Source organism: Bos mutus, chromosome 12 (assembly GCF_027580195.1).
Source record: "Bos mutus isolate GX-2022 chromosome 12, NWIPB_WYAK_1.1, whole genome shotgun sequence".
Lineage (NCBI taxonomy): Eukaryota > Metazoa > Chordata > Mammalia > Artiodactyla > Bovidae > Bos > Bos mutus.
Window position 1 is genome coordinate 32934190 of NC_091628.1, and position 136096 is coordinate 33070285.

General features: G+C 41.6%; 2 protein-coding genes across 6 annotated transcripts; one reads left to right on the top strand and one right to left on the bottom strand.

The window, feature by feature from the left end:
- Positions 1-5484: 5484 nt before the first annotated feature.
- Positions 5485-78640, bottom strand: CDK8 (cyclin dependent kinase 8). Of its 5 annotated transcripts, none has more exons than XM_005902190.3 (13): positions 77854-78633; positions 53998-54073; positions 44835-44945; positions 41026-41166; positions 25476-25533; positions 23077-23208; positions 16073-16216; positions 13518-13587; positions 12641-12713; positions 9977-10074; positions 9231-9309; positions 8955-9110; positions 5485-6761 (listed from the first exon to the last, which is right to left on the bottom strand). In XM_005902190.3, exons 1-13 carry the CDS (start codon positions 77979-77981, stop codon positions 6636-6638), a joined length of 1392 nt encoding a protein of 463 aa, XP_005902252.1. In that variant the 5' UTR covers positions 77982-78633; the 3' UTR covers positions 5485-6635. The 5 variants fall into 5 exon arrangements, with proteins under 5 accessions (XP_005902252.1, XP_005902251.1, XP_070236599.1 ...); XM_005902189.3 differs by having other exon boundaries at positions 8955-9113; positions 77854-78631; XM_070380498.1 differs by lacking the exon at positions 8955-9110 and having other exon boundaries at positions 77854-78640.
- Positions 78641-93980: 15340 nt separating this feature from the next.
- On the top strand, positions 93981-103395 carry RNF6 (ring finger protein 6). The gene is given in 6 exon segments (XM_070380501.1): positions 93981-94121; positions 94456-94541; positions 96569-96779; positions 97867-97962; positions 100599-101868; positions 101870-103395. Coding segments are annotated over 4 exon segments (2001 nt in total). The 5' UTR covers positions 93981-94121; positions 94456-94541; positions 96569-96586; the 3' UTR covers positions 102312-103395.
- Positions 103396-136096: the final 32701 nt, after the last annotated feature.

Here is a 136096-nt window from a genome sequence, read left to right on the forward strand (position 1 = left end):
GCCAAGACCTAGGTCTTCTGACCCCAAGCCCTGTGTTCTGCTGCTTCACACCAATCCTTGCCCCCCAGGAGACCCCTCCCACATGCTGCTTCCTCTCCTTCAGTCAGTTCAGTCGCCCAGTCTTGTACCACTCTTTGCGACCCCATGAATCGCAGCACGCCAGGCCTCCCTGTCTATCACCAACTCCCGGAGTTCACTCAGACTCACATCCATCGAGTCAGTGATGCCATCCAGCCACCTCATCCTCTGGCGTCCCCTTCTCCTCTTGCCCCCAATCCCTCCCAGCATCAGAGTCTTTTCCAATGAGTCAACTCTTCACATGAGGTGGCCAAAGTACTGGAGTTTCAGCTTTAGCATCATTCCTTCCAAAGAAATCCCAGGGCTGATCTCCTTCAGAATGGACTGGTTGGATCTCCTTGCAGTCCAAGGGACTCTCAAGAGTCTTCTCCAACACCGCATTTTGAAAGCATCAATCCTTCGGCGCTCAGCCTTCTTCACAGTCCAACTCTCACATCCATACATGACCACTGGAAAAACCATAGCCTTGACTAGACAGACCTTTGTTGGCAAAGTAATGTCTCTGCTTTTCAATATGCTATCTAGGTTGGTCATAACTTTTCTTCCAAGGAGTATCTTTTAATTTCATGGCTGCAGTCACCATCTGCAGTGATTTTGGAGCCCAGAAAAATAAAGTCTGACACTATTTCCACTGTTTCCCCATCTATTTCCCATGAAGTGATGGGACCAGATGCCATGATCTTCGTTTTCTGAATGTTGAGTTTTAAGCCAACTTTTTCACTCTCCTCTTTCACCTTCATCAAGAGGCTTTTTAGTTCCTTTTCACTTTCTGCCATGAGGGTGGTGTCATCTGCATATCTGAGGTTATTGATATTTCTCCCAGCAATCTTGATTCCAGCTTGTGCTTCTTCTAGCCCAGCATTTCTCACGATGTACTCTGCATATAAGTTAAATAAGCAGGGTGACAATATACAGCCTTGACGTACTCCTTTTCCTATTTGGAACCAGTCTGTTGTTCCATGTCCAGTTCTAACTGTTGCTTCCTGACCTGCATATAGGTTTCTGGAAGAGGTCAGTTTTCATTCCAATCCCAAAGAAAGGCAATGCCAAAGAATGCTCAAACTACCACACAACTGCACTCATCTCACACGCTAGTAAAGTAATGCTCAAAATTCTCCAAGCCAGGCTTCAGTAATATGTGAACCATGAACTTCCAGTTGTTCAAGCTGGTTTTAGAAAAGGCAGAGGAACCAGAGACCAAATTGCCAACATCCGCTGGATCATCAAAAAAGCAAGAGTTCCCCTCCTTAGGAGAGGACAGTTCCAGTTCTCGACCCTCCATGCAGCCACTAATGGCTCCCACTGCTGTGTATTCTGACTCCTCGACTAAGGTAAGTTCCCTGAGGATTTGATGACGTCAACTATGGCCTGTTTCAGTTGTTTGGCTCCAAGTGCTCCCAGGCTACCGAATGTTCAATAAATGTCTCATGAGTTCCATACTTCTGACCCCTCAAAGAACATCTGGGTTATGAGAAAGCACACAGCTGTCTCCACACGAGAGGGAGACTATTAACTGTTCAGTGACATTTTGTAGCATTTTGGCCGCGCTGTGCGGCATGTGGGATCTTAGTTCCCTGACCAGGGATGGAACCTGTGCCCCTGCACTGCAAGTGTAGAGTCTTAACCACTGGACCACCAAGGAAGTCCTATTCAGTAATATTTCAAAAAAGTTGGAGCCCTAGCCTTTGCAGACTTAAAAAAGAAAACTTAAAGAAAATTGAATTCAGGGGGATCTTTATATAATTTTGGCCTTGGGATCGTTGACGCACTAACTCCACATCTGCTCATTTAAACACTCTACTCTGATTCATGAGAGGTGAGGAAATGATTGGTCATGAAAGGACTTCAAATTTAACTTACCTGTGAGAACTAGGTCATATTATAAGTCTTAAGAAAAAAATCGTATTTCCATATGGAGAGGACACTAATAACAATTAACATTTAACGTATGCTTATAAATTTGGTATGTGTTAAAAGGCTTACAAATACTGGGTTTTAAGTCAAGTTTAAGGTGCAATTGATATACAAATCACCAATTTAAACTGTATTTTGATGCGTTTTGAAAAATGTATAATGTGTACACAGAATCACCATACAATCAAGATTCTACTAAATGCTCACTTTTATTGCTGAATATTTTATTTCACTGAATTTATCTTATTGTTGTTGGTCAGTTGCTAAGTCGTGCCCGACTCTTTGCCACCTCATGGACTGCAGCGCACAGGTTTCCCTATCCTTCACTATCTCCTGGAGTTTACTCAAATTCATGTCTATTGAGTTGGTGTTGTTACCTAACCATTTTATCCTCTGCCAACTCGTTCTCCGCCTGCCCTCAATCTTTCCCAGCATCAGGGTCTTTTCCAATGAGTTGGTTCTTTGCATGAGGTGGCCAAAGTATTAGAGCTTCAGCATCAGTCCTTCCAATGAATATTCAGGATTGATTTCCTTTAGGATTGGCTGGGTTTTTTCTCCTTGGTGTCCAAGGGACTCTCAAGAGTCTTCTCCAGCACTATAATTCAAAAGCATCAATTCTTCTGTACTCAGCCTTCTTTATGGTCCAACTCTCAGATCTGGACACAACTATTGGCAAAACCACAGCTTTCACTATGTGGACCTTTGCAGGCAAAGTGATGTCTCTGCTTTTGAATACACTGTCTAGGTCAGTCATAGTTTTCCTTCCAAGGAGCAAGTGTCTTTTAATTTCATGGCTGTAGTCACTGTCTGCAGTGGTTTTGGAGGCCAAGAAAATAAAATCTGTCACTGTTTACACTTTCCCCCCATTTATTTATCTATTCCTCTATAAACAGACATCCATTTGTGGGCTATAATATAAAGGTGTTTTGAGCATGTATCTACAGGCTGCTGTGTGGATATGCTTTGGTTTCTGTTGGTTATATAACTAAAGTGCAACTCCAAGTTCATATGGTAAGTATAGGTTTAACTTTATAAGGAACCATTGTTTTCCAAAGTGACTGTTCTAGTTTATATTCCCACCAGTAATGTATGAGAATTCCAGTTGTTTCTTATCCTTGCCAACACTAGATTTGTTGGTCTTTTTTTCCCCCTTCTATTTATTTTTTTATTAAGGAAAAATTTAGAACCACTAAGATGCACCTGCTGAGTTCTGCAGGTTTTCACATTCACTTGTGCTGCAGAAATCAGGACACAGAACAGTTTTATCACCCAAAGAAACCCCCCAATGTCCTTTTGTGGTCAACCCCAATCTTGCCTGGTGGTCCAGTGGTTAAGACTCGCACTTCCAAAGCAGGGATTGTGGGTTCAATCCCTGGTTGGGGAACTGAGATGCCACATGTGGCAGCCGAAAGTTAAAAGGAAAAAGCCCCCCAAACAACTCCGTCCCTCACTCTTGTCCCTGGCGACCAGCTTTGTTTCCTGCCCTTGTGCCTCTGCGTCTTCCATTACACCATATAGGCGGGCTCATGGGCATCCAATCAAAAGACTGTACACTTCAACTTTACGGTGTGTGTGTTGATTATACTTCTATTGAAAGAAAAAAAAGCTGTCTTTGTAGAGTTTATCTTCAAGGAGTAGAAAAAGCATGACACAAGTGTTGGTGACAGGAAGTGCTACGCAGGAAAACAAAGCCACGCCAAGGGGTTGGGATGCTAGCTGGTGGGGAAGGCAGGGACAGGCTGAGTTTTATACGGAGAGCAAGTGGGGGGGTGTTGGGGGTGGGAGAGAGGGGAGCCTCTGATAAGTTACAATTCGAGCTAACTTCAGAGAGGTGAGGGAGAAAGCAAAGAAGCTGGGGAAAGACAGGTGCAGTGGAACAGCAAGTGTCAGTCTCGAGACAACACCCGTGAGGGAGGCTCCAGGGACAGCCAGGACTGCACTGGAGCTGGAGGAGCCAGGTGACGGGGCAGGGGACACGCGGGAGGACGTGCGGGGCCTGGTGGGGACAGTTAGGGGTCTGGCTGTCTGGAGGAGGTGAGCAGAGAAGACTGGGGGTGCAGGGAAGAGGAGGAGGTGTCGGCTAGGAGTCCCTTCAGGAAAAGTCGCACAAGCGGACATGTGTGTGTGTGAAGATGCGCCAAGGCTGCCGTGTGGCCCGGCCAACTGGGAGGGAGGATCTGTCACGGAGGTGCAGGCGGGACAGTGGAGTCAGGAGTCTGCACTTGGATGTGCTCAGTCCAGAGAGAACCTAGTAACAGCTCAGATGTGCTGGTGAGGTCTAGGGTGGAAATCTGGCCATCGCGGCCAGGGAGCAAGTGTGAAGAGGGGAGGCTTGGGATGGAGGGGAAAGGGACCGAAAACAGCTATGTGTCAAGAGGTGGTATACAGAGACACGGGGCCAGGGGGCCAGCCAGAGAACCACGGCGGGCGTGTGTGTGTCATCTGTCACAGACGCAACACAGTACAGGAATCTGCAGCTTGGGGAGGACACTGGCAAGCCTGGGCAGCACCACCCAGAAAACCGAGGTTGATAAAGGAGTAACAGCATCTGAGAACCGTGTCCATAGAGTTTCCAGCACCCAGAGAGGAACCTGTTGTAGTGGGTTTGGCTTTTTGAAGTTCACGCAGAAGGAAAAGACAGTGGAGCAGCCTTCTCTCTGAGTCACTTAGCCGCTACATTTGCTCAGGCTTTAGAGCAGTCTGGGGGCATTCTTCTTCCTGTGCAACCCTCAACAAGGGCATCAGAGCCAACTGGGGTCCTGGTTAAAATCGAAGACTCCATGTTCCACCCAAGCCTACCAAATCAACCTCGGGTACCAGCCCTGAGAAGACAGAAAGCTCTCGATGATTCTCATGTGCATGAGTTTCAAAAGCACGGCACTGAGGGCAGGGAGAGAACAACAGAAGACAATCAGAGTGGAAGGGAAATTCAGGTAAAAGGGCTATGGAAGTGACAGAGGTGGGGCCCTGCTCTCAGATCTGTGCCTTGTGTGAGTGAAGAACTAACACGGAAACACAAACTTAGCTTCCAAAAATTATCCGTCCCGTGAGGGTCGGGCCACTCAGTTTTAGGATCCCTCAGTTCTTAAAATGTTCTAGAATGTTTTTATTTCAATGCATTGAGTTTTAAAGAAAAGAATATGTTAGTGTTTTTAATCTTCTGTATTTTGTGAAGGAGGGACTCCCTCTCAAATAATTATCTGGGATAAAACAAAATGGGCTCAGCATAACACAGATTCTGGCATTATTCTAGAAAGGGAAGGCTCATTATAATGTCTTTCAGTTAGAAAAGTGTCTATTTCTCATCTTAAATTATTGCACTAAGTGTACAGAGAAACGAATTTATATCTAAACCTTAGGCCACCACTTCATTGTGGAGGCAAAAGATACTATCAATGAAAACACCTGAAAAGGTTTCCTCAGAGGCCACTTGTTAGGGCACATTTTAAAATAAAACACCTGTGTGTACATAAAAATACAGTTGACTCCATATTTTGATTTATGAAAAATAAATTTATTACATAACACCTTGTTTTTAACAATGTTCAATTTTTTTTAAATTCAGAATACTTGTGTCATTCATGTAAAATAGTTTGATACAGTACATTGTATGTTATAGGTTTTCTTTTTTCCTCAAAAAGTCTAAGGCTCTCCTACTCCTTCTTCTTTGCTGAAGTAAGGGCACCCTAAACAACGTGCGAACAAGTTTTAAAAAAAGAAAATGAACTGAACGAAATTTTAGTAGCACTACACCAACCAGCTTTAAAATCAGGACAAAATATCTGAATCGGATGCCGCACCTTTTTAAGGAAGTTATCACTCATGCTTTTTTCATCTTAAAGCATGCTCACAAATCAGCAACACCAACAGGAAAAATAAAACACTGTCTATGACAATCATTTTAGTTTGTTTGCTGAACCAAACAGGTTTATATCAATGACAACATATTTAATTACTATCAATAGCAGCTTTAATACCAGTCAAGTCATAGATTGAAAATAAAAACAAACTCAGAAGTTGGAAATTAATCTTTGGGAGTTTTGAAACCTTCCTGGAAAAACTATGTGGCTTCTTGTACTTTCCAAAACAATCCAAGCAATATTCTTGGTCAAAGAACACTGATTAATGTAGAAAATGAATCAACCCACTGATAAGACACTGAAATGAAAGGTGTACCGAAATAATCTCATGTTGAGTCTTGGTTGCTTCGTTAATGTATACTGCGTGTTTCAAGTACCAGTTAAACCTCTGCGTGTGTGTACTATTGGTCAGATAATGTTGTTACACTGGAAGAATTCACCACATACGACGACAAATGCTTGCCCCTAGCACGTTTCACAGCTTCAACTGCTACAGACTGTCACTGAAAAAAATGCATTGGTCAGTCTGAACCATGTCAAGTAAACTATGGAAGTAGCAAACCCACAACACAAACTGTGCTAGCACTTAATTCTCAAGCCTAACTCCAGACAGCGACAACGTGGAAGCCACTACCCCAATCTGTGAAAAGCGGTGGAACTTGGCTACCGGACATCTGACTGCGTGGCTGCACAGTACATTCTCATGGCCCATCCCAGGCTCCCGCCAAAAGCTGCAGGCGGCCTGCGGCACCGCGACAGTGCATGGACGGTGTCCGACGCAGCTCAGTACCGATGTGTCTGGTGGGAGTACTGTGGAGGCTGCTGGGAGGTAGTTGAGTACCCCATGCTGCTCTGCGGCTGCGATGTGCTTGGTCCGGGGTTGGGATAGGCAGCATGCGGATTGGAACGCTGGAAAAGCAGAGGAAGAGGAGACGTGACTCGGAGTTGCTGTGGGCTGGCTGCACCCCAGGCCAGCAAGGCTTCTGTGTGTTCGAGATGTCACTTATTTTACAGCAGTAAGAACTTTAAAGGTCCTGTGCTAGGTACTGGCTTTAGAATTAAAATGACAAAACCCTTAAAATCTTTTAGTGTCAGCCTTTCTTTATGAAGGTCAGAAGTACTGCTGATAAAATAACACCAAAGTGAGTCTTACTCCTGTGCTGCGTGGTTCATTCTATTAACATGCTACTTTCATGCTACTCATACCTACCTCATAAATAATTTGTCTGGGACACTTACTCTTGAACTCAATGATGTATACATAGAAGAAATTCAAAGCTAATCTACATACTTGTTTTTTCAATAGAAAACTCCCAACACCCATGCATGACTGAAGAATAAGAAATGAATACAAGAAAGGAAATTACAGAATTATTTCTTCAGCATTAGATATTTTTATGCTCTATAAATTAATGAACCTTGTTTTTCAGCTACAAGCAATATACAAAGGTAAAGCTACAGCTATTGAAATGTAGGAAGAGTGGTATTCTCAATTCTAGAAGCAGCACAAGAGGTAGAGTCAAACACCTCTAGTTTCAACCGGTTATATTCTTATTCAAAGCCCTGCACGTTTCTCTCATGCTATTAGCTCCCCAAAACAAACACTATGGAAGATTAACTACAATTTAATACTTTCCTCTTTCAAAGATATCTAATAAATCATATAACTCGAAATTCCGCCAACCCTAGCAAAAACAACATTTTAAAGAGAGTGGACATGTAAAACTAGTCAGAAATACTATTTTTGAAATCACTCATAAAAACCACCACAATAACGTCAACACACACACACACAGCAGCATTTCCTTGGTTTCAGTGGCAAAGGTTAGAGTCCCCCTACCCCCCCTACCCCTGCTCAGGACGCACATCTTGTGTGCAAACACACTCGTGTGCCGGAGATGTGCTCGTCTCCCAGGTGGGGAGAGGAGCAGCAACCATGAGCTCGCAAGACGCCTGCCTTGGAGCCCCTGCTCGCTGAGCTCACCGCAGGACAGCCACCACTCAGCAGACAGTGATCCCCAGGGCTTCCTAGGCTGCACCCCCCATGAACCATGCGAAGAGTTCAGATCTAATTCCTGACGTGTAGTCGCAGGCTCTGGGAGCCTTATCCATTTATTACAATCTCTTTCAGTAGGTAAATAATTCTCATGGGTCAAGTTTTCAGTACACTTCCACAGTGAATTCAGACCAGATGGGAATAGGATCAGAACAAGGTATACAGTTTTCAGAACGGGTCTGTCTGTGAAGGAACTGCTGTTGTCACTGGAGAGAATGCACAGGGAGCCGCCTAGCAGGTCTGAGTCTGTGTCCTGAGTCCACCCTGGCTTGACGGGTGAACGAGGGAAGGGGCTCAACCTCCATGAGCCCCAATTTCCTGCCAATAGAGCTTACCTCACAGCTATCATACTGCCTGGAGGAAGGAAGGTCTGTCCCACACTGACAGAAGAGCTGGCACAGGTAAGTCTTGACAAGCTCTTCCTATGATCATGACACCCCCAGCACCACCACTGACACTCAGCAAGTACTCACTGCGTACTGTGAACGCTACTAAGAGTTTTAAGGAAGATAATAATAATGAACACAGTGACTGGTGTCATCTATCAAACGACTGTCGGTCCGGCTGGCCACTGCCATTAGCTCACACAGTCTCATTTCATCCTGACTACAGCCTCACACTGGCCATCACCCACATCCGACAAATGAAGACACTGAGAAGATCTGAACCACCCCCTTGAGGCTGGATGGGGCTGCAGAAGTGAGACTCACCACTTCCTGAACACCGCTGTGAGCCAGATGCTGAGGGTCACCACAGCTGCCCCACGGCAGCGGCAGGGTAGGTGAGCCCGCTCATGATACAGATGAGAAACTAGAGCCGTGTCCAGGGTCACAGAGCCAATCAACGGCACAATTTAGGTCCAATCACCCGAAGTCTGGCTAAGCCCCCTCTACTGTACCACCGGGCACCTTCCACGCCCATAGCTCTTCCCATCAGTGTGTTGGCATACACAGGCAGGTCTTTTCTTTAGCTACGTCGCATTTCCCAGTGCTCACAAGCCCACAGGCAGTACTGACACGCAGGTCACTGAGAGACAGCCTGAGTACCTGATAGTCTGAGGTCATGATCAGTCCACCTGAGGTAGTGGTAGGAGGGACGACTCTCACTTTCTTCAACGGGGGTCCCTGGGTGTGACTGCTGTCTTGGTTCCCTGGGTGGCCGGTCCCATTCGTGTGGTTATTGCCCGGCTGCTGCTGCTGGTTCTTCTCAATTGGTTAAACAGAGAGACACAGCTCAACTCAGAGGGAGAACCAAAGATGTCCATGCCAGAAGTCATGGGGGCACCGAACAAAGCCAGATGCCAACTGTACTTTAATACTTACTTTGTCTCCTTTGTCATCAGGTTCTTCTTCTGTTAAAAATTCTCGTTTGGGGTAAGGGATCTGACAACCGGCAAAAACACTGATCATAAGAAAAAAGAAAAAGAAAAACGATTTCTGGTATACTAACCAGTATTTCAAATGCTGTATGTAAGTGTTTCTTGCTTTCATCTTTTAGTCTGGACTCAAACCCCCTATCTGTGATGTAATAAGCATCTTTCGTGCAACTGTGACACAGCAAGTCCCTTCTTCTAACCACTGCCGTGACAGCAGGCCATGGGAGGGCGGCTCACTGTATGAATAATCAACAATACTCCGAGAGGACTCTGATTTCTTCTTTGATCTCAGTGGTCCTTTTTTATCATCACAAACAAGAGACAGATTCTGGCAGGAATGTGATTAGTCAAACAAACATTTCTCTTTTACTCTCCCTGCTACATTTAAAAGGAAAGAAAGAATGGAAACACAAATGTACTTGGGGTGGAGTTTGCAACCATAACTGCAAGCGGTGAGGCAGACAGTGTGTGGAACCAACCTGTCACTAACCAAATGACAGAGGCAAATGATGCCAGCACCATGCCAGCTGTAAAACCCGAGGACACTTCAGTCATCAGGGCTCACTTTCTGCCTCTCAAAAGGATTCCCCTGGGTCCCCATAAAGAGCGATGGTGACTTGGAGCTGACAACTAGAGGAAAGCAGGCACCAAAAACGTCTATGGAGCTGGTGAGTGAACAAACTGATCACTTACTCTGATGTAGGAAGCGGGTCTTCTAGGAAATAGGGATCCTGCATAGCCTGCTCTGAGGTAATTCGCTTTATTGGGTCCATGGTAAGCAACTTCTGAAGCTGAAACCATAAGTCATAAACACATCACTGTTTTACTTCTCATAGTCACACCTGTGGCACATTGTGGGATGCATTTTTTTTTAATTAATAATACCTCAAAATAGGGAGGCATTTATTGCCCCAAATTAACTCCCCTCTCCAAGTTCCCCAATTATTCCACATAATGTAGTAATTCACATTTTAGTCACTCTAATATTCATTATCTCAGTTGGTTCTCCTGTAAGAACTAACTAAACTCATGTCTTCTTACTCTAAACCAACAATCTTTTCCCTACGTTATCTAAATTGCTATACCCAATTTAGAACAGGACTAAAATTCTTCGAGTTATTATTTTTCTATTACAGGGAAAACTTGTAATATAAATACACTAGCCACATGTGGCTATTGATGTAAATCCACATGAATCAAAACTAAACTAAATTTTAAAAGTTAGCTTCTCAGTCATACCAGGTCCATTTCTAGAGCTCGGCAGCCGCGCATGGCTCAGGACTGCCCTACTGGACAGCACAGATGGTCGGACAGTGCTCTCCTGACAGTGCGCACCAGGTCTACAAACAGATGCGGGGACTGGCACAGAACCACAGAGAACAGGGGCGTGCTTACGAGTGGAGATTCTAAGGAGACTGCTTGGCTTCAAATCCTGACCTTACACTTATTAGCTGAGTGACTCTGAAACAAGTTACTTAACCACTTTGTAACCCCGTTTGTCAAAGACGGGTTAAAAACAGTTTATTTTCAGAATTAAATGAGTTAATATGTAGAAAGCAATTATAATGGTGCTGGGCACAAAGAAAGCACTACATAAGTCTTAGCCATTACTATCATCATCATCATAACTAATATTACTTACAGAAATGTCACACTAATGTGAAAATTCAGTATCTTCTGGTTGAAATATAATTTACTATAGGCTCTATGAAGTAGAACATTTGATGTAACATGTTATTTAAGATAGTATCTAAATGGTGGTCTCTTGGCTTATAATCTCTGACCTCACACCATGATTTCCAGGCTTCAGAGCACTCCAGAACAGCCCAGGAGCACTTCCTAACAGCCCCAGATGACTGTGCTGCTGGACTAGGACACACTCTGAAAACCATGGAACATGTGGAGATGGTGGGAGATGAGACAATCAAGAACAAAAGGACAGGAGATATGTTTAAATGCAGATGAAATGTTGAGATGGTGACAGTTTAATTTCAATGAGCTGATATTTCAGTAGAAGCATAATTTTATTTTGAGACTGAAAGGAAAAGCATGGATTTGCTACTTAAAACACTCCACAGGTTTAATGAAATTACATTAGAGCTTTCAGATGGGACTATGCAAGACAGTTACCCTAGCAAAAACAAGCAGGTGAGTGGAAAAGAAAGTTGGTCTCTGGAGTGTCAGCGGTGGGGGTGGTGAGAGGCCTTAGACTAGAATGAGCAGCAGCAAGCGGGGTGGATGGTGAGGCAATCCCCCTAAAGCGGGACTTCTGCTCTACCACTGTCACCAGTATTTTGTTAGAATAAATAAGGCCGTAATTTTGAAGGATCTAACTTACCTTCCAATTTGGGTACTATCTTAAGTATATTATAGGAAGCCATGATTTGGATAATAATACACTGTGTAGTAATATGGTCAGTTGAGCACTGTCTTTTAAGTTGCTGATTAGATATGAAATGTATGATACAGGACATGATAAAACATAACTGCAGAAGTAGAAGAGTAGAAGGAGAAGAAAAAGCAGAAATGGAAGAAATATTTGCCAAGTGGCCTGGTACTAAAGGAAATTTTAATCCTTTCAAAGTAGAGAAATTCCTGTTTAATGAACTCACTTAAAAATACTGGGAAAAAAGGACTAAAAGAATTTTAAGCCAAGCAAAATACAACTTGCTTCCCTCAATCCTCCTTTATATTACTTTCTTTGAAAAACATAAACCTGAAAAACATTTTTAATTGCTTTAATGTAAAAATGGAAATTTCACTGTAAACAAATTTGACAACGGTTGACTATAATGTCACAGGTCACCTTGATAGTGCACAGTTCGATCCTAGCTCAAATCAGTTTCCTACTATGCACTATCTACACACCGCATCTCTCATACTCTCCCAGAAAAAGCACACAACGCACAGCGGCCCTGAAGGCCCTGTAACAGCTACGTTTATAAGTGGCACCTTGGGAGTTAAAATTCTGTAAACAACCTTTCAAAGGACTGAAATAAAAAATAATCTCTAAACCTTATTTCAGAACAGTAAGACTGTTTTCATTTTGATTCTTTGAAATTTTAAAATAACTGATGAAAACCAATAAACAGAATTTTAAAAAAGTGACAGACTTGGTTCAATGACTGTCTTTAGAAAATTAAATGTAACCAAACATTAAGGCTGTCAAACCTGGGTTTGGAAAAACCTGGGTTTGGATATCATTACTAGTACACACCAACAAGAACTCTCTATTAGTATTACTATTAAAGAACTCTAAGAATACTAAGTAACCACAGAAATTGAGTCAAAAAAAGTCAGGTTGGGTTAAACAGGTGGGAAAAATATAGTTCATTAGTACTGTTCTCTAAAACTTACCAAGTGGAATGCTTTACTATCTGGTTTAACTTTATGTTTTTCCATATACTTGATAAGGCTGCAGTTGGTATACCTGAAAGAGAAACACTATGAAATATCTACATTAGATTTGAGATTAATTTTACATTGGGTAAAATTCTCTGAACAGAATTATTTTAATCATAACCAACACAGAACATACACTGAAAATGGTATTAAATCAATTTTACACTTCATTCAGGACTCCCACAATCACTTTTAAGTGGACACCACTGATTAAATGCCAAGATAATTTCATGAATAACATACAGACTGCTTAGCTTTTGTTCACATGAATGCTATCGCAACAATGATCTTAAATAACGTATGGGTCAAGAGTTGAACTCAGCCTTACTAGTAAGCTTAAAATAAATACAAATTTTAAAAACACTGTCATATAGGTCTGTAAACTGCATGTCCCAATCCCCTGATCCTGCTGTGAAAATAGATGAACCATTTCTTCTTCTCTATTAAAAAACCTGCTTAAATTTACAACCCAACCCAGGAGGAGACAGGTGGCTACCAGCAAAGGTTGGTTTGTTTCAGTCTCTTACTGCTTCAGTTGTGATACCTTTCACAGACAAAGAGCTTCCAGAAAGTAACAAATATGGAAAGAAATGAACTGACTTTTCCCCTCATATCCAAATCAGCTGCTGCTATTAGACATTCACCTTCTTGTATCACCAAACATCTTAAGAAATGAAGACTACCACAATGCAAAAACATTTATTATAGTAAATAAGTAAAATTATTTAACAGACTAGTCTTCTGTCAAGTATTCTATCATGCTGAGTATTCAATCTGATCCTGAGTATTCTAGAAAAGCAAAAATCAACAGTCTATTTTCTTGCCAACTTACGTATTTCTTCTGAAATCTTTCATTAATGTTGAATGTTCAGGCATCTTTTTTATATCTTCCCAATCTTTATCTGTGAAACACATTGATACAATTTTATATTGTCTAGGTTCCTATTGTCAAGAACTTTAATAAAGGTGACTTCACTTCTCATTACATGTCCTACATTTTAACCTCCCTGAAAGTACAGACTTTGAATAAATGGTGAGCTGCAGTAAACATCTTTAACTGTACATGCATTCTCCATACGTTGTGTTCTCTCTTGTTTTTTTTTAAACTTTTTAAATGTCTATTTTCTCTATGTTTTACTATAAGTCATCTCAGTTTCTATATTAAGACACCAACAAATTATAAACAAATATTTCCATTATTAAATTGTTCTATTCTTATCTGTAAAATTTTTGTCCCGTCATGTCTTGGTTAATCCAGCAACCGATCTTTTCAACAATAAATACAGTATCTTCCCCCTCAGCAGCTGTAAGCTGTCCTTTTTATACGGCCCTCCTTACGCTCCCCTTATTAAATACACTGCTTTCCGTGGCAATCAAGGTAAGCAGTTACAGCTGTCTGAAACAGAGAGTAGGATATACGAGCATATGAACAAGTCAGCTAGAACCTGGGCTAGTTTCAATAACAACAACAAAAGCAACCCCAGCTACCGGACCCATCAGGTGGAAAAGTCTTGGTCAGGTGTGCTGGCATTAGTTACTCAAACACCACATGCGGTTTGAGAAACCTGCTGTCCCCATCAAGAGGCGTTACTGAGAGGCCACAAGTGCCCACATTCTACCAGGTAGCTTCACGGCACCTCAGCTTTTAAGTGACCTCCAGAGGTTAGCTTCTCTCTCAACTGGCTTATAAAAATATCTGCTATCTAGCCTCCAGATACCACATATTGTAAACTAAATACATACTTTAAACTCCTAAATGGAATTTTTTCCTTGACTACTTCCTTGTTCCAATTTCTTTATTTCTGTCAATTTCTCAAATAGAAATCCTGAGATAATCTTTTATTTTTTTCTTCCAATTACAGGCTTACTCTAAAAAATTATACCATCCTTTCTTCTCCATCCAAATCACTTTACATGTGGAGTACTGCTGCAGGTCAGAGCTGGTTTCCTGACTTCAGTTACCCCTCTTAAATTTTTGCATACCCCTGCCATAAAAACCTTTCTAAAGTAGAACACAAATCACAGCACTAGTTCTCAAGAACTTATCATAGATTCTTCTTCTTTAGCGCATCAAATCTAAATTCTATTGCCTGGTTTTCAGATTCCCTATAAGCGGATCCCAACTGTGGAACCACACCCTAACAACCATTTCAGAACCATCTCCTGTGGAGGCTGCCCCTCCTCCAAGGCCCTGTAAGTCAGGCTCCTTCCTCGGGGGACCCCTGAAATGATGAGTGCATTCAGAAGTGGGAAGAAAAGGCCATTCTTCTCCACCTACTCAAACTACTCTTATTCTTTCAACATTCTACTTAAAGCGGCTCAATGTCAACTCCAAGAGGGCAAGAATCACATTTATTATATCAACAATATTTTACACTTAACTCAGTGCCTGAAACATGGCAGGTGCTCAATAAATATTTAGTGAACAAATGAAACTCCCATCTCAACAAAGCAATCTTTGTAGAAATGTTGATCAGTTCTGGACAAAGGTAGCTATTTTGCACTTACTGATAATTAAAGGGAATGTGGAATTATAACTCCCAGATATTTCTTTATTAGTTTTGAGCCACCGACCTGAGAAAAATTCCTAATAAGAAACAATATATTGTTTCTTATTATTATTTCAATAATAAGTTATTGATATTTTAAGTTATTAATATATATTTATTAATAATAAACTTGTTTATTATTTCAATAAGTACTTGACTAGCCAAAACTATGCAGGCGTTTCAAATGGAGAGTAATGGACTCCTGTTCCGTCGCACAAGGACTGGGCTGGGGCTGGAGCTCTAAAGCCCATGACGAGATGCCCCAACACCCCTCCCGGCGGCAGTCAGAGCAGGCCCGCTCGCTGTGCAGGGCTGGGCCTTCACTCACATCCTACCTGTTTTAACTGGAAAGAATGTTCTTACTGACAAGGGTTATAGAGCAAAAAATGCTATGATTCAATACAATATGTTTCAAGTAGAAAGAGTCTTCAAAATCTGTATTCAAACACCAAACAATGACATTATTATTAAGTGCTGTCAGACAAAAAGACATGCTCCTGAATTCTATTCAGTTGCCAATGGTGAGAACTAAAGGCACTTTTTAAACGCAGATATTTCAAATATTTTATCATTTTAAATATTAAACAAAACAAAACCAAAAACCGAAATGAAACAAAAATACACTCCTCAAATTCAAGAAACCCATAAATATTTTTATGCTAATATGTGAACTCTACAAATCTTGCTATTTCTCTGGGTCTTTGATTAATGCAAGTCATAAATATAAAGAATTGAGTAAGAGTAGCTTTCATCAGCTAAAAATACACATCCTTTCAATGAAGACATCTAAGTTCAAACAACAGTGATTTAAAAACAAAAACAAAAATATAATGTGTACCTGCAGGAAATCCCATTACATTGAATATTCTGTCCAGCTGGTCATGGTGATAAGGATTACTAGTTTTGATGTCCTCTTGTCGACAGTGAAATATTGGTTCTGACGTTAGTAGTTCTGCAAATATACACCCTATAGCCCAAATATCTTCAAAACAAAAAACAAACAAAAAAAAAAACAAAAAAAAAGAAAAGAAAAGAAAAAATAAAGAAAGGAAAAAAGAAAAAGAAAGGAGGAAAATAAAGTGGTTCTTTCCAAAAGAAAATGCATCTTTATCTTGGCAGGGAGTGTTTTTTCATTCTTTTTCTCCCCTAATAAGTCATATTAAATCCTAAGCAATTATAAATATAAAAAATATTGTTTGTAAATATATATTCCCACCCCATCCACCCGTATTTCATTCTTTGTTATACCTCCATCCCACCCAGTGGTTTCATTCCAAGTTCAATCAAACTTATTATCTAAAATTTTTGGTGAGTTTAAGTGCTTCACACATTACCTTATCTGTGAAATACATACAAAGCTGCACACAGAGCATAGGAACCATAAATAAATAAAACTAAACAAACAAACAAAAAAACAAACAGAAAACCCAAACAGCCTTGGAAATTGGGCATACTTGCTGAAATCAATCAGCACCATTTTTTGAGGTAAAACACATTTTTAATTTTTTATCTAGTTTATGGACTTATTAGCTTGTAAAGTTTAATAATTATCCTCCTGTGTTAGCACTAGTTAGCAAGGTGCTGTTCCAACAGGAAAAAGACAAGGCCTGACCTTAAATATTCTAACAAAATAGCATTTCTGCTGGAAGGACTTTCTGTTCAAAGGGTTTCTTCATGCTATAGCAGTGTCAGACTTTGCAAGTTTAAGTGTTTAAAAGACAAGAAAACAAGGGGCAGAATACTACCTTTCAATAGGCACAGAGGCTATAACTTCATAAGAATTACTTAAAAGCCAGGCAAATGGATTCCTCTGTATACAACCAATTTCCTTCACTTACTTTAAGATACAGGCTAACTTTCATTCATATTAAATTCCTACTAATAGAACTATTAGAAAGATAAATATGCCAATTTATAATCTGAAGCTGCAGATACTCCATTTCTACCCTTAACAAATCCCTAAACCAGCAATGGCAACTTCCCTACACTCAGGACAGTGCTGTGCACACAGCAGACTATAGTAAACGGTATCTCACTGATGTAACCAATACCTGTGGCAAACATAAAAACTATGTGAAGTGAAAGTCGCTCAGCCGTGTCCAACTCTGTGATTCCATGGGCTTTACAGTTCATGGAATTCTCTAGGCTAGAATCCTGGAGTGGATAGCCTTTCCCTTCTCCAAGGGATGTTCCCAACCCAGGGATTGAATCCAGGTCTCCCACATTGCAGGCAGATTCTTTACCAGCTGAACCACAAGGGAAGCCCTAAATAACTATAGGAGGACAGTTAAAACCACTATTAAAGCTGATTATTCAGACCTGTTAATAATGGTCACTTAAATAGAAAGTGAGGGGAAAAATGTTAATTAATAAATAACTGGAAATTCCTAAAATCTAAAACTGGAATATACATATTTCATCTAAAATTACCACACTTATATTTCAAAGTAATTAGTTAAACCTCTATTTACTTTAAGATTACAAGCAAGACTATAAGCAAGTGATTTCAAAAATGACGCTGTCTGGTCATCAGTTTTCTCCCCTATCAGAGAACCAAATCAGGCCAACATCACCTTATGAAAAAGTCTCCTCAAGAAATATAAGCCAGGAAGTAAACGGGAAAGTTCATTATTTTGTGATTATGCTTTTTATGTGGAAACCCCACAGAAAGGTGACCTTTGATCGTCTCAATCCAAAGGAAGAAGGTAGGCAAGCTAAGTGGGGTCACCGAGAGGGCCTGTGGGTCAGTGTGCATCTTTAAAACCCTACTCATGGCACCTAAGAAACACTCTGTCAACTCAGCCTGGTAATGAAAAACCCCAACAAAGAAAATAAAACATGTAAAGGAAGGTGAACAGTAAGTAAGTAGTTTAGCTACCCTCAGTAGACACTGCTTTAAAAGAAAAGTCAAGAAAGTAGGAAAAATACTGAAACTTGTTTAACTTTACCCTATATAACTTCTCTCTTCATGTCGTTTCTATTATTTTTCACCTGTTATCAATTTCACCATCCTTCCCTCCTTCAAATACTGACCCAGACAATAATCATGAATTTGAGTTCGCTGATCAGGCTGTTACTTCAGATAAATTTCTGAATCTTTGTCAACAAGTTTCTTCTACCTTGCCTACTTTTTCAGATTGTGCTGAATTCATAAGAAAAGTCCTTTCTTGCTCACCTGTCAAATTTCTTCTAGAAAAACTTTTCAAATTAAAAACACACAAACCCCATATACTTCTCAAATTCTGTAATGCTCATGTGTAGCTACAGAGCTAACCAGGCAAAGTAGACACCAACTGGCAGGCTACGCAGACCCAAATCGGGGGAAGGAGAGATATATATTAAATTTGTTTTAATCAGTAATTATAAGCCTCTACCTTAATGTAGGGAGAAGGCAATGGCACCCCACTCCAATACTCTTGCCTGGAAAATCCCATGGACGGAGGAGCCTGGTAGCAAGAGTAAATTCTCATTCTCCCCGTCTTACCGAAGTTTTTACTTTAGAAAAACTTTTAAGACTGCCCTGCTGCTGCTAAGTCGTTTTAGTCGTGTCCGACTCTGTGTGACCCCACCGTCCCTGTGATTCTCCAGGCAAGAATACTGGAGTGAGTTGCCATTTAGTGACAACTGAAGAGTTGATTCCCCTCTTTCACCCTTCTCCACAAAGTCAATCACATAAAACCGTCAACACTCAAAACTGAATTAAACTTTGTCCCCATGTGTAACGAGCCTATCTCCGTTGACTAATCTATCATTTTCTCTCGGGTTTAATGACTCGGCTCAGAGTCTCCTATAAGGGAGTGAATGACCATGGCACCTAGACTTATTTGCAGAAAGGCTGGGAACAGGCGGGCTCATGTGCTAAGATTTCCCCCACACTCTCCTGCTGCCTGTTAGTACCTTAGTATTAACATGACCCACCTAACTCCACTGGCAGGTTTAAGCCTTCTCAGTGATGTCACTAAAATGAACATATTCAGCTAATAATATGTAAGTTCAACCACAAAGGTTCCTCTATCTGCTTCAGGAAATCCAAGTGCTAGGAAAGTGCACTGACAGTGGTTTGGAGGCCCTGCTGAGAACCTCACCGCACCCCTAGGCTACCCACGTGGGGAGTAGGAGGAACGTAATGGTGCAGGAGAGACTGGAAGCAAGGTAGAAGTTTCATTTTTCACTTGTGGATTCTAGTCTTTATTCTTAAAAATGTATATAAAAGTGATTTATGTATGATTTCTGTCTCTCAAATAAAAAAGCAATCTGTAAGATCTTACATCATTACTTTTTTGGTGCAATTTTTTTAATGCAGTTGTTATCACTTTAGTTTTTTATATTATTACTAACATTTATTTTTTTATTAAAGGATAATTGCTTTACAGAATTTTGTTGTTTTCTGTCAAACCTCATTAGAGGAAAGCATCCTCCAGGGCTGCTCTGGGCCCGGCCAGGTGCTCGTGGGGGCTGGCACGGACCTTGGTCTCAATTCCTGCCCCACATTAGTCCCCGGTGCTCTTCCTGCCCCAGAAGGCAGTGGAGTCTATCCAAGGGCACAGAACGCTTACAGTTAAAGGGAATTGAGAGATGATGTAGGCTAAATCCTTGTCTTCAGAAAACGAGGCTGTGAAGGACACATTGTCCTCTGACCCCTAGAGTGGCAGAGCTAAAGCAACAAGTCAGAGGGCTAGGCTTCTGCTATTCAAAGATGGCAACATATTTTCCACACATATTCATTCTGTTTCTCAAATGGATGGAGATCCCTTAAGAGTAAATGACATAATTTTCATAATTTCCATTCCAAGTTTAAAAAGCCTAATAGTTATCCAATAACTTTTGATGTTAATGAGGAGGAAGGCCTCTTACGACCCAAAATAGGCACCCATTTGAACAAAGCAATCTATCTAATAGCTGGTGAGTCCAGCTCTGTGACGAACAGCCCTGACCTAGAACTGGTAAACTGCTCTGGAGGGTAACAGCTTGTTCAGATCTCAATGCTCACAATGAAAAATGGGTTTCTTAAGAAAAAAGAAAAAGATAAATGATGAGCCAGAGTCACAAACCTATGTGATAGTTTATTTTCTCTTCAATTTATATCAGTTCAGTCTCAAGTTTTCCATTAATAGCAGCTACAAGTTGGTAATTACTTTCTTATTTGTATAGTCTTTAAATATGTCTTACCAAAAGTAGCACTGCTTTTAAATATTCATTTTCTAGGTGGAAAAAAAAGCTATGTATGATATTAGTTTACATGCTTAAGCATTTAGAATACACTTGTAAAAAAAATAATCAAATGTATGTTTAGGTAGTAATATACACTGAAAAACAGGACTAGCTTCAGTAATCTTTACTTTTCCTCCTTAGCTGACTTTTTATAAAATATTTTATTTTGGAATAATTTTAGATTTGTAGAAAGGTTGCAACAATAGCACAAAGTCCCATATCTAATAATCTGCCTTTATTTTTCTATACAGTAAAATGTGATCTCAAAGCAGATATAAAGATTAGTGAACATAAAAGGTTTTATGAAAAAAGACACATTGATTTCAAGATTGCTATGAGGGAAAGAGTACAACCATCGCTCCTTCCCCCTCTGAATACATACTGAAGTGACAGCAAAGCCCCAGTAACACAGAGCACGGAAAGAGACCATCAGGGATTCCCTTGGCAAGGAACCACTTCTCACCCGGGGCCATGTAGGCAATGACCTCCAGCGGTGACACCTGGGCATGGCCCACCCAGTTAGGGGATTTCAGACACTGCATATAGCTACTACCAGGACGGGGAAGGTGGATGGTGTGACCAACGACGTTCTCCCTGAAGAAGGAGAACTGTGACTAAGACCTGGATGAAGACATGTGTGCAGACCTGACTGAGCAGAGATACAGATAAAAATGTTTCTGGAAACAGTTCAGAGAAGGCCCCAGTCCACAGTATTATTGTTGGATGGGAAGCAGATGTGTCCTGCACAACTCAGGGAAGAAATGTCAAATACAAAGACTATATTTTGAACTGTGGACCACCCACCTCCCCCGCTTCCCAAATTCCCTGAGAGGTATACAAAAGTTGGGCTGAAGGTTGGAGGATTTTTCCCTAAAGAATCTGAAAGTCCTCAGGGCAAAGACTCGCACATGCTGGCATTTAGGGTTCTCCATTAATGGCTGCTCTTGGCTGGATCACTCTAAAGTAAAGCCTGCCAGCCTCAGAGCTCTCCGATCCATGCACACTAAGTTCCCAAGCAGTGTTCTGTAACTTGAGTCTTGAATGCAAAGAGACATCAAGGGTCAACAAACAGTTGAAGAATACTAACCACATGAAAGGGAGACTAAGACAAATCAATGAAGAGTGACTACAAAGAAAACACAGAGAACAAGAGAACAAGAAAGGGTTCTTAGAAATTAAAAAGACAAAGGTAAAAAAACATGAGCAGAAAAGTGGTACAAAGGGTACCAGTCCAAGAAATCCGACATCTGCCTACATTCAGCTTTGGAAAGAGAGAAGTAAAACACAGAGGAGGAAATCAAGTCTACTTCAAAGAGAATTTTCCACAGACAGGGGATATAAACTTCGAACTGAATGGGCCTGTAGGTAGCCAGCAAATCAGTGTGAAACACAAGGATGAGAAATCCTCTGTTTTCAGGAAACACAAAACCCCACAGAATCCACCACCACCTGAGACCTTCCATTACCAACACTGACGCCAGAGCACAGTTGAGGAGCCTCACCAAACTCTGAGGGAAAATCACTCTGTACCTGTAACTTTAGTCCCTGCCAAACTGTAAAGTATGACAAACTCATTTTTCTTTTCAGAAACAGAGAACTAGAAAATTTACCTCTAAGACAGGTTACTTGAGAATATTCCACAGCAAAGTAAGGGATGAAATACTGAAATCCAGAATGAAACAGATCCAACCCAGATGAACAAAAAAGGAAAAAGCAAGATGAAAATCAATCCAGAGTAGAGCAAAGTATAAGAGTTGGGGATGGAGTTATCCAATAAAATAAAAATGGGTTTAATATCATTCTGGAGAACGTAGAACAAGTAAGCAATAAAGACATACAAAAACAGAGGCGTGAAAAAAGGAAAGACAAAATACATAAGAAAAAACTACTTGATGAAATTCCACCAAATAAAATGAAGCAGAATAAAGATGTCATAAAAGGACTGTGATATAGCTATGATAAAAGGTGGTAGCTGAATATCAAGTCCACTACAATATGTAGTTAAGTATAATCAACAGTGGGCATTATGGTTTGCAAACAGAAAACATCAACAAAGTGGTAACAATGATGATGATAATGACCGATATTATTAAGAGAGCTTATACATTGAGAGGCTGGTGGGGGAACAAGTAGAAGAGCACTCATTTCCTAATTCTTCATACAGGGAGATAATACTAATAAAAACTGAAAAGTGAATGACCATGTTCTCAGCTCCTACTTATTTTCATAATCTTCTTTTACTTAATTTTAAGGGAAATCTTTTAGAAGCTAGTATTTCTTTTGGCAAAAGAAGTATTTGTCTGAAGTTCAATGATTCAGAAATTTTATTGTGTTTATTTCTCTTTTCCACCTAAAATTAAACTTAAAATAGTTTTTACTTAGAATTCAGTATGGGCCCATTTATTTAAAAACCTTTTTAGCATCTGTTTATTTATCAGAAATAGATGTCTGGAATGTATACCCCTAATGCCAATGATGGTATTTCTAGACAGTAGAATTTTATGTTAGTTTTTGCTTTTACTTTTATAATTTTCTGTATCACTTGACCTAAAAAATATACAGACATATGTATATTTCACAACAACAAGGCCACTTTAAAAATGTTATGGAACTTCAATCAGTTCTACTCACCAATAGCTTTGGTATAATGTCTTGCTCCAAGAAGTAATTCTGGGGCTCGGTACCAGAATGTAACTACTACTGGATCCAAATCTGCTAAAGGCTTCAAAGGTGAATTAAATAATCGGGCAAAGCCCATATCAGCTGTAAAAAATAATAATAATAACAACAGTGATAAGTAAATAGATTTTTACAAATGTAATTGATGACTCTAATTTTACTATTATTATTTAGTAAGATACGAAAAACGTGAATTCTGCGGGGAGAAAAACCAACAAAACATCTCACCCCTTTCAGAAGTCTAAATATAAGCCAAGGTTGAGATCTTCATTCATTGCAAACTACTGCCACTGGGTTACAAACTCACTCTGCTGCCTGAGGTCCAGGGTGACCCTACTCCGGGCAGATTTCTTTCCATCTGTCTTACCACCAGGGGGACAGGGCTGTGCAGCCAGCCACATGTTCATTCTTTTTACTGGTCACAAGTACCAGGGAACTAGATCAGTTAGGGTGAGGCCTCCCGTTATCTGCATCAGTAAGCATGCTCACTAGTATAAGCTGATGTACAGTATGACAATACCACTATTTCCCCCCATTTATTTGGGTTGAGTTTTTTCTTTAGTTTTAAAGAATTGTGTTTGTTTTAAGCCGGAAAAGACTTTAAAGATCATATAATTCAATCACCTCCTTTTTCAAATGAGGAAACTGAGGGCAGAAGAAACTGATTTGACAAATGTCAACAACTCGTATCTCAGAGCTGGAGCTGTGCTGAGATACAGTTCACAGCATTTCGCACAGTTTACTATGTAGTGCAGTTATTCAGGCACAGCTGTTTGTCCTAACGAACCATGATCTTACAGATAAAAACATTTTTGTCTCGCTATCCCTTGGAACATCAAGTACAGTGTCATTACACAGAGCTGCCAAATACACATTGAATGAACAATCACTAGTCATACCACCTATTCAAAAATTTCAAGATTCATCCACCATTTGTTGGATTTTGCTCTCCTAATACACATTTTTAATGAAGCAGGCCTTAATCGATCTACTTATAGAGGTTAAAAAAACCAACACAGAAATGTGGCAAAGAACTAAAACCATGAGTCGGATTACTAAATACTGATTTACAGAAGAATGTATCTTAAGTGTGACTACTTTAAGCTATTGATATCCCCCAAGCCTGTCAACATCATACATGTGACACAGAAATAATTCCAAATGAGATTATTTTTAATATATAAATTTTCCCCGAGTCTTACAGTAGCAAACACATCTGTAAATACTGTCTGGCTGGGTCTTTTAGACTGTGCATGCTTTGAACTTACATTTGAATTTGATGCCACCACGCTGGTTGGATGAAATCTGCTAAATGCACACCTAAGGACCTAACAGGCATTTGACGCTACGTAAGGACCGACAGGGCCTGATTCTTAAAGCAAGCCAATTGACTAGGAGCATTCTGAGATGCATCAAATGTTTGTCAAGAATTTTGCAGTTTATATCAAGGGTATTTTCCGAGTCTAATTAGAAGGAGAAAATGGGATTGGAGGATTTAAAGGGGAGGGTGGAAAGAAGGGTTGGGAACACCTGGGTTTTTCTTTGCTGGTGAAGTGGTACAAATCAGCTAATAATCCCAATTTATACTAAATTTGGCAATCAGAAATTCCTATTTATTTTGTTATATACTCCCATAATCCTGCTGCTTTAAAATTAAGATAATTTGGTTACTACATTTCTTCTATCCACACACAAACTAAATAAATGTCACAAACACAACTTGGAAATGACAATGAAAAAATAGGATAAATAAATCTAGCTCTATCTTTATAAGTTATCAGACCAGAAATGGGTAAAATTTTGCACTGATACATAAGAAAACAGAGCTATTAGAAAACATGCAGAGGCACAGAAAGCTCGTTAATTCTTTTCCCTTCAGGCAAAGGCTCGTTAGAACCTACCCAGCCTCAGTGGTATTCTTAGCTTGTAATCCCTGACCTAGATGAGGCTAACAGAAGGATATGTTCGGATCGACCTGGCTCAGGGAAACAGAACGGATGGTATGATTAGTAGTTTGCTGTACGCCCTTAGGACTAAAGGTGAGGTTGGCTTCTAACAGGGATAGAAGCCACTCACCTCTACAGGCTATTTTTAATGAAGGCAAAAAGTTTCTAAGAAACTCACATGGCTTATTTTATAATTAGAACACTTCAGTCTCTAAAGATTGTCTGACACCTTTTGAGAGTGTGAAACATTTTTCACTTTTAATGTATACTCTTTAGAAATGGCTTCGATCACATGGAACTATATGAATAAACGCATATTATTACAGCAAAAATTAGAAGTGATAAAGCTGCCTGCAAAAGTTTTAAAAGAGTGCTACGCTGTGACTTATCAAAGATATAACATACCAATTTTTACTCTTCCTCGCTCAGGACCTTCACCCATAACTAAAATATTAGCAGGTTTCTGTGGAAACAAAATAGTGTTTTTTTTCAGTAGACAGTAGTGGTTTCTTTTAAATAGACAATACGCCAATATAACATAAATCCACCTTTAAAAAAACCACATTTACTCAAAAATTAAAATCAAACACAGGAAGTCACCAAAGAAGCTTTGTGTGTGTGTGTGTGTGTGTGTGTGTGTATGCCAAGTAATATGCAACTTCATGAAGGCCAAATATGGTAGTGCTTTCTCCAGGCAGAGCGAGGGCTTTTCTTGGCGCTGTTATCAGTCTGCTTTCACTACTGTGGAACATCTGGCAGAAAGTTACAATGCTCTGCTTCCTTGGAACTCTTTCAATTATATAAAACGCCCTGCAACTTTAAGGGGAAATGTATCTTCATATATAATATAATACTGTATTATTAAAATAGCAAGTTAATTACAAAGAAGGGGCCACCTGATAGCTTTTTTTTTTTTTTGGGAAACCACATAGTATATATCTATGTTTCAAACAAATTACAGAGAAATCAATGTAAGAGTCTTTTCTAAATGAGTTAGCAGAGTAGTAGAAATTTTCCATGACCTGAACAGTTCTCATTTTTAAATAAAAAAGGAAACTAACATATTAAAATGAGATTTTACAAAAGTAATACTTCAAACAGTTTTTAAATGTCTAAAAACATCAAGATTAACTGTCATCTAAAACCCGTTATGGTGGTGTATCTACCACACTAACATGCAATGTAAGGGCTGCCCTTCTTTAGGAAAAAGGGAGAAGGGAAGAAGGCAGAGGAGGAGGGAAGGTGGAGGCCACAATCTCTCTCAGGCCGCCAGCCTGCTGTCCGCCTGACCTGACTGCAGTTCTATCAGTCTACCAAATAAGAGCGAAACCTGAGCTCAGTCCCTTTCAAACACGGATCAAAGCAATCTTGAAGATCAAATTAAAGATCTTAATGAAGGCTGTGTACAGTGGGAACCAGGTCACAGGCTCCCCTGACCATATTTAACAACAGCCTCTATGCTATTACTGACAAAATGTGACTTCCAGGACATTACTCTACCAACTACCAAAGATCAAAATTATTTCTTTATCCTCAGCGAAAAGACACTTCTGAAAAGGCAGTGCACACATTTCAAAGGTTGAAAATTCTGCAGCTTTTCAGATGAGGAAACGCAGCACCAGAGAGTGACTGGCCTGCTCTGAGTGCGAGGGATGAGCTGGGGCGGCAGCAAGGATCCAGCCTGTCCCTGAGCAGAGCCACCCCCTTCCCAACATGCCCTGCTGAGAGTGATTTATACAGCCAGCTTTAAACGGATGTGTATCACCATAGTCATGATCATTATGTTCTGCTCAAGAAAACGTTTCCAGAACCTCTCTCATCACACCCGCTCCTGCCCCAAGACAGCAGGGCAAGCACAAGGAAGTGCAGGGCTGATAACACTCCCCATGAGCCACGTGGAGCTGCCAACCACGAACAGCACTGCCCATCGCTGACACCAGATGAGGCTCTGCTCCAGAGCAAACCAGGGCTCAGGGAGGCTTGTGGAATGTGACGGCAGGGGTGGGCCCTCCCAGAGGCACAGGCAGCCTTTCCACCTGACTGGGGGTGGGGCTCAGGAGGGGACCTGACATCTGGGCTAGAACTCTCTCCTCATGGGCCATCAGGGCAGGAGCCCCGAGACATCTCTTGAACCCCATTTTGATTCTCCTCCCATCAACTCTGGCTTCTCTAGCATCGCCAGGGCTCACTTCCAAAGAGACAAAGCTGATCATGTCACCCCCTTGCTTAAAATCTTCCACAGTGACAGGGGAAAATAATCAGGAAAACAGTGGAACAGAAAATGATAGACACACTGTGAATACAACTGGGTTAAAAATGTGCCACGAATAAGGACTAGAAGAACAAAAAAGGTTAGTGACAGGTAGGGATGAACTCTTTCACAAGTTTCTTTGAGCCCTTTCCTTGTGCTTTATTACTTAAAGGCTTCACCTTTCACGGCCCCTCCCCACCTGTGCTGTGAATGGGTAGAAGTCTTCATGGTGGGACGCCAGGCACCTGCAAGCTCGGCTCCAAGATGACTCCCTACCCCAGGGCACGGCCCTGCCACAAGTGTGCTGCCTGACTGTCCTGTTCTGTGACTAGTCAGACCTTTTTCACAACCACGTCAGTACTGGCCCTGTATTTCTGCCACAACAACTTTCCTTTCCTCTGTGTTACTTGGCAACGTCTGGTTCTCCACTCGCCTTTTAAAGATATAATACGCGAATACACTCTGACTATAAACAGGCCACATACAGTTAAAAGATTCTAAAGAGTCAGAGACTCTTCTACCACCCATCACTCCTCCACCGCATCCCGAACACCACGCTCTCCTCCAGAGTAACCAGCTGATTATCCGGCTTGCTGTGATGGATTCTGCTAGCACTCAAGTGCTCCTAAAAGATTACTTCCGTTTCTGGCAAAAGCACAAGCACAAAGGGGCATCTCTTTCTTCCTTCTATTCTAGATAGAGTGGAAAAACTCCCTCTTTTGATTTCTTACTCATTCAGCAGCTGGGTTCAGATCTGAGAAGCCCTGGGGTGAATGGTACTGGTTAGCCTGCTACTAGGCAAAGGGAGAAAAAAAAAACCCTCTTGGTCTTCATTTTATTATACACTCAATGGACTGGCCATGTCCCAAGCAGCTTGGTTCTGAGCCTTGGTTTGGAACAGTTTCTCTGTCAAAGTCTTGCCTGGTATTAGGGTTTGGGGCCAAAACTTCAGGCAATAATTAGAACTTTTTCTATTAGACAACTTACTGCCTACTGCACGATCTGAAGTAGAACTCAGGGCTGAGGCACTAAGCAGACTTAAATTAGTGGTTTTAAGTTCAGCTTTGGCATGCTATATAGTCAGAAACAAAAGAGAACGGTGTTCAGTGCTGTTTTACTAACACTATTTATAAGCAGTGAGTTGCTCCCCATGGGATATCCCATGGTACCATTCCACAGGCCCTAGACAGTGACAGTTGGATTTAGGAGACAAATTCCACACTACATTTCTTTTGAGAATGTAACCTAATGGAAAGTTCAAGAGAAAATGGCAGAAAAACCACAGAGATCATGAATACTCTTTTGTTTAATCAGTATTAAGGAAGACTTCAAAAGACTTGATTTTTGTTTTAGTACTTAATGCCACACCGAGACAATACTATATCCTCCAAAAGGCTAATTCCTTTCATCTTTGTCTATCAGTGGAGAATCTGATAGCCCTAGAGCCAAACCATCCATGTCACTGATGATAAAACAGAGCAACAATCATGACTTTAGTAAACTGCAATCAAACGTAATCATCTTAAAGGAACATACAGAACTCTGCTGGTGACATTTTGATGAGGCACATCCCCCCATGAAACTATCTGCTGCTACATACAGCAAAGGTCCAATGTGACTTAAAAGTATTATAGCATCATGACAACATCTACAAGAATAGTTATCTTACTCACAGAAGTGACTACAGGACACCTTTATTGCCTGCTGAACAATGAAACAGAAAAGTCTACTTCTTTGATTATTTGAAACTATGACTTGAAACAAGCCTTTCTCTTGTTTTCTTTCTCCCAGAAAAAAAACTAATTTTGTATTAGTTTGCTATGGAAAAACTTAAGACGAACTTTTCGGCCAACCGGAAATTAAAGTGTGCCCCTGTTTTACAGTCTCATGGCTTGTCCTGTTTTATGTTGTGCTCCAAAAAACTCTCCACTGCCATTTCCTAGATGTCTATGTTACAGAGATAACCATTCCTGGTGAGACTTTCTGCTCTCCAGACTCTGTCACACTGGGAAACATCACACTGACGACTCTGGCAAACAGCAGAGGCGGTAAACTGGTTTCATTTAAGGGCCCAACTGGGGAAGAAAACTAAGGGCTGCCGGGAACTGCATCTTGAGAAAGACAGGACCTGGGCTAGTCAGGAAACTGCCATTATCAGTTAGAGGTATTTCATACAGGTACAGAACTGCACAACGCTGGCATCTCTGTCAAGCTAACTACAAAAACTTTTTATTCTAGGGATGAAGCCAGGGTCTTCATGTGTTCACTGACTTTATCAAGGCAAAATGGAGACTCTGAGTCAGTAAGAAAAGCTGATTTTTAATGGATCTATGAACAGAAGACAGCGATACACAAGTAACCACTGTCAAGTGCTGCTCTCCAAGACCTGTTTGGAACTAAACTTACACACTGTAACCAACTCAGCCTGGTGGCACACTTTCTGGACACTTGATAACTCTCAGTTTGGTTGTTAATCATTGTGTGCCATAATACACACCGATCTGTATTTCAAATTACACTTTTCAATTGATGATGTCTAATTGTTAAGAAAATATTTCTGCTTTTACTTCTAGTTTTGTGTTCTGAGAGATTAATGCAGAATCTGTACCTTTATGAATACTTATGTATATCTTTATCTTATACTACACACTGAATTTTTCTAGACATACATTTTTATTGAATGTTTATTTATATATATTTTTTATTTCTAGGGTGTGCTGTGCACATTGCGGGATCTTAGTTCCCCAACCAGACGTTGAATCTGGGCCCTAGACAGTGGAATTGCAGAGTTCTAAGAACTGGACCACCAGGGATTCCTAGGTAATGCATATTTTAAAATACATTCTTTTATATGTCCCTAAATGCTAAGCAATTCAACTGTATCACACTGCTTCATTCTATAGTTTTTGCTTATTCTTTATTTAAACAAATTTGTCACAATCTGATTTAAAGTATATCAAGGTACATAATTATATATTTCTAATTCCTTCTATACAACTGCCAAATTGAACAAACCATAAGCTTTTTGGTGTATATTCATTATTTCAGTCATCCTGCTGTTATAAAATGTGTTTAAATACTTGGAAATAAAACATACTTTTTTTGGCTACACCCCGTGGCATGTGGGAATCTTAATTCCCTGATCAGGGATCAAACCTGCATCCCCTGTGCTGGAAGGCAGGGTCTTAATCTCTGGACCACCAGCGAAGTCCCTTGAAATAAAATATATTTTATGTGACACTCTAATTTTTTCTATATTTGAACAGACACAGACTCTAGACCCAGAGTTCTCAACTTTTTTTCTTCCCCTAAATATTTGAGGAATATAACAGACTTCTGAAGATGAGGAAGTATGATTAAATGCTTAATAGGCTTAAAAAAAAAAAAAAAAAAAAACCAAGGATCCCATCAACTATTAGTTCCGTGATCTTCACCTCCATTTTCTCATTTATAAAATATGGATAAAAATAATGACAAGTTAGTGTTGCAAAGATAAATTTTGCTAATGTACATAATACAATATAATGCTTGATATATTAAAAGTCCAAAATATAATGATAGCTAACACTATAATCTGTTAACAGTGACTCATAACTGAAATGATTTAAGTAGAAACTCCTGGGGGCAGGGTACCCATGTATAATTGGATAATACCGCCAAGATGATTTTTCTATATCACCCTAGGAGATGCCCCTAATTTGTTTTTATCTAGATGTCAATCACTTATGCCTTTTACAGATCAAAAAAACTGTTTATTATTAGTAATAGCCTCTTAAGAATTAAAGCAATAAAAATATAGACTCCTGCAGGAGATTAAAATATAGAAAAGTACAATGAAAGTAAAATTTACCTGAAACTTCACCTCACAGAGTTAGGTTATTACAAACATTTTGGTGGACATAATTCCAGATTTCTCTAAATCTACATTATTACATGTATATAAATATCTTAGAAAAGCCCTTTTGATTTCTGTATTCACTTAACAGTGAACAAATAAATAAATGCATAGCACTACTGTATTGATCCTACTTTATTCAGCCTCCCCTACCATAGCTCCTTAGGTTATTTTTAGACCAGAAGAGCTCTAGGACATTGTCAGGTAACAGTGGTAACAAAGAAGTCAGAAGGATAACAGCTGCTGACTTGCTTACACACTTAGAGGTTTCCTTCCTTCCTTATTTTTATAAAGAACTTCAATCAGAAATGAATATTAAATTTTGTCAAACATTGAATTTTGCAAAAGTTTTACATTTACAACTACTGAGATAACCACAGCGTTATTCTCCTAGCATTATTAATATGAATTATGTCAACAGGCTTCCAAATACTGAATCATCTTCACATTCTGGAAATAAACTTCATTTACTTGGAGTATAGTAATCTTTTAATGTTCCTCTGGATCCTATTCGCTAATATTTTATCTAAGATATAAGCAAAAATGTTTATACGTGACACTGACCGACTGTATTTATTAGGTTTGTGTTTAGGATAGATTCTGAGTTACCTGTCTCACAGGTTAGAAGGCTGTTGAGGAACTGCAGGAAGGGGAATGACATGGTGTGCTTTGCTTTCTAGAGGTCATTCTGATTGCTACGTAGATACTGGACCACAGAAACGTAAGACTGCAAGGAGGGACGATCACGTGCTTGTTTTTTCAGTAATCCAAGTACCCTGGATTAGAATAGCAGCGATAGAAACGATAAGAAGCAAAGTCAAGAGGCAGGAAATGGACTGCAAAAAACTCAACTGTGTGCACTGGGAGGTCAGGCTACTGTAGAATCAATGAAGAGGAATGAGTGAAATGAATGAGCAGACCTGGAAGTTCACTTGGGAAGTGCAAACCCACATCCTGAAAGCAAGGGGGTCTGAACTATTCCTGTTGGTTTGCACCTGTCCACTGGGCAGACGCTGGGAGACTGAGCTAGGGGGACTTCATCATCCCTGCTCATCTGCCCTTTCCTCCCTGGCTAACTCTTCCCACAGCATCTTCTCCCTGAAAACAAGCACTACAGTTGACTATTCTTTGAGAAAAGATGCTGGTCAGATGACTGGGACCAATGGCCAGTTGTGCTACTTCAAATCAATGTCACAGGAGAGTCTTAACTGTACTTCAATCTGAAATGTGTTTTGAAGGTAGCACTGATAAGAATCCAGTTATTCAATCAATAAATATTTATCATGCAGCTAATATGTGCTATCCTGGGTACTAAAGATATACCAGTAAGTGAAATGGATAAAGTTCGCACACCTAAGGTACTTATTCACAGTCCTAGGGCAACCTAATGATGGACTGGAACTAAAATGCACTGACTGAACATTTATTATGAGCCAGACAACCTAATATTTCACTCTCTATCAAAGAGACAAAAATATGGGTCTGGATCCATTTTATGTTAAAAAAAAAAAAGAGAAAAGATATATGTGACTTAAAACTCAGATAATCTTCTATTTCTAGCCAATTTTCAGGATTACTCAAAAATATCATCTTCACTCTATTTTTTTAAAAAGCTCAATTAAATTATTTAGAATATCTGTCTTGTCTGGTGAGAAATGGGACTTAAAAAAGATTCTAGTGTCTTGCTGATCAAGGGTCTGAAAAGATTCATCGAGAATCTGAAAGTAGATGAGAAGCCACATGCAAACTAAGTAACATAGTGTTTCTATAATCAACTTCTAATCTGCCCACATAAGCAGGTACAATGTCTGGAGCTGCACTATTTAGTAAAACAAAGTGGGCCACTTTTTCATCATTTACAAACAATAGAACACGCTTCATTGCACGTGCTCAATATCTAAATTACACAAATGTGGCATATATTAAGAAACTAAAGGGACTGTTTACAATCAAATACTTCCAAGAAAGAAAACTGTCCAATTGTCATTTAAGTCAACATACTACAGAATAAACACAATATTCGTTATGTTAACCAAAAGTAATGCAAACTTCATTTTAGTTTGCCTTAACTCATTCTTATCAATAAAACCTATGTTTCATCTTCAAGCCTAAATTTTATGGATACAATTTTGTATGTTTTCCTAGTTATACAATTAGACAAATAAAATTGGAGGAAATCCTTGGAGATTTCATTTATTCCCAGTAAATGAAGCAAATCTCAAGTAATAAGCAATGATTGATCCTGACAATCACAAAGCATTTTTCTTCTAAAAAGCTCTGTTTTAAAGAAACATGCTTAATATATTCCCAATACTCATTTCTAGGAAGCTAAGCACAGAGAAGGAGCAGCAACAGCAGTCAGAACAGAGGCCTTGAACACAGTCTCCTTTCTTCCCAGCTGGCCAATCAATTTGTTTCTTTGCTTCTTTCAGCATTTGGACAGTGTCAAGGTCCTTTCTGCTTCCCCCATCCCCTAAAGAATGTACTGCCCTCTCCTTTTAGGCAAACAAAAAAGTGTATGCATGGCTTTTTTTCCCTTAATAGCAACCATCCCCTACTGACATAAAACAAATACACTAAACAACACTGAATATTATGGGTGAACTTTAATAAAAGACTAAATAGGTATTTTCTTCTGTTTCCTTCTGTATGATTATAACATGTTAACTGCAACCTATTAGAAAATTCAGGAAGGTATTAAAGGAGGAAAGTGAAACTTGCCTGAAGTTCTCCCACCTATAAATAAACCCTAGTTAGAAAAACATTCCCTACAGGGCTACTGCTATTCAACATGATTTTATTATCAATGTCAATACATTTGCATAAAATATTGAAGTATTTATAATTAGAACAAAGTATTTTCTACAGACTTGATCTTCTCTTTTCCTAAACACATCAAGTACCTTTTGGGCAACAGTCTAAGACCAGCGGCTTTCAAACCTTCTTGAACACAACCCACAGGAAGAAAATCACTCATGGCCATAGTTACACACACACACACACACACACACAGAAGTGAAACAAAAGTTTCATGAAGCAACAACCTCCCTCAAGACATATGATGTACTCTGATATTTGCTCTGTTCTACTCTATTCCATTTAAAATTTTAAAAAGGCTGGTTGTGTTGTGTGATCTCCCAACTCACAGCTTATAACCTGCAATTTAAAAATCACTGACCTAGAGGGGAAAATCCCTAAATTCAGTGATCCAGCTTTGAAAATAATTAGCTAAGTAACCAGAATCAGGTAATTTAATCTCTTTTCTTCTGAGTTTTCCACTTCCTTGTACAGAGCTTAGCAGTCAATGAGAAAATTAATCTAAAAATCCCAAGCAAACCAACTAATTATATTACTGTTTACAAACTTTAGTATTAGTAAGCAAATCTAATAAACCAGGCGATCTTTTACTCAAATAAGAAGAATCAGATCAAAAACACCCCAATAATTCATCATGTTATAATCAATAATTAGGTGCCTTCATAAAGTAGGCCCTATGATACTGAATCTGAGTCAATGGCTCACTCCGAGATTTTGATCGTACTGCACAGTTGCTAGGAAACCAACTCATCCTTCACCAAGCACAGTTAAACTCCCCCCACCACCAAGTGATTCCATGTTATCCAATATAATCAAAATAAACTTCAAGGCAGCAGCACTATCAGATATTTTTTTTAATAAGCCAGATTAAAGCTCTGAAATAGCTCGAGCATTTTATAAACATGTTCATGCAATGGCCCACTGGGCTATTTCACCTCACATACTTACACATGACAAGACATACCCCTGGGATACTTCCAAAGGAAATCTCTGCAGACATTTATTTTCTAGGAAATTTTACTATGGCAAAAAACTGTGCAAAAAACAAAGAACCTATTTTGCAGTGAATGCTCTGTCATTGAGCTATACCCACCCCCCTCCCTGCCAAAAGAAAATATTCTGAATTGTTTTAGGGCAGGAGTGACCAACTTCAGATAGCTGTAATACTCCAAAACACTCCAAATTTCATATACAGCCTTGTAATTCAGCTTAAAGGAAAAAAGGAAAAAAATTACAGAAGTTATAGTATATATTACATTATCCATTTGGTGCAAGAGGATGAAAATACAGCCTATGTGCCTGGGAGCTCCAAGTTAATTACCACTATGATAAAATCATTAAAGTGGTAATTAAAATGAAATTTGGGGGGGATACTAGATTTTTTAAAAAATGGAACACATTAATGACCATATGATAACTGATATACACTTAATGAAAGTTAATGGCAAGCAGGTAAGTCATAATAACTACTTCTCTACTCTCTATTAAATTCCTTAGGAAACAAGTCAAAAGCACAAGTCTTTAATATTTACTTAAATACAAGTAAATCATTTGATTAGACTATAAATCATTTCTATGTTAAGTCTGATATAGCTGAATGAATATTTTCAACAAAAAGCACAAAATTCAGCCAACAATACATTCACTAGAAAATTTTAAAAGAACAACTATCAGCTAGAAATTAAAACACTGACATGGTGATTAGAAATGACCTGGTCTGCTAAATGTAGGATTAAAGTGAAACATTGGCGATGCAAGTTCAGAACAGTTGGAATGTACAGAAGAGAGGCATGCCCACCCCCACCCCATTAACGATTAAAAGAATAATTCACACAGAAGGGACTTCCAGATGTTGTGGAAAGAAAAAAGTGAGGGATGTAAATCAACAATGATGAAAACGTTCCACCCTTAAGATTAAAGGAGAAAAATTGGAAAAAATAAATGACATAAAGTGAACATCAGGACAGACAAAGGGCCAAGAAATAGGTCTCCCCGGGCGGAACAAAAATCTGGGGGAGAGGAAGGGCGCGATGGATGAGATCGACAGATCACTGTCATTAGCTGAATGGTCTCTGAACTAACTGATAAGAGCTGAGTTCTTTTCAGTGGAAAGAAGGCTGCTGAAAGGACTTAAAATGTGGTATGAATAGAAAAGAATTTTTTCTGCACTGTTTCACTGCACTAAATCATAGCAGAGATAAGAGGGAGTGAAGGGAAGAAATGCAGCAGAGTCTGTGTGCGTCCCTAGAAACGGAGAAGTGTCAGGTAACACTGGAGATAAGCTATGGGGAATAACCTTGGAGACCACTTTGCTTCTGTTACAGACGGGCTAGTTCGTTCATTCACCCCGTGTAAGCAATACTGTATATATTACTGTGTATTCCACAGGCACTGGGAAGTCTACAAAGATACAAGAAGTCCCAGTCTTTGCCCTCAGGAACTTACCATCAGATAGAGGAGTACAATTACCCAACTAGTAAGCACCCCAGGGGCACTTCAAAATAATGCTACAGGGTTTAGAAGTAAACATTCTCAGTCTCAGCTAGTGTGACTGGCGTGGTGGGTGCTAGGGGCTTTTCTGATGAGGTAGCAGGAGCAGAGCTTTAAAGGATGAATAGAATTTCAAATGCTGGAGATGAAGGGAGGAAGGCATTTAGACAGGCAGGACAACCTCTGGATTGACTGGAAAATAAATATAAAGAATGAGATAAAAGAAAAACAGGAGACTGGAGCCAGACCATAGTGGTATTTTTAATCTTCAATTTGGCAGCATGCATACTGGTGAGAAGTGTTTTTCAAATTCTTAATCTATCACAGAATTTTCCCTAGGAAAAGAAAAATTACTGAGTTTGAAATTTCACAATTGCACAAGAAAACAATGACAAAATTTAGAAAGTTTTATTAAAAAAATAATCATTTCCACTGATAGAGCCTAGACAGTGAACTGGCTGGACATCCTCAAATAGGTCACAGTGGAGTCACTGGTGGTCACACCCTTGCCCATGTGCTCTAACTCAATCCCAGAGGACTGCATCTCAAAGGGGAATTCAGTCACCACTGCTGGATCAAGCCTGGCTTCTACACAAAAAGGATCGAATATGACTTTGGTGCTTCAAGCTTTTTACTAGACTGGGCTCAGGAAAAAACCACCAATCAATTAGGCTAATGGACTTCAAACTTATTCTTATTTTGAGTCATTAAAACATATCTTTACTTGAAGCTTTCCTAATATTTCACACTTAGTTTCTCTTTATGATACATACGGCAAAAAAAAAAAAAAAACCAAAAAACTTAATATTCCTTAACTCAACAAAACACTCCTATTTTATGTAAGCAGATAACTGGGGGGCTGAGGCGGGGGAGAATATGGACAACACAACCCTGAAATACCTCTTCCCACGTTGCACGTGTCTCAGTTGACCCGTTTAAATAGGATGGCTATTTTGGGTGTCACCTTGGCTGGACCATAGTGCCTGTACATCTGGTCAAAGAGTATTCTGGATGTTTTCTATCAAGGTGTTTTTAGATGAGATTAACATTTAAATTTGTGGACTCTGAGTTAAGTGGGATCACCCTCCATAGTGTGGGTGGGCCTCACCCCAAAACAAAAAGGAGTTCTGCCAGTGGCCTGACTCTGGACTCAAGTGCACCTCTTGCCTTGGGTTTGCCAAACCTGCCAGCCTGACCTGGAGCTTCTGGACTGACCCTGCCTCCACAACTGCCTGACGGAAGTGCTTAGGAGAAACCTTACTCTCTCCACACAGACCCAGTTCTCTCTACACAGACCCGAGAACAATGATTAATACAGGTGGTAATGCCAGAACCAGGACTACAGACTGCTAGTCAAACAACTTTCATTTCCAAGGAGAGGAGGATATGAGAAGAGAGGGGAAGGACGCAGTCCCAAAGAAAGAGTAAAGTTACCTTACACACACTACTGTTTTTATTTCTCTCTCCAGTTTACTTTAAATTCATAAATTATCTCACAAATACTGCATAGTTTTCCTTTCCAGCCCATTTCTTAGAACATCTGCACAGGTGTACTTATTACTACATTCAGCCTAACAAGAGTTCCAGAATTATCAAGTATATTTCCTGTGGAGGATGACAGACCTCAGTTACTGATTTGCTACTACATAATGATCAGTAGTGACAAAATTAACTTTTATTTATTAAATGGTAAAGTTAACTATACATATCAACCAAAGAACTCCATAACTCTATCAACTCAAATTAGTGTTTCTATTAACAATAAAGCCAATTTTATTAAGCAAAAGCTTCAGTAACACTCTGGACTATTTTCAAATGGTGTTTTTAGGGGGTCTATGTTAATTTTCTACCTTGATATGAAGCTTCATGTGGCAAGTCAGCACCTTAACCAACTTGTCCAATTCTTAACATTAGAAATCTACGTAGATCTGCTAAGGTTGGTATCACCTCATTTCATCTAAACCTGACTGAAGAGGAGCAAATAACATAATTAACTAGTAATTATACTGCAAATAATAACTGCTTGAGGAAAGATTTTTTAAAAAATGTCATGTCATACAGCTTCTAAAGAATATTCTTCAGAGTAAATACTTTTAATACTACATATATGAATATCTTATGTAGCTGTAGTTGAAAAATTATACACTATCAAACTCCAAAATTTGATTTTCAGTTGGCAGGAAGGTAGGCACAATTTTAATAAAAACTATGATTATGAATCTTTCCTTCAAGAACTGAAGAATAATTCAAGAGGCAGGGACCTGAACCAGTAAGATCCAGCCTAGGGGAGGAGGTTATCACTTCACTGAGAGAATGGTCAGTGGGCCTGTGATGCACAGAAGGGTCAGGCGTTTGGAAAGAGCACTAAGAAGCCAAGCATAGACATTACAGGAAACCATGCTTCAGACGGAAAGTCAAAGGAGGCAGCAGCAGACAAATAATTGATTACAGTTTAGAAAAGATTGTGGATGAACACACTTCTAAACAGATGGCAGTGGCCTAGCAAGAGGGGGTACAGCACCAGGAGGGATCTGCTTCAGTGAACAGGAATATTTTACCCCTGATACTGTTCAGAATTGCGAGTATCTGGTAATAATGAAGTGTGGCTACTTTTAGTTTGTTTCATTATTACTTTTAAATCAGCTGCACACAGCGTGTTCCTTTGTCACCTGCACCTGGGCACACTGCTCCACGCCCTGTCTCCGGGGGCACCACAAACACACACTTCTGAAATGACCTGCTTGGCACTGTCTCTATGCCAAAGACAACTGTTCAGGCTGTGTCAATAGAAAGAACTCTCCCAAAAGAAATCAGACTTCAAAACTATTTTCATTACTTTCATTATTTCATAGTGTAGTTAACACTAATGTAAGCAGTTCAGGTATATTATGGGGCTTCCCTGGTGGCTCAGATGGTAAAGAATCCACCTGCCAATGCAGGAGACCCAGGTTTGATCGCTGGATTGCAAAGATACCCTGGAGAAGGGAATGGCAACCCACTCCTCCAGTGTTCTTGCCTGGAGAATCCCATGAACAGAGAAGGTACATTATACATTAGATTCTTGCATGGAGAATTCCATGAACAGAGGAGGTATATTACATATTAATATAAAAATTAAATACTGGTTTAAAATCAGTTTGTGTTCATCTAATGAACATACATATTTTAGTGATGAGAAATATTTAAATTAAAAAATCAACATTATCTTAGCATAATTAACTCTAAGGGAGAAAAATGCCCTTTAACCAGATTCTATTCTTTTAAAATCATGAAAAATGTCAGGAGCTCAAAAGTAGTAACAGTTTTCCCCTAAGCTGACTCTTCTAAAAGTTGAAATTTATTTTCATTTTCATAAAGAGACAAAGGATTTTTCATATTTATGTTCTGTAAATTCACTGCTTATAAATATCCTACTTCTATTAAAAATAAAGTTTGCATAAGATAAAAAGTTATTTCAACCAAACTTCTGATGTGTTACTGGTCCTACTGTAAATGCTTTTTCTAGGCTTGAGAACTGGAGATAAAATAACTGCCACTAAATGTATTTCAAGGAGATTTACTGAAGACAGATGAAAGAACCAGAAACTACAACACCTGACTGAAGGCAGAGACGAATGTATTAAACACAGAGCACCCGGCAAAGAGCACACATGTGAGGGCAGAGTGGCTCCACCTTATCCGGATGGAGACTTCTCCTAAGTACACATGTGATCAGAGACCACGCCACAGCTTCCAGCACTGTGTCTATAACTGCTTGAAATGAAGGCATTGCTACAAACCTCACTAGAGTCACTACATTTACAAAGAAAAGAACAAAAACACAATGTAATTATGCAATATCAAAGGGGTAAACAGGAATCTGAAATTTAAATGATTTAAATATATAAAGCTTTCATGAACAAGCACAATTTAATCAACAATTTAATGCTATACTTTTTTTTTAAGGGAATACACTATTCTGCGATGTAAAATAAAAATAAAGTCAATTTCTGAAGTTTCTGAATTCTTAAGAATTTAGTGTACCTTAACATGGCAAGGCTTCTTAATAATGTATCCAATCATGATTAATAAAGGCTATTGGCTGAGAGACTGCTACTAATATAGTGGGGTTCAAAAAACAAGCACTTGAACACTTCTCTTCTAATATTCAACTTCATATGCAGTAGGCTCCAAAGGTTGTATTTTCAAGGTATTCATAAATACACCAACTTCCAGAGTTTGTCTGGCATCTAATAATCAATGTAAAGCAAGCCAATGCTTTATTTACAGACTTAAAAGCTTACCAAAACCAGTGTGGCCTCTTTCACCTCTTAAGCACCAGCTCATGTATGTCCCGAAGCAGGGGACATCACACAGAAGCACAAGGCTGGGCTAGTTTTGAGACCGTAGCATTCCTGCTTCCCCTGTAAGGTCTACAGGCCTGTACAGCACTAACATCTAGATATATCACCCAACTCACAAGTGCATCTTTCTAGCTTACACCTAACTACGTTTCAACTTACCAAATCCCTGTGCAACACCCAGTTAGCATGCAGGTAGTGGATCCCATCCAGAATCTGATACAATAGTGACTTCACCATCCCCCGAGGTAACTGAACTGGCTTCTTGTTTGCTTTAGAAGCTCTGTGAAACTTGATTATATGCTGAAAGAAAGAAAAATATCACCAGAAGCTTAAAAAAGAAAAGAAGGAAAGATAGTTTGATAAATAATATTTTCCTAACTGAAAAAGAAATACTCAGGGATTTCCAAAGATACTGAAAATATCATTTCACATTCTGCTGGATAGCATAAATAACCTTAAATAACTACAGCTAAAAAGTCATTTCCTGAGCATGGGATAGGGCCTCAGAAAATAAATTACAACAAAGAAGTAGAAAGTAATGTGATTTTATTTTTAAAGTATAATTAAAAATTACTTTCAGAGTTACTTGACCTGTTTAGTGAAAATTTTCAAGAAACAAATATCTGTTATTCGGCAGTGAATAAAATGTGTATTAAATGAAAGAAAGAAAAAAAGAGAGTTTTGGCTGGTTGACATAGCATAGGTGTGCTAACTATTTACCACAACTGGGTTATAAAGAAAGCAAATGGAAAAATATTTCAATTAAGTACACAGAAGCACAAAGGAATAATATGTAAATGACCAGTACATATCTCTGGTCATATATAATATTTAGAAATATGAATGCTTCAGACGAGGGGAGAAAAAATGGCCTTGAAACATCTAGCAAAGCTTTCTAGGTATAATGTTAGTGGACATCCAGTAAACATAATGCCACTTTATAAACAGAAAAATCATTTTACAAATAAATGTACCTCAACAGAAACAAGATCCAATGTTTCAAACTCTCGACAGATGTCTTCATTGTAATGAAAGCACTCAAACTGCAAGAAAATCTAGAAATCAGCTGCAGCCAACTCTGCTGTGCATACCACTGGACATAGGCCCGAATCTAACAGACACTAGAGCAGACTCCTGGCCAGTATCTGACTGCATATTAGGTGTATTCTTGAACTTAGTAAAAATAATTAAAACAGGAGTGATTATTTTAATAGTATAACTATTATTTAATAGTATAACTTAACCTTTTCATTTCCCTTTTCTTAAGATACAGAAGTAGAAAATGGGTAAGAAATAACAAATGACTAATGAGTGAAGGAGTTTTATTTTCCAAAGAAAAAATACAGAGCAAAGGCCTATATTTGGGAAGGTAAAGAGTATCAGTTAGTGCCTTTAGTAGTATGTAGTATGATTAATCAATTTAGTATGATTAATCTATCCTTTAGTAGAAGCATGATATTATTTTAATTTTCTTCTCAGTCATTTTTTTGAAGTACTTAAGAACAGGCAAACAAAACAGAGCTATAGTAAGTCCTAATAATCTAGACTGTTTTGTCACCTATTCAAAGAACTATCCAAGTCACATCACCTTAAGAAGAACCAGCAGCTCTCAGAGCTTAAAAAAAAAAATTAAGATACATTAAAAAAAGAACATTAAAACCTGCCAGAGTAAGAATGAAAGGAACAAACATGCAGGGGAGGTAAGATAATAAGTTGATGCCATATACATTTCTTTAGGCAGTATTTTCATTAAGGTATTACAAATTACTTCTTTACCAATATTTTATAGCTACAAAAACTACAGTGGAGAAATTCTTACCTTCACTTTTATTCCTGGGTTATATAACAAATATGCAATATGCATACCATAAGATTTCACCAACACCTAAGTAATTTTTTAAAATGACTTTTTATTCTTTTTGCCTTTGCTGCCTTACCCCAGCTAATTCAATATTCCAATTAAAATAAGAAAATAAAATGGATAAAAAGTAGTTTTAGTAAACTGAATCATCATTTGGTTTTTATTAAAATGAGCACTAGAAATGCTTATTTGGCTTACATGAGTTGATAAAGCCAGTAGTGACTCTATACACACATTCTGCTGTGCTGCTAAGTCGCTTCATTCGTGTCCAACTCTGTGCGACCCCATAGATGGCAGCCCACCAGGCTCCTCTGACCCTGGCATTCCCTAGGCAACAATACTGGAGTGGGTTGCCATTTCCTTCTCCATATACACACATTACATGCAGCTTAATTTATTAAAGTATAATTATTATACCTACACATAAAATTAAATATTACATTCCAGTTTTGCTAGAAAACATGTTGAATACAATACTATCTCCTATGCTCAAGTATGTCTTATTACATACCATGCTTATCAACTAGCCTAGAAATTTTCTCATAAATTTGGATTATATAATTTGATTTTATATTACACTTAAATATGATAAGTGTTCAATACTGGCCACTCCAATTTAATGAACTTTTATTAACAGAATCCGAATTTGATTTGATTAGATTTCTTTTACAATAATAGAAGCCAACAAAAACTATCACGAACCTTGGGCAATAGTCTCATAAAAGAGGGAAAATTTCATCTGTCTATTTTGTTTGAAAATAGTTCTTTCCAGGTAACTTATATAAAAATAAATTGAATCAAATCACATTTAGTCATGTAAAATAGCAATCTACAAACAATACGAAAAAACTTTTTTTAAAAAATAAATCTGAAAGCATATGAAACCAAAATAAGTTTCAATTTCTGGAGTCTGTTAAAGTTAAAATGACGGAAATGAGGATTCATCTGGAAATTAGCAGAAGAGTTTGAAACTTTCATTATTTTCAGAAGGTAAATTTCCTTTTACACAGTTTTACTGAGATTTGTGCTAGCTTTATTTCAAAATTTTGTACTTCCATTTATGAACTACAGCTGAATGAAAAGATATATTTTGAAGATTCTGAAATTGAGCCAGGATACAGTAATCCCTTGCATATGTTTTCTCTTTTTATTTAGCTCAATAAATGCACAGCCATGCTAATTCAGTAAGTATAGACAGGATGCAAAACATAGCAAAATATTTAAAGAACTTATTATGTATTAAATAGCATAAAAATATATTTCACAATAGTGAAGTAGTTGTTAATTAATTAACGACACAATACTGGACATTATTTACTTGTAAAAAAAAAAAGCAGTAAAAGTATTATATTTTACAGATGGGGAAGCTACCCCTTCAGAATCATTAAGAGATTTGCCCTCTGTCATTTGACAAATAGGCCCACTAAATCTCAATCCAAGTGAGTGAATCTAAGTTGCTCAATTGTGTGCGACTCTTTGAGACCACAAGGACTATATCTATCTATCTATCTATCTATCTATCTATCTATCTAGTCCGTCCATGAAATTTTCCAGGCCAGAATACTGGAGTGGGTAGCCTTCCCCTTCTCCAGGGGATCTTCCCAATCCAGGGATCAAACCCACATCTCCTGCATTGCAGGCAGATTCTTTACCAGCTGAACCACCAGGGAAGCCCAAACCTCAATCTAGTTCTCCCAGTAAACACAACATACTCAGGTCCCTACACAAGGTATTATCACCTTCTCATCTTAGATTCCCTTCACTACAGAATAAAAGGAAATACGCCGCTTTTAAACTTTACAACAAAACAGTTATTACTGTTACTTTTTTTTATGTTGTCAAAATCCACAGCTAGGAAAACAATATTAAAGAGCTGTTTATACTCTTCAGATTCTTTTGTTCTCTGCAGCATGTCAAACTGATAAGAACAAAAGTAAAAATACAAAGCAATACTCTAGCCTTCATACTTTCTCAAAAACATTCTGAGATCCCTTTTATCTTAAAATAATAACTCTATTACTACGATGAGCTCCCCAAATTGTCTCCAGTTAGTCCTGTTGATCCCCGACTGAAACCACTGCCCCACATCCACCACGGTGCACCTTACCCAGAGGTCATGTTCAGCATAGTCAAACAGAAGCCACACTTTCCTGTCTGCGTGAGACAGAAACACCTTTTGAAGAGAGATGACATTTGGGTGCTTAAGTTCTCGAAGTAGCTGCAAAACAAAGGGGAGTCATTAAAAATCTTTGTCATAAAAGTAACATGAAAAACCCCACACTGTTTGTAACTCAAAGGCAATACAAACCTAATGGTACTCAATCCTAAAAATCTAATAAATACCCATACAATTTTGAGATGCCCATACAAATGAATACAAATCTGTGGGCAAAAGATACCGAAAAGATATAATTGTGTAAATCTGTCAGTTTTGTTATTGTTCAGTCGGCTTCCTTCTTTAATGTTTTTATTATGGTAAAATATATACAATGTAAAAATTACCATTTTATGCTACTGATGAACCTATCTGCAGGGCATGAATAGAGACTCAGACATAGAGAACAGATTTATAGACACACTGGGGGCAGGAGAGGGTAGGAGAATTGAAACAGCAGGACTGAAATATATACGTTACCATATGTAAAATAGATAGCTAATGAGAAGCTGCTATATAACACAGGGAATTCAACCTGGTGCTCCCTGATAACCTAGCGGGGTGGGATGGGGTAGGAGTTGGGTTCAAGAGGGAGGGAACATATGGATACCTATGGTTGATTCATGTTGATGTATGGCAGAAACCAACGTAATAGTGTAAAGCAATTATCCTTCAATTAAAAATAAATATAATGTTAAAATATTATGTTGTAAACATTTTTTAATAAGTAAATTTTTAAGAAATTACCATTTTAACCATTTTTAAGGGTTCAATTCAGTAGCATAAGCACACTCACAATGCTATGCAGCCATCCCGAAACATCCATTTTAGAACCATTTTATCATCCTAAACAGAAATTCTGTACCTGTTAAGCGATAACTCCCCCCTTTTCTCTCCCTGTGAGCCCCTGGTAACCTTTATTCTACTTTCTGTCTCTATGAATTTGCCTATTCTAGGTGCCTCACATAAGTAGAATCATTATTTGTCCTTTTGTGTCTGGCTTATTTCACTAAGCATAACTTAGTCTTTAAGGTTTATCCACGGTGTAACATATATCAAAATTTCACTGCTTTTTATGGCTGGGTACGTTCCATTCCATATATACACATTTTGCTTATTCATTCATCAGCTAACAGTCACTGGTTATTTCCACATTTTGGCTACTGTGAATAATGCTGCTATGAACGCTGGTGTATGAGTACTCAAATTCCTCCTTTCAGTTCTTTGAGTAAATACCTAGGAGGGGAACGGCGAGATCATATGATGACTCTATGTTTAACTTTTCCAGGAACCACCAAACTGGTTTTCACAGTAGTTTCACCGTTTACATTCCCATCAGCAATGTGTTGAGAGTTCCAATTTCTCCACACCCTCATCAACGTTTATTTACCTTCTACAATTTTTTTTATAATAGCCACGTCCTAATAGGTATGATGTGGTATCTGCTGTGGCTTTGATTTGCACTCCCGAATGACTCATGGTGTTAAGTATCTTTTCATGTGCTTATTGGTATATCTTCCTTGGAGAAATGTCTATTCAAGTCTTTATCGTAATGTCTATTCAAGTCCACTGCCTATTTTTGAACTGGGTTTTTTGATGTTGTTATTGAGTTGTATTTCCTTATATAGTGTAGACATTAATCCTTTAGCAGTATATGATTTACAAATATTTTCTTCCATTCCACTAGTTGTCTATGTTTTGACATCACACAACAATACACTTAAATCTGTAGTTTGTAATTCTTTGAAAAACTACCTATAGTTGTCCCTCAATATCAGAGGGGGTCTGATTCCAGGACTCCCCAATATCCCACCCCACGTGGGTACCCAAATCCCCCAGTGCTCAAGTTCCTTATGTAGAATGGTACAATATCTGCATATAACCTATGCACATCCTCCCACATACTTAAAATCATCTTTAGATTACTTAAAATATCTAATACAATGTAAATACTACACAAATAGTTGCTGGAGCATGGTAGATTCAAATTTTGCTTTTTGGAACTTTCTGGAAATTTCTTCCCCCAAATATTTCCTACTTGCAGTTGGTTGAATCCATGGATACAAAGGGACAACTGTAACAGCAACATAAGAAAACACAACAAAACAACATTCATCACCACTGAATACCAGATGAGAATTAAGATCTGTAATTCTGTGAGATACAGTACCTATTTTCCTAGGTATTTACATTACAAAGTAAAGTTGATTAAAATTTTATAAATGTTTCATAAAATAATAAAGAGCTTGTACAAACAGAAACAACCAAGTAGAACACACTTTCAAGGGCTTATTAACCCTTGTCATCTCCTAGAAGGACATTCTTCTATTTAAAACCTTGTATCTCCTTATTTTATCTCCGTTTAGCAACCCAAGTGGCCCTAATAATCCATCAGCATTCCCCCTCCACCAAGCAAAAACAAATAAAACAGCAACAATAAGAAAAAACTTCTCATGAAGCCTGATATTCTGTCTTTATCAGTTAGAAATGATTTACACCGTGCCCTGCAAATGTGTTCCAAAGACATGACAGATCTGTGAGAAAGTCAAGGTCTTAGAACTTAGGACTTCAATATCTTTTATAAGAATACTGTCACCAAAACAGGTGTCAAGTAAATGTAATGTTAATAATGTATTAGGGGCTCTGAAATGAATTCACAAAACAAAGACTACGAATGGACTATATATGAAGTCATTTATATGAACAATTATTCTTTGGAAAATGATTATTCTATTTAGGAACAAGATTAAATTCAAGTTATATATTTCTACTTTTAGAACAAAACTTCAAACTTACGAAACTCTAGAGATTAAATACAAATTCTCTGAAACTTAAGCCCAATATCTAGAACTATTTGCTAATTAACAAACAAGGCCAAGAATCTGATGCAGGAAAGCCGGGACTCTGGGGTCACTAGGGACCAGTCGGCTGACTGGAGGAGGGGACCTAGCGCTAAGTTCATCTCAGTTCTGGGTCAGTGTTTTCTCCATTACCTCACAACTGGAACACACTTCTCAGCTGGGCAGCGATTTCAAATCCTCTCTGGAAACCATCAGGGTGGAAATTATAACAAACAAACTCCAAAGCTTTGGCAAAAGCTCTCTCAAATTATTAGAAACCTACATATAAGTAGGTTATTCTCAGGTGTCGCCTGAATCTCACCTTTTTAGTTACTGTACTAAAAAGAAAACAGCAGCAACCATTTTACTGAGCTCTTCCCAGGTGCCAAGAATGGGACCAAGTATGTGACATGCACTATCTCACTCCATCATGAATTACCCTATGAAATATTTATACTGCTTCTGTTTTACAAAGAGGAAATGGTGGTGTAAGGAGATTAAATAATTTGCTCAAGGTCACATTCATAAGTAGTGGTTAGAATCAGGATTTAAATGCTTTCAAAGTTAATTAATTTCTAAAATACAAATCCAACACTCTGTGGTCTAATACCAACACCTCCTAAGACCAAGCCCCCAGAGGCAGTAATTCTTCATCCAGAGACACAGATATTTTAAATATATACTAGGCTGTGAACTGGACAGTGGCAGGTACTGTGTTTTGATTATCACGGAACTGCTAGTTTCAAGCACACTGCCTGGTACTTGAAAGGTATTCATTAAACACCTGGTGAATATATGAATAACTGAATTCATGAATAAACAAAATGTATCAGCTAAAGGCATCGTCAACACACCCTCTGGCTTCTGAACTGTGGACTAACATCAATGCTTTCATCAAAAAAATCAATTCACTTCTATTTTTAAGAAAATCCATCTAATTGGTCAAATATTAAGTCTTTGAGGGCAATGATTTTACTAGTGAGTAAGTATGATTATTATAGTAGTAATAAAAGTGTTACGGACTTAACTGAGTTTGTGTTTGCAAATTCTTGTGTTGAAACCCTAATCCCGGGGCCCTCAGAATGATTCTATTTGGAGATAAGACCCTGAAAGAGGCAATAAAAGTAAAATGAGGTCAGTAGGATGGGCCCTAATCGAATCAGAATGATGACCTTATAAGAAAAGGAGATTAGAACGCAGAGAAAGATGACTTCATGAAGAGGCCACAAGAGGGTGGCCGTTTGCAAACCAAGGAGAGGTCTCACAGGAAACCAACTGTGCAGGCACCCTCCACCACTAAGAAAACAAGGTTCTGGGTTGTTGAAGTCCCCCAGTCTGTAGCATTCTGTTGTGGCAGCCTGGGCAAACTAGTACAGTAAATAGCTATCACTACTGAGTACGTACAACACGCTCTGCTGGGAGCTGGGTCACTGAGGGATTGGAGCTGGCTGGAGCTCAGTCTCTGTGAGGAGCTGCCTCTAAGTAAATATTTACACTCACGCACTTCCAGGGAGCTGCACTACATTTAGCAGGGCTCATTTACCCAACACCTGCCACACACCAGGCCCTGTGGTAGGTGCTACACAAGGTTCTGGGATATAAAATGTGCTGAGACCTTCCACAGAAGTCCTCTGGCAGCAGATAAATTCAAGTGGGCAGGCCATCTGCACACTGTGGCTGCCACAGTGATGACTGGCATCTACTGAGGAGCCAACAGGTACCCAGAGCTCACCGTGCCCTAAGAAGTGACCAACGCTCCTCATGCACAGAAACCCTATGAGACACCACTGCTCTCATTTTACAAAGAGGAAACTAAAACAGGGAAATCAGGTAACCTGAACCTGCTTTGGGTCCTACAAGCCAGGTAAGTGGTAAAGCCAGGGTAACAAGTGAAGTGAAAGTCTCTCAGTCATGTCCGACTCTGCAACCCCGTGGACTATACAGTCCATGGAATTCTCCAGGCCAGAATACTGGAGTGGGTAGCCATTCCCTTCTTCAGGGGATCTTCCCAACCCAGGGATCGAACCCAGGTCTCCTGCACTGCAGGCGGATTCTTTACCAACTGAGCTATGAGGGAAGTCCAAAGCCAAGATAAGAGCCTGGGTAATCTGGGTAGGGTCTTAACCACTCTCTGCAACCCTGTGAGGCAGTGAGCTATGAGAGGAACAAGGAGACCAGTTGTGGGGGAAAAAACTAGTAATCAACAATAAACTATCTGGAAAGCCTCACATATTTAAAAATTAAACCATATATTTCTAAATAACCCATGAATAAAAGAAAAAACTCACAAAGAAAATGGAAATTGTACTATGTGATGATAATAATACAATGTGACAAAATTTCTCAAGAAAAAAATGAAGAAAAACATAGCTTAGGGGCAAACTTATAGTCTTCATTGCCTTATTAGAAAACAATAGTTTTTTAAAATATCAATGACCTAATGGTCCACCTTAAGAAGATAAGAAAAGCAGGCCAAAAATAAGTAGAAGAGATAATAAAGTTTAAGAGCAAAAATCAATGACACAGAGAACACAAATTACCAAGTCCACAATGAAACAGGGACACCACTATAGAAGCTACATTTATGAAAGACAGTAAGACAATATTCTTAACCTTGTGCCAGTAAATTCAATAACTTAAACAAAATGAAAAATTACATAAAAAATACAACTTAAACACAAAATGCTAAATGTGAAAATATATGGTTTGTGAATTCTGTCAAGCATCTGAGGAAAAATAACTGCCAACTGCACGGAAACTATCAGAATACAGAGGATGAAGAAAGGCTGCCTGACTTGCTCTGTGAGGACAGCACAACTTCAATACTGAAGACAAAGGCAGTACAAGAATGATAATCATAGACTAACATTCTTCAGAAGACCTAACACTCCTTAACAGCACACTGGTAAATCAAATCAAGTGATATATATAATCAAGCAGGGATTATTTCAAAACTGTAAAATTGGATAAATATTAGGAAAGTAATCAATGCAGTCAGCCAATATAACAGTAAGAGGAAAAACTATACAATCATTCTGTATACAGAACTATACAGAAGAACTATACAGTCATTTCAGGACATGTGAAAAAAGCATTTGACAAAATTCATTACCATTTACAAAAAAAAAAAGGGAACTTCCTAAAGCTTGGCTGATGGTATCTGTAAAAAGCCTATAGCTAGCATTTAACTTGATGGTGAAACACTGAAAACACTTTCCCCCAAGACTGGGAACAAGCAGTAAGATGCTGGCTCTTACCACCATCCAACATCTTCTGAGAGGTTCTAGCCAATGCAATAGGAAAGGAGAAAAATAAAAGCATACAGACAGAAAGAAGTAAAACTATTCCCATTTACAGATGACATAATTATTTATGTAGGAAATTCCAAGATATCACCAAACCTACCAGTGAATTTAGAAATATAATTTATATAATATATAGCATTTTAGGGCTTTCATTGTGATTCAGTGGTAAAGAACCCGCCTGCCAATGCAGGAGGTATGGGTTTGATCCCTGGCCTGATTCAGTGGTAAAGAACCCGCCTGCCAATGCAGGAGGTATGGGTTTGATCCCTGGCCTGGGAAGATCCCACATGCCGCAGAGCAATTAAACTCGTGCACCACAACTACAGAGCCTGTGCTCTAGAACCCGAGAGACACAACTCCTGAGCCCATGTGATGCAACTGCTGAAGCCTGTGTGCCCTAGAGCCCGTGCTCCGCAACAACGGAAGCCACCGAGTAAGAAGCCCATACACCGCAACTAGAGAAAAGTCCACGCAGCGACGAAGACCCAGCACAACCGAAAAGAAAAAAAATTAGGACGAAGGAAATACTCAGAAAAGATATACATAAGTAAGTGGGTAAATCAGGTAAATCTAAATAAATTTGATTTAAAAAAACTTATAACATTAAAAAAATCAATCCTAAGTACAGAAGCAAAGAAGTAGAAAATATTTTAAAATAATACATACATAGTACAGAAAACATAAAATCCTTAGGAATGAATTTAACAACTATGTAAAGCCTCCACACTAAAAAACTATAAAACGTTGTTGACAGAAATTTTTTAAAAACCTTAAAAATGGAAAATATACCTTCTTAAGATTCATGGCTTGGAAGTTTAAGTATTATTAAGATATCAGTTCTCCCTGAACTGATGTAAATCATAATCTCAGCAGGCATTTTTTAGAAATAAAAATGACTAACCAGTTCAACAATGTACATGCTAATTCAGAGAACCTAAAATAGCCCAAACAATCCTGAATCAAAAGAATAAAGCTGGTGGCATTATACCACCTCACTTCAAGTCTTGATGTGTGTGATGCAGAGTGATCTGGAATCAGCCATGGAGAGACAAAGAGATCAATGGAACAGAATAGAGCCCAGAAATAGTCCAACACTTACAGTCATTTCATTTTTTACAAATATGTCAAAGGAATTCAATGGGAAAGAGTCTTTTCCAAAAATGATGCTACAATTGTACATTCGCATGGAGAGAGGGGAGGAGACATTCAAGCATTACATCAGACTACAAATAGAAATGAAGCGAACAGATCACAGACTTACAATAAAAGCTAAAACTGCAAGGCTTTAGAAGAAAACAAAGGGAAATATCTTCACAATCAGCAAACAGACGAAGATGTCTTCAGCCAGACACAGAAAACAAGTCATAAAAGGAAAAAACTAGCAAATAAGACATTATCAAAATTAAAAATTTCTGCTCACCTTAGGTAGAAGAACCACTATCAAGTACAATAAAAATAAGGAGTATTCCTTACTGTGCTTAACTGCATTTACAATTATCAACACAGATAAAAAGCTAAGAATGTTTCTGAAATGAATGGAGTGTTGATTTAAAAACTTTTTGTTGATGAATAATAAAGACAGAGGAAAGCACATGAATGGTAAGTGCACAGCTCAGTGAGTTTTCACACGTGAAACCCACATGACCAGACCCAGGGCAAAACCAAGAAACAGAACATCACTAGATCCTGAAAGCTCCCTTGTCTGTCCTTCTGCTCCCTCTCTGCCCCTCCGAAGGTCATCACTATCCTGATGTCCAGCATCACTCACCATATTGCAATGGATTTTAATTCTTTACAACTGACTGGAACACAGAGAATAGTAGAAGTTGCAGAACTGACAGTTAATGAACAGATATCTTACCTCAAGATTCAAGAGTATGAGAATTTTATCAATGAAATGAAATACAGTTTTCATTACAGCATACCTTTGGTTAAGAACGCCCTCCATCTCACTCCTATTCTTCCCTTGTGGGGATAATACTTACATGGCCTCCAAAATCTGAAACCCTCCTCGATTCTCTAGTTATGTATATATACCCTTTTCCCAGTCACTTCTATCACAGTGCCTGTTACATTGTTCCTGTAAGAGTTATGAGTCTCCTTTCTCATCAGTGTGTAAACACTTAAGGCCAGGGTTCTTGACTTTTCTAAGTTTCTATACTTTAACTTGGTCTAGTTGCTGTCAACATGATACAAAATAATTGACTATTAGTTGAAAACCCAATGGTATGGAAGCTGTTAAATGAGTAAAATTATTTAAATTAATACCTCCAGGCCATAACAGCCTATATCTGTAGAAAGAGGGCTGAAAGCAATACAAGTGAAGACTATTATAATACATATTTTAGAATACTCTGACTAGAGACTGAAAAGATAAGTCTGGACCCATAGTTTCCCAATGGTAAAAACTGAAGTAAAAGCTCACTTTAAATGTATGAATAATTATTTGGTAATGCATTAACATGAATATTTTCCTTTGGAATCAAAATGAGATTTTAATTACCATGTGGCAATGATATACTTCCAAAAAAGGGGGTACATAATTTTACATATGCAAAAGAATAGACAGAAACAATGAAAATCAAATAATCTCATTTTAAGTTCATAAGTAATGGCAATAATTTCATCTTATTAAAATAGAAACATGAATTTTATATGAATTAACTTATAATAAATACTTTTATTACACACAATGAAATAAGAATAACTGGATCCTTATCTATTTAGTGACTTTTTTTGGAAAATATATCTATTTATATAAACAACTGAGACTTAATCCCAAATCAATTAATTTATATAGCAATTTTTGCTAGAACTACATACCATCTTTACACTTTTCTATAAATAGTTGATATGAAAAATACTTCTCAACTTTCAATTAATGTGTTTATGACAAATACAATTCATAGACTTATATAATTGATACGCATAAGTCAGTTGATAATGATGATAAAAAAGAGCTTCACTTACTGCTATTTCTCTACATGCCGACATAGAGATCCCGGTTCCTTCTATTTGTTTTAAAGCATAGTCTTTATCATCTTTCCTGTGAAAACAAAGTGATTTTAATATATAAATAAATCTAAATGTACATTCATTTTAATATATATAAAGAAATAGGAATCACATACACTTTGACACCCTTCATATATAATCACATAATTTCACATAGGAAAAACTTTTTAGATAATCCAGCACAATCACATTATTTGATGAGGGAAGTTATAGTCAAAGGAATAAAAAGACCTGTTCAAGGCTCTATGCTTATTTGCACAGGAGAAAGATTCCAAAATGAAGCTCCTGACTTCCACCAAGTAAGGTTCTTTCTGCTTTAATATGTGTACGCTTCCCTATGTGTGTGTACATGTGTGTACATGTACACAATGCATATAAAGTAAAACTTGCTTTCTTAAAACCCACTCAGATATTAAGGGGTCAAAAAAGTTAAGAAATGAATGCATCTCTCATGAAGTACAAAATGGTTATGATTTAAAACATGTTGTAGTTCATATCCCCAGATACCTTCAAAGAGATTCACTCAGTTTGTGTTTGCTGAGCAGTCACTGTCTCCAGAACTGGGGATTGACTGGGGTTCCCACCTCTGTGGTGGAGCTTTCCGTGTGTACCGGCAGTGAGAGGTAACTAACCGACCCACCACAGGATATGTGCTAAGGCGCAACCCGCAGAGGTGACCCAAAAGTCACGCTGTGGAGACCCAAGCCAAGTCTCCTCAGCGGAAATCCCAACTAACCAAGGCCTGAAAGACAGTCCTCAGACCTTCTGGACTCAGGACCGTTTTTCTCTCTTGGGTGTCAATGAAGACCCTGAAGAGGTTCTATCAATATTAACCCTCTTAGCATTTAAAAATGGGAACTGTTAAAAACACAGCCCACAAAAGCACATACCCACTAGCCATCAGAGCAACGGCATCATCACCTGCCTTGTCACCTTTGAGAAAAACCCACTGTACACTCATGAGAATCAGAGTGAGGAAAAGCAAAGAATACAGCACTATTGTGAAAATAGTGTTGACCCTGCAGATCCTCTGAAAGGATTTTGGGACACCTAGGGCTTCCCAGATCACACTCTGAGAACTGTGCTGTGTTAAAAGGGAAACAGTGTGCCTTATCACCTGAAGGGAGGGAAAAGCATTTGAAAAACAGTCACATTAAATAACTGGAGATGAAGCTGGCGATATAATTAGGAACCAGATCATACAAGTCTTTTTACTCCAAGAACAAGAGGAGGTGCTCCATTCAAGATTTTTAAACAGGAGAATAGCAATCCTCCTTTGGGGAAAACATCTTTGCCTACCCTTTTTGAATGCTAGGGAGGTGTGTGTTGGGGGTGGGGGTGGGGGGGAGAAGGACAGGAGGCTGAGAGATCAGTTAAGTCAACAGTGTCAGAATGACTCAGGTGAGAGGTGATGCTGGCTGCTGCAGAGGAGATGGCTGGAGCCACGTGAGGCAGCACTGCAGCCCACAGCATAGAATCCTGGGGGTGAGAAAGGAGGAGTCGTCATCTGCCTCAGGGAACAAGCTAACAGCATCATTCACAGGAGGTCAGAGGGAACAGGAAGATGAGCGCTCCGCCGTGTGCAGGCTGAGTCTGATACTTGTGAGACACCTACGTGGGAGTGCCAAGCTGAAGAGACCCGTCCAAAGAGAAAGCTGAAGATATTAGAGTATACATACCATCATCCAAGTCAGGAGAGTACATGAGGGGAGATCAGAGACTAGGAATAGCAAGAAAAAGAATTTCAGAAATGGGCAGAATAGTAAACAGTATCCAAAGCTGCAGAGAAGCCTAGTAAGGTGAGGACTGAGCAGCGTCCACTGAATTTAGCAATGATGAAGTCACCGAGGGATGCTGGACTAGGCAAAAATAGCTGCGGTGACGCAGCAGCAGAGTCTACACTGCAGAAGGCTGAGCAATGACTTGGGCATTAAGTCAACTGAGACGTAGGTGATTCTTTGAAGGTGATAAAATAAGGCAGCAGCTGGAGTAGTACACAGATTAAACATTTCTTAAGATGTAACAGACTCGAGTATGTTAAGAACTGAGAGGAAGAGCCCAGAGAAAAGGAAATGAGAGGGGAAAAGGAGAAAAGCAGACTGAAATGGGGGGGGGGGGACGACTAGATTGCAAGCGAGGTCAAATGCTTCTCCATCATATCACTAACAGGAAGACCAAGGAGGATACAGGTGCAGAGGGGTGGGTTCAGAGGCAAAAGCCAGGGAGTTCTCATTCTGATGGCTTTCATATTTTTCCGATGTTGGAAATGAGATCAAATACTAACAGAAAGGGCAGGGTGATAGAGCTGGGGTTCTGAAAAGACCGAAGGTTTGACTGAACAAAGGGGTAACTCCTTAGAAAATCAATTAATTTTATTTAACACTTTATTATTTTAAATTATTAAGTCTGCTTGGCTTTATCTTTGCTTACATATTTACACCTTATCTTTAGTTGCAAAAACAAATCCCAATGACATTATCTTTCTGAAAAGAGATTTGTTTTATGACAATCAGATCTACAAGTACTTTCTAGCAAAGCACACAAATGGGCACACATTATATTAAAAATACATTAAGAATATCTATACTTAACGTTCACCAAGTTGGAATGATGTCTGAAAACTTAAAGGGGGCATTAAAGAGAGTGACACAAAAACAAAATGAAATTGGGATCAGAATAAATCCACCAGGGATTAGACAGTTCATGTGCAAGCTACTAATTTAAACAGATGGTCAACCCAGGAGTGTGACAGGTTGTTATATCTACTGCTGAGGATGACTTCCTAAACTAGAGCCCTCTGTGGAGAGAATGAGCAGTGGGGAAAGAAAAAAACCAAAGACTAACTCATTCACCCCCCTTAACAATCACCTCTGGACTTTCTCTTCTTTAAAAACCGCCTTGTGAAAATTTCTTCAAAATGAACTAAAAATTTTGAATCTGCAATCATTTCTCTCCCTCACCCCAAGTAGTTACATGTTTTATCTTTTTAAAAAGTTATAAGAAAGAAAGGTAAATGGGAGAATACTTTAAAAAAAAAAAAAAAACACCTTAAAAGATGTGTGATTATCAAAAAGGCAACAACCTCTTAAAACTCACCTAATTACCATCATAATATAACAGTACTTGGTGATGTGTGGAGCACACTTCTTTAACCACAAAGGCAGAGTAGAGAGGAAAAGGAGTCCCAATCTAGTCGTAGTAGTCAGACTATCAATAATAACTGCAGTATAGGGTTCTATATAAAGTACTATAAACACAGGGGATGTTCAGCTATACCTTGAAGGGTTGAAGGAAAGCTTCTACAAGAGTATACTTAAGCAGAATGTCTTAAGACTAAAGAAGCTTGTCAGGAAAGGAAAGAGGGGCTGGGGAAAGAAATGAGTAGTTACATGAGACATCCTAGGAAGACGGAACAGCATGAACAAAAATACGGAGGCACAGGCAGGGTCTGGCTGCTTGGAGAAGAGCAAAATGAGCAGCAGCTGCGTAAAATCATGGAACCACGCGGACAGCCCCGAGGTCTGCCTGCTTTCAGAGGCGGGGTGGGAGCAGAACTTTCACGTCAGCTGTCTCCAAAGGGTGCAGAGTATGTGTGCCTCACCTCAGGGAGTGTACAAAACAAATGAGGACGACAAGAGAAAATTATTACATTTAAAGATAAGCAAACAAAGCTAGAGAAAGTGTGTCATGTGACATGAACAAAAAGAGGAGGGTACAGCCACGATGAACACTCGCCTTTAACAGATGAGGGGGGCGGGTAAGTTAATGGCTGCAAAGGAGTGCTTACAAAAATGAGCAGTGTTCTGGTAAAACAGAGTACTGAACACACATATCTAACTTGACTCCCCTCCTACACCCTACTAAAACTATGGAAAAGGCACAAACTTATAAGAAGATGGCATATAAATTTGGCAACTAGAACAAAAGTGGACAAACAGTAACGGATGACAAGATCAAAAAAAACCAAAGAAGCTGATAGAAAGCTGAGCACCACCTGGATTTTCAGAGTCAAATCCTCAAAGCTGAGACCTGAGAAGACAATAGCCCTCTGGAAGCAGAGCTGGCTAGGCAGAAGATAAACTGAGGACAGAGCCTAAGAAACAGCAGTAAAACACAGAGAAATGCGAAAGAAAAACAGAGAATATCAGAGAACCAGTCCAGGGAATCCAAATAATTAGGAGTTTCAAAAAAAAAAGAACAGAAAAGAGAGGCAGAAAACTTACAAAGTAATTCAAGAAAACTCTAGCAACTGAAGGACAGGATTTGTAACACTGCAAGGGTTCAATGAGTTCCCATCACAAATGAAAGCCCACCCACATCAAGACACAATATTTAGGTATTTCAGAAAAGTGGAGACAAGCGGCAGATTTTACAAGCGTCCAGTGAAGATGGGTAATGGGCCACCTAAAAAGGATCAATGTTATTCAGCCACGAGAAAGAAGGAAATCCTGCCACTTGTGATGACTTGGATTACGTGTGGATCTTGAAGACACTATGCTGCTGCTGCTGCTGCTAAGTCGCTTCAGTCGTGTCCAACTCTGTGCGACCCCAGAGATGGCAGCCCACCAGGCTCCCCCATCCCTGGGATTCTCCAGGGAAGAACACTGGAGTGGGTTGCCACTGCCTTCTCCAATGCATGAAATTGAAAAGTGCAAGTGAAGTCGCTCAGTCGTGTCCAACTCCTAGCGACCCCATGGACTGCAGCCTACCACGCTCCTCCACCCATGGGATTTGCCAGACAAGAGTACTGGAGTGGGTTGCCATTGCCTTCTCCAGACACTATGCTAGGTGAGATAAATCAGACAGAGAATATCATTTACATGTGCAGTCTCCTGTAAATAGAGAAAGCAGAAGAGCAGTTACCAGGGGTTCAGGGACTGGGGAGGTATTGTTTAAGGGTAAAACTTGCAACCAGCAGATAAAAAAAATCCTGGAGATCTATGCACAGCACAGTGTACTATAAACTTCAAAGTTGCTAAGAGACTATATCTTAATTATTTCCATCACAAAAAAAGAAATTATGTGATGTAATAATTCTGGTTAACACAATAATTTTCCAGAGCTGTTCAACCTTATCACTGATGTAAACAACTATCTTCCCTTGCCAGATACTTAACCAGCTCTACATGCTCTCAGATTAGGTGTTTGGCTATTTCTGAAGCAACATTAGGGAAAGACTGCACTTGAGCTCCCATGGAAATGGCCTTGCCATGTTCTGCAGTAAAACTCTTTGGATCCACAGCTCTCAGTAACAATGACAGACCACTTCCTCAAATTACTGGAAGACTGTCCAGCTAGAGACCCCAAATTGAGGATTCCTAAGAATCATCCAGAAGACAATCTCAGAATAAGAAAATTATTCTGAGATTAATTTTCTACCCGAGACCTTTAGATCAAGTGGCCTGAGAGAGACAGCTTCCACCCTCAGCAATTACAGAACAAAATCTAAATAGTTAGAACCAAAGATTGTCAGGCTTTAATCTTCATGTTCTCTTTTTTAGTTCTTTCCCTTCCTCTCTGCTGCTTTAAACTTCTGAATTGTTAACAGACACTTCTTGTTTCTAACAATGATACCCATAATGTTGCTCTTTGCACCCCGAGTCACTCCTTGCATGAGTCTTATTCCCGGTTACAATTTGCTCAGAAGTTCACTAAAATTTGCAAATAGGCCAACTGTTGAAATTGGTAGCCATTCTTTTGGGTGCAACTCAGCTCATCCTAGTTCTTGGGTACTGAAGTACTAAGCAATTCTTTCAAATAGCCAACTAACAGTAAACAAGACAAACAGCCCCTATGATGTTAAACCTAGGATGGTTTGTCTATGCCCAAACCACACTTGGGACCTTGGTGCTTGGATTACAAACGGTTAACAATCGCTCAGCATTTGCAGTGCGCGAGAGCTCGGGTGCCATCTCCAGAGTCTTCCAGTGTACAGCCACTTTAGGTTCAGAGGGCTCAATAACTAACCTTACAACAGAAAGTATTCATAAAATACTGACTTCAGTTAACAGTAGCTGAGGCTTTCCGAACAGTCTCCTGGTCAGCAGAATCCCAGCACAGAGGAGAGCTGGATTTCACAGAACAATGTCCCACAGGGCTGAATCTGGCCAAAAAGAAGGCCTGAGAAAGTGAAAATAAACCCCACTGATAATCAATCTCTGATATCTCTCAGAAATTAGTGGCAAGGCCAGTAGAAAAGGCAAGCAGGAAATGGAGTTTTGCCCAAGGCTACAGCAGAATGGCAAAAGAACTAGAACGGCCCTTTTCTGAGCGATGACTGCTCTGACTGATGATGCCCAGCTCTGCTTCGCTCCTCCTGCCTTGAGCAGAATACTGAGGCACCCAATTACCAAACGACCGCTCCCCGCCCCCCATGCCAGGATCCAGCCCACAGCTGGTCTCCTCCTCAGTTCTTCCTTAGAATCATTCCACCCACACTCACCTAGAAGACCCCCCTGCTCTGGGAGCCAGGTGTGCGCCCACCCTTGCTGCAGCAGACCAATAAGCTCTAGTACTGGCGCATTCCTGGGGCCTGTATCATACAGGATGCCCAATTATCTCACACGGAGTTACAATGCATTAAAGCAAACTGAACAACAGTCCCTTTCATTTAAATCGGGTCAGCTCTCAGAGAACACATTCTAGCTAGCCATGCTAAGTTTTGCTTAAAATTCCTTTTCAGGTTAACTTGTTAGCTCTTTCAATCATTCTGACAAATGGAATCTGCAACTTTTTGGTTAATTACATTAGTTTATTTAGAAGATTATTAGAACTACTAACTCTTGATTTGGGGGGCGTTCCTGTGCTTGGCACTGTTATAGTTCCTAAGATATACCAATGAACAAGACAGACCCAACAGGAGTTACTTCCACGTTTCTCAGGAGCTCCAGATGCCAAGCTCCAGGAAGTTACAAAGCTTCTTGTAAACTTAGCTATGAATCTCTCTCCTCTGCATTATCGTGAGGGATTCAAGCTCAGTTTGTTAGCTCTCATACTTCAAATGCATCTTTATCTTGTTTGGAAAAAAGCTACATAAAATTTAAAAAGTATTTCTAAGCTTGGAGACTAGAAAGAAACTCCTGGTCCTTTCTGTTATGAGATTACAGTAAAAGGATCAGATACCACTAAATGTATACCTGGAGTACAACAGGTGAATATTTTTTAAACGTTCAGGTGTATTCACATGCCTGATGTGATGCTCCTTTTAAGAAGAAAATCTTTGGGGCCAAGCAGAAATAAATTGGGCAGATATGCAAAATAGCAGGAAAGACGAGTCATTAGGGAGTTAAGGATTACACATTAATTTCTCTTTTCAGTGTTGCTCATTTCTTCTAGCATGAATATTAAGGAGAAAAAGAATGATTATAAATTACCAGTGCCAAAATACAGTTCTTGAAGTCAAGATGCCATGATTATAACTTTATTCTTCACAGAGCTGTGTTCAAAAAAAATGACACTGGGAAGACGACTTAAGAAACATGGGTTGGTTGTTTACTTTGATGGAAACCCCCACATTTAATGATATCTGATCACATTACTGTTGATATATTTAAAACGCGTATGTAAATACATGCACATATATATATGTACACGTACGTAGATAAAAACTTTCACATACTTGAGACAGACAGACATATATACACCCCAAAATACATGTGTCTATGTACATGCAGAGGAAGAGGAAGAAGAAAATAATTTTTTATGTAGTTAAGTTACTGACTGGCCATAGTACTGTTTTAATTTAAACAGCTATGAGAACAATTATACAGGTGCTTCATGAAGAAAAAAGCATTGCGGTTATTATATAGTTTACATAGCTATGACAGATTATCCTTTATACGGCAAGTGTTGTTTAATAATGACTCAAGCTGTTGTTACATATTCTATGAACAACCAAGAAAAGAGGTGATACCTTAAAACAAAAGATTACTTGAACTTTCAAGCTTTATTTGTAGCATTCACAGATCTACAACCTTTTAATTACGCAAAACTGAAATACAGTGAAGAGGTCAAAAAATTTAACTGTGTGTAAAAACTATGATTTAACAAATTAACATTCTGAGTGGTTGGAAATCAAGAGAAAAGGCACAATCAACTTCAGGAAAGGAGGAGGGCTATCATCAAAAAATCCACAAACAAAAAATGCTGGAGAGGGTGTGGAGAAAAGGGAGCCCTCTGCACTGTTGGTGGGAATTTAAGTTGGTACAGCCACCATGGAGAACAGTAAGGAAGTTCCCCCAAAATTAAAAATAGAGCTACCATATGACCTAGCAATCCCACTCCTGGCCATATATCTGGAGAAAAGAATAATTCAAAAAGATACACGTACCCCAATGTTCACTGTTTAGCCAGGACACAGAAGCAACCTAAATGCTCATCAACAGATGAATGGATAAAGAAGATACGGTACATATATACAATGGAATATTACTCAGCAATGAGAAGGAACAAACTTGGGTCATTTATAGTGATGTGGATGAACCTATATTCTGTCACACAGAGTGAAGTAAGTCAAAAGAGAAAAACAAATATTGTACATTAATGCATATATATGGAATCTAGAAAAACAGTTCTGATAAACCTACAGGGCAGGAATAGAGGTGCAGACGTAGAGAACAGGCTTGTGGACACAGGGCGGAGAGGAGGGGGTGGGACGGACTGAAAGTAGCATTAATATATATACTATAATGTGTAATAGAGGTAGGGGGAAGCAGCTTTATACCACAGAGAGCTTGGCTCAATGCTCTGTGATGACCTAGAGGGTGGGAAAGGGGGAAGGGAGGGGGGCGCGAGAGGGAGGGGATATGTGTATACACAGCTGACTCACCCTGTTGTACAGTAAAAACTAATACAACATTGTAAAGCAATTATATCCCAATTAAAAAATAAAGTATATGGGACGATATGCATAGTTCATGTATGTGTGCATACTACATCATTCTATTTATTTAAAATTTTCATCACACCAAGTGGCATGTGATTGATCTCAGTTTCCCAACCAGAGATTAAACCCTCACCCTCCGCAACAGACGCATGGAGTTTTAACCACGTCCCATCATGGAAGTCCCAAAAAGGAAACGAGTGTCCTCGATTTTTACATCCAAAGGGTCCTAGAAACAATGCCCCTGACCTTCCACTCTGTGCCCGGGGCTGACTATACTTCAAACCTATCCCTTCACTTTCCAAGTTGAAAGACCCAAATCCTTTCAGTTTACATACTACGGTACTCTTCTCCCAATCATTTTATCGTATTTCCCTTTCTCCAGAGCTATTCTAGTTCTTGTCTTCCTACAACATGACGATGCTTGTCAAAAGCAAAAAGGTCTCATGATTTTGTACAATGGTAGGATTACATTTTCCACTTTGTTTTCAACACATGGTCTAATCATACAGTGAACACAGTAGTCCCCCCTCTTACCAGCGTTTTCAGTTACTCGTGGTCAACCACAGTCTGAAAATATTAAACGGAAAATAAACAATTAGTAAGTTTTAAACTGCATGCCGTCCTGAGCAGCATGATGAAATCTTGCGTCTCGCCAAGGGTGAGGATCACTTCTCTGTCAAGTGTACCATGCTGTCAGTACATGGGAGAACACAGGAAATACACTACTATCCAAGGTTTCGGGCATCTTCCAGGAAGCCTGGAGTGTATCCCGTCTGGATAAGGACGGGATAAGGATATTTCATCTGCTCAACTCCCTGACACGTGTTTTTCTAGAGATAACTTCCCTTGCAATTCTTTGGAACCCACTCAAACACTTTCAACAAGAACAAATGTATTGGTACAACCAGATCCTATCAATAAGCACTGTTTACTAAGCTGAGCATCAACACTGCATTGACTTAGAGCAATGACAAATGTCTCAATCTATAGAATGGGTCCTCTGGTCACCTGAAATCAACAAATATTTACAGTACTTACTATCTACCCTGTACTGGCAAATACAGGCAAGTCTCTTATGGCATGAGTTTTTACAACACAATATGGTTATAACATCACCAATTAATTAGGGGGGGGGGAGTCTCCACACAAAGGCATTATTATGATGCAAACTGGAATCAGCACAGAGTAAACAGGAAAAATAATAGTTGCATGCAAAGAACAGGCACACACAGATGCACTGTTTGACTGTCTGGGTGTTCTTCTGGAATGGAATTGTTTTGTTTACCCAAGCATTCTTTTATTCTTTTACCACTGGCAATGGTAGCAGTATTACCAGCAAGACTGCTCAATCAGGGACAAAGGTTGGGGAACCTCAACCTTCTGAGTAGACTAAATGGTAAAGAAGCAAAGTTTATTTCTGTCCTGTTTAGTCAACAGATGTATTCCTCTTAGAATACAACTATAAAAATACTTATATCACAGCCAAGTCCAACAAAAGCCCTCTAGCACCCATACCCCAGTGAAAGAGCTTGTTTTTATAAGAGATTTTTTGTAAGAGATTTCTCAGAAACACAATCATGACATCGTAGGCAGAAGCATTTTAAGTTACTATCTGCAAAAAGACATATTTAGGAAAACTGCCTACTAATAAACATCACAAATTCTTCCTGAAAAATACAAATTAGCATAATTGGGCACTGGAGAAATAGTGGAACCACAAACAATAGAACCAGTGAGATTAATTTAATAAATATGTTAAAATATGTATAATTTACATGGCCCTATGAGAGCCTGAAAACTTTCTTTACATGCTTTATCATATACTATACAAAGGATCTGTGTGGGATGAATCTATTTTTATAGACAAGAAATCCACAGTGCTCAGAAAGATGAAATGAATTGATCCAGCTGGTATACTGCATGTCAATCTCATATCTAATACTGCTATGAGAATAAAAATTAGTTAAGTGTTCTCACCCATAAGGATAGCTATATTAAAAAAAAAAAAAAGGTTGGGTGGGAAGAAAGTGTTAACAAAGATGTGGAGAAACCGGAACTCTTGCGGGTTGCTAGTGGGAGTGTAAAATGGTGTGGCCGCTGAGGACAGTCTGGCGGTTACGCACAAGGCCAGCGCTCAGGCACCATGAGATCCAGAAACTCCACTCCTAAGTGTATATTCAAATCCCACATTTGTATGTATATCCTAGGCGCATGTATATCCAAGGAACTGAAAGAAGGGACTCAGATGCACACCAATGTTCACAGCTGCCTTACTCATAATAACCAAAAAGTGGAAACGACCCAACTATCCAACAACTGATGAGTGACAAACAAAATGCGATACACGCGAAACCATGGATGGGCCTGAGAAACATTACAGTAAGTCAAAGAAGCCGGTCACAAGAAACCACATATTGTATGATTTCATTCCAATGACATGTCCAGAACAGGCAAATCCAGACAGAAAGCAGATTAGCGGTCGCCTAAGGCTGGAGGGTTGGAGGGTAAGTGGAACAACTGCTAATGGGTGCAGGGTTTCTTTTGGGGGGATGAAAATATTCTAAATTAGATTGTGGTGACAACCACACAACTCTGTGAATATACTATAAACAGTGAACTGTACACTTAAAACAGGCGAGCTGTATGGTATGTGAATCATACCTCACTAAAGCTATTAGAAAGCTTTATGAACTAAAAATGTATAACTTCTTGACAGATTTCACTAATATTTTCTGCATGAAGACAACTAGTATTGAATTTCTCTACTTAATACATTACAACTAAATCAAAAGTACTTTTTAAACACTTAAAAATGAGTCACTATTTTAACAAATGTTATCTTACATTCCAAAACATTTCAGGGATAATCATAGTACAGAATTTCACCAAGGAAAAATGTAATTGTGCTGCATTCTGATTTGAAAATCACCAAGGATACTTAAATTCGGTGAGCTCAGCTTTACAAAGTGCAACGGAAATAGAGCAAATGCTACATTATCCAAATCAAATAAAGGTTAAAAAGTGGTAAGGTTGGTTAGTATTTCTGGCTTGCATTGAAAACTTCAAGCATTTAAAGTTAACATAAGGTTGAATCACCTTTCAGAACTGAATGGGCCCACCCCCTCAAAAAAAAAAAGTGCAAAAGAGCAACAGGTGAAGTAGGAGATGTGTGTGCTACTCTGACAGGCTTCTTTATGTTTTTCATGTATGCACGTCCAACCACACGTCAAGGCTCTGCAGAGGTTAGCTAGTCTTGGCTAAAAACAGGACAATAGTAACTTTCGGTTCCAGGGTATCTGGTTTAAACTCTCAAGAAGTGCTGGACGCATCTGTTCTAAAATAGGTTTTCAGATAAAAAGATGAAATGTTTGCATACTTTTTCAGCTTCTTATCTGTCTATAAGAAGTACTTTCCAACTTCTGTTGAGCAGATATTATGTACGTGAAGAAAATGTTTAGCTGAACTTAAGACTTAAAAAAAAAACTCTTCCAAATTCATAAAACACATCAGAACTGTCTTATAGATAATCAGCTGCCTGCCTACTGACATAAACAATTACCACTGCTGAATACACAAAGTTAAGCAATTCCACTGGCAACAGAAGAGGTTCCAGTTTTCCGTCTACAGAGGCAAGCCCAGAGGGGAATACGACTGAGACAGGAGACAAGGAACAAGGAACAAGGTCAAAGTCAAAATCAGAACAAAACAGAAAAAAAGCAAGCCAAAAAGGGGTGAAAAGGAAAAGACTGGGTCGATGCTGGTCAGGGAATGAAAAGATGACCAAAGTCAAGCAACAGGAAACACAAAGCTCATTTGAGCAACAGAGGAGTACACGCAGTCAGGCTGAACAGGTGGCTGGAGGGAGACGCTCCATCAAGAGCTCCAGTCACATGTGACAGAACAGAGCTCAGCAGCAGTGTTCAGCTGGAACAGAGAAATCTCATGAATGTGAACACAAAATAACACGTGAACTTCATAATGACTGCAATTTTAAATGTCCACAAGTCAATTTCTTTATGCCAACCAGCAATCTAAAATACCTCAGACTATGCAGGGAAAGAAAATGTACAACAAAGTTTCCAAAAGAACAATCGAAACAATTCTGACTCTACAATGCATTAACCCCATGATTCAAGCATGTTATTATCATTATTTATTCCCATTTCTTCCTTCCACATTAAGTTTTGTTTTGGGAGTTTGGATGAGAGTGTAATTGGTGCAAACTTTCTTGAGGACATAAGACTGGATCTCAGAAGAGCCTGAAGCCCAGGCCTGTTAAAGAGATACTCCTGGGAAACTGACCTACACTGCAGCAGTCTAACAGTGACGTGCCCGGGTCATGTATCACTTGTGCTTGGCACGCTGATCAGTCTCTAAAACAATTGACAGAAGCCAGGAAGGAGCTTCCCTTGCTTCATGCACACTTTGCTCCTTGCCAGTGGTATCCTCCACAGCAAACCTCCCTATGGGGAAGGCTCTGGGGACCTGGGCAATTGTATCTCTACCTGAGAGAATGCTGTATGCAAAGACTGATATAAAGGACATTTACTGCAGTACTGTTTAAGAGCATTAAAAAAAGAAAAGAAAAGAAAACAATCTAAACATCCTCAGTTGGATCTGTGTATCACTAATACAGCATGTTCATAAAACAGAATGACAAGCTGCTGAAGTGAACTGCGTGATCATGGCTGTTGTGTGCAAGCTCCACTGCTCAATCATGACCAACTCTATCTGACCCCATGGACTACAGCCATCTTCAAAACATAAAAACTGAGAAAAGTAAGGACAAAACATACGTATATGCCATCAAACAATTTGTGTTTAAAGATGATGACATACAGACCTTTCTAATTCCTACATATAACCCAGCAGCCACTGATAAACGTGACTTCATAAAAATAAGAGTGACGCATAAAAAATAATATCATAAACTAAGTCCAAAGATGTTTGTGTCCACAAGCTGGACAGCATACACAAGAAACACATCTAAGTGGACAGCTCTGAAAGAAGAAATGGGTGACTGGAGGAGAAAGAGCTGAGAGGACTTAAGTTTTCACTTCCTCAGTATACTTACGTCTTGTACCTATGCATGTGTTATCTGCTCAAATGAATGAAGTATTAAATTTTAAAGTCAACCCAGGCATACACCTGCTTCCACCTGCACACACAGGAGGCTGACAACGACTGTCCCTAAAGAGGGGGACTGCTGTCTTCCCGCATAGCCTTACATTCTGCTTGATTATTTATCCTGAGAGCTTATTAATTTTATAATCTAATCTTATAACAGAAATATAGCTGTGGAAAGAATACAATCTTTGACCCTAAAATTCCACTGCAAGAACTTGATACCACATTGAAGAACTGTAGTACTATTTTCTAGGAGCTTCTTTGCTCACCGCAATGGCCAAAATTTAGAGACTACTTAAATTTCATCTATCACTAGAGAACTGGTTAACTGGATACATATTTACATATAAATCTGTGTGTATATCAAAATAATGTGATGCCCGCAATAATTAAAACTAAGGATTTAGAGCTACACTCAGACATGGAAAGATGCATAATATTCTTGAGTGAAAACATGTAAAGTCATAGTAGATGTCATTCATTGTTTTCTCCACCACAGCCCTATCCCACTTACTACGAGTAACTATTTACTTGCTTGTGCCCCTCAAAGTCTTTAAGTTCCCTAAGGACTTACAACTGTGGCCTGTCCACTGCTGAATCACCTATACCTGGCACAGGACCTGGAACCTGGCATATTACAGACATTCAGTGAACACCTACCAAATAAACTATAAAGTACTCTTGCCTGGAAAATCCCATGGACGGAGGAGCCTGGTAGGCTGCAGTCCATGGGGTCGCTAAGAGTAGGATTCAACTGAGCGACTTCACTTTCACTTTTCACTTTGATGCATTGGAGAAGGAAATGGCAACCCACTCCAGTATTCTTGCCTGGAGAATCCCAGGGACTGGGGGAGCCTGGTGGGGTGCCATCTATGGGGTCGCACAGAGTCGGACACAACTGAAGCGACTTAGCAAAAAAAAAAACTATAAATACACAAATTTGCCTCCCCCTCATTACAGCTAAAGAGAAACTAAAATGGAATGTTAAATATTTAAATGATTTAATTTTACATTTAAAAGAACCTTCCATGTTAAGTCAGCAGTAGAAAACAAATATAAGTACTCCTTACTGTGTGCTTAACACTTTCTTGGGAACTGTGTATAAATTGAATTTTTTTTTGCAAACTGAGTCCCAAGTATGTTAGGATAGATCCCTTACTTAAAGGGCTTCTTTCATTAAGTGAAAAAACTCCAAACAAATGTATTTATCCTATATGAGCTTAAAATTTTCATGAGATTTATTGGCTTCCCTTAAAACAAGCCACATAAAAATAATTTTTCAATACCTACTCTTTTCCCCAAAATAATGACTTGGATAAACTATGATACAGCTGTTTGACAAGTCTGGGTTATTTTTTTTTAGTCCCTTAGTTCTCTGCTGCTGCTGCTAAGTTGCTTCAGTCATGTCCGACTCTGCTCGACCCCATGGACTGCAGCCCACCAGGCTTCTCCGTCCATGGGATTCTCCAGGCAAGAACACTGGAGTGGGTTGCCATTTTCCTTTCCAATGGATGAAAGTGAAAAGTGAAAGTGAAGCCGCTCAGCCGTGTCCAACTTTCAGGGACCCCATGGACTGCAGCCCACCAGGCCCCTCCATCCATGGGATTTTCCAGGCAAGAGCACTGGAGTGGGGTGCCATTGCCTTCTCCTTAGTTCTCTAGACAACCTATAAAATTCAGGTGTATCGAAACACTCACAGCAGGGATCCTGATGTGAGGAATTCCTCTCCTTAGGATGACTGCTTATTAGAACTCATGGGTTATAATAAAGTTAATAGATTTTAAAGAGCTTGTCTAGAAAGATGAGTAACTTGAGTTACCTTGAGTAGTTGTTAAACTACATAATTTTTTATTCACATAACAAAAGAAAATTTCAAATATGAAACAATCACAGAGCTTAAATAAAATTAAATGCCAACTTTGGTTAAGAGACTAATTATATTTTTCTTAAGTTTAGAAATAAAGGTTTGATCCCCATTTAAACTGATGCACTGGCAAGGTATACTTTAGAAAATACTTTATTCTTTTAAGTGGCTCAATTTTTCAAATACCTTTTTTCAATTAACAAAGCATGCATCTGGCTTTTGGTTTTGTTCAAGTCTGTTCCTGGTATCAATTTAGCCAGCCCATCAAACTTAGTTTCTATGGGTATTTTCACAAAGACTTTTTTATTTCAAAATATGCTCAAGTTTTTAAGTTTAGCAACTTTAAAAGGAAAATTTTCAGTTATCAATTTTAGGTACACCAAATAAAAAAGTATTAAAATACCTGTCAACATTTGGCAATATGCCAGGAAGTAAGGGGAACACAATTACTGCCCTAGAGGAAATCTATAATATCTAACCCATGAATATTCACCAGAAAGACCCCAAGGATATATAAACAGTAATCACATATACACTGAAGTAGTTACAGAATATATCTATGAAAAGCTAACTATGCATTGTGGGGTGATGAGTGAAGAGAGGATTATTGGAGTTGTACTTTAAGAAAAAGCAGTTAGGATTTCTGAAGCAATATGTCAGAACCGATTTCAGCTGAGGGAAAAAATTGCCCAGCAACAGGTGCTGCCTGAGAGTAAGTTCAGAAGGGCAGTCTGATTTAATGGAGGAGGAGCAGTTGCATTAATCTGAATTTCAGAATCTCCATGATATAGACTAGTGTGTCAACAATGTCCTGGGAATAAGGTGTCATGGAAATTAAGGTGTCCAGGTCTTGCGGACAAAGGACAAATCCTGGTCCTAAACCAAAGTCAAGGTAGAGTCACTCAAAGTGGTTCTCAGCTGCTTTCCAACATTTGGCAGTTTCTCAAAAAGCTAAACAGTTACCATATGACTCTGAGTATATGTCTAAGAAAACCCAAAACATGTATCTACACAATAATTCGCACATTAAGTTTCACAGCAGCATTATTCATAACAGCCAAGAAGTAGAAACAATCCAGATGTCCACCAAGTAATAAACGGATATACAAAACGTGGACTATCCATACAAGGCAATAGTTTTCCACCATAAAAAGGAATGAAATACTGATACGTGCACAGCACAGATGAATACTGAAAACACTACGCTAAGTAAAGACACAAACGGCCACATACCGTGTGCTTTCATTTACATGGAATGTTCCAAATAGGCAAACCCAGGGAGAAAGGAAGTAGATGGGTGGTTGCCAGGGCCTGGGCAGAAGGGGAGCTGTGGAGCGACCACTAACCGACGTGGAGTTCCTTCTGACAGGAGAGAAAGGTCCTGGCACAGACAGCAGTGATGATGGCACAGCTCTGTGGACAGACTAACAGCCAGTGGGCTGCACACTTTGAGAGGGTGAATTTTATGCAATGTGATATATCTCAGTTTTAAAAAGGGGATTCTCAGCATTTTTTCTGTGATGACACACCTGAACGACATAACTCTATCAGTAAAAGCAGCTTACAACAGCAGGGGCTGGATTTGTGACTTTGACAATCACTAAAGAATCTTGAGAAAATTATACTAAAGGGTCTTTAAGTATTAAGATCAAAATAACGAGTGAAAGTCACTTTTCGGTGACAACTTCAAGAACTGCCTTGGGGTGACAGGAGATACTTAAAGACAAAAAGTATCACAGTAGTTTCAAAGAGATGGCCGAGGCCTACTTAAACTGCTGTGAAGGAAAGGATATACAAATTGTTCTGAAGGAGCTAAGGACAGTAGGATTTCCATTCTCTAGCAGCAGAGACGGACACGACTGAAGCGACTTAGCAGCAGCAGCTAAGAACAGAAAAAGCATGAAAAAAAAAACCCAGACAACGAGGATTCATTCAACAATGCAAGACATAACAAGAAAGATGACACAGCCAGAGGGAAATATATATATATTTATCAACACTCATTTGGCATATACAGTTCCCTTACATATGTATATTTCAAGTGTTTGTAAATCATAGTTCTGGACACAGTTGCCAAGAGAACAAATTTTTGAAAAAGCAGGTAAGTTTGCAAATGACCAACAATAACTTATAATAATATATCATTATTTCTGTTTTCCTGGCTGATATTCAGTATGCCGGAAGAAGCCCCCTCCCTACCACCTCTTCACACCACCGAGAGTCCCAATTAGAGGAATTTCCCCTCCGATCTACTGCCACCACCATCTCAGCAGCTAGAAAATTCTGGTTCCCTACTCCTAACAGAGGTGAGGCCAAAGGAAGATCATCTGCTCTTGGGAGCTGTAAGCCAAAGGCTGTCCTGCCGTGGCAGTTCACACGTGAGAGCTACTCCTAAACCAGAAACTTGGACTTCAGAGGCTGCTTGTGCTCGGATGCACCAATGTTCTTGTGGTGGCAAACTGCCTCAGAGACAATTAAAGTGCTCAGTCGTGTCTGACTCTTTGCAACCCCATGGACTGTAGCCTGCCAGGCCCCTCTGTCTGTGGCATTTTTTTCATGCATGAATACTGGAGTGGGTGGCCATTTCCTGCTCCAGGGGATCTTTCCGAGCCAGGCGGGGTTATTTACCGAGCCAGGGGGTGTTATTTACCACTGCGCCACCTACATGCTGACAAAGTTATCCCTGTGCTGAACCGGGGCCTCATCAGGTTCAATGCGGACAAGGGAACCTTTGCAGAGCATGTGTGGAGCACTACGCATACAGCAGGAGCTTCAAGACGCTGGCAACAGACAGATATGAGGAGGAAAGGCATGGGAAGAAAGAATCCACACCCACAACCTGTGCTGGGGTCTGTAAGAGCACAACAAAAAGCACTCTTGCTGTCCTCTCGAGGAGACCTTCCCTGTCCTTTCACAGTCAACAGAGTGCTGCCCTCTGTGAGGGGCTTCCCTGAAAGCAGAGAAGGTGGGAGCTCCATGTCTGTGTCCCAAGAGCACCTGGTATTGATTATCATAGTGCTTATTAAACGGCTACAGCTTATTTACATGTTTGTTTCCTCAGCAGGTATCTTCTCAAATAATGGAGTGTTTTACTCATCTTTGCACTGTCAATACCTTGGACAGTGCTTGGCAGACAGAAGCATCCAGTAAATATTTGCTGAAAGAATGAGGGGATGGATTTCTTCCAATGTTAGAAGAAACTGTAAAACAATCAAACAAATCCCAAATGAATTTGCCAGTCTTGCTATTAAGAAAATGGGATCTAAGAATGACACCTCAGAGTGGCCTAACCTGTGGATATAAATTCACCGAGTATGTAAGGCAGGTGAGTTCAACGGCCAGCAGGTAAGAAACGCACAATGTTCCGCCTATCCCTTTCCATCACAGGTTTGAAATGTTACAAGGAATAGTCCTTATTGGACATGCAAAATCCCCAGTGACAAGGATTACATGCTGGATTTGCCACGTCTGACATCTAAAGAAATACTTAAATCAAATTCAAGCTAGATATTGGGTTCGGCGATATTAAGAAGAAAACTAGAAGAATCCTTCAGGGGAAGATAGGGTTCCAACCAAGTTCTGATCACAGTTAAGGAATTAAAGCCGACTCACAGGGTCAGTGCAGATCAGATGAGTCTCTCATGCTAGTCACCAAACAAGTGGTGCACAAGAGTGGGAGAGCTACACGAACCCGGCATCTTCACAGGTAAACGGAGGGGATGCTACGGTGGGATAAAAGACATGTTAGGTGTGGGAGCTGACAAGTCTTTGGAAGTTACCTGTCTTCTCATTGGCGGTTGATGAGAATCCACATTAAAGCATGAGACTAAGAAATGGAAGTATATTACTGCCTAAAGTAAAAGTTTTGTCTTAGTAGTTGTTTACCTGATCTTGCGAAAGTATTTTATAGTCATGATTTTTACTTCTTCAAATTACAGTCCCAAAAAATTATCAACTGAAACCCTGTAATCTTCTAACAAGGAAACAAAGGTCTACGAGGACAAATGACTTGCCCAGGGTCACACTGGTGATCAGAGGCAGAGTCTGAACTCACACTCAATTCTCCAGTCTCCCCAGCTTAACAGTTCATCCTAACACACACACACACAGTAAATAGAAACACCCACATTGTATATACTTACTTTTGCAGCACTAGAAAAAACTAAGATTGTTCAGAAACATACTAAGAAAGTATAAGTTAACCGAAAAGACTAGCCCAGGGATAAGGCACTCATGCTTTCTGAAATGACTCCCTAAAACACCAAATCCCCATGACTATGCTTATATTTATCTTAATACAAAGCATGATGGTTAAGCGCATGGTTCTGGAGTAAGAGACTTGCTTGTAACCCCACAATTCCAGCTCTGACATTTAATTAGTCATGTAATCATGGACAAATTTGCTTCAACTTTAAACCTGTTTCCTCAACTGTAAATCTGAAAAAACACAACTGACTGGTGTGGTACCTGTGAGGATTCTACAGATGATGGCTGTCAAGGCTTTGCCCACATCCTAAGATTCACTCAGTAATTTAGCTACTACTGTTACTATTTCTGTCTACTAACCTCTGTGCTGTCTACAAAAGTCCCCCAACAAATGTATTCTGTGTATTTCCCTCCTCCCTTCTACCTTTCTCTCTCTCTCTCTCTCTCTCACACACACACACACACAAAATCCCAATTATCCAACCCCCAAATCCCAAGCCCAGTTTTTGTTCTTTTGAACATAAAGTACAGAAGACTAGGAACCCTACTCAAGAAACTCTTTTTGCTTTTCTTTTTTGGAGATCAAACTCTTACCCCAAATCAATTTTTAAATTCTACAATGCCCAGTGCCAATAATGACAGCTTAGAATTTAAACACACAAATTGTTTTCTGGTTCTCACACTTTTCTATTCCTTTGAACAAGACAGGTTTGGTTGCCTAAATTCTGCAAAGAGGAAAAGCAATTGACTCAGAAAGAAAACGAATCACCCTGCTTGCCACTGACTACCCTTTTGGTGTTAAGGCACAAAGGACATGCTCAATCTTATTTATGGTGACAGTGAGAGCAAATTATTCCCAAGATTTATTGTACATTTATGTTTTAACTCTACTAGAACCTGAAATTAACAGAATTATAAAAGATCCCTTTTCCCTGTATGTAATTAGGCTTCAAAGGACTCCCCCTTCCCCACATTCCTTAAAATGCCTTGGTATACTTAGTATACTGGCAGGAGAGTGTTACTACTACTTAATATCAAAGAACTGACCACGTTGTTTATTTCCTAAAACAATAATTTAAGAAGCTAACTCCTCTGGTATAAATTCCTTTACTAATTAATCATGTCTAGGATGTCCACGATGCTCGCTGGACAACATCAAAGATACATTTACATACGTTCATTTTAATAGCCAAATGACAAAGAGGACACAAGAGATGAAATGGTTGGATGGCATCAACGACTCGATGGACATGAGTTTGAGCAAACTCTGGGAGACAGTGAAGGACAGGAAAGCCTGGCATGCTGCAGTCCTTGGCGTCTAAAAGTCGGACATAACTGAGTGACTGAGTAACTGAAATGAACTGACATCAAAACAAAATTTGTTTCATTTCATTTAAATCTGAGTACTCTCTTTGAAGATGTTACTGTCTGGGATCCTAGAGTTCTCTGAAATTTCAGCTGCAGAATATATAATCTCATTTGAAAATAAATCAATACTAGAACCAAATTATCTGATCATCTTTTTATAAAAGATTAAATAGCCACAAATTTTATTTTACCTGAACTTAAATGCATTAAATTACATTTCATTGACATAAGATCAAACAAGCTTCATAAATATAATACTGTATTTTACCAGAGTGAGGTTATAAGAAGCCAAACCGAAAAATATTCCCTCTGGAACACAGAAACTGTTGAAAGTAAGTTTAAAACTCTCTTGACATTTGATCCATTTTTTAAAAAATAGTTCTTCCTATGAACAAAATCATTAATGGCTACTGAAAAACAAGCCCAAAGAATTATAAACAAAAAGTTAATGTTTCCAAAAGCAAGGCTACCTGGCTAGCATGAATGACAAAGATATGTTCATATACCATGCATCCATCCATTTTTAAATTGTACAGATTAAATTTAAATCTCCTAAAATTATTCTTAGCCTAAGTGAAAACTTGACCACGAGATATAAAATGTGATCAAAAGTACCTCCTGCCAGTAAACAATATTACAGTTTTTAATAAAATGTTAAATCAAAGTTAATAAAATTTAGATGTTTTATTAAAATAGTAATTTATGAAAATAGAACTGGTTTTTTCAGAGAGATCAAAGAGAATTTAAGGTCACCAGAATTTTGTAGAACAGATGACAGACTGGTCAAACGTCCTACAATGTCTAACCTCATGGGATCGGGGATTTTATGAACATGCTCCAAATTACATAATACTGGGGGACAGGGAGAGGGCATAAGGCTCTTAAAAACATTGTATAGGAAGTTAACAAGGATAATTTTTAAAATATGTACTTTATTACAGAGTAATACTTCAATGAGAAACATAATTAAGCAAGAGTCAGCAGTATCTCCAGACACTGATTTCTCAAATGTCACCCAACTATCCATTCCACTTAAAAGTACTTGTGAATACATGCAGCACCTACAGGATCAAGTGCTCAACTCCCTATCTTTGCAGATACCAGTACTGCTTTACTGCTGCATACAAGCACTGAAACTTATATTCCAAATTAATTAGAATTACTATCTTCTTCCTTAGAGTCCATTTTAAGTTATTTCAGAAAGATACCTCAGCAAATCTAAGAAAAATATTGAATACATAGCTCCTTCCTTTTCCAATATTGAGGATACTTAAGTATTTATAAATATGGCTTCCCCCCAACCCAGGTAACTTCAGCTTTGTGAATGAATGGTTTCATTTTTTTAAGCACTAATACCGTTGTGAACATATTCTCCCATCTAATTGGCTGAAAAAAGCAATTATTTTAAACGTTAAACAGCAGCTTAACCAAACTAAGAGTGATGTTTAAGTAAACCCACTTTGTTTATAATAAAATCTAAAGATTATATAAGCTTTGACGTCCTTTCCAGCTTTTTCCTATAGTGTCAAAGGTGAGAAAGACAACATCCGTTTTTACAAGAGGAAAACTAGGAGTTAATAGATTATATTTCTCATCTAAGAAATGTCTTCTCTTTTGTCAACATTACAAGACATTCATCTACTGACAAAGGAAAAATGAACAGTTCACTTGCCGGTTTAGGAAACTAAATTGGGAGCATTACCAGTCACAGACTTAATTAAGTTATTTCTAGGTAAGAACATTTAAAGCAAAGAGACTATTTAAAGTTCCTTGCCAACTGCTAAACTGGGGGGGGGGGTCTGAATAAGACACCCCTATTTGTCATTCGCCTTTCTCCCCACCACCCACCCTGCACCAAACCCCCATTGTTCTAGGTAAAACTCGCAGCTAATGATAGCGAAACAGCAACTGCTACGTTTCTGCCGCAGGTGATCGATCACCGGGAGGAACTCTTCAGAACCACCCTGACTTGCTGCTTTCTTCCCCACAAATAAAACCCAAATGGGGTCTTAAATCCATCACCAACCTGTGCGGAGGAAAGGATCCCAGCTTCCCTTCCGGGCTGATGGATGTCAGTCCGGAGGCGGGTGAAGGGTCCCCTAATAAATCGACCCCTCCCTCCAACATCATTTAAGCTGACGTTTTATAAGGAACATTTAAAGAAATCTGGCACCGAAACCCTTGAAAAGTACAGAGCCCGTGGGTCACACGCTCCTCCTCCCGACGAGCGGCGCCGGGAGACCACTGGACCGGCTCGCAGGGTGGGGGTGGGGGTCTCGCGCGGGCTCGGCCCCCCTCGGGCACCACATCCTCCCGGAGCCCGGCCCGCGGGAGACTGCCCACCTGCCCCGCCGACACTCACCCATCCTTCCGCTTGGCTTTGTAGACGTGACCGTAAGTGCCTCGGCCAACTTTGCAGCCCTCGTATTCAAACAGGTCCTCGACCCGCTCCCGCTCGCTGCTCAGCTTCACTTTAAAGTCATAGTCCATTGTCACGGCCGGCGGGGCCGGGGAGCGGGGGTCGCGGCGCCGCGCCGCGGGGGCGGGGGCCCTCCGGGAGGCTCCGGCAGCCGCGGCCCCCGGGAAGCCGCCCGCTCTACGCCCGGTGGCCGCAGCGCCGGCCCGGCCGCTGCGGCAGGAGCAAGAGGAGGCCCCGCGAGGGCGCCGGGGACATCCAGCGGGGCGGCAGGGCGGGGGCCGGCCGGGGTGGGGTGGGGAGACACACGCCGAGGAACCCGGGGGCGCAGGAGGGCGAGGGACGAGGGCTGGGGGTGGGGAGCGCGGTCGCTGCCCTTGTCCCCGCGGGCTCCGGGGCTCTGGCTCCTGCGCTCCGGCCGCGCGCTCGGCCCCCGCGGCGGGCGGCGGCGGCGGCGGCGGCGCGGCGGGCTCTCCCTCGGGCGCTCGCGCCTAGCCGCGCTAACACACGCTCACGCTCGCTCCCTCGCTCGCTCTGCCGTCCACTCAGACAGAAAGGCAGCGCCGCACAACAGCCGGCACCTCCTCAGAGAGCGGAGGGCGGGGACTCGCGGAACGCGGCCGCGCTGTCGCAAAAACGTCGCGAAGACCCGGGCCGCTCGGCTTTCCCCGCCGCCCGCGCCGCGCACCTCTCCAGCCGAGCCTCACTCCCCCCGGGGGGCGCGTGAACCCAGCGCGGTAGCCGCTGCCCAGAGAAGCCTCCACCAGCACCACGTGGGCAGCAGCCGGGGCTCCACACTACAGCACCCAGAATGCACCGGCCGCCGCCGTGGCCGCCCCGCCTTAGGCTCCGCCCTCCGCGAGAGGGGAGGTGGGAGCGATGCACGATGGGATTCGTAGTCCAGAAGGAGGGGAGGCGTTTCGATGACCACTTGGAAATTTTTTTTTTTTTTAACAGCGTTGTCGCTAAAGTCAGATTTGGGCCAGAAACTTAACTAGAGAAATTTAAGCGCGAGGGAGTCTAGTCTGTGTTAGAATCACATTTTGTGCCACTTACGAACTCCAGAGTTTAAAGGGCACTATCGTTATCGAAAAAAATAAGTCTAATTATTGATCAACGGCTCACAGACTATCACTGGGGAATCTTGTAGTTAACGGTCTAATAAGGGCTGCACAGTGATAGCAACGTGCTGACACACATTACAAACATCAGTAAAAGGGAGTCAGTTGGGAGTGGCCACGCTGCCCCTAGAGAGTGGCACTCTTGTGACAGAGGACTATCCTTTCAGAGGAGATGGTACTTTGAGTACGGCCTTTTGTACCACTGCTCCTAAGAATAGCTATTTTTAGCCATGATTACAGCAATGGATCTAAATCCATAAAAACTGTTCATAATTTTAAGGGAGGAAATGTGTCTGCGGGAGGAGTCTTGGTATCTTTATAGTTTTTTAAAAAAATATTTGGCTGCACCAGGTCTTAGTTGTGGCTCTCAGGATCTTTAGTTGCAACATGTGGGTTCTAATTCCCTGACCAGGGATGCAACCTCCGACCCCTGCATTGGGAGTGTGGAGTCTTAGCCACTGGACCAACAAGGAAGTCCCAGTGCTGATATATTGATAATAATGCCTCATTTTGCTTTATCCCCCTTATTTAGATGTCTATTTTTCATTTTTTTATCTTATATTAATTTTATGTTTATATTTATTTTACTTTTCCCAACTGCTACCATTTTCACGAAAGTTCCCCACGGTATCTCTCCACTTTGAACGTCCAACCAATTTTTTCACCTTTCCCACGATATTCATCAAATTGTATTCTTTTATTTGCTCTTCCTTGCTAGATTATTAATTTCTATAAGAAGTCATATTTGCATCTTCCCTGATGCCTAGTATCATGGCTTGATTTTGGTGTGCAGTAAACATGTGTTGAGTTAATAAGTAAGGAAGTTTGTGTCAAAAACATCTATGTTCAAAAAAAAAAAAACATCTATGTTCATGGGATTCTCCAGCCCAGAATACTGGAGTGGGTAGCCTTTTCCTTCTCCAGGGGATCTTCCCAACCCAGGGATCAAATCCAAGTCTTCCGCATTGCAGGCAAATTCTTTACCAGCTGAGCCACTAGGGAAACCCAAGAATACTGGAGTGGGTAGCTTGTCCCTTCTCCAGCGGATCTTCCCAACCCAGGAATCAAACAGGGGTTTCCTGCATTGCAGGCAGATTCTTTACCAACTGAGCTATCAGGGAAATCAGAAACATGTGTTGAATTAATGAGTAAGGATGTTTGTGTCAAAAATATCTATGTACAAATGATGACCATGATACCATTTTATGAAAAATTCTCAGAAGGGCTCTTAAACAAATTTCCCAGGAGAAAAGAGTGACTTCACCACTGGTTTAAACAAAGTTGTTTTTCCTAGTACGTCAAATACTATTTAGTGTTTAAATATACTGACTGGTCAGGGGGCCTGGGTTTGAATCTTGATGTACCATTTATTAGCAGTGTGTCCTTGGTCCCTGAATTCCTTTCTTTGCAAAATGGAGATATAAGAAACCTCAGTGACTTCCCTGGTGGTCCAGTGTTTAAGACTTGAGCTTTCACTGCAGGGGGCTCAGGTTCAATCCTTGAATGGGGAATTAAGATCCCACATGACTCACAGCATGGCCAAAAAATTAAAAAAACACCTCAGCTTACAGTAAGTGCTCCAGAAAGGTAAGCATTCATGAGTGGGATGTTAGATGTTTCTATTCAGTGATGTAAATTGGAGGATTTCTAGCAGGACTGTTCCTTTGCATAAAGAATTTAATTTTTTTCCTAAATACAAATTTAGACTAGACTCTTCCTGAATCTTATACATTTTGTATTTCTCAAATGATGTGTTTTTTTGTCCAAGTGTTTACTCATTGATCCTGAGAAACCAAAACACAATGCTAGAGAAAAGGTAGTGAAGAAGCTTGGGACTGGGCTTGCTCCCACCCTGGCCCTGTACCCACTTCCCACATCCCTTGCACATAATATTCCTGAATCTGAAGGTCTCCAACTTCTTCAAATGACTTTTGACTACTGTTATGACTTCATCCACTTTATGGATGAAGATAAGACAGACATCCCTGTGAAGAAACTGAGTTTGTTTGTTTGTTTTTTAAATAATTTTATTTATATATTTTACTTTTGGCTGTGCTGGTTCTCCACTGCTGTGCCGTCTTTTCTCTGGTTGTGGTGAACGGGGGTTACTCACTTGTTGCGGTACACGGGCTTCTCATTGCAGTGGCTTCTCTTGTTGGGGAGCACGGACTCTCAAGTTGGAGCTTCAGTAGTTTCTATGCGCCGGCTTAGTTGCTCCTTCAATCCCCTGGGATCTTACCAGAGCAGGGATTGAACCAGCATTGGTAGGTGGATTCTTTACCACTGAGCCACCAGGGAAGCTCCTGAGTTTTTTTTTTCCATAAAAATAGTGTAGATTTAAGAGGTACAGCATGATATTTTGATATACATGTACATGGTGAAATGACTCCTGTAGTCAAGCTAGCCATGGTTCTACTGTGAGTAATCCCAGAGTAGGAAAGGAAGGCCGCCTTGGATCAGGAAAGAGAAAGACTTGCTTTTCTCTCTGCAACTATGGTGTGAGTTAGAGGTCTGGACTCTAGGTTGGGGGCATACAGGGGTGAGCTGGCCCCTTAGCAGAGCATCAGGATAGGGAGCAAAGGAAGAGTGAGCCACTAGGGGCCCTGAGGGGAGCTTGGCTAATGTGTCAGGAGCAGTGATAGCTAATATCCAGCTTGAGGTTTTTCTTTTCTGTGTGATAATTCCCTTCTATCGTCCCTAAGACATAAGCTGGTCTTAGCTCTGGAGCCTGTGTCCAGGCTTGGAGGAAAGGAAGAGGCAGCAGCTGGAACCTCAATTGTAGAAGTGAAGAAGTGGCCCACAGAGCCAAAGCAGTGTGCTGGGAAGCCCTTGGGGCTCGTGCTTGTATTCCAAAAACCTGAGGGAGGGATCAGAGAAATCAGCTTCACACTTAAATGTTGTTTAACTGAATCGAACATATCAGGGACCTAAGGGCTCCCATTTCGGTTTGATTTCAGCCTCGGGTCATCCTGATGTCATGTCTCGTGGCACCATGGTGACTTCCAGTGACACTAGAGCACTGTGGCCCTCATTGGTCCATGTTACAAACAACGCACAAGCCACACTTGTGCTTCTTGTCTTAAAATGTGGCTCTTTACATTCTAAATTTAACATCTCCAGTCTAAACATGCCTCTCAAACACCAGCCCCACATTTCTACTACCTCCTGTTCAGCCTCAGGGGATAATGTGCTGTCATCTCAAACTTAAAATTTCTGAAACTGAGCATACCATACGGTGCCCTGAACCTCCCAATTTCCCAGCACAGCGGTGCCCATAGACAGACGTTCTGTTGTTTTCCTGCCAACCATCTGAGCTCAGGCCTTCATTTGTTGTTCACTGTCCTTCGTGCTCATGCCAAGTATGCTTTTGTCCCATTCTCAAAGGCTGGATGCTTCCTCATACCATCTCTGACCTTTGTAGGGCTACCCATCCTCCAAGGTACAGCTCAAATGCCTAAGTCAGTCACGCAGCCTTTCCTGGTTCTGGCAACTGAATATGACCTTTCTCTCCCATGAACTCCTACCCCAGCCCTGGTACCATTGCACTTGCTTTGTAACTCACATAGAAACATCATAGCTCCCTCATATGCGTGCATGCTAAGTCGAATCATTCATGTCCGATTCTTTGCGACCCCATGGACTATAGCCTGCTAGGCTCCTCTGTCCATGGAATTCTCCAAGCAAGAATACTAGAGTGGGTTGTTCTGCTCTGTTACAGACCCAAGGATTGAAACTGGGTTTCCTGCATTGCAGGCGGACTCTTTACTGTCTGAACCACCAGGAAAGCCTGGCTACCTTATATGGTAGTAATTTATTTTGCTGTTGTTGCTTAGTCCCTCAGTTGTGTCTAACTCTTGCAACCCCATGGATTGTAGCCCACCAGACTCCTCTGTCCATTGAATTTCCCAGCCAAGAATATAGGAGTGGGTTGCCATTTTCTTCTCTGGGGATCTTCCTGACCCAGGGATTAAACTCAAGTCTCCTGCTTGACAGGCACATTCTTTACCACTGAGCCATCAGGAAAGCCCAGCCATTTATTTTATGTATTTAAAAAAAAAAAAATCTTTCCTTTAGTGAACACCTTAATGACTGAGTCTCTAACTTCTCTTAGGCCTCCACACAGGGCCCAGGACATAGTTTGCATAATTATAAAGAATTAGAATGTGCTGCATTGGCTTGGTTTCTATAAAGATTTAAATGAACCTTAATAATAATATAAAGGGGGGCAAGTCATTTTAAAACGTTGGACATTTTCCCCAGCCCTTCCTTTGAGCATATGCTTTTTGCAGCAGAAGGATTTGGTGCTTTATAATATATGAACGTAAAAGTCTTACTAAGTCTTCTCAGCACTGATCACTTGTCTCTGCAACTTTTAATTCCATTTTCTCAGTCTGTATCTCAATTCCAGTTCTAAGTGATTTAATGTAAAATATCTATTCTCCCATTCTACAGGTTGAGTGTTTGTTACCTTTATCATCAAAAAGCACAAATTAAGCATCTATATTTGAGTGTAATGTTAGACATGATAAATAGCAGCTTCAATCTGTCTAGTCTTTTATAATTTTTCAAAGAAAATACTGACGCAAAAAGTTTCTCGACTCTATAAGCATCTGGAATTTAATTTAGACCCTAGAAACCACCAGAACAAAAAAAAAAAGAAGAAAACTTTCAAAAATAACTTTCTTCCCTTAATCATGTGAGTGTCATTTGCTCTTACAGAGTCATTTCCTCCACATGACTGGACACATGACCACTAACAGTCCCTGAATTTGATGTAAGATGCCTGTCATTAGAGAAGAATCAGCTCTGCTTCTCAATTCCAGTTCTAAAAACCCCAGGAAAGACGCTGGACCAGCTGGGTGAGGAGCCCGCCTTGGACCAGTGAAGTGTGGCCATGGAGGCAGGGTTATATAAGAATACAGTGCTCCTTCATTCAGAGGGATGAGGAAGATGGGGGTAAAGAGCTCACAGGAGAAGTGGGGAATGCTCTAAGTAAGTACCATGAAGAAATGAAACAGGACAATGAGTCAGAAAGTGGGCCCAGGAGGAGATTACTTAGATCAGGTCAACGGCCAGAGACTCTGTGAGGTGATACTTAAGGGGAGACCTGAGTGACGAGGAGCAAAAGCTGCCAAGGGGAGGGAGGCAGAGTGGCCCAGATGGATGGATCTGAGAGACAGCAAGTGCAAAGACCTTGAGCCAGGAGCCAAGGAATAGAAAGAAGGCTGTGTGATAGGAGTATAATGAGGGGAGAGGTTGTGTGAGATGAGGACAACGAGGTGGGCAGGTGCAAGCCTATACAGAACCTTTTGTAGTTGCTCAATCGTGTCCGACTCAACTCTTTGCAACCCCATGAACTGTAGCTCACCAGGCTCCTCTGTCTATGGGATTCTCCAGGCAAGAATCCTGGAGTGGGTTGCCATTTCCTTCTCCATGGGACCTTCCTGACCCAGGGATGGAACCTGGGTCTACCTGTATTGCAGGCAAATTCTTTACTGACTGAGCCACCAGGGAGGTCTTTTAGGCCACAGGTTTTATTTTGGAGCAACTGGAAGGTTGCAAGCAGGTTAGTGACCAGGTGTCTTTGCTTTGAAAAGAACAACTTGGCTACTATATTAAGAATGGATTCTAGAAAGCAAGATTGAGGGACAGATATATGGATAGGGCAAGTAGATAGACAGACAAATAGATAGATAGGGGACTTGCTGATCGTTGGAAGGGATGTAAAGAAAGAGGAATCAAGATGACTCCTGAAGATGTTGCTGCTTACTGAGATGGGGAAGACTTTGAAAGAGATAAGTTTAGAAGAAAAATTAAGAACTCCATTTTGGACATGTCAAATAGGACATGTTGCAGAAATATAAGTGAACATTCCTAGTGGGAAGGGGCATATGGGAGACTAAAGCTAAAAAGAGAGATCATAGCTAGAGATAAAAATTTGGAAATCATCAGCTGTACAAATTGACTCGATCACCTGCAAAGTGTTACACTGAGAACAGAGCAGATCCCTGAGCACCTCCAACATTCCAGGGGTGGGTAGAGGAGGAGCCAGAAAGGAAGACTGAGAGGAGGCAGCCAGAGGGTTTTTTGGGGGCATCAAGGGGAGTGATATCACAAAAGACAAAGGAAGAACAAGTTTTGGAAAGAAGGGAATGGTCGATAGTGTTGGATGTTGCCAAGAAGTAAAGCAAGATAAGGAGTATAGTGTTTAATTTACACAGTGTTTCTCAACTTCTTTTAAAATTATCACCCCCCCGCCCAAGGAATATTTTTAGACATTTTGCTTCCTGTCCACCCCTATGAAATGTTAATACCACAGATACACTGTGTATCTGTTTACCATGGCACTTTGAGGACCACAAGCCATTGTAATAGCTAAGAATTTTGGGGCCTCTTAAGAGCCAATTTCTTTGGGGGGGGGTCCCCACTAAGACCATGTGACTTATCTCTATAGATTGTTTTGGATAATAAGTGCAGTTTTGGTGGTGAGATGGGGGCAAAGCTGGTCTACATTGCGTGGAAGAGTTAAGTTTGAAGTAAGGAAATGGAACAGAGTGTAGATGCTTCTATAGCAGAATGGTTAGGAGAACTGACTGTAGCCACAAAATCCGACTTTCATATCCAGACCTACAACAGGGCACCATGTTTATCACTTCCTTGTGCCTCTGTTTTCTCAGCTGGAAAATTGGAATTATAGTAGTAACTAAAGAAGAGAAGCAAAAAGCAGAGAAGAAAAGGAAAGATATACCCATTTGAATGCAGAGTTCCAAAGAATAGCAAGGAGAGATAAGAAAGCCTTCCTCAGCGATCAATGCAAAGAAATAGAGGGAAATAATAGAATGGGAAAGACTAGAGATCTCTTCAAGAAAATTAGAGATACCAAGGGAACATTTCATGCAAAGATGGGCTCGATAAAGGACAGAAATGGTATGGACCTAACAGAAGCAGAAGATATTAAGAAGAGGTGGTAAGAATACATAGAGAACTGTACAAAAAAGATTTTCATGACCCAGATAATCACGATGGTGTGATCACTGACCTAGAGCTAGGCATCCTGGAATGTGAAGTCAAGTGGGCCTTAGAAAGCATCACTATGAACAAAGCTAGTGGAGGTGATGGAATTCCAGTTGAGCTATTTCAAATCCTGAAAGATGATGCTGTGAAAGTGCTGCACTCAATGTGTCAGCAAATTTGGAAAACTCAGCAGTGGCCACAGGACTGGAAAAGGTCAGTTTTCTTTCCAATCCCAAAGAAAGGCAATGCCAAAGAATGCTCAAACTACCGCATAATTGCACTCATCTCACATGCTAGTAAAGTAATGCTCAAAATTCTCCAAACCAGGCTTCAGCAATATGTGAACCCTGAACTTCCTGATGTTCAAGCTGGTTTTAGAAAAGGCAGAGGAACCAGAGATCAAATTGCCAACATCCGCTGGATCATGGAAAAAGCAAAAGAGAGTTCCAGAAAAACATCTATTTCTGCTTTATTGACTATGCCAAAGCCTTTGACTGTGTGGATCACAATAAACTGTGGAAAATTCTGAAAGAGATGGGAATACCAGACCACCTGACCTGCCTCTTGAGAAATCTGTATGCAGGTCAGGAAGCAACAGTTAGAACTGGACATGGAACAACAGACTGGTTCCAAATAGGAAAAGGAGTATGTCAAGGCTGTATATTGTCACCCTGTTTATTTAACTTATATGCAGAGTACATCATGAGAAACGCTGGGCTGGAAGAAACACAAGCTGGAATCAAGATTGCAGGGAGAAATACCAATAACCTCAGATATGCAGATGACACCACCTTTATGGCAGAAAGTGAAGAGGAACTAAAAAGCCTCTTGATGAAAGTGAAAGCGGAGAGTGAAAAAGTTGGCTTAAAGCTCAACATTCAGAAAACGAAGATCATGGCATCCGGTCCCACCACTTCATGGCGAATAGATGGGGAAACAGTGTCAGACTTTATTTTTTTGGGCTCCAAAATCACTGCAGATGGTGATTGCAGCCATGAAATTAAAAGATGCTTACTCCTTAGAAGGAAAGTTATGACCAACCTAGATAGCATATTCAAAAGCAGAGACATTACTTTGCTAACAAAGGTCCGTCTAGTCAAGGCTATGGTTTTTCCAGTGGTCATAGAATGTGAGAGTTGGACTGTGAAGAGGGCTGAGCACCAAGAATTGATGCTTTTGAACTGTGGTGTTGGAGAAGACTCTTGAGAGTCCCTTGGACTGCAAGGAGATCCAACCAGTCCATCCTGAAGGAGATCAGTCCTGGGTGTTCATTGGAAGGACTGATGCTGAAGCTGAGACTCCAATACTTTGGCCACCTCATGTGAAGAGTTGACTCATTGGAAAGACTCTGATGCTGGGAGGGATTGGGGGCAGGAGGAGAAGGGGACGACAGAGGATGAGATGGCTGGATGGCATCACTGACTCGATGTATGTGAGTCTGGGTGAACTCCGGGAGTTGGTGATGGACAGGGAGGCCTGGCGTGCTGCGATTCATGGGGTCGCAAAGAGTCAGACATGACTGAGCGACTGAACTGAACTGAACTGAACCTCTTGAGGTAGTTGTCATGGTTAAGGCACTTAGTAATATATGTATTTAGAATGGTGCCTAGCTATGGTAAGTGTTCGTGTATGTTAGCTATTACTAGTCTCGTTCAGGATGTTAGCTGTGAAAGGGAGATGAGTAGAGCCTACAGCATCAGGGCTAAAACTGGGATTGAACATAAGATCAAAGGAAGCTTTGTTAGTCGCGAGAGACTGGAGGTATTTCCTTAATTCAATGGAACCGGTTATAAGGGATTAATAAGAATGATGAATAGTTATGGACCCCTAAAGTAGCAAAAGAGACTGGACCAGAGAGGGGAGACTTGTGCATGAACATCTCCTCTGTGGTTAACAGGTAGGAGGAGAAAAGGACACAAACTATTGTCACAGATCTGCTGCCCTACAGTCAACCCCAAAACACAGTGGTGTGAAACAGAAATTGATTGTTTCTCGCCTTTCTGGGGGTTGGCTGGGCTCAGCAGTCCAGTCTCACACTTTCCTACATCACCTAGGAGAGATCTTAAATGGCAGAGGTTAAAGTGTTAAGGTCTCTTGAAGCTGGGGCTCTGGAACTTAGACGTTATCACTTCTACCACATTCTGTTGGTGAAAGCAAGACTCAAGATCAGCCCAGTTTCAAAGACTGGGCAAGTAGACCTCACCTCTTGTGAATAGGAAGTGCAAAATATCATCCATGCTTTTCTGTCTACCAGTTCAGTTCAGTTCAGTTCAATCGCTCAGTCGTGTCCGACTCTTTGAGACCCCATGAATCGCAGCACGCCAGGCCTCCCTGTCCATCACCAACTCCCGGGGTCCACCCAAACTCATGTCCATCGAGTCGGTGATGCCATCCAGCCATCTCATCCTCTGTCGTCCCCTTCTCCTCCTGCCCCCAATCCCTCCCAGCATCAGGGTCTTTTCCAATGAGTCAACTCTTCACATGAGGTGGCCAAAGTATTGGAGTCTCAGCTTCAGCATCAGTCCTTCCAATGAACACCCAGGACTGATCTCCTTCAGGATGGACTGGTTGGATCTCCTTGCAGTCCAAGGGACTCTCAAGAGTCTTCTCCAACCAGGCATGGATATATATGACTCTGTAGATTTGGTGAAAGTAGTTCTGTTTCAGATGGCTTTGGTTTTCTCTATATGGTAAAAGTTTGCCTGCTGTGAATGAGCAGACAGGTGTGGAAGGAGAGAAAGCAATGATTTCATACCTGAAAAGACTGCAGGTTGAAAACAACCTTTGGGCGGAATCAGAGAGATAGCTGGCAGGCCGTCCTAGGACTTCCAGCCAATGTCAAGGGCCCATCTGCAGGTGCAGCCATGCAGTGTATCAGTATCCGTCTGCCCTGCTGTGAGGTTTTTGACACCAGCACTCAACAGCCCAGGTGGAGACCAGACAAAGACAGATGTTGGATTCATCCTGGATTAGGGCCCTGCCAGCTGGGTAGGATGAAAAGATGAGGGATGGCAAGTGAGGATTATTGGCAGCAGTGAGTGAAAAGGACAGACTATGACATTTAAGCTGGGTCAGGAGGGAAATGAAGACAGGATTTCCCCTCTTTTTAACACTAGCTTGATGTTTTTAATTTAATGTTTTGCAAAATAATTTTAAAAATGCCTACACTCATCCCTTGCTTCATTAATGTCTATGTATGGTGCCAAGACTCTTCCATCAAATACCTACTAAGTAAAAGAGACAGCTGAAAAAATACATATAACAGGTTAAAAAATTACTTTTCTTAGCTAAGAGATTCCCATTACAGTGACCAGTAAGAATGTCGCAAACTGAAAATTTCTCCCATTTGTTGATGATGAATTCTGCTCTCGTGTTCTGTAACTTTTAAAGAAAATTTACCTCTTTAGATTGATATTCAGGAATATAATATTGTCCTTTTATCCCTCTGCTGGACGCCTTTTTTCTTGAATAAGCATATGGCTTTAATTTTCATTTCAAAGTTTATTTTGCTATACCACAGTGTAGCAAGTAATCTATAGGATCACCGTCTAGTTTCATGTTAGTTTTTCAAGGTTTAACATCTTACTCTGGTTTTTCATTCCAATATGCTTCACCCTCCGCATAGCTGGACTATGCTACTCAGAAAAGCTGAGTCATTTCTGGCTGGTTCCTGTCCAGTCATGAGTCTCCTGTGAGCCACAGAGCTCTCTTTCTATCGAACACAAACATGATTAGGTCACCTTTGCAACCACCTGATACTTGATATGTAAGGTTATTTGTTTCCGTGCAGATCCATGCTCAGAAACTCTGGGGCTTTTCCACCCTTCATAACCCTTCCCCTTACTAGCCCAAGGTCAAGTTCCATCAGATGATTGTCCTTCTTTCTCTGAAACCCTATATCCTTTTTAAATTTTAAAACGCTGTTTTATTTACATCATTACTCCGCTCAGAAATCTTCAAGGATCCTGTGTGACCTTTCACCGCCTACAGCCTGGCTCCTTTATCTAATATTCCAGCCTTTATTTACTTTAGCCTGACATGATGAAAACACCTTAAGGCAGCTTGCAGTGGAAACGTTGGAATTAGATTCATTAGCTCCACATAGCTACGTTTCCCACAGTCTGAGCTCTTCCGAGTCTCCACTACGGTTCCTAACCAGTTTCTCCTATGCTGCTTTCCATCCAATTAAACAGTGGTTTGTGACCTTGGGTGTCCATTGAAAATACCTGGTGAATCACTCTAGCAATTCTGGTGTAATTGATCTGGGCTGCAACTGAGCACTTGGATTTTTAAAGCTCCCTGGTGATCCTAATGGGCATTCAAGGTTGGGAATCGCTACGCAGGACACGTTTATTGATTCTCTCTAAACAATCACCATTCCCCTCTTTCCCTCATTCACACTCCCCTTCCTTCTTTACTTCTCTAAATCCTGTCACCTCTTTGAAATTCAACTCAGGTATTGCTGGGATCTTAACTCATCACCCAAAGCCAATACCTTCCCAAAGTAATGCCCTTTTATTGTTGTTGTTCAGTTGCTAAGTCACGTCTGACTCTTTGCGACCCCATGAACTGGATTTTAAATTTCAATTAAGGTTGTCATTGTAAGAAGCCAAGATCATTTAAACATTTTCAGTACATAAAACAGAAAACATACAGAAGATCCTTTTAATGATACAGTTTTAATTCTTTTATACCTTTTTATTCCTAATTGTAAAAAGTCCTGGAGTTAACAGACACACACAACCTAGATGCCCATCGACAGATGAATGGATAAAGAAGTTGTGGTACATATACACAATGGAATATTACTCAGCCATAAAAAGGAACACATTTGAGTCTGTTCTGATGAGGTGGATGAACCTAGAACCTATTATAGAGTGAAGTGAGCCAGAAACAGAAAGATAAATATCATATTTTAACACACATATACAGAATCTAGAAAAATGGTTCTGAAGAATTTATTTACAAGGCAGCAATGGAGAAACAGACATAGAGAATAGACTTATGGACATGGGGAGAGGGGAGGAGAGGGTGAGATGTATGGAAAGAGTACCATGGAAACTTACATTACCATATGTAAAATAGGTAGCCAACGGGAATTTGCTGTTTGACTCAGAAAACTCAAACAGGGGCTCTGAATCAACCTAGAGGGGTGGGATGGGGAGGGAGATGGGAGGGAGATTCAAAAGGGAAGGGATATATGTATACCTATGGCTGATTCATGTTGACATTTGACAGAAAACAACAAAGTTCTGTAAAGCAATTATCCTTCAAAAAAAAAAAAAAAAAAAAAAGACACACAAAAAAGGCCAGGTACTACTACAGTAAATGAGATTAATTAGGGTTAGGGTTAGGGTTTCGGCAGGTTATGAGACCTAGAAATACAGATATCCAGAGTGATCCATCTCTCTGTCCCAGTTATCATATCTAGAACCCTTGTAGAGTCACTTTATCTTGGGCTACAAAACTGAAGCAAGATACTAGATTCAGGTTCGGTACATTACCTGACCATCTGTCCACAGAAATCTGTAGAAATTTCCACATGGTAAATTATATGGTTAGACTTTATATTTTTTTATTCCTTGGGTAGGGAGTATTATGGGAGAAGGCAATGGCACCCCACTCCAGTACTCTTGCCTGGAAAATCCCATGGATGGAGGAGCCTGGTAGGCTGCAGTCCATGGGGTCGATAGGAGTCGGACATGATCGAGCGACTTCACTTTCACTTTTCACTTTCATGCATTGGAGAAGGAAATGGCAACCCACTCCAGTGTTCTTGCCTTGAGAATCCCAGGGATGAGGGAGCCTGGTAGGTGCCATCTATGGGGCCCACAGAGTTGGACATGACTGAAGTGACTTAGCAGCAGCAGCAGCAGGGAGTATTATACTCATTAAAACTCATATAGATACTTGAAATGATTTCTGCTTGAATTTTAGATGTCTCTCGTGTGATTTTCTCAAACTTGTACTCACAGTTCTTGAGGTCATTGCACTAACATGCATTAATCCTGTTTGTAAAAAGTTTGCATTCTTTTTTCAGTCACACTGCACAGCATGCAGAATCGTAGTTCCCCAAACAGGGATCGAACTTGTGCTCCCTACAGTGGAAGCGTGGAGATCTAACCACTGGTCTCCCAAGGCAGCCTCAAGTGCATTTTTCTCTGCTCATTCATGCAGTTGTCTGGGGGACATGTTGTGCCAGGCCCTGTGCTGAGTTCTGGGACTATAAAAATGAATGAAACCATTTGTTCAAATGGAAGGAGTTTGGACCTTAGATGGAAGAGACCTATAAATGAACAGAAAATCACATCATTGTAGGAACTTACTCAGTGGCTGTCTTTTTCAATTGAAAAGGAGGGCAAGAGGTCTGGTTGGTCTCATCTTCTGCTGTTATCACTAGCACCTAATTCCTAGCAGCACCCAGTAAATATTTGTTATCCTTGGAGAAGGAAATGGCAACCCACTTCGTATTCTTGCTTGGAAATCCCCATGGACAGAGGAGCCTGGTGGGCTACAGTCCATGGGGTGGCAAAGAGTCCGATGAGACTTAGGGATTGAACAGCAAAATGAGTAAATACTAAAACAGGTCCACAGAGGAAGCTATGGGTGCCCCCATAGAAAGGACATGGGCCTAGTTTTATGTGTGTCTGGAGGTTGGCGTTACAGTGTCAAGTCAGAGGTATCAGAGAAAAAAACCCTTTGACCATGAGATATGAAATGAGTCCTGGGAGATAAAGGAAATTAGGTAAAAGTAGGGTTGGGGTTGCCTAGGAGTTCCCAAGACTGAATTTCAAGTAGTTCCCAGATACCAAGAAGAGTCCAGTCTGTAGCAGTACGCGGCAGAGATGACAGTGAAGGGGCTTGCAGGCGGCATCATTTATACATTTCCATTTTTAGTCTCTAATAACTATGCCAATTAAAAAGCAAACCAACAAACGTCCGTCGACCCCTACGACACTGGTAGCTCATGGATTCCCAAGCTCACACCGGCTTGTTACCCAGGAGCTCAGCGTGATGGCGGGGATCGACTAGCGGCTCCCCAGTTAAGGCCATGAGTGAATGAATGAAGAATCACAGCACTGTGAGCACCCGCACAATGACTGAGTCTTCTGGACCATAGGGAAGTCGGGGAGCCCCTACCAGGCTGAACAGGGACTCAAGGGTTTAACGAGTGGTGTGAGGCGAGTCTGGAAAGCGTCACATCTCAGAAATAAAACCAGAGGCACGACTGTGGGGAGAGTTTCAACGCGCCTTCCTAGCGGGAAGGTGAAGCAACAGGAGTAAAAAGCACTCGAGAGTTGACGAGGGCTGGCAATTTCCGACGAGCGATACGGGAAAGCGGCTGGGTGTTGAGCTACGCGGTACCCAGGCGATCCAGGGATAGGAGCCTACAGCTGGGCTTCACGCCAACCGGGGAGGGCGGCCCGGAGACCGCCAGCGCCGAGGGCCGGAACGCTGGACGCCGCCTCCCGGGCCCCTCCGGACGCGGTTTCCGGTCGTACCGGCGTGCGCCCGGCAGCGGTGGAGCGAGCATCTCCAGTCGCGCAGGGGGCGCGGCCCGGCTGTCCCGCCTCCAGAGCCTTGCGGGACTGTCCCGCGGCACAGCAAGAGGCCTCTCCTCAGCAGACGCCCACAGAGGGCAGCAGCCTCCAGAGGCGCGGATGCGAGCTCCGCCCGCCGTCGGGGTCACTGCCTCCAGGACGCACGCTTCTCCTCTGCCGTCCGCCGGGAAGCGGACCGATCGCCGGCGAGGTGAGGTCCTAGGAACTCTCCAGGCCTCCCGCGAACTTCCGGGAGACGCGGCCCTCGCCCCCCGCGCCCCCTGAGGGACCGCCCCGAGCCCCGCCTCTACTCTGATTGGCTACCCGCGCGCCCGCTGCACCGCCCTGGCCGGTGATTGGCGCTGAGGCGCAGTCTGTCAGCCGCCTCCCTTGGGAATCTGGGTCGCCAAGGGAAGCGTTCGTTACTCGGGGACGGCTTGGGAGGAGGTTGGTCGGGCCCCCTGAGCTCGTTTGTTTATTGTTCCGGAGACCCTACCCCCGGCGCGCGCTTCCGTCGCAACGGCCAGGAGAGGAGCCGGTATCGGAGGCGGAGGGCAGGGGTGGCGAGAAAGTGAAGGTTGAGAAGTGAGCCTGAGGCCCCCAAGCCCGACTGCCTCCGAGAGGGAGCGGGGTGGGAAGAAGGGCCCTGAAAGGAACTGTCACCTTGGGAGAGGCCTAGTTTCTGCTGCGGGGAGGGTGGCGGGGGTTCATGACCTAGTTGTTCGGGCATCTCGTTTTCTAGGTGAGTCTGTCCACAGAATTCACTAGAGATTTTTGCTTCGGCTTTGCAGCCGAGTTTGGAGACGTGTAGCCCGTTTCCTCGCCTTCCCAGAAGCCATTGACTGAATTCATTCACTCTCTTGTCTCTTTAGATGAGCAGCCGTCAAAAAAAGCACAAACAATGGAAGGACGGATGCCACTGCGTATGTTAAAAGCATGTTGAAAGGAAACTAAGAAGGTATTCACTTGGATTTAATTGTGTTTAATTGTACGAGAGAATTACCTTTTTGAGGAGAAGCACAAAAGTTTTGACTAATACTAATTTAGTTTGGTCTTGTGACCGGTTTCAAATTTTTAAAATCTTTTAATATACAAGAGTCACATTACTGCCGTACCTATCAAATACAGTCTTTGCTAATGATGGGCTAGTCCTGACCATGCAACATGAAAAGAAATTGGAAATTTTTGATAATGTTCATTTGCATATGATTACATAGTGCTACAGATCTTTTAAAAATGACGTTATCCCTGTTTAAAAAAAAACTTGTAATTTAATGTTAGACTGTGTGTGAGATTGGGTAGTAGCTAACTCATACAATGAGTTACACTCCTGGGCTAATTTCACTTTGTTTTTAAAGTACCAGTTCATTGTTTGTTGCTCAGTTGCTCAGTCATGTCGGACTCTTCTGCGACCCCATGGACTGTAGCCCACCAGGCTCCTCTGTCCATGAGATTTCCCAGGCTAGAATACTGCAGTGGGTTGCCATTTCCTTCTCCAGGGGATCTTCCCGACCCAGGGATCGCACTGGAGTCTCCTACATTGGCAGGCAGTTCTTTACCACTGAGCCACCGGGGAAGCCCAAAATATCAGTAGTTTGCTTGTTAAACACTGAGTCGTAGTTATAACAGTTGTTTCATTGGCCACCTAGTCATTTGACCCTCTAGCTTCTATTAAGTTATATGCTGTCTTATACATATCTGTTAGTGACATACTGGAAATTGTCAAGGAATGGTTTATTTCAGCCACGTGTATGCATGCTAAGTTGCTTCAGTGATGTCTGACTCTGTGTGACCCTATGGACTGTAGCCCACCAGGCTCTTCTGTCCATGGGATTCTCCAGAACCCACACTCAAGAATACTGGAGTGGGTTCCCATGCCCTCCTCCAGGAGCCTTCCTGACCCAGAAATTGAACCTGTGTCTCCTACATCTCCTGCATTGGCAGGCAGATTCTTTACCACTGGCACCACTCAGGAAGCCCCATTTCAGCCACAGAACACCCAAATTAGCTCTTGAAGTTAGACCTGGGCCCTACCCTGGAAAATTTTGACCTGGATTGGAGATGAACTCTGGACATCTGTATTCTGGAAAATTTCCTCAAGTGAGTTTGATATGCATTCCCAGTTGAGAACTGAAGCTTTAACGACTTAGATATGTTTAAGAAATTTTAAGATATTTATGAAATAAATAGTTCTTCCCTTGATTTCCTTATGGTTTAAAAGTAAATTTCTCAGGAATAACATTTCAGGATAATCCAAAAGCAGTGTTTGCCTCAGCAAGGTCAGGAAGTTTCACTGGCACTCAGCAGCCTCTGGACTAACCACTCCAGTCTTAGGAACAAGGTTCTTATGGAGAGTCACAAGAGCTCTGATGTGCTTGCAGGATCCCCAGAGCTGTGCATGTAGTATTGTCTCCTGTGAGGTGTAAGAGAGGTCAACTCCAGGTCTGTTCAGCTAACTTATTTTTACTTCAACAAAATGCAAAGAGGGTAATATTACATTTATGAACTTTATCTTGGGAAGAAAACCCCTACTGGAAATAAATGTAAATGATACCCTCCCAATACCCAGTAGTCCTATGCTTATTAAGTAAAGAATGTGCACAATTCAAGGTTAAAATCTGTATGCTAACATGAAGTATTCGGAGATTTGGAGTATATTAGACCAACTTTACAGGAGAGTCAAAGAGGTAAAAGTCAGATAATCACTTTGGTTTTCAAGTGTGAGAAATGTGTGGTGAAACCAAATCCATTCTGACTTCAGGGACAGCTTTCAGCAAAGCAGTAGGCCCAGTTGTGTTGCATTGCCTAGGAGCTGTTAGTATTGATATTTATTTTACATGTAAGTTTTTCACTGCAAGACTTGGCATACGAAGTATTTGAGTAGTGGGCAGATTTTTAAAATGAAGATGAAAAAAACAAACATGAAGCCATGTGTTTAGTCAGTCCATGACTAATACCTTGAATTTGTGTTTGTTGTTTGAACAGAAAGCCAGGAGTCTCAGCATGAATCGATCTAGATCTCAGTCAGATGATGGTGGTGAAGAAACCTCATCCCAAGACCAGCATCATCAAGAAAATGAGAGAAGGTGGCAGCAAGAGCGTCTCCACAGAGAAGAAGCCTATTACCAGTTTATAAACAACCTCAATGATGAAGATTACCGGCTGATGAGAGACCATAATCTTTTAGGCACTCCTGGTAAGGGATAGGTAAAAGAGAAAATACCTTTTGCAGCATTATTAAAAGTTTCAGCGTTAGGAGGGGTTTTTACCCCCATCTTCCCTGTTCCAAAATACACTGTACTGTTTTGGTGACTTCAAGAGCTTTGTAACATAAAAACATAGAAAAATCACTGGCGTACTTCTGTATGTCATAAGTAGGTTAATATTGGGGCTTCCCTGGTGGCTCAGCAGTAAAGATTCCACCTGCCAATGCAGAAGATTCGCTTTGATCCCTGGTCAGGATGGTCCCCTGGAGGAGGAAATGGCAGCCCACTCCAGTATTCTTTCCTGGGAAATCCCAAGGACAGAGGAGCCTGGTGGGCTACAGTCCATGGGCTTACAAGAGTCAGACATGACTTAGTGACCAAACAAGAATATTGAATATATAGCACTGTTACACAAGTGTCAAAAAAACCAACTGGTTCATGTACACGATAGTGTCTAATATTTACATATGTGGTCCTATTTCTCTTAAGTAATATTTGTACAAATAAAATACTATTCATTTCAAACCTGATTCTAACTCATGTTACTATATATTTATTTAGTTGAACTAATAACTCCTCCAAAGTCAGATGTGTTCCATAATTTTATTACAAATCAAATTTCACAATGAACTGGTTGAAACTTGCAGGTTTGTATGTAATATATTTCTATGTTGCATATTTGCATACTATATATTGGATTACCCATATAATAAACTAGGTAAAATTCAGGTAAATATTTGAAGTTTTCTCTAGAAATATTCCCCTCTTAATTTCTTTTTAACTCTGACAAAAATCCACAGAATTATAGCCTATGGGTTCCTAAGTATATCAACTGGGAGCACTTTATTAATGATTCAAATTAAATCTTATTTTAATTTAAATAAAACATTAATAAATGAAACAACCAAAATGATGTGTATTTGCATCAAGTAAACAGTTTCTACTGTCTTCAGTTTATAGAAATGAAAACAGTAGAATGTCTTTCACAGATTGCTAAAGATTAGTCTGACCGTAAGTTTTCATAAAACTTAGTAATTTAAAAATTTGAATTTCAGTGAGCTTTTTTCTATTTTTTAGGAGAAATAACATCAGAAGAATTACAACAGCGGTTAGATGGTGTCAAGGAACAAATAGCATCTCAGCCTGACTTGAGAAATGGGACAAACGCCAGAGGTACTATGGACTCCTTTCCATAAGGAACAGGTTTGATTGGAGTAATTGCAGACATGAGCTTCCAGGACCTTGTCTGACATTGGTTTTTAGTGTTTTTCAGATTTAATGTGATACTCATTCAGGGAATATTTATGAATTATATGCAAAGCAGTACAGTTCGGCAGTATAGGACAGAGGTTGCATATAAAGATGTCTTATACACTCATTGCCTTCAGGAGCTCCTGTGTATGAAATAGTATATTAATTGCCAGCAGAATTCTTTTTAATTTTAGAATGTACAGACTAGTTTTTATTTTTAAATTAATATAACTAAGCTTGGCTTTTAAAAAGTTATACAGAGCAACACAGAAAGACTGAGTCAGGAAAACCTGTTTGTTGCTTTGCTGTGTTGTTTTTGTGTTTGTTGTATCATTTTACTGAACAAATACTAAGTTATAATATAAGTTCTTACAAAAAACAAATTGCTTAAAAAAATTCAAACTAAACAGAAGTGTATAGAATTAAAAGTAGAGCCAGCATTAAGGTCTGCCCTACCACTGCCTTCCCCACAAGTATTTGTTAGTAGTAGTTTCACATATTATATCAAGATCATGGTATAAATTAGGGTGAAGACTATTAAAAACCCCAAGTGCATTGATTGGGAAGACATAAGTTTACTCCTCTTTCACGGTAACAGTCCAGCGCAGACACACTGTACTCCATAAAGCCTCCTGGGACCCACCCAGCCGGCAGAGTGGTTCTACAACTGTGCTGTCCAGTGCAGTAGCTACTGGCCACATGGGCCTATTTAAATTTAATAAAATTGAAAACTCAGTTCCTCAGTCATATTAGCCATATTCAGGCGTTTAATAGTCCCAAGTGGCCAGTAGCTTCTGTATCAGACAGCACAGAGACAGAGCACCTCCACTGTTGCAGAAAGGTTTACTGGACATCGACTGCTGCTGCTCCAGGGTGCGGCCTTGATGATCAAGCTAAGTCACCACCACATCTAGGTTCCAACTGGCAGTTGTAGGTCCAGAGGGAGGCGCAGGCACCTGCCTGAAAATGAGCTCTCTCACTTCCACTCCAGTTCCATTGATGAGAACTCAGTCCTGTGAACACCCTGCTTGCCAGGCTGCTCCCAAGACCGTCACAGTGCATTTACAGTGGAAGAAGGGACCACAGATTTTGTGAGATATGAGTGACCTCTTTCATGCATCATCATCACTGCATCCTAGTAATTGAAGTGGCATTTAGAATGAGTTAATGTTTACCTGCTCTTTACTCATATCTCTTTGCAAATTAAAATGGAAAGTGAAAATTAACTCTTGTTTTCTTTACATTGATATAGGCAGATTGTACTATGAGTATAGCTGGTAAGACTGGTCCTTTGAGATATGTTTTAATGGAAAATGTACTCATCACAAATGAAATAGCTTATATTTTTAGAATATGGCTAAAGTTGCTTATTTTACTGATAATCAGCAGCTGATTAACAGGTTTAACTTTAATAAAAGAACATTTTTTATGAGAGATTGAAGTAATGAAATAAAATCAAAGCAGTCCCATTTAATAGCTGGTTTTGAGTAGAACAGACTTTAAGGGTAAAGTCTGTGTAGTTAATATGCATTACAATGCCTTTCATTGAGTTTTGTACTTTAATAACCCACTGGTTAAAAACAGAAAATGTAAGCTTCCCACAGTAGCACTGTCATAGTCAAAGAAGTTTATCAGGGGCACAGTTATTTCTAAATTGATCCATTCAGCAGTATTAATTGAGAGTCTGATTTCTACCAAATAGAATAGAGGTTGGGGATTTAACAGTGAACAAAATGAGACAAAACTTGTTTTTTCTTCATGCAGCTCACATTCTAAATGAACAGAAAATGTATTTTATTGTATTATATATAATGGCTAACATTTATTGAGTGCTTTCTCACATGTTATATCATGCCAGATGTTATGTTAATCATATACCATGTCTTCTTTTATCTTCATGATAATCCCCTGACATCTATCCTATTATTATATCAAATTTATGGATAAGGATATAGCCATAGAGAACTGAATTAAATGCTTAAAATTTCCTTTCTTTACACAAAGACATATTATGGTTCTAATATTATACTCATAAAGCCAAAGTTCTTGAGCTATATGTTTTTGACAGTTTCTAAGAAACAAGATTCTTAAGGTTACCAAAATACCTAGTTGCAAAAAACACTGTTACCTTTCCCAAAAGGATTCTACAAATTCAAGTGAATTATGTATGTTTTCTTGCTATGTTTTATTAATATTGCCATATGAATAAAGCAATTTAAATGTACAGTTTTAGTAATGGTTATATTTTTCATTTGCCTTAATATTTTGCCAATAATAGGCCTATAGAAAGCAAGAGTGAAGATTTCTTCACACTACTGCACAAATAGTATTTAAAATTTTATAATGTTAATTCACACTGTGTATTATAGTATGCTTGTAGTATACACCTTTCTTTTAGAAAGCTCATTTTCTTTTTGGCTGTTTTTCATTCATTCAGATGCACAGATGTTCTTAAATATAATTTAATTTAATAAAAACTTTACAAGCTTTCAATGAAAATCCAAAGATAGATTTCAGGAATTGATGTTAAGTTGATTTGGTTTGCTTTCCAAACGCAGGAATCCCTCGAGAGGGTTCGAATGAAGATTCTCTGCTGGAATGGCTGAACACCTTTCTTCGCACAGGAAATGCAACTCGAAGTGGGCAGAATGGGAACCAGACCTGGAGAGCTGTGAGTCGAACCAACCCTCACAGTGGAGAGTTTCGGTTTAGTCTGGAAATCCACATCAACCACGAGAACAGAGGATTTGAAATGGATGGCGAAGACTCTGTGGCTATGCCCTTCTCAGATGTCAGTCAAGATCAGGCTGCAGATGGGCCCCAGAGACCAAGCAGTCCTGTGGCCAGGCGAACCAGAAGCCAGGCTGCAGGGAATCTCAGCCGTGGTGCTCGCATTCCCAGGACACGCCTTGGCTCCAGGGGGCAGAGCTCAGTTGAAGGCTCTCTGTCTCCACTGGGAAGACTAAGAAATGGAATTGGGGGTGCATCTGGCAGTCCTGGACCTGGTGCCCCCCTCACTCATCTCGACACCCCATCAGGTAGAAGTGAACTCAGGCAGAGGGAGGGGCAGCGGTTTGGAGCAGCCCATGTCTGGGAAAATGGGGCCAGAACCAATGTCACAGTGAGGAATACAAACCAAAGACTAGAGCCCCTAAGACTACGGTCTACTTTCAGGAGTCGGAGCCGGTCGCCGATTCAGGCGCCGAGTGGTACGGTTTACCATAATTCACAAAGAGAGAGCCGGCCTTACCAACAGAGCACCAGGCGGTCTGTCAGGAGGAGAGGGGTAACCCGGGTCTTCCTGGAGCAGGACCCAGAAGGCAGAGGGGCTGCGTCCTCGCTCTTCTCCAACTCCAGGCTCGTGTCCAGAATCACGGTGGAAGAGGAGGAGGAGGAGCCCAGCAGGCTGCCTGCGGCCATGCGGCGACACCCGACCATCACCCTGGACCTGCAGGTGAGGAGAATTCGTCCCGGAGAGAGCAGCGACCGCGACAGCATCGCCAACAGGACTCGGTCTCGGGTGGGGCTGGCGGAGAACCGGATCTCCTTGGAGAGAAACAGCGGGGGCTTCCACCGCAGCATCTCACGCCAGGAGCGCTCGGGGATGCGCACCTACGTGAGCACCATCACCGTGCCGCTACGCAGGGTGTCTGAGCACGAGCTCGCCGAGCCGTCCTCCACAGCGCTGCGATCAATCCTAAGGCAGATCATGACTGGCTTTGGTGAGCTGAGTTCTCTCATGGAGGCCGAGTCAGAGTCAGAGGCGCAGAGCGATGGCTCGCACGGGCCGGTGCTGCGCTCAGACGCGGGTCCCCCGGGTGGGGCCACCGGCCCTCCCACAGGAGGAGCCCCAGGGCCGGCTGGCCCGCGTGGAGCTCACCCCGCTTCATACCCTAGCCAGCGACCCCGTGGTGGGCCGGCCTGCACGGAATTCAGGTAACTTAGTGGAGACGGGAACACTACCCATTCTTCGCCTCGCTCACTTCTTCCTGCTTAACGAGGGGGATGATGACGACCCCACGCATGGTTTAACCAAAGAGCAGATCGACAATCTCTCCACCCGGAACTACGAGCACAGCGGTGCAGACGGCGAGCCGGGCAAGGCCTGCAGTGTGTGCATCAGTGACTATGTGGCCGGAAACAAGCTCAGGCAGTTACCCTGCATGCACGAGTTCCACATCCACTGCATCGACCGGTGGCTCTCAGAGAACTGCACCTGCCCCGTCTGCCGGCAACCTGTCTTAGGGTCCGGCCTAGCCAACAGCGGGTGACGCCCTGAGTCCCTCACCCGCACACCACCGTGGAGCTGTGTTCAGGCATTGTTTTCTTGAATCATTTGTGATACGCTTACCAGGATGAAAAATAGCAGATGATTATAGTTTGAACTATTTTTTGTGTGTGCTTTTTTAACTTGTTAAAAAGAGTAAATTTATAGAAAGTTTAAAATGCAAATGTTACATTATCCTTAAGTACAGAATAGTTAATATTGCTAGAACCAAATAACCTTCAAAATATTTTTATTTTGGTAATTTTGTTCATGCTAAGCACTTTTGTATTTGCACAGTTTGGTAGGTTACAAGTGAATATTTGTCCAAAAAGTCCTGCAGGGTTTTGCTTGGACTTTCAGGTCCCATAAGGCTTCATACTGTGTCCAGACATTGGTATCTAAATAAGCCTTCCTATAACTTTTCATTCTAAGGAAAGCATCTTCATGAAAGAGTCCCTGGCTGAATGTTTGCTTAATGCACTTAAGTTACTTGAAATGTTAAATTTATTATGCAGTACTTACATTTAATATGTGTATATATAGGTATATAATTTTAAGGTTAAAATATTCAGTCTGAAAACTACTGATTTGGTTCTTATTTTAAGCTGTTGGGCTATTACTGCATATGGCACAATATTTAATATTTGCAGGATCATCTCGGGGAGGAAGTGGATTAAGATATTTAAAAATAGAGATAATTTATGAAGCGTTTCTGACAATCTGACTTACTAGACAGCAAGCAATATATAACACTGAACAAGTATTTCTTTTTTCAGAAATGGAACATGGACATTTTAGAGCATAGAGGTTATTTGAGTTCTGCCTTTTCGTGACTTTTTTGAAAGTGCAAACCATTTTTTGGATTAAATTAAGTAAAATGTACACGCATGGTTTCTCAAATTTAGTTTAAAATCTAAAAAAAAAAAACCTGTAAAGAATCAAATGCATAGATACTATGTTAAGTTCACTTGGAGGCCAAAAAACTCCAAATACAACAATGACAACAAAAGTAAGAGAATGTAGAACAAACACAAAGTATGCGTTGAAGATCTGTTTCTACCAATAAATATTAAAACGTGTCAACTATTCTCTGTTGGTCCACTGTGGTTTATTCACTGAAAGAAATCGATATTTCACATCAGCTGGATGCCAGGCATTGTTACAGGTGTCAAGGATTCCATAGAGGAGAGACAGAGTCCCTCTCCTCACGGGAAAGACATTTGCTCTTAGAAATGGAAGCTCGGTTAATAAAATGAGTTACTGTTCTGACTTTCATGTTTGTTCATGTCATTAATGACAGTTTCCTGTGGTGACACTGCTTGGACAAAATCACAAGAACAAGCACCTCAAGGCCAATTCTGTGAGATTGAGGTATATCTCAAGACTTAGTTTTCCTTTCCAGTTAGTGATTAAATGCATTTTGTTCAGTAAGATACGTGAACAGACGTTGTTAGGGAGAGTATTGCACACCTAGAGTGAAAGGTTTATGTAAAGGTGGTAACTTTGGAGTAAATGGTTTATGTAGGGCTCGCACGCAAGGGACATGGGGCTTGGAAATTGGATCTGAAGACTTTAAATACTAGACTTAAGGACTTTTTACTTTACAGACTTGAGGTTTCTCTTGCTAAATTATATTGGTGAAGAGTGAGATCATTTTTCATGTTTTGGGAAGACTGGTGCAGAGTGCAGTGGAGTGGAAAAAAATTGGAAGCAAAAAGTCAATAAAGGAACAATTGCTGTAAATTTTTACTATTATCATCATCACCCGTTATTATCTAACCCAGAGTAATGGCAGTGATACTGGAAAGGGCAGAACAACACTGGGGAATAAAAGACATTATTTTGTTGTTTCTTGTTCACTGTGAAGAGGTGGGAGGTCGTAGGTAAAGCATCTCTGAGGGCAGAAGGGAGGACACGTTATAAGCTTGGCCAGTGTAGACATTTACCTGAAACAACTGTGTTCACATATCTGTCCCATTCATTTGAGTGTGATCATTTGACCCCAATATGACAAGAGACTGTGGGCTTCCTAGGTGGTGATAGGGGTAAAGAATCTGCCTGCCAATGCAGGAGACTCAAGACTCAGTTTTGATCCTTGGGTCAGGAAGATCCCCTGGAGAAGAAAATGGCAACCCACTCCAGTATTCTTGCCTGGAGAATCCCATGGACAGAGAAACCTGGTGGGCTACAGTCCGTGGGGCCGCAAAGAGACAAACAGCATGCACACACACATAACAAGAGACTAAATCCAGCAGTTACTGCTCAGATGAAATTTTCTTCAGGAAGTTCTAGCTGCCTGTCCTGACGAGTTCAGAAAATCAAGAGGAGAACAAAGAAATGGGGAAATGAACAAAGTAGGGGTCAGGGAGAAATGAGAGTGTGTAGATCTCAGTGCTTTGCAAGTTGTGGAAGGACCTGCATGCAGAGAGATCCCAGGTAGGCACTGGATGTGAAATTCGATGGTGGGCAGTATGGAAAATTCCATGAAAACAGCAGGAATGCCTAGTGAGTTTGGTAAATTGGTACCCTGGTTGGGAACAAAGTGTTTTCTTTAATAATTTCATTCATCTTCCAGTAAACAAATCCCATGACAAATACAAAGGCTCATTATCTATTTATAGCATCTACTCAGCAAGGATTATACCCTTTGTGCTTCCAATATAGAAAGGAACAGATCATTTAAAATCCTCCATTTGAATATTAGCTTCCCTGACATATCCTTAGAGCCTTTTCTGTAGAGTGTGGCTGTCTTGCAAACTTCTGTCAGCTTTCCAGCCAGACACCCTGGTGGCTTAGACGGTAAAGAATCTGCCTGCAATGCAGAAGACCCGAGATCAATCCCTGGGTCGGGAAGACCCCCTGGAGGAGGAAATGGCAACCCACTCCAGTATTCTTGCCTGGAGAATTCCATTGACAGAGAAGACTGTCAGGCTACAGTCCATGGGATCATAGAGTCGGACATTACTGAGTGACTTTCACTTTCCTACATATTACATCTTTTCCCCTCTTGTATTGCAGAGTTTTATAATTTCAACTAACATTGTTGTGATTTGATTATCTTTCATCCACTCTTAGGTCATTTTTCTTTAAATCTTTAATGTGACTTCACAGTTTAAATCTCCCATGAGCTCCTTGAAGTATTATTGCCACTTAACACAGGGATTCCCAATCTCTGGGATCTAATGCCTGATGATCTGAGTGGAGCTGATGATTATAATAATAATAGAAATAAAGTGCACAAACATGTAATGCTCTTGAATCATCCTGAAAGCATTGCCGCCCCCCCCCACCCTGGTCTGTGGAAAAATTTATGAAAGCAGTTCCCCATGCCAAAAAGGATGGGGACCTCTGACTTAACACAGTAGATGGCAGAGTTTAGACAGTCAGTCACAGGACTATTTGTTTGCCTCCAAACCTGTGCTCTTCCTACACCCTGCATTCACAGAAGCAGAAATGCCTGGAGACATTTTCAGTCTCCTTCCTAAAGACGTTTTTCTTTCCTTTGTGTGTGTGTCTGTGGTGGTGGGGGGGCCCACATCCCATGTGTGACACGTGGGCTCTTACTTTCCTCCACCAGGGATCAAATACATGCTCCCTGCACTGGAAGCTCAGAGTCCCAACCACTGAACCATCAAGGACGTCCCTGAAAAAAGATTTTTCTAATTTTGTAACTACTACATCATGTTTCCATGTGCAAATACATCTTTTCTGTCTCAAGGATGAGCGAACTGCTCCAGAAAGATATCAAGCATAATCTATATTATAAGGATGAATCCAGAAAAGAGATGAATCAGTTCAGTTCAGTCGCTCAGTTGTGTCCGACTCTTTGCAACCCCATGAATCGCAGCACGCCAGGCCTCCCTGTCCATCACCAACTCCCAGAGTCCACCCAAACCCATGTCCACTGAGTCAGTGATGTCATCCAGCCATCTCATCATCTCATCATCTGTCGTCCCCTTCTTCTCCTGCCCACAATCTTTCCCAGCATCAGGGTCTTTTCAAATGAGTCAGCTCTTCACATCAGGTGGCCGAAGTATTGGAGTTTCAGCTTTAGCATCAGTCCTTCCAATGAACACCCAGGACTCATCTCCTTTAGGATGGACTGGTTGGATCTCCTTGCAGTCCAAGGGATTCTCAAGAGTCTTCTCCAACACCACAATTCAAAAGCATCAATTCTTCAGTGCTCAGCTTTCTTTATAGTCCAATTCTCACATCCATACATGACCACTGGAAAAAACATAGCCTTGACTAGACGGACCTTTGTTGGCAAAGTAATGTCTCTGCTTTTTAATATGCTATTTAGGTTGGTCATAACTTTCCTTCCAAGGAGTAAGCATCTTTTAATTTCATGGCTGCAGTCACCATCTGCAGTGATTTTGGAGCCCAGGAAAATAAAGTCAGCCACTGTTTCCACTGTTTCCCCATCTATTTGCCATGAAGTGATGGGACCAGATGCCATGATCTTAGTTTTCTGAATGTTGAGCTTTAAGCCAACTTTTTCACTCTCCTCTTTCACTTTTATCAAGAGGCTTTTTAGTTTTTCTTTACTTTCTGCCATAAGAGTGGTGTCATCTGCATATCTGAGGCTATTGATATTTCTCCCAGAAATCTTGATTCCAGCTTGTGCTTCTTCCAGCCCAGCGTTTCTCATGATGTACTCTGCATATAAGTTAAATAAGCAGGGTGACAATATACAGCCTTGACGTACTCCTTTTCCTATTTGGAACCAGTCTGCTGTTCCATGTCCAGTTCTAACTGTTGCTTCCTGACCTGCATACAGGTTTCTCAAGAGGCAGTTCAGGTGGTCTGGTATTCCCATCTCTTTCAGAATTTTCCATGGTTTATTGTGATCCACACAGTCAAAGGCTTTGGCATAGTCAATAAAGCAGAAATAGATGTTTTTGTAGAATTCTCTTGCTTTTTTGATGATCCAGCAGATGTTGGCAATTTGATCTCTGGTTCCTCTGCCTTTTCTAAAACCAGCTTGAACATCTGGAAGTTCACAGTTCATGTATTGCTGAAGCCTGGCTTGGAGAAATTTTGAGCATTACTTTACTAGTGTGTGAGAAGAGTGGAATTGTGCGGCAGTTTGAGCATTCTTTGGCATTGCCTTTCTTTGGGATTGGAATGAAAACTGACCTTTTCCAGTCCTGTGGCCACTGCTGAGTTTTCCAAATTTGCTGACACATTGAGTGCAGCACTTTCACAGCATCATCTTTCAGGATTTGAAATAGCTCAACTGGAATTCCATCACCTCCACTAGTTTTGTTCATAGTGATGCTTCCTAAGGCCCACTTGACTTCACATTCCAGGATGTCTGGCTCTAGGTGAGTGATCACACTATTGTGATTATCTGGGTTGTGAAGATCTTTTTTGTACAGTTCTTCTGTGTATTCTTTCCACCTCTTCTTAATATCTTCTGCTTCTGTTAGGTCCATACCATTTCTGTCCTTTATTGAGCCTATCTTTTCATGAAATGTTCCCTTAGTATGTCTAATTTTCTTGAAGAGATCTCTAGTCTTTCCCATTCTATTGTTTCTGTCTATTTCTTTGCATTGATCACTGAGGAAGGCTTTCATATCTCTCCTTGCTATTCTTTGGAACTCTGCATTCAAATGGGTATATCTTTCCTTTTCTCCTTTGCTTTTTGCTTCTCTTCTTTCACAGCTATTTGTAAGGCCTCGTTAGACAGCCATTTTGCTTTTTTGCACTTCTTTTTCTTTGGAATGGTCTTGATTCCTGTCTCCTGTACAATGTCATGAACCTCCATCCATAGTTCATCAGGCACTCCATCTATCAGATCTAGTCCCTTAAATAAGAGACATCTGAAGATGCTGTGTTAAGGTCAGAGTTAAAATGCTGTGTCCGAAGGCTTTTCATGAATATTATCAATCCTCCCATGCAAGAACCTACCAGCAACTTTTCATCTTCCTGCATCTCTCCATTTGAATAATCTCCAGCCAGAGGAAGAAGACATCATTTAGGAATGGTGCTCCAAATGAAGCAGGTGGTTTTGCTTCCATTGCAGAGTCAGCAGGGTCTCCCCCTCAACCTTGTATAACATTGGAAATCGGAGACCTTGGATATCTGTCAACATAGACGTGGGAGGTGATTTCCTGGGAAACCAGAGCTGCCTTTTGTTGAGAAGGCCAAATGTTCGTGTTTCAGAGGATGTGGCTGTGTGTTCCAGTGGTGGTGGTTGCCTTGACGTCTTTAGACAGGTTGAGGGTACTTTTCAGTGACTCTGAGTGTATTAGGCCCTGATGTTTCTGCCCCTATGATAATTACAGATCCATAAATACTTTCAGCAAGTGTGTGTGTGTGTATATATATATATATATATATGTATGTTTTATTTTGAGCACTACATCTCTGAAGACTCTTGAGTGGGGGAAGTTTGAGCTGGTTCATCACATTGCTCTTGGGATTCAATTCAGTTCCAAAGCTGGTCCTCAGATCTGTGGCCTTCTAGTACAAATGAATATGAGGCTGCATTCACTTCCACAGTAACTTTAACAGCATCTGCTAGAGCCGTGCAGGTTTCAGATCAGAGATGGTGACAGGGACAGTGATGATGTCATTCAGGCATTTCTCATTATCGTTCAGGTAAACATTTTAAGGTCATATTTCTTGGGCCGTATAACACTGAGTATCTTATAAAAATGAAATAAACTAGGAACATTCAACCTCTGTTATATTTAAGCTCCAGAGACAGACTCATAGAATCTCAGGCCTAGGAGAAGATGGACTATCTAAGCACATCCTCTTTGAAACCCCGGGAGCCTGCCCTTCAAATGTCTGTTAATCGCAGAGCCTACTTTTAAAGACAAAAGATTACTTTCCTCTCACAACACAACATAATGTTAGTCTAGGTCTCTGAGCAGACACACTTGACAGCTTTACACATTGTTGTTTTGTTTTGTCTCTAAGTCATACTCAATTCTTTTGTGACCCTGTGGACTGGAGCTCACCAGGCTCCCCTGTCTATAGGATTTCCCAGGCAAGAATAGTGGAGTGGGTTGTCATTTCCTCCTCCAAAGATTATACATACAAGAGATTTACTGGGGAAGCACCTGTTAAGGATAAAAGGGTCAGAGCAGGAGCAGGTGAGGCGAACCTCCAGGCTACTTTGCATGACTCACACCTCAGACAAGAGGGAAGGAGGGGCCTTGGGGAGGAGAAGCTTCAGACCACTGGGCGGTTCTGGGAGAGGAACCTCAGGGGGCATCGTCAGGGCCGGCAGGAGAGTCCCCCACTGGGCAGGGATGGCCCAGCTCTTGTCCCCGATCAGGTCAGTCATTACCTGGGGCAGCTGAAAGAACAGCAGCCTGGACCTGGAAGCCTTGGCAAGCCCAAAGGGTGACCCTTGGAAGCTTTCGGTCAATGGTGTCCCCACTGCAGGCTCTCTTGCAGGGTACACCTGCATGGTCACCACAAACACGTAGCATCCTTCATTTCCCGAAACAGTCACAACTGGATCCTCATTTAGTCTGAATCCTGCTTCTCTCCAAAACCACCAGTAACCGTTCTCTATTGCTTAACCTCAACTCTCATGAAGTAAGTTAACTTTCTTATGGGTTTCCACTTGGCTCTCTTTCCCAGTTTTTTGTGTGTGCTCAGTTGCTCAGTTGTATCCGACTCTTTGCGACTCCATAGACTGTAGCCTGCTGGGCTCCTTTGTCCATGGGATTCTCCAGTCAAGAGTACTGAGGTGGGTTGCCATTTCCTCCTCCAGGGGATCTTCCTGACACAGGGATCAAACCCTCGTCTCTTAGGTCTCAATGGCAGGTGAACTCTTTACCACTAAGTCACCTGGATAGCCCAGAAAGCAGTAAACCCAGAGGTAATTCATACCAATAACTCCTAAGTACTAACCTTCTGAGCGGTTTCCCATGTTAAATAATTTTATTCCTCTCACTTCTACCCACAGGATCCTCTTAAGGTTTGCCAAGTCCCTCTGCCAAAGCCCAGAACTATCCCCGCTGTCCTCCATGAGCAGGATGCTCTCAGAGAGGCAACTGACAGTCTTGATTAGGAACACAGACTTGGGTGACAGATGTCAGCTCAAGTCCCAAATTTGCTACATGATGGCTTGGAGGCCTTGGGCAAATATTGTAATGCTCTGGGCAACGTTTTCCTGGTTTGTGAAATATGGATACAATGATACCTGCCTAGTGGGGTTAAACAAGATAATGCATGTATATACTAAAAGCCCCCCTAGCACACGGTCCTCCATAAATATTGTTAATATCGTCCCCAGTTCTGAGCTTAATTAATGAAAGGACTTCTGTTGCTGACTCATATCCAATTTATGAGCCATTAGGCTTAGCCTTGGGGTACTTTTGTTCATTACTTGTTCTGTATCTGCCAGGGTGATATTGACGTCTCTGTTTTTCCTTCCTAATTGTACTCCACTATTTTTATTCTTGCTCACTGACCCTCTCTCTTCCAGCTTTTCTGCAAAGTCTGTGCTTCTGGGAATCAGTTAAAGGTTTTCCTTTTTTGTTTGGGGTGGGTGTTTAGTGATACTTTGAGGCAGAGATAAGAAGCTGCCGTGTATCATTGTTAAAGCACTCCACCTCTGAGCTCTAACAACAAATGCCTCTTCTGGACTCACAGTGCTTCCTAAGTTTTCAGGAAGCTGGCACAGCCACAAAACTCTTTGATCCTTGTTTCATGAATAACAGTATATTGAAAGCTAATGGGAATCCCACAGTCTGATTACGATGTGATGCTCTCTTACTGCCAATAATCTGGAAAGGAAGGAGAGGGTGCCAGCCCCACTCTGGAATGCTGATAATACTACTCATCAGCACATCATCCTAATTTTCTATGACATTTCATCTGTCCAAAGAGGTTTCATGCTTCATGTCTCATTTGATATTCAAATCAACTTGAGAGTAGGTTAGGTAAGAATTATTTATGTTTATTTTGGAAGAAACTCAAGTACAGAGAAATGAATAATATGCCCAAATCAATCAAAAGGCCCAGTAGCAGTACCAGAAACAGATCTTGGATTTCTGGATTTTCGTTTCATGCTAAGTGACCAAAGAATCTGAATGTTGTTGTAGACACCAATGCAAAACCCAGGAGTCCCCCAGGCATGCCATCCTCTGGGGAAGAGGTGCTGCTATGAGTCAGCAACAGTGACAAATCGGGTAAAATTGGCAGTAGTAAACCATTTTTTACGGTTCTTCCTCATGGGTGATCTCCAGTTCTTCCCCAGGGCTCCTTGCCACTTCCTGCCATGTTCTCTGAGGTCCCGCCCATTGTTTGTGGCTACCATATCAGTAACGATGTGATATTGTGGCGGTCATACCTTAAGTCTGTCAACTCTCCTACTGCACCCAAGAAAAAAACTTCCCCTAAGGGCATGCTTTGAGGGTTAGGTTATCGATTATTTTCTACAGTATGTGTGAACATTAAATGGGTAGAGCTTGGTTTGCTTAAATTGTCTTTAATCATGTTACATTTTTAAACATCCAAACCTATATATAAATAAGGAAAGAAACCAAGTTGTGGTCACCTGCCCCAGAAAGTTTCCATTTTGCCCTAAGGGAAGGGGAACCACTTGATCTTTGCTGCCATCAGGCCCAAGTTCTCTGAGTTGATACAGGTGAGAGGGTGAGCAGAGTTCTCCAGCACCTCACAGAGAACTGAAAAAGAGTGATACCAGTATCGTCTCACTGTTTGTTCAGACAGCATCGTACCATCTTCTAGTTCTCATTTTAGACCCTGTCTTCACTTACAATGCAATTTCAAGTTTCCACTCAGCATACCCCCTTAGGGACCAAACAAAATTTAAAAATAAGAATCACTGAGAATGAGATTATCTTCACAGGATACAAACTTGGTTCCAACCAAAACAATGCCGGAAACACTTCCAGCAATCATTAAGAAGGTCTTTGGAAATATTGCTGAAGTTGACCTGGAGTCAAATAAGTCAGAATTATTCTGAGTCTTAAAGGCAAACATGCCTAAAACAAAACAACAACAACAAATGATTATTTTGTAACAAAGCATTCAAATAAGAAAGCCAAAGGGGAGACCTCAAATGTTAATTATAAAATGCATCAATTTCTAAGCAATGAAGAGGTGAAGTCAACAGATAATTCAGTCTACCGGTGAACATTCAATGTTATGGTGTCAGCTGCAGAGCTGAGTTGAAAAGAAAAAACAACAACCAGATTTTCATTTTCTGTCAGGAAATTGGAGTGAAAATTAGTTACGTTTATTTACAGTACTTCTGGAGAAGGCAATGGCACCCCACTCCAGTACTCTTGCCTGGAAAATCCCATGGACGGGGAAGCCCGGTAGGCTACAGTCCATGGGGTCGCTAAGAGTCGGACACGACTGAATGACTTCACATTCACTTTTCGCTTTCATGCATTGGAGAAGGAAATGGCAACCCACTCCAGTGTTCTTGCCTGGAGAATCCCAGGGACGGCGGAGTCTGGTGGGCTGCCGTCTATGGGGTCACACAGAGTTGGACACGACTGAAGTGACTTAGCAGTAGCAGCAGTATTTACAGTATTTCAGTTCATCTATATTTCAGAAGCAGCAGTATACAATCTGAATGCAAATTACACTTTCCAGAATGCACATGGTGAGCACGTTTTTCCACCATGGGGAAGAGGGTAGAAGTTAAGTGACTAAGAACAAAAGACCTGATGAACTTCACCCTCCAGAGCATCTCCCAGATTATACAGGTTGCCAGTGCTTGGAGCTCTGCGGGAGGCTCAGATAAACTCAATCACAGGAAGCTAAAGGGTGTTTGAGCTTCCCTGGTGGCTCATAAGGTAACGAATCCCCCTGCAATGCATGAGACCTGGGTCGGGAGGATCCCCTGGAGAAGGGAATGGCAAGCCACTCCAGTATTCTTGCTTGGAAAGTCCCCCGGACAGAGGAGCCTGGCAGGCTACAGTCCATAACATTGCAAAGAATTGGACATGATTGAGCGACTAACACACAAAGGGTGTTTAGCTCCAGGGTTTGTAGCCTGTAGAGATTGTTCTTTCTTGTTTCACAGACTCTTTGCAGAGAGGGAGGTGTTGTGCTAACCCATCGCCACAGAATTCCTAGTCTTCTCAGTGCCTTTGAGAAGACTTCTATTTAAAAATTCGCAGTAAAACACTCTGAATATACTCGACCCACAGCCCAAACTGAAAGAATTATCTGCCCAAGTCCTGTCTTCTCTGGCTGCCATGGCAGCAGAAGTTTACAGCATGGCTTCTCCTCTAGCCTTTATTTATCTAAATCTACTCATCTTGGAAGTCTCAACTTTTTCCAGGAAATCATCTTGGCTTACTCTAATTGAACTATTCTCTCTTACTAAAATCTTCTCTCCCTCAGGGCTAGAGTAAGATTTTCAGAGGACTGTGGGTGTAAGAAGGGTCTGATGTTCCCCCCATTATAATCCAAAGCAAAAACAAACCTGAAATATGAAACATATGTACAAAGTTTCTAACTTCTTTCTATAATCGTTATTTACATGATTTAAAAACAAAACAAAACAAAAACATTCTTTTAGACTTCCCCGGTGGTCCAGATTTTAGGAATCTGCCTGCCAATGCTGGGGACACTGGTTCGATTCCTGGTCAGGGAGGATCCCATATGCTGAGGGGCAACTAAGCCAGTGGACCACAGCTAATGAGCCCACTCGCCCTAGAGCCCATACTCTGCAACAAGAGAAGCCACTGCAACAGGAAGCCCACTCAACTAGGCAGTACAGCCAGCTCAACACAGCTAGAGAAAGCCCACGTGCAGCAGGCAGCGCAGCCAAAAAGAAATACAATTTAAAAACCCGTTCTTTCAAGAATGTTTTGGTACCCTTGATCTGGTGGTACTCAAGGCAATGCTAATACTGTTTGTTGGATCATCCACCTGTTTTCTTCACCAGAAGTAATGTGTTATGAGGTTAAGGACATTGGATGATAAATTCCCCCATCTCTGAAGCCTAGAATAGAACCCACATATAATAGGTTCTCAGTTTGTTCGACTAAGGAATAACAACAAAATCTTCTAGCTGTCTTCAAATGTTTCAAGAATGTCATGTGGACGTATGTAAGTGGGGATACCAGACTGGGTTTTCTTCTGCATTTCTGAAGGCAAAGACCTGTGCGTGGGAACTACTGGCACCAAACATACTCATCTTCTGACATTTAGAGTTGGTCATCATCTGTAGATTAGAGATGATTAGAGTTGAACACAACCCTCGGCAGCTTCATAGAGTACTAACCTCCCTGCTGTCAGTGGAAGTACTCAAAACAGCATGTATCAGGGGATTCCTTCTTGCAAAAAGTAGGCAGAATAACAACCTCCCCAGCAGATACTCATGTCCTAATCCCTGGAAAGGCAGTGCCAAAGAATATTCAAACTACCGCACAATTGCACTCATCTCACATGCTAGCAAAGTAATGCTCAAACTTCTCCAAGCAAGGCTTCAACAGTATGTGAACCGTGAACTTCCAGATGTTCAAGATGGATTTAGAAAAGGCAGACGAACCAGAGATCAAATTGCCAACATCCGCTAGATCATGGAAAAAGCAAGAAAGTTCCAGAAAAACATCTATTTCTGCTTTATTGACTATGCCAAAGCCTTTGACTGTGTGGATCACAAGAAACTGTGGAAAATCTGAAAGAGATGGGAATACCAGACCACCTGACCTGCCTCCTGAGAAATCTGTATGCAAGTCAAGAAGCAACATTTAGAACATGACATGGAACAACAGACTGGTTCCAAATCGGGAAAGGAGTACGTCAAGGCTGTATATTGTCAGCCTGCTTATTTAACTTACGTGCAGAGTACATTATGAGAAATGCCGAGCTGGATGAAGCACAAGCTGGAATCCAGATTGCTGGGAGAAATATCAATAACCTCAGATATGCAGATGACACCACCCTTATGGCAGAAAGTGAAGAAGAACTAAAGAGCCTCTAGATGAAAGTGAAAGAGGAGAGTGAAAAAGTGGCTTAAAACTCAACATTCAGACAACTAAGATCATGGCATCCGGTCCCATCATTTCATGGCAAATAGATGAGAAAACAACGGAAACAGTGAGAGACTTTATATTTGGGTGGCTCTAAAATCACTGCAGATGGTGATTGCAGCCATGAAATTAAAAGATGCTTGCTCCTTGGAAGAAAGGCTATGACCAACCTAGACAGTTTATTAAAAATCAGAGACATTACTTTGTCAACAAAGGTCAGTCCAGTCAAAGCTATGGTTTTTCCAGTAGTCATATATGGATGTGAGAGTTGGACTATAAAGAAAGCTGAGCATGGAAGAAGCAATGTTTTTGAACTGTGGTGTTGGAGAAGACTCTTGAGAGTCTCTCGGACTGCAAGGAGATCCAGCTAGTCAATCCTGAAGGAAATCAGTCCTGAATATTCATTGGAAGGACTGATGCTGAAGCTGAATCTCCAATACTTTGGCCATCTGATGCAAAGAACTGACTCTTTGGAAAAGACCCTGATGCTGGAAAAGATTGAAGGCAGGAGGAGAAGGGGATGAGAGAGGATGAGATGATTGGATGGCATCACCAACGCAATTGGTGAGTTTGAGTAGGCTCTGGGAATTGGTGATGGACAAGGAGGCCTGGCGTGCTGCAGTCCATGGGGTCACAAAGAGTCAGACATGACTGATTGACTAAACTGAACTGAACCGAATCCCTAGAATCTGTGGATGCTACCTTATGTGGCAAAAGGGACTTCATAGATGTGATTAAGATAAGGATTTAAAGTGGGGAGATGATCCTGGATTATTGGCAGGGGGTTGGGGGTGTTCAGTCTAACCCCATGTCCTTAAAATCAGAAAAGCTTTCCCCACTGAGGTCAGAATCAGAGGATGATGTAAAGAAGGGTCAGAAGAGGTAAAATTGCTGGTTTTGAAGAAGGAGAATGGGGGTAACAAATCAAGTAATAAAGTTAGCCTCTAAAGAAGTAAGAAAGGCAAGAAAGACCCCGCCAACCCAGCAAGAGCCCCCCAGAAACAATCACAGCCCTGCTATCTGATTTTTTGACATACGTTGATTTTTTTTACTTCTGTTGGCATTCTAAATGCATAGAAGTGTAAGATAATAAAGTAATGTGTTTCAATCCATCAAATTTGGTGGAAAACTAATACAATGACCTTTAAGGCTTTTTACCAGATCTAAGGTCCCTTGGACTGCAGGGAGATCCAACCAGTCCATTCTGAAGGAGACCAGCCCTGGGATTTCTTTGGAAGGAATGATGCTAAAGCTGAAACTCCAGTACTTTGGCCACCTCATGTGAAGAGTTGACTCATTGGAAAAGACTCTGATGCTGGGAGGGATTGGGGGCAGGAGGAGAAGGGGACGACAGAGGATGAGATGTCTGGATGGCATCACTGACTCGATGGACGTGAGTCTGGGTGAACTCTGGGAGTTAGTTGGTGATGGACAGGGGGCCTGGCGTGCTGCGATTCATGGGGTCGCAAAGAGTGGGACAAGACTGAGTGACTGATCTGATCTGATCTGATCTGAAGGTTCCATAATGCTACCCTGGTGGAGGAGGGATTGGATTAGAACCAGGAAAACTATTCCAAAAGTGAGAGGTTTTAAATTTATTTATCTTCTCCTTTTTTTTATTTGCCACCCCACGCAGCATGTGGGACCTTAGTTCTTCAAGCAGGAAGTGTGGAGTCTGTATGAAGGGAGGTGGGGTGGGGGGCTGGGTGTGGGGGGTGGAGGTGGCAAATGCCCTAATCGTCTCCCTTGTACCATCAGCATTTCTCACCATTCTCACCTTGTCCACAGTTTCCCATTAGTGGTGTGGAGGCCACTTCACCTTGAAGCCGCCGCATCACCCTTAGGATGGGTTACATGCTGGCCTGCCAATGACCAGTTACACTCCCTAGAATTTGTAGACCTTGGACATTAACCCTGTTTCTTTCCTTAATTTTTATTGGCATATAGTTGCTTCACAACCGTTGGGTTAGTTTCTACTGTACAGCAAAGTGAATCGGCTATACTAAACCCGTTTCTTCCAGGGGGAAACTGCTCTTGCTTTAGGCTACCTGCTGACTGCCAGTCCTATTTTTTTGACTCCCAGGCCAGTGGGCTTGCAGTTCAGGGCACTGTGGTCCCAAGCTGGTGTCAGATATGGGTGAAGCTAAACACTTTAGAGAGGGATCTAGCATGTTGGTTGAGAGCATGGCCTCTGGAATCCGATTGGTGTGGGTTTGAATCCTGAGGGCCACTTTTGGTAATGGGACCTCGGGTAAGTTATGTAACCATGCATTTACCCACAAAAATCACTGCTCCCAGAATTTCGCTTAATCCCCACCCTCCCCCCCCCAAAAAAAAACAAAAACAAACAAAAACACGGTGTAATTTTAATTTTTTACCCAGTCCATCAGAAGGAGACAGGGAAGGGTGGGTCGCAGGTGGCTCAGAGGAGTCATGAAGTGAGATGCAGAAAATTAAGAGGTGAGGTATTTCTTGCACATCAGAGCTGACATTCACACCAACACCCCAGGCACCCTGAGAACTCTCTTCTCCCGCGATCCCCAAGGCTATCGGCCTGACCACCAAACGTTCACCCCTCCTAGGGCCGGCTGAGTTTTCCAGGCCTTTCCCCATCCCGTGCGTCTCCCGCGGGCTCCCAGTCCGAAGACTGGACCACACATTGCAGCTTGGCCCCTGGGACCCCTTGTGGTCCGATCACTGTTCGCCCGCGAACTTCGGACTTGGCGAGGTCCCCGGGAAGCCCCTGCGCGAGGGTAGCGGGTCGATCCGTACAGCCCACAGGCCTCCGAAACCCGCCTGACGGCCTCTCGGGAAGGCGGCGGAAGAGCGCCATTCCCTGGCGCGGCCTCGTCAGGATCTGCGCGCTCGCGCGCGCACGCGCTCGGATCAGATCAGTCACTCAGTCTTGTCCCACTCTTTGCGACCCCATGAATCGCAGCACGCCAGGCCTCCCTGTCCATCACCAACTCCCGGAGTTCACCCAGACTCACGTCCATCGAGTCAGTGATGCCATCCAGCCATCTCATCCTCTGTCGTCCCCTTCTCCTCCTGCCCCCAATCCCTCCCAGCATCAGAGTCTTTTCCAATGAGTCAACTCTTCACATGAGGTGGCCAAAGTACTGGAGTTTCAGCTTTAGCATCATTCCTTCCAAAGAAATCCCAGGGCTGATCTCCTTCAGAATGGACTGGTTGGATCTTCTTGCAGTCCAAGGGACTCTCAAGAGCCTTCTCCAACACCACAGTTCAAAAGCATCAATTCTTAGGCACTCAGCCTTCTTCACAGTCCAACTCTCACATCCATACATGACCACAGAACAACCATAGCCTTGACTAGACAAAACTTTGTTGGCAAAGTAATGTCTCTGCTTTTGAATATGCTATCTAGGTTGGTCATAACTTTCCTTCCAAGGAGTAAGCGTCTTTTAATTTCATGGCTGCAGTGATTTTGGAGCCCAGAAAAATAAAGTCTGACACTGTTTCCCCATCTATTTGCCATGAAGTGGTGGGACCGGATGCCATGATCTTCGTTTTCTGAATGTTGAACTTTAAGCCAGCTTTTCCACTCTCCACTTTCACCTTCATCAAGAGGCTTTTGAGTTCCTCTTCACTTTCTGCCATAAGGGTGGTGTCATCTGCATATCTGAGGTTATTGATATTTCTCCCAGAAATCTTGATTCCAGCTTGTGCTTCTTCCAGCCCAGTGTTTCTCATGATGTACTCTGCATATAAGTTAAATAAGCAGGGTGACAATATACAGCCTTGACGTACTCCTTTTCCTATTTGGAACCAGTCTGTTGTTCCATGTCCAGTTCTAACTGTTGCTTCCTGACCTGCATACAAATTTCTCAAGAGGCAGATCAGGTGGTCTGGTATTCCCATCTTTTTCAGAATTTTCCACAGTTTCTTGTGATCCACACAGTCAAAGGCTTTGGCATAGTCAATAAAGCAGAAATAGATGTTTTTTTGGAACTCTCTTTTGCTTTTTCCATGATCCAGCGGATGTTGGCAATTTGATCTCTGGTTCCTCTGCCTTTTCTAAAACCAGTTTGAACATCAGGAAGTTCACGGTTCACATATTGCTGAAGCCTGGCTTGGAGAATTCTGAGCATTAGTTTACTAGCGTGTGAGATGAGTACAATTGTGCGGCAGTTTGAGCATTCTTTGGCATTGCCTTTCTTTGGGATTGGAATGAAAACTGACCTTTTCCAGTCCTGTGGCCACTACTGAATTTTCCAAATTTGCTGGCATATCGAGTGCAGCACTTTCACAGCATCATCTTTCAGCAACCTAGGGCATGAAAAAGGGAAACGGAAGCTTCCCTAAATCAACTTGAATTTCTGCCCTTGGTTAAAACCTGTGACTGGCTCCCCCATTGCATTTTTTGGATGCAATCTAAAACCCTTACACAGGTTGCAGCCTCTGAGTGACCTGTCCGCAGTGGACCGGTCCAAGTCCACCCGGCCTCACTTCCTTCCCGCAGGCTCCGGGTACGTGGACCGTGTGCAGTTCTTTAGGGAGAGAAATCTCCACCCAGATGACACTTCACACTTCTGCATTGTTTCCCCAAAGACCCCTCCTCCTTTCTGCTCATCCTTCGGATTAAAGGCCACGTCCTCAGAAGGACTTTCTTTGATCTTTCGAAAATTTATTCTCCTTGGCACTTAACCCAGTATATCATTTTAAAAAATCATTTAATTCCCATATTATTGTAGTTTTGATGGTGAGATATTCTCTACTTTTACATATATGCATGTATATTATAAGATAAATTTATATGATATTTATACATAAATAAAGGCTTATGTTGGAAAAGGCAATGGCACCCTACTCCAGTACTCTTGCCTGGAAAATCCCATGGATGGAGGAGCCTGGTAGGCTGCAGTCCATGGGGTCGCTAAGAGGCAGATACAACTGAGCGACTTCACTTTCACGCATTGGAGAAGGAAATGGCAACCCACTCCAGTGTTCCTCCCTGGAGAATCCCAGGGACGGGGGAGCCTGGTGGGCTGCCGTCTATGGGGTCGCACAGAGTCTGACACGACTGAAGTGACTTAGCAGCAGCAGCAAAGGCTTATGTATTTTAAGCCTTGAGTATTTCTAGAGTAAAAGTGTAACAGATTTCTATAAAATAGCATGTCTTTTGGACTTAAATAGTTCAGTATTTGAACAAATTTTTAAATGCCTTTATGAAGCAGGTAAAACAGAGGAGACTAATCATATAGTCTGAGGAATACATTAAAGACCTATGTATGAATTTCCAGCAAAGTCAAATACAGGACTGTGAGATACAGGGCTGAAACACGTAAATCAAAAGAGAAATTGTTCACTAATTGTTTACAATTTCCAGTTCTGTAGATAAATAATTTAATCACGATTTTTTATTTCTCCAAGTTTTTTTAAACTACTTGTTCAACATATTCAATTTTACTTTCTCATTTCTACTTCTGCAAAAACGAATATGTTTTAGAATCTATCTAAGCTGCCTGTGTCTTCAAATTTCAGTCAGTTAGTGTTATAGGTAAAGAGATAAATGATCATAAGCATGTAAGCCAGCAAATTTGGAAGACTCAGCAGTGGCCACTCAGCAGTGGCCACAGGACTGGAAAAGGTCAGTTTTCATTCCAATTCCAAAGAAAGGCAATGCCAAAGAATGCTCAAACTGCCGCACAATTGCACTCATCTCACACGCTAGTAAAGTAATGCTCAGAATTCTCCAAGCCAGGCTTCAGCAGTATGTGAACCGTGAACTTCCTGATGTTCAAGCTGGTTTTAAAAAAGGCAGAGGAACCAGAGATCAAATTGCCAACATCCGCTGGATCATGGAAAAAGCAAAAGAGAGTTCCAGAAAAACATCTATTTCTGCTTTATTGACTATGCCAAAGCCTTTGACTGTGTGGATCACAAGAAACTGTGGAAAATTCTGAAAGAGATGGGAATACCAGACCACCTGATCTGCCTCTTGAGAAATTTGTATGCAGGTCAGGAAGCAACAGTTAGAACTGGACATGGAACAACAGACTGGTTCCAAATAGGAAAAGGAGTACGTCAAGGCTGTATATTGTCACCCTGCTTATTTAACTTATATGCAGAGTACATCATGAGAAACGCTGGGCTGGAAGAAACACAAGCTGGAATCAAGATTGCAGGGAGAAATATTAATAACCTCAGATATGCAGATGACACCACCCTTATGGCAGAAAGTGAAGAGGAACTCAAAAGCCTCTTGATGAAGGTGAAAGTGGAGAGTGGAAAAGTTGGCTTAAAGCTCAACATTCAGAAAACGAAGATCATGGCATCCGGTCCCACCACTTCATGGGAAATAGATGGGCAAACAGTGGAAACAGTGTCAGACTTTATTTTTTTGGGCTCCAAAATCACTGCAGATGGTTACTTCAGCCATGAAATTAAAAGACGCTTACTCCTTGGAAGGAAAGTTATGACCAACCTAGATAGCATATTCAAAAGCAGAGACATTACTTTGCCAACAAAGGTCTGTCTAGTCAAGGCTATGGTTTTTCCTGTGGTCATGTATGGATGTGAGAGTTGGACTGTGAAGAAGGCTAAGCACCAAAGAGTTGATGCTTTTGAACTGTGGTGTTGGAGAAGACTCTTGAGAGTCCCTTGGACTGCAAGAAGATCCAACCAGTCCATTCTGAAGGAGATCAGCCCTGGGATTTCTTTGGAAGAAATGATGCTAAAGCTGAAACTCCAGTACTTTGGCCACCTCATGTGAAGAGTTGACTCATTGGAAAAGACTCTGATGCTGGGAGGGATTGGGGGCAGGAGGAGAAGGGGACGACAGAGGATGAGATGGCTGGATGGCATCACTGACTCGATGGACGTGAGTCTGAGTGAACTCCGGGAGTTGGTGATGGACAGGGAGGCCTGGCGTGCTGCGATTCATGGGGTTGCAAAGAGTGCGACACGACTGAGCGACTGAACTGAACTGAAGCTCTTAAGAGTCGTGATCCCTCACCCTGATTCCCAAATAACAAACACTAGCAAATATACACAAATGCCCCAAAATGCCTTGGTAGGGTACGGAAAGGAGAGGAGAAAGACAAGGTAGAATTGCTTTGGATATTCCACCGACCGTGAGCTTCTCAAGCCTGATGGAAGCTTCCTTCACTGTACCTTGTATGTCTCTACTTCACTTGCAGGCCACATGTCAGGCAGGAATATTATGCAGGCAGCCCATGGTCCAACCGCAGTCTCCGAAGGGAACACATCTCTCAGAATTCCTTTGTCAAAGACTACATCCCCACCCAACGCTCCCATCACTTTCCCTATTTAAGGTCACCAAAGGAATTCTTTTTCGGAACTATACTCGGGTCCTGTGGCATACCGAGTTGCGTGTTATCTAAGAGTAGCTTGCTGCTGCTGCTGCTGCTGCTGCTGCTGCTGCTGCTGCTGCTAAGTCCCTTCAGTCGTGTCCGACTCTGTGCGACCCCATAGATGGCAGCCCACCAGGCTCCTCTGTCCCTGGGATTCTCCAGGGAGGCACACTGGAGTGGGTTGCCGTTTCCTTCTCCAATGCATGAAAGTGAAAAGTGAAAGTGAAGTCGCTCAGTCGTGTACGACTCGTAGCGACCCCATCCATGGACTGCAGCTTACCAGGCTCCTCCGCCCATGGGATTTGCCAGGCAAGAGTACTGGAGTGGGTTGCCATTGCCTTCTCCGAAGAGTAGCTTACTGATTAGTTATATTTGGAAAAAAGGTGCCATTACGATGGAGAGATTCAGAGGACACTCTTAACTAGATGATCAGTTGATCATCAGCAACAGCTCTGCGCCCTGGCTGGCCTCCTCTAGTCCCAGGCGGGCCCGCGACGTGGCTCTTCCCTCCTGGGGTTGTGGCCCCGTCTAGGTGAAAGGACGGAACCACACTAGGTGCTGGGTGATGATGCTGGGACCTTGCTCCTGAAGCCTCCTGATCTCGTTCCCTGGAGCTCCTGGCAGCTGGGCGGTGCCCCTAGGTGCCAGCAGAGGGCGCGCCGCCGAGGCTCCCCCTGGCGCCGACTGCGCAGGCGCAGAGCTGGGCTGACGCGCGGCGCTCTGTCAAGCTTCTGGGGCTACTGCTCTCTCGTGACAGCTCATCCTGAGGAGCTCGGGGTGTGGGAGGCTGCCGGAGCAACAGCCGCAGACCCGCGGAGGAGCGTGCAGGACGCACGGGGGAAGCCGAGCCGGGCCGCTCCGTGCCTTAGTTTCCTCCTTTGTGACCCTGCCTCCAGCGGGCCGTGAAGGAACAGCGTCGGACACGTGGCCGGTGCGCCTGAAGAAAACGGTGACAGGAAAAAGGCGCGGCCCGCAGGTTGTATCCCTGGGTCCCCGGGTCCCCCCGTGGGAAAGCCGCCCGCGCACCCCGTCCCCGCGGTCGCTGATGCTGGGAGCTGGACTGGGGACCCTCGGGACGGCCTTGCTTCCCGTGGAGACAGCTCACCGCTGGCGTGACGCTCCATCTCAGTCTTCAGTTCCACGTTGAAGTCAAGTGAAGGACGGTCTAATCCACGTGTGGGTCGAATGAATATTCAGGAATTATTTTAAGAGTGCTGAGGAGAGCGCCTGGCATCTAAAAGCGTCACATTCATGGCTTAATATCTTAACCTCTCAAGGCCCTTGCTCTTCATCTGTGAGAGTGACTCCTTTGCCCAAGGTCACAGGCCAGGGAGCTGCACTGCTGGCTGCGATTTTTTTTTTTAAATTGAAGTACAGCTAATTTACAATCGTGTTAATTTCAGTAAACAGCAAAGTGATTCTGTTAATATGTATGTGTGTTTGTGTGTGTGTATATTCTTTTAAAAAATTCTTTTCCATTCTGATTTATCACAGGATATTGACTGGTTCCCTGTGCTAAGTGCTGGCTGAAATGTGAAGCAAGGCGTTTGACCTCCTGTCTCTGTGCTCTTCTTAGTCACAACAGTTAGCCGGCACCAAGAAGCACATTTTACATGCCTTTTCTATTTTTTTGTTCTCTTAATTTAGGAAATAAATCACTTCAGAGGACATCTATGACCTTTCCGTCCTACATGGATCGTAAACATGCAGTGGCTCACAGGGTATTGACATTCCTGTGCATGTTTTTCAACTTGACCTATGGCAGAATCCAGCTTCCTGAATTTCTTAAATATAAGTGACATCTGAAGTCAAAATACACATGATCACAGAAGGCAACCACAAAACTCACAGGACTCAAACTTTCTATGGTCCACTGGGTCACCATTCACCTGAAGGAAATTGTAGCTGTAGTTGCTGGTGAAACTGAAGGGACCCAGATATTATCTCCCCTAGGAGGCTGGTTGGACATCTCATAGAAGCTTAACTTACAGAGGTCAATCATTTATGAGATTTGCTCTGTTCTTTGAAGCTATGCATTTCAAAAACATTTCTTCTTAAGACCACATGTCTTTCCCAGTACCACTTTCCCAGCAGCACTGAGCATGTGTACTCAGTCGTAGTTGAGTCTTTGTGACCCTGTGGACTGTAGCCTGCCATACTCTTCTGTTCTTGGGATTTCCCCAGGCAAGAATACTGGAGTGGGTTGCCATTTCCTCCTCCAGGGGATCTTCTTGACTCAGGGATTGAACCCTGGTCTCCTGTATTGGCAGGCAGATTCTTTACCCCGAGCCACCTGGGAAGCCCTCTCTCCTGTCACAAAGCTCAATATATTCCTATAATGTATTCCTTTCACTAATTTCTGTGCTAGAGAAATGAAGTTAATCAGTTGGGTGTACGTGAGAAGACTCCTCAGAGAAATGTAAAGTGGTTAGACAGAGGGCAATTTGCCAGACAGCTAGCATTGTTGCATGAAGAGCTGTGGGAGCAAATATTAGGCTTTTTAGGGGTCATGGTTGGGTTTTCAGGCATTTCCTGTTAAATCATGGTAAAGAATGCACATTTGTGCATTAGAGGGGCCTATCTTACACGTTAGAAATAAGACCTTTGGATGGAGTATCGAGTTATGCTTCAGGAAGTGTGGGCCCATGATGATAGGCTGAAAAGTGCCCCCAAAGATATCCACACCCTACAACAAACTAGGTAGCTCAAAACTACAGGAATGTATTCTCTTACAGTTCTGGAGGCTAGAAGTCTGAGATCGAAGAGTCAGCAAGACTGTGCTCCACCTGAGGTTCTGGGTAGAATCCTGTTTCGCCTCTTGTTAGTTTCTGGTGGTAACCACCAGTCCTTGGTGTGCGTCGGCTTGTAGACACAACCAGTTCTTCTCTCCATCATCACACGGTACTGTCTTTACATGACATTTTCCTCTTGTAAGGACACGAGTCATGTTGGATTATATTCTACCCTAATCATCTTAACTTGGTTACATCTGCAAAGACCTTGTTTCCTAATGCTGTCACATCCTCAGGTTCCAGGGGTTAGGACATCAACATGTATTTGGGGGACACAATTGAATCCATAACAGTCTTAAAAGGGGAGGCTGGGAGAGCATGCTTAAAGTGATAGGAAAAGTAGAGACTAGAGAACCCTGAAGACAAGCTTCCCCACATGAAAATGTCTGGTTTGGACTAGAAGGTGGAGTTTCAGTTCAGAGAGTGACCAGCCAACCCCTCTTCCCATCTTCAATCCTCTGCAGCAGTTCCATTGGACCTCACACCTCAGACAACCACCACTGCCTATTTAGCAGGTTTCGCCTCCTCTTGGCCATGTCTTTAAGATTCACTTGTAAGGCGTTGATGTGGACAACAATGTCCCGAGGCTGACAGTTAGGTACGTCCAGAGCATGTCCACTGCTGGCTTTCCATAAAATGTGAAAGCGTGTGTTCCTATCATTTTCTTGTCAAACACACATACATGTGCACGTGCACGCGTGTGCACACACACACACTGCCTTGAGAATCTTGAATTCTATATGAGTCAGAAAATTGTAAAAAAGCAGCCATTTTCATTGTCTTCCTTACACATCTTCCAGTTGGAAATTGCCCTGCATCCTGGTATAACCCGGAGGCATATGCTGCTGCCCCAGGAGTCACTAGGAGCGTGAGGAAATTGTCTACCCTCTCTAACTCCCTCTTGGTACCCTCTGCTGCTTCTTCCTCACTGCCCAGTTTTCCTTGCTTTCAGGCGGCTCTTGGTCTGCAACAAGGTGTGTCTGGAATAAATTTCTTAGGATGCCTCTAGCTGTGGTAGTAACCAGGGCACCAAAGACAAGTAAGCCAAGCTTCATCTTAGAGAGGGCAATGTGACAGGCCCTCAGAGAGGAGTGCTGAGTGTGCCTGGGTACGTGGGGGTTGGAGAGGGAAGTTACTATTCTTTGGGTCAGAGTGTTCTCTTAAAACACACTTGATGGACTTACCTGGTGGCCCAGTGGTTGGAACTCCCCGCTTCCACTGCAGGGGCCACGGGTTCTATCCCCAGCCAGGAAACTGAGACTCCCACATGCCACTCCATGAGGCCCAAAAGTGAAACAAACAAGCAAAACCCCCAAAACAAACAACAACAAAGCACCTGACTCAGAGAATGAGCACCTTGGTTGGTAGTGAACTCCTTGACTGCTAGCAACAATCTTTGGAAATTGTATAGGCTAAATTGTCTGCCCCCAAAGTCCCACTTCCCAGTACCCCAGAATTCAACTGTATTTGGAGATACCTTTAAAGAGGCAGACCACCTGATCTGACTCTTGAGAAATTTGTATGCAGGTCAGGAAGCAACAGTTAGAACTGGACATGGAACAATAGACTGGTTCCAAATAGGAAAAGGAGTACGTCAAGGCTGTATATTGTCACCCTGCTTATTTAACTTATATGCAGAGTACATCATGAGAAACGCTGGACTGGAAGAAACACAAGCTGGAATCAAGATTGCCGGGAGAAATATCAATAACCTCAGATATGCAGATGACACCACCCTTATGGCAGAAAGTGAAGAGGAACTAAAAAGCCTCTTGATGAAAGTGAAAGTGGAGAGTGGAAAAGTTGGCTTAAAGCTCAACATTCAGAAAACGAAGATCATGGCATCCGGTCCCATCACTTCATGGGAAATAGATGCGGAAACAGTGGAAACAGTGTCCGACTTTATTTTTTTGGTCTCCAAAATCACTGCAGATGGTGACTGCAGCCATGAAATTAAAAGACGCTTACTCCTTGGAAGAAAAGTTATGACCAACCTAGATAGCATATTTAAAAGCAGAGACATTACTTTGCCAACAAAGGTTCGTCTATCAAGGCTATGGTTTTTCCTGTGGTCATGTATGGATGTGAGAGTTGAACTGTGAAGAAGGCTGAGCGCCGAAGAATTGATGCCTTTGAACTGTGGTGTTGGAGAAGACTCTTGAGAGTCCCTTGGACTGCAAGGAGATCAGCTCTGGGATTTCTTTGGAAGGAATGATGCTAAAACTGAAACTCCAGTACTTTGGCCACCTCATGTGAAGAGTTGACTCATTGGAAAAGACTCTGATGCTGGGAGGGATAGGGCAGGAGGAGAAGGAGACGACAGAGGATGAGATGTTTGGATGACATCACTGACTCGATGGACGTGAGTCTGGGTGAACTCCAGGAGTTGGTGATGGACAGGGAGGCCTGGCGTGGTGCGATTCATGGGGTCGCAAAGAGTCAGACACGACTGAGTGACTGAACTGAATTGAACTGAACTTAAAGAGGCAATTAAGTTAAAATGAGGCCTCTAGGGTGGGCCTTAATCCACTGCGACTGGTGGGGTCAGAACCCACAGAGAGACCCCAGGAATGCATGTCCAAGAGGAAGGACCACGTGAGGACACAGTGAGAAGGTGGCTGTGCACCGAGAGAGGCTTCCGAAGAATCCTCATCTGCTGGCACCTGGATTGTGCACTGTGAGCCTCCAGAGCTGTGAGAAGTACACTTTAATCACTCAGGTCATGCAGTCTATGGCCTTTTATTATGGCAGCCCTTCCAACTCACGTAGGAAGGGTATCCGTAAACCTCCCGGAGGACTGTCTGGAAGCTGGCCGGCCCTAGGATCCTCCACCAGGTGGCAGCACATCCTGGAGGGCCGGCTGGGGGTGCAGGCTGGGCTTGGGGTGGAGGCACAGCCTCATGTCTGCTCCACCCCCGGGGCTCCAGAGATTGCCTTCTGACCCCTGAGCTTCTGTTGCACTGGGTCCACTTAGTACGTGTGATGCCTGTGATGTATGACTTTACAAATTTCAGGAAGGGAAGCTGACTCTTCATTCCAGGAAGTGCTGATTTCCTATTTGCAACAAACCCATGGAACACTGGGGGTTCCCAGGTGGAGCTTAGTAGTAAAGAACCCTCCTGCCAAAGTGGGAGAATAAGAGATGCAGATTCAACCCCTAGGTTGGGAAGATGCCCTGGAGTGGGGCACAGTAATGCACTCCAGTATTCTTGCCTGTAGAATCCCATGGACAGGGAGCCTGGTGGGCTATCGTTCATGGGGTTGCAAAGAGTCAGACATGACTGAAGTGACTTATCATGCATGCACATGAAACATCCCCTTTTAAGATTCATCCAGGGACACAAAATTTCCTCAGTTGAGGTGATTACAGGGAATCAGAAGCCAGATTTGTCATAGCACTTGGAGCACTGACGTCACTCCAGCCGATATTCTAATTCTCAAAGAGCCTGGTACCTGGCAATGAGAAAACTCTATTGTAATTACAAGAAGAAATTAAAAGTGTGTGTGCACTCCCAGTTTGCCTAGGAGTCAAGAGGGACAGGAAGGGTAGGACAAAAATAAATAACTTTTGCGGGGGGAGGGGGTAAAAGAGCTATCAAAGTCTTTCGTCCCTCTGCAGCAGACAGCTTTATAGAGATCCCCGTCACTGATGTGGTCTCTCCCTCTCATGAGCCACACAAGGTCCATATCAGTACTAGCTGTGCTTGTTTGTTCATTAATTCCACAGGGGTTTATTGAGCTCCTTCTAATACTTGCTAGATGCAGAAACAAATCTTAAGGCATGATTCCTGCCCTTGAGGAAGCCAAGGTCTGGCCTGGTGAAAAATCCCTCCACTGGGAACACTAATATGTCAAGGTAAGGTGCCAGGTAGGAGAGAGCCATTCAGGATGGCTGAATGGGAAGGCCACAGAGAGGAAGGGGCATCTGAGCAGGAGTTTGCCAAGGGAGGGAAGTGTTAGACAAGGTGGCCTGTGCATGGAGAGGCGTGGGGTGTGGAGGGGCTCTGTGTGCTCCAGGGATGCTGACTGGTCCAGCTTTTGGATTCTGTCCACCACAAACTGGCACTGCCACGGGTGCTTGTCTTCTGCCTCTACAAGGATTACCTCATGTGCCATGGCAGCTGCTTTCCTCCAACACTCCCTGAAGGAGTTCAGGGTGGAGAGCAATAATGAGGTACTCTGTGTTCCAGGAAGTTGGCAGGAAATGTCTTCAGATAGTTAGATATTCTCAGGAGCTCATTTTGTGAGTTCAAGTCTTTGTATCATCTCATATCTAGGAAAGCACTAAAATCCTTCATGATGATGACTGTTTCTCATGACTATCAACCTTCACGAGACCAGCAGAGACTTTCTACAGAAAAAATATGTGCTTGGTTGCATATACTCCCCCTTTTACCAAAATCACATATATACTGTCTTTCCCCACTATGTCTTTAGAACAGTTTCTCAGATCTATCTGAGGTGCTGTCTCCCGGGCTGCAGTTCTCATGTTGCCCTGGATAAAACCAGCTCTCACGCTGTACATTGTTTTAGTCGACAATACTCATGGGAAAAGATGAAGTGACAGGAGAGAAAACCAGATAAGGGGCCAGTTGGTGAAGGGTCATATATATTGTTAAAGATTGTGTCCTTGACACCACAGTCCCCTTCACAGGGTGAAGTTTTGAACTGAGAGTTTAAATATACAAACCGACATGGTCAGACCCATATGTAAAGACAGAACTCCCACCATAGTCTGCAGCAACCAGCCCAGAAATCAACGTATTATGTACAGTAACCATCCCAGGAAGCCAGTCTGCTAGCGACAAATCAGACTTTGAGGAAGTCAGACCTCCATCTCTAGAAATCCTCCAGGAAACCAAACAATAACCTCTGTAACAATTGCCCCCACACGACCAGGACTTGACTCCTAACTGACAGCTTCTCTAGTTTTTGTCTCCACTCCCAATTTAGGACCAACTAAAGAAAGTCAAGTGGAGTTGCACAGAGTCGGACACGACTGAAGCGACTTAGCAGCAGCAGCAGAGGAAGTCAAATATACATTCATAACCACCCACATATGAAGCCCTGCTTCTCGTGCACATCTGCAGCTTCTCAGTGCCAAGAGCCTCCAGTTAGGGTGCACCTGAAGCCTTCTCATTTTTCTACTATGAAGCTTTTCCACTCCTCTGCCTGCCTTTCAGTCTCAGCAAAAATGCCAGCGATGCTGGCTTACTCCCCTCAAGGAGCAAGTAAGTGGCCTTTGTTTGTTCTCATCTGGTTGTGAAAGTTGCTCAGTCGTATCCAACTCTTTGCGACCCCATGGAATTCTCCAGGCCAGAATACTGGAGTGGGTAGCCTATCCCTACTCCAGGGGATCTTCCCGACCAGGAATCAAACCGGGGTCTCCTGCATTGCAGGCGAATTGTTTACCAACTGAGCTATGAGGGAAGCTGGTCTTCAGTTATTTCCACAGAACCTGGGGAAGACAAAATAGTGTCGAGAATAGACAGTTGGCTGCTGCCGTCTCCTATGCCTTGGGCTGAACTCTGCTGAACTAGTAACTTACTCTTGCTTATTTGTGTTTCATTTTTTTTTTTTTCCTTGGCAGGTCCAGAAAAGGGGCCAGGGTCCAGAACTTGAGGATAAAGGATAGGACTCAATGACCACCCCCATCTTGGGGAGATAAGGATTCTCAATAGTTCCAGGTCAGGGCTAAGAGAGACATCCAGGCAGATCTGGGGCGAAGCTGTGGATAGAGCACCATCCAAGCAGCTGTGTGTGCGCGTGTTTTAAATTGGTGTGTGATTGCCTTGCAATGTTGTGTTAGTTTCTGCTCTGCAACAATGTGAATCAGCTATATGTATACACACATGCCCTTCCTCTCAAACCTCCCTCCCGCCCACCATCCCACTCCTCTGGGTCATCCCACAGCACCGAGCTGAGCTCCCTGTGCTGCACAGCAGCTTCCCACCAGCTGTTTCACACATGGGAGTGTGTATATGTCAGTGGTGCTCTCTCAATCTGTCCCATCCTCTTCTTTCCCCTTTCTGTACACAAGTCTCTTCTCTTCGTCTGCACCTCTATTCCTGCCCTGCAAATAGGTTCATCAGTACCATTTTCTAGATTTTATATATTTATATATATATACACACATTAATATACGATGCTTGTTTTTCTCTTCCTGACTTACTTCACTCTGTATGACAGTCTCTAGGTCCATCCACATCTCTACAAATGAGTTTCAAGTTGTTCCTCCCTCTGCTCTAATTTCCCTTTATTGTGTCCTGCAAAAGCGAAAGTGCTATTTGCTCTGTTGTATCTGACTTTGCGACCCCGTGGACTGGGATTCTCCAGGAAAGAAGACAAGTGGGTAGCCATTCCCTCCTCTGCACGGGGCAAGGGTGAGGGAGCAGGTCTTCCCAACCCAGGGATCGACCGTGGGTCTATCTGCATTGCAGGCAGATTCTTTACCATCTGAGCCACCAGGGAAACCCTTATTAGTCCTGAGCCCTCGGCAAAGCCTATCCCACAAGATAACCTTGTATCACCATTATTGTGGAGAGGAGGAAGGTGCCTGTCCTGCTTTAGGAGGTGCTGAGAGCTGCCAGCTTGGTGCAGAAGGCTTGACAGCCCCTCAGCACTTGTGCGCCCACCAAAGCTTGGGGGACTTGATAGCACTCTGGACACTCAGCACTTAGGATGTGTTGCATCTGTTTCTTTAGTTATTTCAGTCATACGATCTTATATGCGTCAGAAAACCTGTGCTATTACTTCTATACAATCACTGATTTTGACTGTTTCTAGTAGTCAACTCACCTATAGTTAAAATGTGAAGGTGTCTTTTTTTTTGTACTTTATAAAATATTAACAGCTTGATGAATATACCTATGGATTTTTACTACTTATTATGATATATTTCCTTAATGAAATGTAAGGTGGATGCATTTTAATGTATTTAAGATTTGGGGTCTTTTTGTGGGCAGTGCTCTCAAACCATGGTGGTGGGGGAACCATAGCATTCAGGACCCTTTCTTTCTCATCCTTTCTCATGGATTGTAACCTGTCCATGAGATAGGTTTCTTATCCCTTGTAACCTATGCTCAGGGGTTGCTATCCAGACATGTGGTTGGCGCTGGAAGCCAGCATGGAAAAGAGTGAAAGATTGGCAAAGTCCAGACCGTCTGCTGGTGAGTCGCGGGGAGCTGCTCAGCTAAGAGGCTCCTGGAAGTGGCCTGAGAAGCTCTCCTCCCACCTTAGACCGAAAGCTCCACTGAAGCTGTCACGTTTATCACCTGTGATCAAGTCTAAGCCAGTGGCTCTCTGTTCCAGGTGCTCAATAAGTATGTGTTGACTGAGTGAGAACTTTCAGGTGCCCTTGTGATCTGGTCTGGTTTCTCTCTCTCCAGTTCTCCCTTAGGACATAGGGCAGTTAAACAGAGCAGAGGAGGTTACCTAATATATAATATAAATCTGTATGGATGGAATATCATCTCTGTAATGTCAAGAATAATCAAAAGTAAGATGGTATGGAATTTGTATGACTTATAAAATTTTCCATGTATTCTCTAGCTTCTTATGTCCTGTAAAAAATTTCAGACTCACACATACCTAATTAGAATGAAAATTTGTTTACTTGTTCCTTTGCCCAAAATGTATATTAAAATTATTTTGCTGATACAAGGTAACTTAGAAAAACAGGGTATTAGTTCAACACAAGAAATTTTATGTCTTCAGCATTGTCTTGAAATGCCCTTTCATATTATACAGTATTTTTAAATTTTATTTTACTTGGGAGAATAAACTGGTCAGCTAACTCATGAATCCTGTGGGGGCACTTACTATATCACGTCCCATGAGTAGGTGTCACATGTAAAGAAATGTTTACATAATCTCAGCAAGTCTCTTTTTTTTTTTAAACTGCACTGAGTGGCATGTGGGATCTTAGTTCCATGATCAGGGATCGAACCCATGCCCGCTGCCATGGAAGCATAGAGTTGTAATCACTGGACCTCCAGGGAAGTCCCAGTGAGTCTTAACAGTCTTTTCTGCTCACGTGAAATGACTCTTCTGTGTTTTAAGGACCTCAGAAACTGAGAATCGAGTTAGTCATCATCAGACTCTTTATTCACGACATAACATCATTGGTCCAGAAAGGCTACACTTTTCTCTTTCATTTTCCTTTGGTCGTTTTCTTCATCTCCTTCGTGCAGTTCCATACCCCTCATTCCCTAATGTCTTTAAGGTTTGTCCTCCCAAGCCATCTTCTATATTTTGAACATATTTTCTTAAAAAATATATAATAATATTTAAAGTTTAAAATTTTTGTATAAATTACTTTGTGATATACATCTCAACTAGCTTCTAAGTTTCATAAAATGTTGGCTTTTTTCGAGAACTATTTGTGTTACTTGGTATAACATGCTTCTGACTGGCATGTATGATTCTGCAGCAGTCATGCACCATAGCTTATCTCTTCCTTTCATCATCGATACTTTTGTTGTTCCCAGCTGCTCCTACTTCTACAGATCTATGCATGTCTCCTTATGAACCTACCCTGTGGTTTCTTTGGTAAGTATGTCCTAGAGTTGAGTGGCTGGGATTTGGGGGTATATGCATATTAGCTTCAGTAAGTAGTGCTGACTTGCTCTCAGGAATGGTGGTACTGTTTACTGAACCCAGGTCCCACTGCTTGCCGTTCAAAAGCCATTAAAGAGGCCAGGTTGGTGGAATTAATAAAAGTTTGCTCTATTTTGGATGCTTGCAACCTGGGGATGGAGGGAGGGTGGATTCTTGTCCAAAGGCTAACTCTCCTCTGACAATCAGGGGGCAAGAAATTTTATAGGCTGAGGGATGGGGCTACATGCAGAAATAGCAGTCAGTTCTGACAGTCATCTTGAAATTAGTCATGCAGTGGTCTGACCAGTGTCATCTTGTTTTAAGAACTGTTAGGTTTTAGTTCCAGGGTTGGTTTGGTTCCATTTTTTGAAGCCAGTTCTCAGAATTGTGGCAGCTTATATCATGGTTATAGTCTGGTCATCTTGTAGTTAACTTCTACCTGGTGGGGGTTTCATTCTCTAAAATAGCTCATATATTATGGCTCAGAACATTATAGCCCTTGAGGAGGAACTAAAGGTCCTTAACTATGCTTAATGAATAAAGTGTTATTTGGTCTGCTGTGACTATTTCCCTTTGTTTCTGCATGTTCTCACTTCTCTGATTAAACCTATTCTTTGGCTAAAGCTTTTCCACAGACAAAAGGCAGTTAGAGAACCTGGCTTGGCTTTCTCTGCCCACCAAAGCAAAATAAAAAATACACAGAGAGAGTTTGGAGGAAATAGAAAGATGGCTTAATTCTCAGCCAGCGGAGAGGGCAACACAGTAGGCTCAAGCTTCAAGAACTGTGCCTCCCAACCATGAAGAGTCTAGGGGCTTATATAAGATGAGGGTTCAAAGTCAGGGGTCGTGATGAGGAACAAAAGTGTTCGGATCTTGATTTCTTCCTCTTGCATTGTTTCAAAGACAGTCATAGGCTGGTATCAGTAACCCAGTAATTGGGTCTGGCGGTTTGATGCCTCTGCGGCCTTCTTTCTGATGTAACTATAGGGGGAAGGGTTGTAAGGGTCAACACCAGATACAGGATGTATTTAGCATGTAGAACCAAAGGAAAATAGATGTGAAGTGTAGCTCCTGCTGAGTCGGGGGCAGAAAAGCAAACTTAGTTGCAGGCATGCGGACTTAGGAGCAGTTAAAATAAAACACTTTCCGTGAGTTCAGGTCTGCTCACTGTTCTCTTTATTTTCTTCGTTCTCAGAAAGGGAAAGAGAAAAACCCATTTCTCTCTTTTTTATTTTTTTCCTTTTCACTGCAACAGGACTGTAGGGCCTGTTCCATTTCAGTACCTATGTAGATTCTAATATGGTAAAGACTGATTGATAGAAGCCACATAAACAAAAGCTCCTTGGGTTCTTTGCATATGAAGAGTTCCTGAGATCTTCCAGTTTGAGAAACAATGATTTAGGCTACACCAATCCTGGCAAAAACCATCAATTATCAAATTTACTTTAGTCATGTTAAGTGAGGTATTGTCTTACCCTGATGCATTCACTCATCGATAAGGTATATTATGTATTTTTTCACCACTTAGGAGAAAGGTGAATTGGCTTCTAAGTGTCGAAGGCCTCCTTTTCAGTCTGTGAGTGAGTAAGGATGAGAAGCTTGGCCACCCCATCTCAGAAGTGCAGCATGGAGGAAAGGCGCTGAGCCCTCACAATTGTCAGAACTCTCGGAGGCCAGCTGCGGAGGTTTCATCTCATTCCTGGCGAAGGCCAGGGGCCAGTCGGGGATTACAGCTGTTTGTGCTGAGCTACAACATACATTCAAGATCTTTCTTGAAAGGATCAGCAATCCTTTCAAGGTTCTAAGTGGTCCTAAGTGGTCCCCATGGCCTGAGGCTGGTAAGTAACTCTGCAGTGCCTTCCTTCAGCTTGCTGCCCCTTTAAGCCTGGCAGCTGTCCTGCAGCAGTTACAGTAACTGAACTCAGTCAGGTCTGGTTGCTCTGCTCTGGCAGTCTGCCACTGCTCCCCTTTCACCCCAGGTTCTTGCCCTCCAGGTATCATGGGGCAGGTGATGAGAAGCTCAATCAGGGTCCTGTGTGAATGGCCAGAGAAATAATCAACTGAGATGATGGATTC

Bases quoted from the DNA above. Each gene is read 5' to 3' on its own strand.
- CDK8 (XM_005902189.3), bottom strand. From the start codon at position 77,981: ATGGACTATGACTTTAAAGTGAAGCTGAGCAGCGAGCGGGAGCGGGTC. The intron at 23,209-25,475 runs GTATGTTATATC...TATTTTTTACAG, and splicing joins GCGAGGAAGAGTAAAAATTG to CTGATATGGGCTTTGCCCGA. The intron at 9,114-9,230 runs GTAAGTATTAAA...TAACCAATTGAG, and splicing joins CTGATGACAAAGGAGACAAA to AAGAACCAGCAGCAGCAGCC.